The 140,762-nt window shown below is 38.4% G+C and overlaps 15 protein-coding genes, 1 long non-coding RNA gene and 1 pseudogene across 20 annotated transcripts; 6 read left to right on the top strand and 11 right to left on the bottom strand.

Annotated features, from left to right (window-relative positions):
• The first annotated feature begins 12,173 nt into the window (after window positions 1-12,173).
• On the top strand, window positions 12,174-13,154 carry LOC103439707 (dehydration-responsive element-binding protein 1D-like). The gene has a single exon (XM_029106143.2). The coding sequence runs from the start codon at window positions 12,349-12,351 to the stop codon at window positions 13,012-13,014; it is 666 nt and encodes a 221-aa protein (XP_028961976.1). The 5' UTR covers window positions 12,174-12,348; the 3' UTR covers window positions 13,015-13,154.
• Window positions 13,155-13,314: 160 nt separating this feature from the next.
• LOC103439706 (valine--tRNA ligase, mitochondrial 1-like) lies at window positions 13,315-20,328 on the bottom strand. Its single transcript, XM_008378292.4, has 21 exons — window positions 20,075-20,328; window positions 19,922-19,978; window positions 19,750-19,806; window positions 19,429-19,604; window positions 19,266-19,338; window positions 19,110-19,175; window positions 18,931-19,014; window positions 18,458-18,535; window positions 18,261-18,344; window positions 18,032-18,111; window positions 17,724-17,781; window positions 17,342-17,644; window positions 17,071-17,238; window positions 16,395-16,594; window positions 15,800-16,199; window positions 15,169-15,420; window positions 14,577-15,077; window positions 14,250-14,341; window positions 14,070-14,169; window positions 13,782-13,927; window positions 13,315-13,681 (listed from the first exon to the last, which is right to left on the bottom strand). The coding sequence occupies exons 1-21, from the start codon at window positions 20,231-20,233 to the stop codon at window positions 13,510-13,512; spliced, it is 3,306 nt and encodes a 1,101-aa protein (XP_008376514.1). The 5' UTR covers window positions 20,234-20,328; the 3' UTR covers window positions 13,315-13,509.
• A 541-nt stretch (window positions 20,329-20,869) lies between these two features.
• LOC103439708 (uncharacterized) lies at window positions 20,870-23,848 on the bottom strand. Its single transcript, XM_008378294.4, has 5 exons — window positions 23,345-23,848; window positions 22,353-22,614; window positions 22,054-22,250; window positions 21,633-21,820; window positions 20,870-21,515 (listed from the first exon to the last, which is right to left on the bottom strand). Exons 1-5 carry the CDS (start codon window positions 23,437-23,439, stop codon window positions 21,229-21,231), a joined length of 1,029 nt encoding a protein of 342 aa, XP_008376516.1. The 5' UTR covers window positions 23,440-23,848; the 3' UTR covers window positions 20,870-21,228.
• A 1,022-nt stretch (window positions 23,849-24,870) lies between these two features.
• LOC103439709 (ABC transporter B family member 28) lies at window positions 24,871-29,916 on the top strand. The gene is made up of 16 exons (XM_008378295.4): window positions 24,871-25,363; window positions 25,490-25,677; window positions 25,775-25,798; window positions 25,890-25,991; window positions 26,261-26,351; window positions 26,890-26,990; window positions 27,150-27,200; window positions 27,280-27,408; window positions 27,645-27,707; window positions 27,803-28,082; window positions 28,356-28,504; window positions 28,606-28,695; window positions 28,832-28,966; window positions 29,047-29,103; window positions 29,203-29,259; window positions 29,421-29,916. Exons 1-16 carry the CDS (start codon window positions 24,997-24,999, stop codon window positions 29,655-29,657), a joined length of 2,121 nt encoding a protein of 706 aa, XP_008376517.1. The 5' UTR covers window positions 24,871-24,996; the 3' UTR covers window positions 29,658-29,916.
• Window positions 29,917-31,809: 1,893 nt separating this feature from the next.
• On the bottom strand, window positions 31,810-35,398 carry LOC103439710 (calcium-dependent protein kinase 17-like). 2 transcript variants are annotated; one of them, XM_008378296.4, is made up of 5 exons: window positions 35,174-35,398; window positions 33,792-34,663; window positions 33,408-33,704; window positions 32,510-32,914; window positions 31,810-32,416 (listed from the first exon to the last, which is right to left on the bottom strand). In XM_008378296.4, the coding sequence occupies exons 2-5, from the start codon at window positions 34,378-34,380 to the stop codon at window positions 32,196-32,198; spliced, it is 1,512 nt and encodes a 503-aa protein (XP_008376518.3). In that variant the 5' UTR covers window positions 34,381-34,663; window positions 35,174-35,398; the 3' UTR covers window positions 31,810-32,195. The 2 variants fall into 2 exon arrangements, with proteins under 2 accessions (XP_008376518.3, XP_070681077.1); XM_070824976.1 differs by having other exon boundaries at window positions 31,810-32,432; window positions 35,174-35,334.
• Window positions 35,399-41,408: 6,010 nt separating this feature from the next.
• Window positions 41,409-45,404, top strand: LOC103439711 (zinc finger CCCH domain-containing protein 63-like). The gene is made up of 9 exons (XM_008378297.4): window positions 41,409-42,217; window positions 42,330-42,425; window positions 43,185-43,274; window positions 43,366-43,467; window positions 43,730-43,876; window positions 43,998-44,117; window positions 44,227-44,286; window positions 44,926-45,023; window positions 45,138-45,404. The coding sequence occupies exons 1-9, from the start codon at window positions 41,768-41,770 to the stop codon at window positions 45,277-45,279; spliced, it is 1,305 nt and encodes a 434-aa protein (XP_008376519.1). The 5' UTR covers window positions 41,409-41,767; the 3' UTR covers window positions 45,280-45,404.
• Window positions 45,405-50,354: 4,950 nt separating this feature from the next.
• Window positions 50,355-52,457, bottom strand: LOC103439712 (sorbitol dehydrogenase-like). Its single transcript, XM_008378299.4, has 5 exons — window positions 52,195-52,457; window positions 51,965-52,032; window positions 51,635-51,871; window positions 51,048-51,526; window positions 50,355-50,787 (listed from the first exon to the last, which is right to left on the bottom strand). Exons 1-5 carry the CDS (start codon window positions 52,316-52,318, stop codon window positions 50,595-50,597), a joined length of 1,101 nt encoding a protein of 366 aa, XP_008376521.1. The 5' UTR covers window positions 52,319-52,457; the 3' UTR covers window positions 50,355-50,594.
• A 10,319-nt stretch (window positions 52,458-62,776) lies between these two features.
• LOC103439713 (uncharacterized) lies at window positions 62,777-64,047 on the bottom strand. The gene is made up of 3 exons (XR_530012.4): window positions 63,782-64,047; window positions 63,226-63,377; window positions 62,777-63,116 (listed from the first exon to the last, which is right to left on the bottom strand). It is a non-coding gene; the product is annotated as an uncharacterized lncRNA (long non-coding RNA).
• Window positions 64,048-64,817: 770 nt separating this feature from the next.
• On the bottom strand, window positions 64,818-66,518 carry LOC103439714 (sorbitol dehydrogenase-like). Its single transcript, XM_008378300.4, has 4 exons — window positions 66,302-66,518; window positions 65,879-66,183; window positions 65,300-65,778; window positions 64,818-65,182 (listed from the first exon to the last, which is right to left on the bottom strand). Exons 1-4 carry the CDS (start codon window positions 66,429-66,431, stop codon window positions 64,990-64,992), a joined length of 1,107 nt encoding a protein of 368 aa, XP_008376522.1. The 5' UTR covers window positions 66,432-66,518; the 3' UTR covers window positions 64,818-64,989.
• Window positions 66,519-75,609: 9,091 nt separating this feature from the next.
• On the bottom strand, window positions 75,610-77,371 carry LOC103431148 (sorbitol dehydrogenase). The gene is made up of 2 exons (XM_008369292.4): window positions 77,002-77,371; window positions 75,610-76,869 (listed from the first exon to the last, which is right to left on the bottom strand). The coding sequence occupies exons 1-2, from the start codon at window positions 77,129-77,131 to the stop codon at window positions 75,893-75,895; spliced, it is 1,107 nt and encodes a 368-aa protein (XP_008367514.1). The 5' UTR covers window positions 77,132-77,371; the 3' UTR covers window positions 75,610-75,892.
• Window positions 77,372-81,082: 3,711 nt separating this feature from the next.
• On the bottom strand, window positions 81,083-101,474 carry LOC103439705 (sorbitol dehydrogenase-like; annotated as a pseudogene).
• LOC114819233 (zinc finger BED domain-containing protein RICESLEEPER 2-like) lies at window positions 84,615-87,659 on the top strand. The gene is made up of 6 exons (XM_029098325.2): window positions 84,615-84,662; window positions 84,850-85,002; window positions 85,159-85,464; window positions 85,629-85,828; window positions 85,931-87,123; window positions 87,214-87,659. The coding sequence occupies exons 1-6, from the start codon at window positions 84,615-84,617 to the stop codon at window positions 87,411-87,413; spliced, it is 2,100 nt and encodes a 699-aa protein (XP_028954158.2). The 3' UTR covers window positions 87,414-87,659.
• A 2,632-nt stretch (window positions 101,475-104,106) lies between the features above and the next one.
• On the top strand, window positions 104,107-106,851 carry LOC103440100 (microtubule-destabilizing protein 60-like). 4 transcript variants are annotated; one of them, XR_003771193.2, is made up of 7 exons: window positions 104,107-104,478; window positions 104,568-104,956; window positions 105,060-105,112; window positions 105,204-105,299; window positions 105,906-106,011; window positions 106,133-106,231; window positions 106,642-106,851. XR_003771193.2 is itself a non-coding variant. In XM_017333106.3 (7 exons), exons 4-7 carry the CDS (start codon window positions 105,765-105,767, stop codon window positions 106,696-106,698), a joined length of 333 nt encoding a protein of 110 aa, XP_017188595.1. In that variant the 5' UTR covers window positions 104,107-104,478; window positions 104,568-104,956; window positions 105,060-105,112; window positions 105,204-105,764; the 3' UTR covers window positions 106,699-106,851. The 4 variants fall into 4 exon arrangements, 2 of the variants coding, with proteins under 2 accessions (XP_017188595.1, XP_028954159.1); XM_017333106.3 differs by having other exon boundaries at window positions 105,204-105,835; XM_029098326.2 differs by having other exon boundaries at window positions 104,126-104,441; window positions 105,204-105,835.
• A 2,553-nt stretch (window positions 106,852-109,404) lies between these two features.
• Window positions 109,405-110,932, bottom strand: LOC103439704 (sorbitol dehydrogenase-like). The gene is given in 2 exon segments (NM_001328962.1): window positions 109,405-110,534; window positions 110,674-110,932. Coding segments are annotated over 2 exon segments (1,107 nt in total). The 5' UTR covers window positions 110,804-110,932; the 3' UTR covers window positions 109,405-109,557.
• Window positions 110,933-124,636: 13,704 nt separating this feature from the next.
• LOC103439703 (sorbitol dehydrogenase-like) lies at window positions 124,637-126,879 on the bottom strand. The gene is made up of 5 exons (XM_008378289.4): window positions 126,383-126,879; window positions 126,189-126,256; window positions 125,742-125,978; window positions 125,162-125,640; window positions 124,637-124,992 (listed from the first exon to the last, which is right to left on the bottom strand). The coding sequence occupies exons 1-5, from the start codon at window positions 126,480-126,482 to the stop codon at window positions 124,800-124,802; spliced, it is 1,077 nt and encodes a 358-aa protein (XP_008376511.3). The 5' UTR covers window positions 126,483-126,879; the 3' UTR covers window positions 124,637-124,799.
• A 4,112-nt stretch (window positions 126,880-130,991) lies between these two features.
• On the bottom strand, window positions 130,992-133,466 carry LOC103439702 (pentatricopeptide repeat-containing protein At2g29760, chloroplastic-like). The gene has a single exon (XM_070824975.1). It carries the CDS (start codon window positions 133,350-133,352, stop codon window positions 131,526-131,528), a length of 1,827 nt encoding a protein of 608 aa, XP_070681076.1. The 5' UTR covers window positions 133,353-133,466; the 3' UTR covers window positions 130,992-131,525.
• A 5,147-nt stretch (window positions 133,467-138,613) lies between these two features.
• Window positions 138,614-138,925, top strand: LOC139197836 (uncharacterized). The gene has a single exon (XM_070825825.1). It carries the CDS (start codon window positions 138,614-138,616, stop codon window positions 138,923-138,925), a length of 312 nt encoding a protein of 103 aa, XP_070681926.1.
• Window positions 138,926-140,762: the final 1,837 nt, after the last annotated feature.

The raw sequence follows: 140,762 nt of genomic DNA, 5'->3' as shown, positions 1-140,762 counted from the left end.
GACGGTTATGAATGAAAAATCACAATTTAACGGTTATTTTGGCTCCGGTTTTGGTGATTTTTTTACAGTTACACTCCTCGACCCCATAAGAATGCAATAAATGAATTCGATCTTCAATTTAAAATATTTATACTAGTGGATACCACAAAATCTTATTTTATACTTACTGGAAGTATAATATTAACTCTAAGTGTTTGTTTAATCTACCGTTTTGACACGATATGCATTCTACGAAATTTTTTTCAACGATTCAACCATTAAACTTATTTGTACACACTCCGAGATTGCATATGTAAAAAATTGTGAAAAACAAATATTCAGAGATTAGGTAACGGAACAAAAGTTTCCGACAGTTATAAACGAAAAATCACAATTTAATGGTTATTTTAGCTTCGATTTTAATAATTTTTTACAGCTACACTCCTCGACCCTATAAGAAGGCAATGAATAACTTTGATGTTCAATTTAAAATATTTACATTTTATACTTAATGGAAGTATAACATTAACTCTAAGTGTTTGTTTAATATACCGTTTTGATGCGATACGCATTCTACGAAATATTTTTCAACGATCCAGCTGTCAAACTTGTTTGTACATACTCCAAGATCTCATACGTAAAAAATCGCAAAAAACAAACATTCAGAGATTAGGTAACGGAACAAAAGTTTTCGATGGTTATAAACGAAAGGTCACAATTTAACGGTTATTTCAGCTCCGATTTTGATGATTTTTTTACAGCTACACTCCTCGAACCTATAAGAATGAAATGAATGAATTCGATCTTTAATTTAAAATATTTACACTAGTGGATAAATCTTATTTTATACTTAATGGAAATATAACATTAACTCTTAAGTGTTAGTTAAATCTATCAATTTGATAAGATATACATTCTACGAAACTAGTTTCAATGATCTAACCGTCAAATATGTTTGTATATACTCCGAGATACCATGTAAAAAATTGTAATAAAAAAAACATTAAGAGATAATGTAATGGGACCCCTGTTTTTTTTTCTTTTTTAACCAATATAACATTTTAAATTTTACCACACAAACTAAAATATTTTTTTTAACCAAGAAATCTAAATGAACAACAAATTGAAAAATATTTGGTGTAAAAATAATAAAATAGTCAAATTCTGTCGGTTATAACCGCCAGAATACTAAAATAATAAAATAGTCAATTTATGTCGGTTATAACCGCCATAATTAACTTAAAAACCATCAGAATATGTTAAAAATATTTTAAAAAACAAATTCAAAAATATTGGCGGTTATAATAATTTTATGGCGGTTACATCCAACACTAAATATCCACCAGGAACTTATGTCGGATATAACCGACAGGATTTCGTTGTTATCCGACACTAATTGAGTGATGTGTCAGATATCTTTTATCCGACATAATGGCTTATAAAACCACCATCATCATCCGACACCTAAAGCTAATATTGTAGTAGTGTCATGGTCTTTTAAGAAGCAACAAACATTTTCGAGATCTTCGACAGAAGCAGAATATCGTGCATTGTCCTTCACTTCAGCTGAGTTGGATAGGATCTGTTGGTACCATATATTGGGCCTCGTCTTTAGGCCTCATTACTGAGCCCATAACCCATGTAAGAGGAGGAAACTCTTACTTTATAAAAGGGATCCTCCTCACCTTCACTAAGGGGAAGGAGAAAGCATTACAACAATAGAGGGCAATACCTTCTCAGCCAAACAGAGAGCAAAATGGCAAGGGTTACATCCACAGAGAGCTCATTTGCTGATCCATTGTAATCCATACATTTATACAGTGAAATGGAATCAACATCAGTGTGGACGTAACCCAAACATTGGGGTGAACCACGATACATCTTTGTGTTCTTGATCGTTTGTGTGATTCACGGTCGATTTACGTTGGTCCAAGATCCTCCAAATTTTATGCATCAACATTTGGCGCCGTCTGTGGGAAACAACACGAAAAGCTATGTCCGTTCTCTTTCATTTTTTCATCTCACCACCGTGAAACCTCACCACAATATCCACCGTGAATCTACAGAAACCCAGGAACCAAACACTTGCAGAGTCACTGCAAAAGCCATATCTAAAAAAATGCAGAAATGAAACCTCTCTCTTTTCTCATCTCCATATTATAAATAAGCACAAGCATAAACAGAAGCAAAAAACCCAAGTGCTTTTCTCCTTCTTCTTCCTCTTCCACTTGTTGGGTACGTGCAGTTTCTGTTTATTTACACATGGCTAATCAGCTCGAGACGTCGACGACGAGCCCAGAATCCATGCCAAGAATGATAGCCTTCATGTCCTCTATCCTCGAGCGGGTTTCCAACTCTAATAACTTGAATTACCAGTTAGAACCGACTCAGAAGCTGTCGTCTTCCACTCCATGACCACACCCACCATCTCAATCCATAGCTACCTCCAGAAGATCTTCAAGTACACTGACTGTAGTCCATCTTGCTTCATCGTCGCCTACGTATATCTCGACCGTTTCACCTAGATGCAGCCATTGCTACCCATTGATTCTTTCAGCTTTCACCATTTGCTCATCATTAGTGTCTTGGTCTCTGCAAAGTTCATGGACGACATTGCGACGAAGGATGAGGAAACGTCATCGTCTGTCTCGTCGTCTTCGGCCTCCTATGTCTTCGACGTTTTGGGTTCATCGACGTCGGTGTGCTTGGAGCTCTGGCAAGCCTGCGCGGGCCCATTGATTTCGTTGCCGAAGAAAGGAATTGTGGTGCTGTATTTGCCGCTGGGCCACCATTATCTCTGACAAACTCACCGGCCGATCCAAGGGTTACGGTTTTGTCACTTTCAAAGAGCCGGATGAGGCTAAGAAGGCTTGTGAGGACGCCACTACGGTCATCAGCGGTCGCCGTGCCAATTGCAACCTTGTTTTCCTCAGGGGTCGCTACCTTAGGTCAGCTTTAAACACCACTCCTCCTCCTCAACGAGGATCCAACGGTGGCAGAGCGAGGTTCATGTCACCTGCTCCCACACCTGCATCTGCAAATCACGTGCAGTGGTACTACCTAACACCAACAAATACTCCAGCTACACCATTCCACCACCAGCATCACCAGGCTGTTCCATTTTATGGCTACTCATCCACATACATTGCTACTGATATGAGTTACAATCATAAGGTGGGCTGCACGGGTGGAGCTTACATAAACGGGCATTACTCTGCTCCTCAAGTGTACCCAGCACAGCCAATGGTCGGACACAACACTTTGATGCCAATGTATCCTCTCTACTACCATCATCACCATCAATCACATACAATGGGCTTACATGCTCATATCTACTCGCCGATCATGGCCGGACACGTGGCCGCAGTCCCGACCATCATGTCCAAACCAGTATCGATTGCTCCTAACACAGCAGCAAAACTTTCATCATGAATGAACAAATACAACCCACTCTCCCAGAACAGCCCCACGAAGGAAAACATAATATATATATATATATATATATATATATATATATATATGTATATAAGGGGCTAAGCAAAGCTTGGCATCTGAGGATGGCTTTTGTCGACAACCCCCATGCAAAAGATAAGATCTTTATCTTTTTTATTTAATATGTTATTGATATATGTTATGATGAAAGTAACCTTTATTATTTAAACGTTATGATGAAACCTTCATCATGAAGGAACAAATACAACCCACTTATCCTAGAACAGCCCCGCGAAGGAAAAAAAATATATATATATATATATTATTCATCACCTAGTGACATATATTTAACCCAAGTACCTATACAATATTTATTCATGGCCTAGAGTATTGTGACTGTCATTAAACTATGTCACTTATACAACATGTGATTTACCACACGACTAAATAAATTATTTATTTGTAGTAGGCACATGGTACAATATTTTGCATTACCAAACTATGTCAATTTGATTTATTCATTTTACGATCATACTTATACTGTCATTTATTGTCATGAATTATTGAGCAACTAGATCCACTGATCAACATTGTTGCTGATTAAATAAGTCTACCAACTTATAGACTGATGGGCCACATGCTTACGGTGACAAATATTTAGTCCGAACAATGATCTCTTGTTTGACTGGACACCCACTTTCTCGGACACTCGCTTATTTGGACACCTATGTGCCTGGACCCAACTCAAAGACCTTACAGATAGCCCCGACTCGATGACCTTACATATGGCCCCAACTCAAAGACCCAACTTGCGGACCCTATCCGTGAATCCGACACATAGACCCAATATGTGAACCCGACAAGCGGACACGAATCATGTCAAAAATCAACTCATACTAAGTGCATGTTGACATAAAGTACATACTTGCAATGAGGAACGCCATGAGTCGAGCCGCCTCGCAACGAGTATAGCCTTTAGCCGAGCAGCCTCATAACGAGCATCACCTCGGGCCGAGCAACCGCCTCGTCGTAAGCATAGCCTCTAGTCGAGCAGCCTTGCAACAAGCATCGCCTCCAGCCGAGTAGTCTTGCAACGTGTGATACCTCTAGCCAAGTATTGCTTTCTGTTGAGCATTGCCTTGTGTTGAGTACTGGTTCAGGACAATATCTAGTCACTTCAGCCCACACATGGACTGGATTTGAAGTCTCTAGCCAAAAGACTCTCTTGACTGAAGACTTGGGGGACTCATGTTGGTACCATATATTGAGCCTCATCTTTGGGCCTCATTACTGAGCTCATAACCCATATAAGAAGAGGAAACCCTTACTCTATAAAAGGGATCCTCCTTACCTTCACTAAGGGGAAAGAGAGAGCCTCACAACAATAGAGGGCAATACCATCTCAGCCAAACAGAGAGCAAAATGGCAAGGGTTGCATCCACAGAGAACTCATTTGCCGATCCATTGTAATCCATACATTCATACAGTGAAATGGAATCAACATCAGTGTGGGCGTAGCCCAAACATTGGGGTGAACCACGATGCATTTTTGTGTTCTTGAGCGTTTGTGTGATTCACAGTATGATTTTTGTTGGTCCAAGATTTTCCCGATTTTATCCATCAACAGGATCAAACAGTTATTAGTCTTTCTGCATGTTCAACTTCCTACTGTCCTTGTCCTCTTATATGACAATATCTCCGCCATTGCACTCTCTTTTAATCATGTCCAACATCAAAAGACTAAGCACATAGAGATCGATGTCCATTTTGTCAGAGAAAGAGTGTGCAAGAAACAACTCTCCGTGCAGTTTGTATCTTCACAGGAGCAATTTGCTGATATCCTCACCAAAGGATTGAGTGGACCACTTTTTCGAAATCATTGTAGCAATCTTTTGCTTGGATTATCCATGCATAAGCTTGAGGGACGGATGTTAGAGTATAGGGTGCAAGATTGAGACACTTATGATAATCATATTGTAGTTAGTTAGATATTTCTTTAGTTACTATATAAGTCTAACCTCATGTAATTACTTAGTTAAGAATAAATATAAAAGATCTTTTCTCTCTCTCTCTCTCTCTCTCTCTCTCTCTCTCTCTATCTCTTTCTCTCTCTAAAACTCTCCTTGATTCTTCCTTCAATATTCAAGATTATAGTGTATGAGTGATCATCTGATATAGCTTAACAGAAGCTGACTAATTAGCTAAAAAAAAAGTTTGAAAAAGAGATTAATTAAGAAGGCTGGACCTATCTTGGTACATAAAGAATCTTTGAATGCTATACTATTAGCCGTTAGATTCTTGATCGCCACATCAAACTGTTTATTATTCGTGCATGTCATATGAAAAAGTATAATAGAGTTTTCCAAAGATAACACCACATGAGGAAAAGAAACTAAAACTAAAACTAGACTAGAAGGAAGAAAGTCTCCAAGAAACTGACATCCTCACTTTCCTCTCCTACTTCCAACTGACCTAATCAGAAGATTAAAAGTAGGTCCCATGACATTTTTGGAGGATAAGATGAAGTTTATCAAAGTCTTTCGGTGCGACCGAGACCAGACGTTATTGTCCTTGGGGGAGGCAGATTAATGAGCCACGTGGTTCACGTGTTGACGCGGGAAGACCCACTGGATTTGCTCTGTAATCTTAGCAACCAATTAAACCTTTAAGTAATCCTAAAAGCATTTTCAGTTCGTTAAGTTATTAACTGTCAACCGTGTTTTGGAAAGTGTGACATCATTTCAAAAGGATTTTGCTTGTACTTTCCGCCACGTCATCACCGCCTCTTGTCTCCATGCATTCTGTGGTAGCTTCCTGCTGGCTTCTCTTCTTCCATGCTCAGTCATACTCGCCGATGTTTTGGTAGATTCTTGTTATTTGTTGGTCTATTTTTCCCATCGAAATATTCTTGGACCCTAAAAAGATAAAATTTAAGGGCGATCCTTAGTGCAATGGGAATATTGCTCCTCTATGATTGAAAAGGTCAAAACTCTAGTCATGGAAACATTTTATTTGCAAAATAAAAGTAAAGTTGCGTACAATAAATGTTATTTTCCGACTTTCTCAAAACAGAAAGATTTGTTCGCTTATCGCCGAAAGGATAATTTTTTTTTATTACTTAGTGAAATTAAAAAGGCAATACTAATATTAATTACTTTTTCATATATTGTCAGACGTATTTTACAATGCTACTTTTAATAAGATTAGTAATTTACCGACCAATAACAATGAGTAGCAATTTAGTATTACAATTATAAGGCTTATTTAGAAATGCTTCTAAAATAATTGAATACGTTTTTAGAGAAAATGTTGTTAAGTTATACATACACATAATTTACTTCCTGTGAGAAGTACTAGTTATGTGCTTCTTGCAGAAAGAAGCATTTGAAGTTTTTTTTTTTAAATTCACATGCATTTTTTACTAAAGAGTGATTCCAAAATCATTTTAACAAAAAACGATTTAAATCATTTTGAAGCGATTCTAAACGAGTCCACAAAGTCATCTCATATCAAAGTGTAATTTGAACTCAAAGAATCCTTTAACTAGTGGACACAGTAACGTTGTGGAATGAATCAAACCAATTAGCCAAAACAATACGCACGTTTAAATTACATTAAAAAAAGGCCTTGGAGAAAATAAAATCAACCGCAAGTGAGCAACAAATCGGCGAGGAATATGTCTCCCCAGAGTGCAGCAGCAGGTGTGAAAGTACATCTGTTGGCTTGCAAGCAAAATACAGATTGAGTCATGAGTAATAATGATTTCTTGCATGGTCACTTGAATGAGGAAATTTTTATGTCTCCTCCTCCTGGTCTTCAACGATAGGGGGAGAATCTTGTGTGTCACCTTCACAAGTTCCTTTACAATCTCAAGTAGGCTTCTCGCCAAGGGTTTGCCAAGTTCACTAATGCCATTTTTTTATGCTGGGTTTCAACAATTCAAAGCTGACAATTCATTGTTTACCAAAAAGTTAGGCACTTCTTTCACATCCTTGCTCATTTATGTGGATGATATTGTAATTACAGGCAACGTCGTGAGTGCCATTGATTATCTAAAATCTTTTCTCCGTGATCATTTTCGGATTAAAGACCTTGGTGATTTAAAATATTTTTTGGGTATTGAGGTTTCTTGATCCAAATGTGGGATTTACATTTCTCAACGTAATTAAGTATGCATTAGAGATTCTCAAGGATTATGGTTTTTTTGGGAGCACGACCCATTGCATTTCCTATGGACGATACAAAATTATCTGATAAAGGAGAACTTCTCAAGGATCCTAAAAAGTATCGGCGTTTAATAGGACGGTTAATCTACCTCACTATAACCCGGCCGGATATTACCTATCTTGTACATGTTCTGAGTCGTTTCATGCACGAGCCACGGATACCTCATAAGGATGATGCGCTTTGAGTTGTTCGTTATTTGAAGTCTACTCCAGGTCAAGGCTTATAATTTCGTTCTGACAACCAGATCAAGTTAGCTGCATTTTGTGACTTTGATTGGGTGGGTTGTCCTATCACTCGCCGTTCAACTATTGGGTATTGTGTATTGTTGGGAAAATCTTTGATTTCGTGGCAGACGAAGCGACAGAAAATGGTTTCACTCTCTTCAGCTAAAGCGGAATATAAGGCTATGGCAGGTGCTTGTTGTGAGGTAATTTGGCTTCGGTTTTTGTTGAAGGATTTGAACATTCCCTTAGTTGGCCCTTCCGTTTTATTTTGTGATAATCAAGCGGCATTGCATATAGCCGCTAATCCTGTTTTTCATGAGCCGACTTGTCACATGGAGATGAATTGTCACTTTATAAGAGATAAGATTGTAGATGGCACTATAATGACCAAGTATGTCGGTACGGCGCACCAATTGGCGGACTTGTTCACCAAGCCTCTAGGAAAGGAAAAATTTTCAACTATGTTACGCAAGTTGAGAGTTCTTGACATCCACTCTCCAACTTGAGTGGGAGTGTTAGACAAGTAGGAAAATAGTTAGAATTAAATTATGATTGTATTCCTAACTCGTAGGAATAATCCTTGCTATGCAAGGAATGTAATTGTACATATACTTATTCACGCATCGATGAAACATACTTTTCAGCCCATATATCTTTTTTCTACAGACGTGGCCTGCACCCGAGGCATTTCGTGACCTCACTAACGAGCTCGATTCACTCCCCAGCGAGAACACTCAAACTCCAATCGGCAAACACCGACCTTGCCAAACTCCTCTCGCTGCATCTATGAGAAGTAATTCGCGACACCCACTTTCGAAATGACGCCGCCATACCTCGGGGTTCGTTCCCGTCTGGGTTCGATATCCCAAGGTTGTTTGGCAAGTCCAGGAAGACAAGGTCCAGTGGTGTGGAACATATAATTAATATTTGAGGTATACTAATAAATTGAATGGTCAGAAGAAAAAGGAACAATAGACGATGGAAGATAGAGATGCAGAGTAGAAGGTGGAGATGTAGGGAGAGATTGCTGGAGAAAGGAGATCAGGCGAAAGAAAGGCGTGGAGGTCTCATTTTTCCTTTTTTTTTCCCTTAATTTTTTAATATTTAATTATTTTTATTTGTCTCGTCATCAAAACAGATGGGCTCTATATTTGTCACATCACCATTTACTGGAGAAATTAAGAGTATCTCCAAATAAGATGTCAAATTTAAAACATTAAATTGATATTTGATGGCTTATGTGTTAATTTGGCATTTTGTACAATTTTTTGATCCAACCGATATATTAAATAATAAGGAAAACTAATGAAAATGGCTTCGGACAAAATAAAAGGTAAGGTGAATAATACCATGATTGACTTTTTAGTGTAAAAATGTGATTTTTTGTTAAAATGAACAGTATCATGAGCTTTTCGTTAAAGTTCCCTAAATAATAATGTCATTCTAAAATTTTTTAATCACTTTGTGGGGTCCAACCGATATGTTAAATAATAAGGAAAACTAATGAAAATGACTTCGAACAAAATAAAGGGTAAGGTGAATAATACCATGATTGATTTTTTAGTGTAAAAATGTGGGTTTTTGTTAAAGTGAACAGTATCATGAGATTTTCGTTAAAGTTCCCTAAATAATAATGTCATTCTAAATTTTTTTAATCACTTTGTGGGATCCAACCGATATGTTAAATAATAAGGAAAACTAATGAAAATGACTTCGAACAAAATAAAGGGTAAGGTGAATAATACCAGGATTGATTTTTTAGTGTAAAAATGTTGGTTTTTGTTAAAGTGAACAGTATCATGAGCTTTTCGTTAAAGTTCCCTAAATAATAATGTCATTCTAAAATTTTTTAATTACTTTGTGGGGTCCAACCGATATGTTAAATAATAAGGAAAACTAATGAAAATGGATTTGGACAAAATAAAGAGTAATGTGAATAATAACAGGATTGACTTTTTAGTGTAAAAATATGGTTTTTTGTTAAAGTGAACAATATCATTAGCTTTTCGTTAAAGTTCCCTAAATAATAATGTCATTCTAAAATTTTTTAATCACTTTGTGGGGTACATTTAAGTAGGCAACCAATCAAATTCTTAAAATACACAACCATATTTATTATATTTCCATTAAATATACTAAAAAAATATTAAATGGATTTGACAGCAAAATACTTTGCCTTTAATTGACTCAGTTCCATGTAGGAAATTGAAGGCTCAGTTGGAGAGAGTTTGCTGCCAATTTTTACTGTTATATACCTACGTGGTAGTTTTGACATCTCTTTTGGAGATGCTCTAACAGATTTTTTAATGAACGTATGAAATTTAAATTAAATAAAAATAAATGTATGAAACTAAATGTTTTAAAAATGTTGTAAGAAGTTGTAATTATATTCAAACTTGAGGGAGTAAAATGTACTCTACTCATTAGCATTATTGGAGCACGTAAGAAGTGCGTAAAATTGGGTACTGAATAGTCAGTATCCAATTTCACTGACAATCTACGTGGCCCAATAAATTTAAGACATATGTCAATATCAACATTATCGTTATCTTCATTACCAAACGCAAACCAACCCTTTAAACCCAACACCAAACAGAACTCTTCTTCTCTGATGTTCGCTAATCTACCATGCCATGACTATGGTTTCTTCTCTCCTCCATTGATCTCACCCCCGCCACAATCCCTCTTCCAACCGTTGATTCCATCGCTGCAATGATATTGACGACGACGCAAATATGTGGGTTTGAGGTGGATGCCGCCGACTTGCGACAACAAGGATTACGAATCGCCGACGATCGAGCTCAGCGTGGCTGTGGAGGACAAGATTGGTGAAGTCTTGAAACGGCGGAGCCGACTAGGTCACGGTGGCCGGCTATGAAGATCTTCGCAGACTTGTTGGAGAGGAGGAAGACGATTGTTTGGTCACGGGTTTAAAGCATGGATTTGTGTTTGGTTACAGAGATGGCAAGGTTCTTGGATTGACAGATGGGTTAAACTTATTGGTCCACATAGATGGTCAGTGAAATTAAGTACTAATTGTTCAGTACCAAGTATTGATCGAGACAAATTAGGACAGGTTAATGAGGCACGTGGTTCACGCGTTTACGCGGATAGCACACTGGATTTGCTCTGTAAACTTAGCAACTAATTAAGTCTTCAATAATTTCTAAAAGCATTTTCGGTTGAGTTAAGTTATTAACTGTCAACCGTTTTTGCTTGTACTTGTCGCCACGTCACCACCGCCCCTTGTCTCCAATGCATTCTGAAGTAGCTTCCTACGAGCTTCTCTTCCATGCTCGGTCATACTCGCCGATGTTTTGATTTTTATTTGAAGGTCTACTTTTTCGATTGGAGTATTTTATTGGACCTCCAAAAGATTATTTGTTCACTTGGTGTCACTCAAAAGATAAATCTTCTTATTATTTGATGAAATTAAAAGACACTATTATTATTAATTACTTTTTTCACATAACATCAAACATATTTTACGATGCTACTTTTAAAAGATCAGTAATTTATTCAGAACAAGTAACAATGAGTAGCAATTTAGTATCAGACTTGCTACAAATGTAAGGTTTGTTTACAAGTGTTTTTAAAATAACTGAAAGTGTTTTAAAAGAAGTTGTTTGTATGTTCCAAAAGCATAGAAATAATTCCAAAACTATTTTCACAAAAATCCATTTTCAACTATTTTAAAAACAGGTCCAAACAAGTCCATGACAATATTATCTCGTCAAAGTGTAATTTGAACTCGAAGACTCCTTTAACCAGTGGACACAGTAACGTTGTGGAATGAATCAAACCAATTAGCCAAAACAATACACACGTTTAAATTACATTAAAAAAAGGCCTTGGAGAAAATAAAATCAACAGCAAGTGAGCAACAAATCGGCGAGGAATATGTCTCCCCAGAGTGCTGCAGCAGGTGCGAAAGTACATCTGTTGGCTTGCAAGCAAAATACAGATTGTGTCATGAGGGACCGAGACCGACCTTTGACCCTGACGGCATCCACTTTAAACAAATATATTATTAAATGAGGTTTGTGTGAGTCATCCAGTCAAAACTCAGAAACCACACACTTGGCACACACAAACAATTCCACAATCCAAACCCGCAACTTCCGAAAAAGGAAGAGAGCCGTACAATTGTAAGACAGCTGTCGCACTATCAGTCCCTGGACTGTCTGCCTGGCCCCCGCCGCCCAACCCAGGAAGGATAGACCCAGCCTGTATCCGTGTGCGCGTTTTTTGTTTGCCAAGTCACCTTTTTGTGGTCACATATATACACCAAATCATCCCCACGAAAAGTACACAACCAACACAATCAATATCTCAGTCCTTTTTAATCACTATCCAGTTTCCAACTCCAAAACTGCAAAGTACCAGATTATCCACACTTCCCAGTTTCCATATTTGCTTATACGGCTCGATTCGCTTGTAGTTCGAGCGTAAAAAGCAAACTTCACGACTCTGGTCCCAGAAATTAATGGATGGTTGCTCTAATTACTACGTGGACCCACCGGGGGAATCGTCGTCGGCTTCGGACACCAGCAGTGCTCGCCCCATGTTCCTGACCTTGTCGGACAAGGAGGTACTGCTGGCGTCTACTTGCCCGAAGAAGCGGGCTGGACGGAAGAAGTTTAGAGAGACACGGCACCCGGTGTTTCGGGGTGTAAGGAGGAGGAACTCCGGCAAGTGGGTGTGCGAGGTGCGCGAGCCCAACAAAAAGACAAGGATTTGGCTGGGCACTTTTCCCACCGCAGAAATGGCCGCCCGCGCGCACGACGTGGCGGCAATTGCACTGAGGGGCAGGTCCGCCTGCCTTAATTTTGCTGACTCCGCTAGGAGGCTGCCTGTCCCGGCTTCTTCCAACGCCAAGGACATTCAGACGGCTGCCACAGAAGCAGCAGAGGCGTTTCGGCCTACTGAGGAGTCGGATGAGGTTTGTGGATCTCCTGTGGCGGCTCCATCGGAGTCCACGTCCGCATCGGAGCAGCAACAAGTGTTCTATATGGACGAGGAGGCGGTTTTCGGGATGCCGGGACTGCTGGCAGACATGGCGGAAGGAATGCTATTGCCTCCACCCCATTACAGTGATGATGATGACGTGGATGTTTGTGCTGACGTGCCCTTATGGAGTTTTTCCATTTAATTTTAGTCTTAATCGGCTGATTTGATATTGCTATGCTTTGGAAAAAATAACTTTTGCTGTGCTATCTGTTTTTACCAAACCCCTTTTTAAGCTTAGCTTTTTTTTATTCCAACTTTTTATAAAAGCACATTACTACCAAACCAGTACTCTACAATGTAAAAAAGCAGCTCCCGGGAGAATCGTCAAATTTTGATTTCGTTTTTTTAGTGATATTTGCCTTGCAAAAGTGCTTTTGCTCCGCACAATATTTTGACTTGTACGGAAGCACTTATGCATGATGTAATAATGTAGAAAAAATAATTATTCAAAAATGTAGGAAAATCTCATTAAATTATCAATAACAACGCAAAATTTCGAGTAATGTAATACGAACAAATAGTTCTTGATCAACTTTCAAATTGGACAATATATGAGAAGCCAATTTTCATCCTTCAGCAATGAAAGGAGTCTTAACTGCATGTTGCTACGAGGTCATTGAACAAATATTGTAAGTCGTTACTGCTCGTTGCCCGATATCTGTGCTTCCATATGCTGGCTTGCTTCTTCAAGAGACAATTTTTCCTTCTCGAGTGATTCAAGCTTGTCCGCGTTAGCTTTCTGAATCTTCTCCGGGACCTTTTCTTTGTAACCGGCTACGTTCATCGCCCTGGATAGCTTCTCCTGTTGCCTGTTAGTTAATCAAACAGTCGTCACCACTCGAAACATGTAGGAGTTTTAAAATTTAATCTGAGCTTTCTGTCACCAAGTAATTTCAATCACAAGCTTACAATTTAATGTCTTCCATCTTCTTCCGGATTTTTTCAAGGTCGGCTTCTAATGAGCGACTTCCTTGAAGCTTAAGATAAACAGAAAGGTTTTCATTCACAACACCCACCACACAACCAGTTGGAGCAGCATCGTTCTCGTTGATTACCTGCTCGGATAAGAAATTCTCACATATTAACTGAATTTGCAGTCAAAAAGAAGTTCTATAATTTTGTTGCTTCTGTTGAGGAAGAGTAAAATTCGATAGAAAATTGCTAGAGCGGATTTTTGGAATACATCACATGACTTACCGTCAAAGATGACAAATTGGCCAGCGTTTCAATCTCCAGTTGACGGCTGCATATTATTTCCCTATCTAATGGTGTTCGACAAAGCACAGAAGCTGGCCGCCTGAAAGAAATAAACCCTAATTAGAGAAATTCACAACTTGGCAAATCAAAATTGGTCAGACTCACTCTAACAAGATATACCTTTCACGACTTTCTTTTGCAAGTGAACGAAGAGATTTCACAACAGAATCTATAAGATTCATCTCGGACTCCGCCCCTTCATTTGTCCAGCACTGTAAAAATGACAAAGATAGAAAGTTACTAAACATACTGTCTCCACAACATCATCAGAAAAGTACAGGGTCATATGGGTGATAATGAAAACCACCATTCCCATGAGTAATCCTTTACGGCCTAAGAAGAACAATGATGCATGTGTACTTTTTTGCATGATCATTTGCCTCTAGCTTTAGGCTGTGGACAGGATCATCCAATTTATGTTTGAAAAGAAAAAAATAACCAACCAACCTCTACAGTGGAAGGATATTCGCATATCATGATTGAGGCTGGCCTCTTGTGATCCTTTGGTGATGGAAGGCGCTGCCACAGTTCTTCTGTGACGAATGGCATAAATGGATGAAGCAACCGCAGACCATTGTCAAGACATAACCATAGTGTGGCTTGTGCAAAACCCCTTTCAGACTCGAACCTTGGATTGTTGCCAGAAAAGTAAGGCTTGATAGCTTCAATAAAGACATCGCACAATTGGTACTGCCACCAAGCATACACTGCAGTGGCTGCATCCGAGAAGTCGTATGCTTCCAGTGACAAAACAGCTTTGGAGATGACTTTGTTTAGTACTGAAAGTATCCACTGGCAACTAAATGGAAGCGCATCTGGATTTACATCTGAGGGGGGAACATAATCATCCCCAAGCCTGCTCATAGCAAATCGTACTGCATTCCACAGTTTATTACACCATTGACGATAACCCACAACCCTTTGGATGTCCAGATTTATCTTATCAGACTGAAAAGACAAGGAAAGACAATCAGATATGTCATTAGATCCATGGAAGAAAAACAGTTTTCAACCAAAATATAAAGATAGAATCTTGAACCTGAGCAGTGTAAGAGACAAGGGCAAAACGGAGAGCATCTGCACCACATTCTTCAATACCCTTAGGAAAGTCCTTTACTTGCCCTTCTTTGGCTACAGTCAATTCCTTGGGATCCAAATTTCCCTCTAAAAGCCTCTGATGGAGACCTTCAAGGGTAATACCATTTATTACCTCAAGAGGATCAATGACATTCCCCAAGGACTTGGACATTTTACGCCCATGTGCATCACGAATCATAGGGTGCAAATATACCTGCAAAGCAACCGGATTCAACCTGTCACTTCAGTAACCAAACTATAATCTAAAATCAACACCATCTTTGCATGCTCAGGACCACTTTTGCAAAAATTAAAGATGGTGAGCAAAGGCATGTGTCTCTGACAAATACCCACTAGGCATCCAATCGAGCTAGTATACATATAAACACGTAAAATGGAACTCGTATTAACAATGTAGTATAATTTCACAAAAATTATTTTCCTTCAAGCTTTTACCAAGTAGAAAACACCCTGTGTCCTTAAGTACAGCATGCTACTGAATTTCATAGTCAGGCAACTGGAAAATTATAATTTAGGCAATATGCAACACACAGATAAAGCTATACATACAAAATGTAAAAAAAGTTCCCCACCTTTGTAAAAGGTACGTCGCCACCCAAAGTAATTCCAAGCATTACCATTCGAGCAACCCAGAAAAAGAGAATGTCATGCCCGGTTTCAAGAACTGAAGTAGGATAAAATGCCTTCAGATCTTCTGTATCATCCGGCCAGCCCAACACAGACAATGGGAAAAGACCAGAAGAAAACCACGTGTCAAGCACATCAGGATCCTGCATTAACTGAAATTTCCCCTCAAATGTTAGACTAGCCTGTGCTTTGGCCTCTTCTTCATTTCTCGCAACCACCCATCGCTCATCTGATGCTCCAAAATTGTCTGGACTATCACCCTCATAAACAACATACCATGCAGGAACACGGTGACCCCACCAGAGTTGCCTTGAAATGCACCAATCACGAATGCTCTCAAGCCATCTGTGACAATTGAGACCAGAAGTAAGTACAACGTTTAACCTTTTTGTTTGGAGATTTTTTTATATAAATTGTCGAGACCCAAGGCTAACAACTAGATTTCATCCAGACTTGTTCAAAACTTTCTGGAAGTATGATCTTATTATCCTTACAATGCATACACAAGAAATTCCAAGAAGGTAAAGAAAAATACCACACCTCTTCCAATCAGCAGTATACTGTTTCGGGATGATCTCAAGCTTCCTATTCTCATCATCTATGGCAGCATGAAGGGCTTCTTTTCCCATACCGCTGCATTTAACATACCATTGGGGCTTTATCATGGGCTCCACAACATCTTGACTTCTAGAGCAAATTCCAAGGCGCATCTCATTGCCCTTGGCATCTTTAAAGAGGCCCTAAATGCAAGGAGAATAAGGTCACTGAAATACCCATAAAATTGTGAACAGAAATGGATTCAAACAGACAGTCCCCTCCAACAACTAGGAAGGTTGATGCACATGCAATACAAAACTGGTGATGCTGACAAGTGATGTTATTACAAGTAGGGTATATTAAATTGAGTGAAGTGTCTGGAATTAAGAGAATGCAAACAATTTCATTCCATAAGACATTGTTTGAAAGAGTATCAAGTTGAAAATGATATTAAAGAAGTGTGGGAAGAGGTGGCGATGACAGTGTTAAAGGTGTTACTGAAATAGTAGCAGCAGTAAGCCCAGGAAGTCCCCATTAACAACAGATATGTTGATCTATTGGGTAAGCATTTAACAATCGATATGAATAAGACATACTATGTTGATAATCGGAGTTAATTTTTTTAATCAACATCTATGCATAAGCTACACGTATAGTCCTGTAAAGTGCAAACAGATACCTTCTTCTTTAGTGCTTCAGTCACTGCCTCTCGGGCTTTGAAACGTGGCATCCCTGCAAATTCTCCACCATCCTGGTTTATTTTTCCATCATCAGTAAAGATGTTGATAAATTCAAGATTATGGCGCCTTCCAACATCAAAATCATTAGGATCATGGGCCGGTGTAATCTGCAGGAGGCAAAAGAGAAAGATCAACAAATCTTTATAACCTGAAACATAAACCAGAAAAGAAATTCAACGTAATATTTCACAACTTATATGTTAGATTTACCTTCACAGCACCAGTCCCAAATTCTGGATCAACAAGAATTGCATCACATATTATACGAATCCTTCTTCCATTAAAAGGATGAATGGCATGTTTCCCATGAAGATGCCGATACCTTTCATCATTAGGATGTACAGCAATAGCAGTATCACCAAGCATTGTTTCCACTCTAGTAGTGGCCACAACAATCTCACCTAAACCTTCTTCCAAAGGGTAAGCAAATGAAGTCAAAACTCCAAATTCTACAGGGTTCTCATATCCCGGAACCTTTAGTAGCGTCCTTTCTTTTACATCAATATAGTCCACCTACATAGACCGAAAATTCGTAAATAATTAAGTACTGAAAATATTTGAGAAAGTATGCCACTAAAAGGAGAAGGCTGACCTCAATTTCAGATATTGCTGTCCGCAAGACACAATCCCAATTCACTAGGCGATTATCCCTGAAAAATAAAAGCCAAAATGTGTACTAGCCAAAATGAATAAAAGGACATTAACAAGAGGATGATTATAAATGTGGTTGATTGGAGAAGTCCTTTGGTGGTTAGTACTATCACCCAATCCTTATCCCAACTCACTAACTCAATTAAAAAATACAACTACATATAAAATCAAACAAAAACCAGAAAAAGCAAGCATCCACCATAACATCATGTTAAACCTAGAAGAACACAGCTCCTATGCCAAGCATACCTGTAGATAAGCCCTTGCTTATGAAGCCTTACAAAAGCCTCTGTCACAGCCTTTGTTCTTTTCTCATCCATTGTAAAGCACTACAATTGAGAAGAAATCAAAGGAAAAATCAACGAAATAAGTAACATATACACATGTGTGTGTGCGTGTGAGAGAGAGAAAAAAACAAGCAGTTTAACAAGACAACTAATACATTGCTCCAAAAGAACTCCAGGACTCAATTGATTACCTCACGGGACCAGTCCAAAGAAGCACCCAAACGACGTAGCTGCTGTAAAATGGTGCCCCCATACTTATTTTTCCAATTCCAAACCTTTCACAATCAAAGATAACCAACCAACATTATTAAAAAGTATGGATGGATCAATTGACTTTAAAACATCAAATGTATGGATAAAATACAAGCTAGTAATAGTTCAAACTCACTTCAGCCACAAATTTCTCACGACCAATATCATGCCTGGTTAATTTGCTTTCACGCATTAGCTTCTTTTCTACAACCACCTATAAATGACACATTATGTTATAGCCAGCAAACAAATAACATATGACATATACATAATCCAGGTTCAAATTCATATACATGCATATGGTCAAGATGATAAGGTTAATAAATTCATGGAACATGAGCTATTAGCAATTCACCAATCGAAAAGGACATATCATGTGTTGTTGACTCAAGTCCAGTGCTTTTAAAGGCATTTCAAAACGCGCCTAAATTCGAGGCCATGCATACGAACCCGAGCACTAACTGGTCCTTCTCCCACACCCAAAAGAAGGCCAAATAAAAGGTACACAGCAGATTGATCTCCGCCAATGACTTTTGCTCATATTGGTAATCGTAATACACAAATACTAAACTATAGTAAATATTCGGTAATTGTTAAAAGAAACACAACCTGTGTTGCTATGCCAGCATGGTCCATTCCAGGCACCCACAAGGTATTGTAACCAGACATTCTCCGCCAACGAATTATAGTGTCCTGCATATAACAAAATTACATCAAATTAGTTTTTTTTTTATTTTAGAAAACACACTTAGAAAATCACCAAAGAACAGCACAAACACAGGAATCACCTCAACAGCAGCAGTAAGAGCATGGCCAATATGAAGGGCACCAGTCACATTGGGAGGTGGCAAAACCTATAATACATTACAAGTTAATTTTGTTTTATTTATTGGTACCCAAATCAATGCACACCCAAGAAAAAGTTTGATGGATATGACACTCACAATGACGAAAGGAGGTTTGGAGCTCTTGGCATCTGCCACAAAGAACCCTGTCTTCTCCCACCATTCATACCACCTAAATCGTCAAGCATAGATAACATAAATAACTAAGAAGTAAAATTGTTGGAAGAAGCGGTAAAAAAAAAAGAGCAACCATGACACTCACGATTTCTCTACAACACTTGGACTATACTCTTTCGCCATTAGATTCGACATCCGTTTCTTCTGGCCAAATGGAGTCTCTGGATCAATAAAGTCCTCTTCATTCTCCTCCTCCTGGTTGGAACGCTTTACATGCTTCTTTTCACTCTTTTTAGAAGAAGAACTCGACGCTTGTTGCGCCTAAAACCAAATTGATTCTTTTACCAGTCATTTCAGGCATTAACATTATCATAAGATGATTCAACACACAGCACAACACAATGTGTGGACGACACCGAAACTTGAATCCAAAACTTAACACCAAAATGCAATTCACCATCATTACCTGAAGCTTAGCAGCTTTCTCTAAAGCTTTCTGCTTTTTCAATTCCTTCTCTCTTGCCTGACCAAATATCAAAAACCCAAATCACTCCCTTTCGAAAATCCAGTAATTCACATAAGTATCCATCTGGGTCTGCAATTACAACATCAAAAGAAGCAATATTCCTTAAAATTACCTTTTCTTCCTTCTTTTTCTTCTTCTCCGGGTCTTCAATCCCTTTTCCGTTACCCATCTGCATCGAAACGACACGGTTAAACCAATCCCAAAAGCTAAAAACGGATGAAATTACAAAGATCAAATCTTTGGTTAGGTGGGTGAGCTCACAGACCGGCGCGCTACCGGCTGGAGGAGAAGACTGAAGGGGCCTCTGAACGTGGAAGCGGCGGAGAAGAGACGGCGCCGCTGCTGCAAATTTGATCTGGTTGCTGATGAAGTGGTAGAAGATGTGAGGTTGCGTTCCTAAAACCCTAAGGTGGGCCCGAATCATATGCGTATTGTTGGTATCTGATGCCAAAAATTATCTGTCAAACACTTGCAGCCCAAGCACCACATATCAAAAATGCAATGCATCACCTTTACCATATTTTTTTTAATACGTTAAAAAATATATATTTTAGGGAGAGATAAATAAACTTTTGTCATACGCGTTAATTAATTAATTATCATATGTCTGTCATTTAATACTATAATCGAGTGATATTCATTTTTATTTGTAAGTGAAAGAAAAAAAATGTAATTCTTAAATTATGAAAACTTCATTATTTTTGTCTTCTTTTTTATATACTAACATATGCTTATGTACTTTGTGTGTGTAAATATTTTTATTTTTATTTTTAAAATAAGGAGTAAGAAAAACAGAGAAAGTGAGAGTGAGAGTCAAGAGAGATATTATTCCTATTTGTTTTACTTTTTATTATTAGATATATGCTAAAATCATCAGAATCAAATGCGTTGTTGATGACAGTTGGCAGAAAATTTTGACGTCAATCAAAATAAAAAAAATTTGACATGATAATAATAAAAACACTTCTAGCAAAAACATTTATAGCATAGGTTTTTACTGTTTTTCGATTGGTACCTTTACCTTTCTCCATAAAATGCTAGCCCTAATTAAACATCACCATACAACATGCTAAAATGGCATTCCACAAAGATTTACAGCACAAAACAGTAACTTGAGAATTCAATTCTTACATCTAGAAACTGAGATTTCCCAGGAAAAATACACCAACACAATGACCTGAGAATCCGGATTCCATCGGAAGAAGGAGCCCACCGTACACGGCGGAAACAATTGGACCGATACCAATGGGAAATGCAAAAACAAAGGGAACCACATCACGGTAAGCATTTCGGAGGAACGCATACGCATGAGAAAAAAAAGAAAACATTATATGATTAACAGGGCTGAGCACGTCATGTATTTTGAGTCTTTGATCCAACCCACCATTCGATCACTTCATGCTTTTCGATTCAGATCTACTATTTTGCTTTCTTAAGGTGAGCTGATGTAACAAACTCGGCATCATCCCTCACAAAACTCCACCAGAGGTATGTAACAGGTATGTTGATTGCGTTCCAGAGAGCGTGCGCATCTATAAAGCCTCGGTAAGGTGGGAGGTCGTATATCTCGAAGAACAGGGCAAGGGCTCCTCCTGCCACTACCACCCACAACTTCCAGCGCGATGGATGGCAACTAATACCAGCCCAAACTGCCCATGTAAGAAGCTGAACAATACCCATGGCCATGCACACTTTCACATTCAAACCTGCAAAACTTGTATAAGTTCATTGACACGGCAAACAAAAAGTTTGACTAGAATTTGCAACAGAAAGATATGGTTAATCATTCAATGATATCGGGGGCATTTTGGAAAATGTCTTACCGTAATCAAGTTTATAGAAGTTCAGGTACAGTATGTGTGTGGTCACGAAAGCAATCAGCGGAGCAGAAACCATGACCCTTGCAGCCTCATCTCTCACATTAAAAGCTCGAAATAGGGTCAGAATGAGTGAAAATCCAAGTAGTGCTACAGAAGAAGAATAATCCAGCTTCTCTGTCAACTCTACGTCTCTACATTGGATAAGAAAGAAGCAGTTAAAAACTGTCTGAAAACAATTAACATAAGATTTGTATAAATCCATTTGCACAACACTACACTAATTCTTGTCCTGCTGTTATAAATTGCGACAATTAATTTGTATAAATCCATAGGTTGCGAGGTCTAAGGAAAGTTGACATTTTGGAGCAGATAACTTTTGTACATATAAATTACTTATGGTGTCGAGGAATTCAAAACCACTTACCGGCTGTGAAATACCCCACTCCAAAACCAGGCATTCATTGATAAGATCCCATAGATGTGCCACATACCAGTATACTCGTAGTACGTCTTCTTATTTGGATTCAAAGGCAACTTGTAGTATACAAGGATGAAAAAAGATATCCAACCATGAAATTGAATGGCAAGATTGATAGCACAGAGAGCAACAGCAATGGGTTCCTAAACAAGTTCATTAAAATGGTTAGGCCATATCAGCAAGTAAAATTAGCTTAATCAGATTAATAATCAACCGACGTTCTCTACAAAATATCAGTGAAAGACCTGGATGCCATAAACACGTCGCAATGGCCATTTCCCATGGTATTTGACAGGCTTATTGCCGAGTTTCTCTCTCTCTTCCTCCCTAGCAAGCATGCAGTGGTACCTGCAGTCACTGCGACAGTCCCATTGTTTCCAGCGCAAATAGAGGGGCTCTTGCATGTACCACGGACCATCAATAGGTTTCCCATCTGAAGAAAATTTACAGTGTTGAAAGCATGTGTCCCCTACACACCCAGATTTTTCGCACTCCGCCACACAAGACCTGGAAAACCCATAAAACCGTAATGATTATCATTCCATAACCGTCAGAGCGAGCCCAAAACAGATGAATACACGAAACATGACGAAATGAAATTCCGTGAATGTAAATTTTGCACTTGTGAAATGAAATCACATCAAATAGCAGAACCAATATACTCATTCGGGTAAAGCTCCTGAATCTAATTTATGAATTACGACACAGCATAACCATTGTTATAGCAATTAAATGCAAGTTATGTATAAAATTTTTCTTTTTCCCTAGCATTAAATGATTGTAGAATTTTCATAAGGTTCATAATCTAAATCCATCAAGCAAGGTTCTAAAAGGCACTAGGCGCTAGTGAGGCGCGGATACGGGCCTAGCGCCTATGCGTAGCAGAGATTTTAACAACAGTGTCATCAGTTAACAAAAGCATCACACTAATCGTTGATTCGGTGTGCCAAATCCATTTCCGAGTTTTCGACCCCGGAAACACGAAAACTTGATCAAATTTCTCTGTAATTTGGTTACCCAAACAACTAAACCTAGCTCATCAATCAAACAGTTAGAGCATTCAATTGAACTAAAATACTCCAAATAAACAACTCTATGAGCTCGATTAATATAAATAAATCAAATCAAATACTGATACTGATACTGATACGAACTCAGAAAAACTGAAACAAAATGAAAGCGAAAATCCAAGTATTTTCAAAAATTAAACAGAAGATTACAGAAAGGAAGGGCATACTTGTAAATCGGATCAGCATCGCCATCACTGGCGCGAAGAGCAGGAAGCAGAGAGGAGAGCAAAGCGAGGAGGAGAATGCAACGAAGCTGCGCCATCGGATTCTCGGAAGCAGAAAGTCAAAAGCGGGAGAATCTTCTGGAGGTTTCTAGAGCTGGCGAGGAATGTTCGCGTGGAGATGCGACTAGTTGCGTCGCATGGAACCGCGCGGTTAGAGAGAGAGGACAGAGAGGTCGTCGGAGGAGGAGGAGAGAGAGAGAGAGAGGGGGGGGCGGAGGAGGAGCTGAGTGAAGGAGCGAGAAGGGACGACGAGTTGAGGTGATTTCGTTGGGATTGTGTGTGTTGGGTGGTGAATCGAGGCGATGGGGCGGAGACCAGAATCTCGTGAGGGTCTCAACTCTAGATGATTCTGGAGGAGACACGTGTCTGGCTACTGAACGTGCTGAAGCTGTACTTCTCTCTCTCTCCCCCACTCCCTCTCAAAAAAACATTTATTTCCTTTTTTTAGTCCCTGTTTTGCCCGTGACGCAGTGTAACAACGAGGACTTTAAATGGTAAAAAACCAAAAGTTATAAATCAATTTATATTGCGCATATAATTTTCTCGTCGTAAAATCAATCAATTTATATTCTGTATATAATTGTGATTGAGTTTTTTGGTTAAAAGGATTTCTAACATGAATATGTTCCATTTTGTGATTGATAAATTGAAAATAGGCTAAAATCAAACTAACTGAACGATCTAAACATTCTAAATTAGACTAATTTGAGTGATTTGGTTTTACTGCAAAATGAAAAATGTAAGGGGGTGTATTCAATTGAGAATGTGAGGGATTTTAATAGATTTATAAATCCATGGATTTTTATAGAGTTTAATTGATTTGTAGAGATTCCATATAAAATTTTGATTCAATTCCCTCAAAATCTTATGAGAAAATGTGAGATTTGTGGATACTTAAAATACACTACGAAATCTCTTCAATTCCCTCTAATTCTTTAACTTTCTCAAATTCTTTAAAATCAATTTCTAATTGAATACACCTGGAATGTTATATACTTCTTTAAAATCTTAATTGAATACACCTGGATTTTTAAGGATTTTAATAAACTATTTTGAAATTCTAATTGAATACACCTAGAATTTCAGAGAATCACTTAAAATCGTAATTCCCTTAAACTCTCTTAGAATCTTAATTGAATACACCCCTCTAAATTGATTTGAACGTTACCAAAGCGTAGTTAGTTCGGTTTCATTTTGTTTGGCATATATGAAATTTGCCTCGACCTTTATATCAAGTTCAAATATGATTAAATTGGTAATTGTTGTTATATTTTGATGTAAGGAACACAAGTTCAGATCTCGATTGTAGAGATAAATATCAAGTTCGAATATGATGAAATTGGTAATTTCTTATTTTGATGGATTATTTTACTCTTGTGAAACAATATCAATGTTGAGAAAATCGAGCTTTCGACGTTGATCGTAAAGATAAATGTTTTTCCCTCAAACATTTAAAAAAAAATGAAAAAACATTTACGGAGAGAGAGAGATATGTACTTTCAGAGTTTGGCGCGTGGTGGCGAATATATCGTGTTCTAATCCCTATTTCCACTGCCAAGCAATCCACTCTCGAGAGCGGCAGCAGAGCAACCGCCATGACCTCTCTCATACTCTCTCTCCCTCTCACTCCCACCCCGACGCGCGCGCGCACTGTCGCCTCCAAACTCGCCCTCTCCTCTCTCCGCCAATCACATCCCTTCCCGCGGTTTCCACTCCGCCTCCCAAAACCCCTAAAGACCACCGCCGCCTCATTCGCCTACGTGTCCGGGCCTGCCTCCGACGCGATTGTCAGCGAGCCCGACCCGAAACTCGATGAGTCGGACGCAAAGGTCCAGCCGCCGAGCGTGATTGGCTGGGGCCTCTTATGGAGCCTCCTGCTCAAGCACAAGCTCCGGCTCGCCGTCTCCGCCTTCGCCCTCATCGGCTGCAGTGCCTGCACTCTCTCAATGCCCATATTTTCGGGTACCAGAATTTTAACTTGGCTTCAAAGTTTCGATTTTTTGCCTATTTGGTTGCCGAGAAAAGTGAATGGACAGAAAGGAAAATAAAATCCCTAAAACCAATGTAGCTGACTTGCTGTTTGTTTAGGGCGGTTTTTTGAAGTGCTGATTGGGCAGAGGCCGGAGCCTTTGTGGAAGCTGCTGAGTAAAGTCGGTGTCTTGTATGCATTGGAGCCAATTTTAACGGTCATTTTTGTTATTAATTTGAATACTATTTGGGAAAAAGTTATGTCCACGCTCAGAGCCCAGATATTTGGAAGGGTTTTGATTCAGAAGGTAAAACTCCAGTCATTTCATTTTCGATCGTATCGATTAATACAAACCTGAATTCTCATAATTTATGATCCTGTTTTTCTTTTGTTCATTGTTGCAGGTCGAATTTTTTGACCGTTACAAGGTATGTTTGTGATAGTTTTTTTTAATAAAGAGTTATTTGATTTTTTTTTTTTTTTTGTACTTTCTGATTGAGTTGGATTTGCGCCATATAGGTTGGTGAACTGACGGGATTGTTGACATCTGATTTGGGTTCTATTAAAAGTGTTGTGAGCGACAACATTTCGAGGGACCGAGGATTCAGGGCACTTACTGAGGCAAGCAACTCTACCACCAAGTACAAGTGAGCTTTATGTTGACTCCATTTAAGCATGTAATACCTGGTTTTGAAGTTCACTCAGTTTCACCACTAGAGCACCAAATGGTTTCCCGATTTTTGGATGTACTTATACTGACATTAAGTTATTTTTTGTGAATGTGGTTATTATAATTGTATGAATCAAATTGTTGCAGGAGAAATCTGGATTAATTTTCGACTCATGTTCATGTGGGTCTAATATATGTCTTGTTTTCTTTGTTTTTATAGGTTATCGGGACAATATGCATACTGTTTACGTTGGCTCCCCAACTTGCCCCAATCTTGGCGGTGCTGATGCTCACTGTGTCTATTTTAGTTGGTATTTATCTTATCTTCAAGACTCTTTTAAATTGATATTGCATGTTTTTGTCACATAAAACTGCGGTTTTCTTTATGTGATTTAATTATATAAATCCTCACAGAGCTTAATAATGATTTGCATGCTTATATTGATTAATCTGTTAGTATGCTGAAATGTTCTCAGATTAGAAGTGACAAGCACCTCAGTGAAAGTTCATAATTTTTTGTCATTTTTTTAATTAGTTTGAACGTGGGGTGCAGATGGTACGAGAATAGAACTAGGATTATTTTATTTTGTAATGGATTAGGAATATTTTATACATCATATCAACGCTTAATTGGTGATGTTTCACCAATAATATTTGTGTATGTTAGTATCTGAATTGCCGATTGCATCATATTAGGTTCTTCACATTATCCGATCTGTACTTAATTATCCTTTTAATGGTTGTCTATTGTTTAATGTTTAACAGTAGCCTTTAGTTTGGAAATTTTGGTATTCTGTTGCTTGAAACATATTATTTTCTCTGATTTGACTGTTATCAATTTTTTCAAAGCTGTATACAAGAGATCAACTGTGCCCGTTTTCGTGGCTCATGGATTGGCGCAAGCATCTATATCTGATTGTGTTTCAGAAACATTTTCTGCCATACGCACTGTAAGTTTTCTGAAGTCCTTAGCTATATTATTTGCACACCATTAGGATTTTAGAATCATAATCCCTATCAACCTTTTGTCATTAAGAAATCAGAATTGAGTGAGAGTTAAGATTGTTTGTGCACTTTATCATCGATATGGTAACCACATGCTATTGCAGGTAAGATCCTTTGGTGGGGAAAAGCGCCAAATGATAACATTTGGTAGACAGGTAAGCTAATGCAATCTAGTAATACAAAAACAGGAAATTCCTTCCCTTTCACTAAACAAATTTCTCGTGAGTTTGGCAGGTGCTAGCTTACCAGAGCAGTGGGATAAAGCTTGGGACTTTTAAATCTGTTAATGAATCTTTGACTCGAGTTGTTGTTTACATATCTCTAATGGCCTTATATTGTCTTGGAGGAAGCAAAGTGAAGGCGGTAAGCTCTTGTAACCCTTGTAATGTTTACTTCAGATTCAGTCCCTCATCTCCCACCATCTATTCATGTGTTCAGTCTAGCTCGTCTTGTCAGCTAACCAAATTGTGCAGAACAACTCAGGCCTTCATAATTGTCAATCACCCTCTCTCCCCCCCCCCCCCCCCGGGTGGAAAACTTACCAGAAATTGTATTATAGAAATTCATAATATGTTTTTCTAAACTTTTCCTGCTTGCAGGGTGAACTCTCTGTTGGAACTGTGGCTTCTTTCATTGGTTATACTTTCACATTAACATTTGCTGTGAGTTCAGTTTCTATTGTTTTAAACTTTTTATACCTGTTTGCTATTTCCATCTTTATGCTATTGCTAAGGGTCTGATGTAACCTACCTTTCAGGTTCAAGGTCTGGTTAACACCTTTGGAGACCTTCGTGGAACTTTTGCTGCTGTGGAGAGGATTAACTCTGTTTTATCTGGGGTAGAAATTGATGAGGCCCTCGCTTATGGTTTAGAAAGGGAAATGCAACAAAAGAAATTACTTGATGAAAATTACAGATTGTTCCTTATAGATGGTCTGAGCGAGACAAATCAGTCAGTAAATACGCATTACATGTCAGCTCTGAAATCGGGTAGTAACGTTAGTCGCTTAGCTTGGTCTGGCGATGTTTGTCTTGAAGGTATCTAGGATACATTTTCATTGAAGTGCAGGGATTAGCACATTTGCTTTGTGTTTGTCCCCATTGTGGTTTTAGTTAATATTACATTGCATATAGGCCAATGTCTAGTTGTTAAGAAGATACAAAGTTTCCCATAACGCGCATTGTCTGGGTATAATTTACATATTGTGGAATATAGTGTTTACTGTTGAATTTCTACTGCTGAAGTTCTACAGTGAATGCACATATACTGTGTTCCAATGTGCCTACGAGTAACCTGATTTTGTTATGCAGATGTGCATTTCTCTTATCCTTTGAGACCTGATGTAGAAGTTCTAAATGGTCTAAATCTAACACTAAAGTGTGGAACTGTAACTGCTCTAGTTGGCTCAAGCGGTGCAGGAAAAAGTACTATTGTACAGCTACTGGCACGTTTCTATGAGGTCTTATTTTTCTTCTTTCTATATGTTTGAGGCATCAATTTCATTTTACTAGTCTTCAGTTGGTGAAAACTATGAATAAGTTCAATGTCTGATTTCTGCAGCCAAATAGAGGCCGTATAACTGTTGCAGGAGAGGATGTTCGAACATTCGACAAGAGTGAATGGGCGCAGATTGTTTCTATAGTCAGTCAGGTAACGTACCTAATCCCTACACATCTGACATAACACTTTTACAAACTTCCTAATTTTCACAAAATATTAACCTTGGTTTTGCTCATATACTTTCAACATTTTTTTTTTATACATTTCCCATTTTAAAATGATACAGGAACCTGTACTCTTTTCGGTATCTGTTGGAGAAAATATTGCATATGGGCTTCCAGATGATCACGTGTCAAAGGATGACGTGATAAAAGCCGCAAAAGCTGCAAATGCTCACGAGTTCATAATTTCACTTCCACAGGTTGGTAGTCCTTGAAATATGTTGTGTTTAATCTGTGATTTCGTGTGTTCTTTACTGAATGCTTATTTTGATTTTGAAAGGGTTACGATACACTGGTTGGTGAACGTGGAGGTCTACTTAGTGGTGGCCAGAGACAGGTATGAAAATCAGTTGAGAGAGATAGAGAGAGAGGGAGGGAGGAAATTGGAGAGAGGCAGTGGTACTTATGCTTTTTCTATTTTTCTTTTCACCTGCAGAGAATCGCTATTGCGAGAGCTCTGCTTAAGAACGCCCCAATCCTAATACTTGACGAGGTAAACTGCCAGTTTGATTTAATCACGTTGATACTCTAGTTCCAGTCCTGATCGTCATTACAAATGAATCTGGAAATATCAGTCTCATCACTTTCATTCCCCATTACAATTTTCCAAGCCCCATCCCAGGTTAGGTTTTCATGTTTTGTTCTTTGCTGCAGGCCACCAGTGCGTTGGATGCAGTGAGTGAGCGCCTAGTCCAGGATGCACTGGACCATCTGATGAAGCGGAGGACAACGTTGGTGATTGCTCACCGATTAAGCACAGTTCAGAATGCGCATCAAATTGCATTATGTTCTGATGGGAGGGTAGCTGAACTAGGAACCCACTCCGAATTATTGGCCAAGAAAGGTCAATACGCTTCACTGGTTGGCACTCAGAGGCTGGCATTTGAATGATTTCGAAACATCTCCGATTGTTGAAAACAAGTAAACGACAACGGAGCACACAAGTGAGTTGTATAACCATATAGCATAAGTGATGGCTGTGGTTACAGAACGAGAATGATAGCACAGAAAAAATTTCATAACTTTTATGGTAGATGATACCTATAATTTCTGTTGTCGTCAATTGTTAAACGGTCGAAAGCATCTACATTTGAATTACAGGAAACAGTGTATATTCTGAGTAAGGAGGAAAGGCTGATTTCAATGTTGATTCTCTATCTCTGACTCTACATACTTTTGCTTTCGTTCGACATTGACTTTGATTACGCAAAAGACTGCAATGCAGGGACGATGATCCTCTCTCGTGAAACTATGAATACTTAGAGATGGAAATAATAGCATTCAGGTTGGCGAGGCATTCCGTGGGAAGGCCAAGGAAGGATTGATCAGAAAGTCATCAATAGGATCAACGGTTGCCACACCAACCAGTCTGCATTTCCTTGTTTGTCCAACCTCTCCCCTCTTCCGCTTGTCATTGTTCCTTTTGATTCCTCGGATGTCAATGCCGTCTTCCCCAGCAGCGGAGGAGCCTTGTAGATGCTCCCAACCGGATCAACCTGCATAAAAAAGTACCAACCAGAGTGGTTATGAAATGTATACTAACCAGTTAGTAAGTTAACGTGGCGCTGAAATTGGTTTTTATCAAAGCACCTGGCCGGATTCCGGATTGATGCTCCCACTGAAACGGCGGCAATGGGAACGGCAAGGACTTTGTTGTTGCGGTTGCTAACGGTGCGATACAGAGCCTTCCGATGTCAAACGACACCAAGACATCTCCGAACGAGTCGCTCTCCGTCACCTCTGCAGCAGACTCAGTTCCTACACCACCTTCAGCATTGTATTCTAAGTCCGGATATCTGGCTATGCCAAGCTTGCAGGCACTCAAAGTCTTGACGTTTACGGTACAAAGCTTCGATTTTCGAATCTTTGGTTTGAGTGTAGGAAGGGGAAGACAAGGAGATGAAGGTTTTTGTTCTGGGATTCTGGTTTTGAGTTGGGAATTTCCAGAGAGTCGGTTTATCCTGCAGCACCCCATTTTTGGCGGGCACTTTTTTTTTGTGATTTGTTAAGATTAGGTGAACTACAAATAGGAGTTAGATCAAACGAAAACTAACGAAAAATTAAAAAAAACTTCCCTTTTAATAAAAAGCCATTTTTAAAGGTATAGTGAATAGTACTAGAAAAATGTATAAATGTGGTTTTTCGTTAAAAGTGAACAGTACTATGAGTGTTTTATTAAAACTCCCTTAGATCAATTGGTAGAATAACGCAAATTTTTTTTTTGGGTGCCCGATAATCAGATTAGGTGAACTGTTGGACCAACTTACATAGGCATGGAACCCTTGCTTTGAGGTTAGTAGTTTGTGCCTACGTGTTGAGAACAACTTAACAACTTATGTAGCACAAGCACATTGTAATCGGATTATCATGTGTCATGGAAGTCTTTCTCTTATACAAGAAAAAATAGCACCCAAATATAGAGGGACCCATCTTTGTAATTAAAATGGACAGTCCACCTAATCTAACTGTCAGACACAAAAATTTCTTCACTAAAATTGGAGTCCAAACCCCCTCCCATAAAAAATTTAAAAATTGGGAACAAGTGAGGTTATGGCTGATTAGTATTGGTTTGTATGAGAGGTCAAAAGCAAGACTGTTTGGAACTTATTTTAATAGTTTTGTGGTGATAATATTAATTATCTTTTATTTAGGCCAAGCCAATGAATAACAGAATGCTGTCTCCTAAAGTAGGGCCGGCACTTGGCGCAGAACATTAACAAAATGAGATGGTGCTTCTTTTACCTACATGCTTAGTGACTCAGTTTTCCACTCTTACCAAATGTTCTCCCTCTTGTCAGGTGATCTGTCTTTCTATCTCTCTTGTCACGTAATTGAAATGTACTTACAGTTTTTTGCTCTTTCGATTGTATTAGTAAACAAGAATATACCTACGGCAGCCTTGTAGCTCACGCGGGAAAGTATTTACTCATGCACTAGAGATCTCGTGTTCGGCCCTCCTGATACCGCTTGTATCGCTGACGAAACTGATAGGGTGGATAACCAAAAAAGGCCAGAAAGACATATCACAAGACTTGGAAAGCAATGCTGTGAACAATTACTTTATACAAAAGGGCAGAAGCTCATTAGGCATACATCATTTAGCACTCTTCCTAGCTACTACCAACATGAAAAATGGTACTAAACATCATAAATCAGACGAACGGAAACAGAGACACGAACGATACAATACATTAGCTTACAGAAAACTTCATCGGAACCCTCCACCTCCATCTGTCGCTCTTCCTATATATCTCTGATCATACCACCAGCTACTTGGAGTCGAAATTACAGAAAAGAGTGGCACTAAGCAGTAGGAATCAGTCAAACTGTAACATATGCGCTTGATACTATGCACGAGTGAAAGACTTTGGACTTCACATGGGCATCGGGGCCATCCGCCTTATCTTTTACTGCTTCAGGTCCACACGGTCAACAGACAAGAGAAGATCTCAGAGATGTAGGAAGATTTGTGCATGATGACCAACGAATGATTGACTCGGTCACCATGAAATCTAGTTGCTCGTGCTCACCAAGTCCAATTGTACGGTTTCTCTTGTTGTGAATGGCTGACGTCCTTGTTCCACCTGTCCTTTTAGCTTCGGCTGGTTTGTTAACCATTTGTCTCGTTTCAAGTCTGAACGAAAGGGAACCTGGCAACAAGAGCAGCTTCCCAGTAAAATGATTGAGACGACGATAATTCTATGATACTGGTGCAGGGAACAGCAAAAAGGAACTCAAAATACCTCCATGAATTGCGTCTACTCTGGATATGCTGGCTGAAAACTCTATCGCACAACTACCTTCCTCAACCAAAGAACCAGGGCTGAAGAATGCAAAGCTTGGCATTGAGGGAATGGGGGAGGAGAATTCCAAACTATTAGAATCACCATCGCTGCAGAATGAAAACCCGCCGGATGCTAAGTGGGGAGTAAATGGTTCCACCATGAGAGCAGAAAAAGATGACCTACAAGTAAATGTAGGTGATTGGGCATCACATGCATTATGTGATGCAGTGCCAAAGCTGATGTCTTGACTCCTGGACATAGTACAGAATGAGCTGCCGGCTACATCACATTCTCCACGGCCTCCATTTTCACATTGACTCGGCTGTTTAGGATATGGTTCATTAACCCTCATCCAAGGATGATCTACAAAGGAAATTCCCAAAGAACACAGACAAGTCAATCCAACTTATAAACTCCGTTGATTTGCCAGTAACACAGAGAGTGTAGATCACAGGAGTCATTGATGCAAATATTTTGATTTCTTAGAAGAATTACAGCATATAGACAAATAGCAAGGAGCGATGGCCTATTTGACTGAAAACGTTATAATTTTCCATTTTTTGAAGAATACTGACAAATAGATGACCATATCTATATATGCGCTAACCAAAGGAGAGCCCTTCTCCAGTTTCTTAAACGGCCTACCAATCATCTAACGTAAAGATACGGTCAAATAAATGAAATTTTCTTTTGATTCTTCTAATACAGTCATCTTCTAGAACTTAACTAAATTTCAATTATCACCTTCCACAGTCCAAAGATGCCAATCAGAATCCAAAATGGGATGTCCGGACTGTTAAAGCATTATAATAAACTCTGTGTGTGTGGTGTGTATTTGCGCGTGCATTTGACCTACCTAAAACCTGCTGAGCAGTGAGCCTTTGTGAAGGATCTTTACAGAGCATTGCTCTAATCAAATCCTTAGCTGATCCAGTAATGCGATCCCAGGGATCAGATGGGAATTTCAGGTCAGCTGTCCTAACAGCATCAAATATCCGTGATTTTGTCTTCCCCCAAAATGGCGGCATTCCACTAAGAAGAATGTAGAGAATAACGCCCGCACTCCACACATCTGCAGCCTGGTTATAGCTACCTGCAAGTACCTCAGGAGCTATATAAAACGGACTACCAACTAACCCATGCAAACTCTGCCCTGCTTCAACCAAAAATATTGTCAAAAATCTGAAATCAAGGTTTTAGCGGGATAAAGTTAACCAATGTAAAGGAAATATGGAATTACCAGGCTTGATGTAGGTTGCAAGACCAAAATCTGCCAACTTGATTGGAGACGAGGAGGCTTTTGTGGCCAATAGGATGTTCTCTGGTTTCAAATCTCTGTGAACAACCCCATTTTCGTGACAATATAGAACTACCTGAATCAGATGCCTAAAGAGAACCCTGGCATCAGACTTGGAGAATCGACCGTGCTTCTCTAACTGGTGGAAAAGCTCTCCTCCTGCGCAAAGCTCCATCACCAAATGGACATACTCTTCCTCTTCATACACCGCCTTGAGATCTACAACATTTGGGTGCCCAGATAACCTGGTCATAATTTCAATCTCAAGTTTAATGCCTCGCACATCGTCTGAGGTCACTAATCGATCTTTAGCAATTGATTTACATGCCAAGACCTCTCCGGTCAACTTATCAGTGCACACCCTGATAACACCAAACTGCCCCCAACCTAACTGCTCTCCTAGAATGTACCGATCTTTTAGATTTGAAGTCTCGTTTGCATCTAAAATGGAGGAAGTCAAGCTTGCGACTTTGTAACAATTGCACGGCCACGTTGATGCTGCACTGCTGCTGTTGCTCCTGGCAACAGCCATACCAATATCCCGCTCCTCAACCACCTCGAACAATAATCACAATTTCAGCTCACAAATTTCAACTTTCCGGCCTTCGGGCACATTGTTTCAAAAACCCTTTTCCAACAGATGAGAAACCTGAAGTTTGAAGTCAATATCTTGATTCACCAAAGCATACTCTGTGAAATCAGAAGAGAAGCTTCCCGGGATTGTAATTAAAGTTGTCAATGAGGCTTCTATTTCAGCAGGGAATTCCTTTTCGACGTGACCGGATCACGTGGATCCAGTCCAGGGGGACATCAAGCTGTACAAATTCAGTCTCAAGCATTAAATTCAAAGCCAAAAAGCAATTACAAACGATATCCATTGGAGCAATTCTATTTACAGCAAAAAAACCTTGCTTTCTATTAACAGGTTGCTTCTTTTCGGACTTTTCGACACTTCAGAAAACAGAACTCAAGTTCAATTGAGACACAAATCTCCCGCTTTTCAAAAACCGCCCAAAAATAGAAACAATGGAAAATCAAAAGTTTGAGCATTTTTATGAATCGATCCAATAACAAGCTCTAATCATCTGAAAACAAAAGCCAAAAAAAAAAAAAACCCAAAATCCATCAACCTAAAAAGTTCCCAACTTTACTTGAAAAAATAAAATTCAAACACAACCCATCAAAAGTCCAGTTGAAACTAAAGCAACCCAGATCCAAATTTTCCAAGTGCTTACAGAAAAAGCACTTATAAACGAAACCCAGAACTCCAAATCCACATACACTCAAACATATACATTCACAGAGAGAGAGAAAGGGAAAGGTACCTGCTTGAAGAGAGATAAAGCACAAAGAAAGCAAAGGAGGCCGTTGGAACAGTGGTGGAGCTCCGCAAGACAGAGCTCTTCTGTCCTGTGGCTTCTCTCTCCTCTTTCTCTCTCCTTCTCTCTTTGGACGTTTACGCACTTGGCTATTTAGCCTACTGGCCAATATTGTAATTCTCTTTTTCTTTTCTTTTTTAATTTAGCATCTGAATATTTGTGAGCTGACTTATACCTAGTTTGGGAGTGAGGTGCTTAAAAAAAAAGCACCTATGAAAAAAAGCTGTGAGGGTTTTAGGTGTTTGGTAAACTGAAAAAAAATGGCTTATTTTGGAAGCTGCTGTGAGAATAAGCTGAAATCAAAGGAAAAAGCTGAAGCTGCTATTTGCAGCTTTGGAAAACTGGCTTTTTTTCAAAGCACATGGAGCTACAGTGCTCCTTTAATGAAAATACCCACTATCAGACTGCTTTTTTTTCCAAAAGCACTTTTACAAAAAAGTTTACCAAACGCTCTGCTGCTTTATTTCACAGCCGCTTATTCTCACAGCACAGCCGCTTATTCTCACAGCAGCTTTTTTTCAAAGCACAGCAATACCAAACCAGCCCTTAGCCCCGTTTGGGATTGAGGTGATTTTAAAAAAGCCACTGTGAAAAAAAGCTGAAGGTCATTTTTGTGTTTGGTAAACTGAAAAAAAATGGCTTATTTTGGAAGCTGCTGTGAGAATAAGCTGAAAATCAAAGGAAAAGCTGAAGCTGCTATTTGCTGCTTTGAAAAAAAACCAGTTTTTTCAAAGCACACGGAGCTACAGTGCTCCTTTAATGAAAAGACACACTATCATCCTGCTTTTTTTTCCAAAAGCACTTTCACAAAAAAGTTTACCAAACACTCTACTGGCTTTATTTCACAGCCGCTTATTCTCACAGCAGCTTTTTTTCAAAGTACAGCAATACCAAACCAGCCCTTAATATTAGAGAGTTGTCAATTACCATAAAGATTTTTCAGTGTACTGTGATTCGGTATATTAAATTTATAATATAAGTGATTAATTTTTTTTAAATTTTCAACAACTTATATTATGATATTTGATCTAACAAACTGTATTCTTTTGAATTACCTGGAGCCTATCATTGGATTTTGGCTTTGGCTTCGTCCGAGGCTGCTTTAAACTCTTCTTGTTTGCCCTTGTTTTGGCTCCTGTCTGTTTATTTACTTCAACACTCTCTGTCTCTCTCGATGGAGAAATACTCTTTTTTCTTTTTCTTTTATTTATTTAATTTTTATTTTAAGTACGGGTCTTTCTTTCTCTTCTCGCTGGGTTGGTTGTAGTACCGCGTACTCGCCTGTTACGGGAGATTAAAGCTTCTACACTAATTTTGTGTATGACTTTTATTATTGATTGACACGTGTTAAGTTTATGATAATAAAGTTAAGAATGTTAAGTTTATTAACATGTGTTAATCAATGATAGAGAATACAGAAATATCACACACAAAATGAATGCAAAACATTTGAACTCGTTTTATGCTAGCCAGCCTTGGAAGTAAGTCAACTCCGTCCCTAAGTTTAGAGTTCGATTATGATGAGTCTTTCTATGACTAAACTCTAATTAAAAAAATCGCTCCAGGAATTTCAACATTCTCTTTTTCTTTTCGACATATTCTCATACACCACATTTTGATCAACAATCTAACAATGTTGTTATCGATCTCATTCGATAGTATTCTCGTTAGCATGGATTCGAAGGTTATCGATGTCATTCCATAACATTACTACACTGTTAATTAAGGTGAGGAGAATTAAACTGCTGTACACACACACAGATTTTCTTAGAACCAAAAACAAGAGGGCTACAACGTGAATGCAAGTTTGGACTTTCATGCAATGCCTGCTTAAATATGCTGATATTCATTTATGGACGTCATCAACTATGACACTTTCTTCTTCTTATTTTCTTGTTCTTCTTAGAATCTGAGAGATTTCAGTTATAATCGACGAGAGTAAAATAAAAAAAGTTGGTAGAGAACGCACAGATGCTGTTGAAGAGATATAAATATATATATATATATATATATATTATCAGTTATCTTGTAGAAGCTGAAAAAACGACAACTTGTTAGGGTTTATAGAATTGACAGATGATCGACGATGTACATAGTTTCCATATCCTCTCAGCTCCCGGCCTGCTGCGCAAGCAGAAGAAGGTTTTTCTGTATTTTTCCTTAATTCTGAAAAACCCCAAACGACAACAAAAACCTAAACTTGCGTTTTCCTAGTTGAGACCTGCAGTCAATTAAACGTTCATGATCTAAGATATCAGCTAATGAAAATAAAGTACAAGCAACTCCAGGAATATGACGAAAAAGGAAATATGTACATCAAGTTATGACATGCATCACATATACACCTTTTGGGAGCGATGATGACTTAAATACAAGAGTTCGAGTGTTGGGATAAGTGTTAACTTCTTAAATTACATGTTGGATATATAGGGTCAATGGGTTATATGTCACAGCCCGTCCCGAAAATTCAGTTATCGTGGATGTGATTTGACGGAATTACCCTTAAGGTGACTAAGGTACGTGTGACACATAAGTTGATTATTGTATACTTTCCTAAGTTTTTGGAAAAAAATCAAGTTGGATTAAGAGTTGTTTACAATTTGTGTGGTTAGGGAATTAAAGTATGGTTGTTTTGGTTGGACCACACACACACACACGGGACATACCCTCACCCCGTGCCCTCTCTCTCCTCCCTCACAGTTCACTCTCTCTCTCTCCCTTCGAATTGTACGGACAAGGCACCAAACCCTCAAATCTTCACGGATCAACGCCAAAAAGGTGAGTTTCTTCATCCTTGCAACCTCATGAGTTGAATGGTACCATTTTTAGAACTGGAAACCCTCGATATCACGTTGAAAACTCGAGGTCCGATTTGAGTATTGTTCATGCACACGTGAATTGTTGATTTTTAGGGAATTCTAAGCTTACAGGGAGCTTAGTGAGGTCCCAAGGAAGCTCGGAGTACTTAGTTTGAAGATTTTGGACGTCGGGATCGTAGGGTTCGAAGTTGGCCGGTTTTTTTTTATTTTCTTCGGTGAGATTTCGTGTGATTTTTAGCCTTAAAGTAGTGCATCGTGATTCTACATGTTTAGGGCTTCATTTTGGTATAAAATGCGTAGAAAATGGTTGAGAAATGACGGAGAACAAGGAGATTGAAAAATCTCCAGTTTTCTGGTGCCGGCGAAACCAATTCGGCGACTGGAGGTAGGGGATGACGCGCATGGACCCGTGCCTATCCCGGCACGTGAGGGCGCGTGGCAAGTCCAAATTTTTTTCTAAAAATACCTCAACGTCCGTGACGTCGAGTAGGTCACTGTGGTATATTCATATACCCAAATTGAGCATCATATGAGAAGTTATGACGCATTGTCGGTTATGTGCTTTAAATAACGTTTTTATAGTTGTTTCGCATATAGGTGATACCTATCCCGAGGACGAGCGCATTCAAGGACGTTATGGGGGTTACGACCCTTCGACATACCAGTGATTGGGTAGTATTTTCTGTATTTACCTATATACTATTGATTTTCCTAGAAATTGAATTTAAATGAAAATATGTTTTAAAATGCCATGCATGCATATTATATGAAATATATGAATTAGTATTTGATGCATATATGTAAATTGGTGTTGTGGACGCACAGGTGAGTATCATGTGAGTTTTATGTTATTCATATGGTTTATCGATGATGTGAATTGCGTTGAGAGCTCATAACCTGCACCCCTGGTGTTAGTGCTTATATTATTCACCCGCACCACACGCTCACCTTGGATCCAAGTAGGTGCATGTCGTATAGACCATTAGAGGGTTCCGACATGTCGTACAGACCATGAGAGGTGGTTCCGACTTGTAGGTGATTTTAGATTATTATACAGCTGTTGATGAGAGAAGCACTAGAGCGTATTATTACACCTTTCTTACCGTACAGACTACTTCAGGTAGTTCCGATTTATGTGCAGAGTAGCGTCGTACAGGTCACTATGGTGACTCCGGTTGGATTGGATATTGAGCTATAGAATTAACCGTACATGACCAACTGCAGGGTCTCCGGTTGATTCCTTATTTCACCTGTTATAATGTTGCATCCTTATTTTGTTATTGATGCTTATAGCATGGCATACTTTCTGGGTTTTGATAAAGATTGGTGATTTGAGATATTTGAAGAATTATATGCATATTATGTTATTTTCTGGGAAAGTATACATGTTTTACAACGAGATGTTAGAAATGTTATTAAATGAAGTGTTTTCGAAAAGCTTTGTTTTACTGACCCACTCAATTTTGTTTTGCGCCCCTTCAGGTTCTAGTTAGCGGTGTGGTGGCTCACGAGGATTCCCACGACATTCTGACAGACTACATAAATGTAAGACTCACCTTTGGGTGTTGTAATTTAGTTATGATCCTATTTGACTGCACCTAGTACTTATACTCTGAATATGTATGTTTCACACTTAAACTTACACTAGCATGCTAGTTGGATATTATTGCTAGTAGTTGGTTTTTTTTTTCCTTCGTATTTCTCTTATCTACTGCTTCCGCATCGCACTTTTGGTTACGTCACGCCCACGTGACGGCCAGCACGCCCTGATTCTAGGATCGGGGTGTGTCATTATAATTATGTGAAAATTTTGTATGAAATATTATTTCAAGACGCGTCGATTACTCGCTATTTTGACTTATTAAGTTGTGCATTAGCCTTATAAATACAATAAAGTCTTACCTAAAATTTATAGTCCATCAAATTTTGAACACTTTTTGAGACAAACCCAGACATACAAAGGATAACAGGAATACTCTCAAGTATTTACTTTACCAAGATCAAGTGTTGAGCCTTGGTTTTTAACAAAAATGGTGGAAAGATATAGAATGCTTTTGTGTTGATCACTCTTAGCAAACCTTAATATAAGTTAAGTGTTCAGAAACTACATAAATGATCTTTTATTTGTGATAGTTCTTCTCTCGTTTCTCTTCGTGAGAGTTCTTCTCACTTGGTGTGATCTTGTTGTCTCCATATTTTTCACCGCCCGACCTAACTGAGGCCAGGGTCGGTGGGCAGTCCCATGCTTCTCTTTTTCTTCTTTTCTTTTTTGTTTGCTAGTTTCCCCTGCGTTTTTGTTTTCCGTCCACCTCCATGTTTCTCTTCATTCCAAATCTTATCCTCCCCACCTGGCTCCTGCCTTCCTCGATCCCACTTCATTTCGGATTTGCAGTCACTTTTTCTTCATGCGATCTGTTGCGAGCCTCTCGGAAGGTGCGTATAGCTCCGACTCTAGTGGTCACACCACCATGTGTTTGTTTGGAGCTTTCTTTTTAAGTAGTTTGAAAAACATTAAAATCCAAATAACGTTTGGACTACAACCCATCAATTTGAGGTATCACTTTATATAAACCATGTCTCTTCGTTTGAATTTGTTTTCAAACTTCTAAAACTTGTTTATGAAGTCACTTTAAATGTTACATAAGTATCAAAGTATCGAGTAAACACATCTTTGCATTTGAAAATGTGCGACGATTTGGAATCTGCAAAATAATGACGACTAATTCTTCTTTTCTTCTGACTAGTCTTTGTACTAAAAAATATATGTGTTGCAAGTTGCAACCAACACAATTATATGTGATACTTCTATTCATTTATGAGTGAGTAATCTCAAATTCAACTCTTATTAAAAACGATTTTAATATCTAATTGTGATTGATTTATAGTAAGGCCAAATTATAATCACGCTAGAACACTCAATAATTAATTCTCCTGCATAAAAATTGCTTTAGGAAAAGTAAAAAGACAAAGAAAACCCTCAATGAAAAGTGATTATTTAGAAGCTATTTTAAAATGATTAAAAGTGTTTTTGATGAAAATGTTTTTTAAACCAATCCTAAGACATTTTTGCTAAAACTTTTTCAGTAATTTTAAACATACTATCAAACGAGTTATTTATTTATTTTTAGTACATTGATATTTTTATACTAACGATGTTCGGCAAAGTCACACAATGAGCAGCCTAATTTAGTATCGAATTCACCATCCACGAGATTCAAACTTAAACCCTCTCATTTGCAAGTAAAGATGAATATTATCTCATTTTCAAGTAAAGATGAATATTATAATACCGTAATATTATGTGGCACCAAACGAGCCCTATAACGGCGAGCGTATCTTCCCATCAGAACCAGGGCATTTCAGTAATTCAACTTCCTCGTAGTCTCGACGCAATTCCAGTTTTGTACATCGCCTCCCTCCCTTTACCGCGAGAGCGACAGAGAGAGAGAGAGAGACTGAACAGACTGATACAAATCAAACTCTGCCCCCGAAATCAATTTAGGGTTTCCGAAATTCAAATCCCCCCAACCCCTCACCCTCCAGAGAGAGAGGGCAAGAAAATTTCGACTTTCCGATTCTCTCCAACTCCATGATCGAATTCCAATCAACCAATTCATCCACTCGAAATTGAAAAACCCCATAAACAACAAAGGGGGAAAATCGAAGCTTTTGAGTTTCAGTTCAAAGTCTATAGCTACATAGAGATTCCAATCCGTGGCCAATGGATGTAGACGGAGGGGGAAGCAAACGGGTCTTTCACAGACTGGGTGGGCCACAATCCGACCCATCAAAGAACCAGAAGGTATGCTACCATTGGAGAGCGGGCAAGTGCAATCGCCACCCTTGCCCTTTCCTCCACAGAGAGCTACCGGCCCCGCCGTCGCAGCAAGGTCTCAACGGGACGACCTCGACTAAGCGCCATCACGCCTTCGCCGCTGACACCGACGGTCCATCGTCACGGAATCGGGGTCCCAATAACTTCAATGGCGGGACTTCTTCGACGTGGGGTCGTACAGGAGGAGCAAATAGGGTGTTTGTTAGGAAGATGGAGAAAGTCTGTAATTTTTGGGTTCAGGGGAATTGCAGCTATGGGGATAAGTGTAAGTTCTTGCATTCTTGGAGTATGGGGGATAGCTTCAGCTTGTTGACGCAGCTTGAGGGGCATCAGGAGGTGATTTTTAGATTATATATGTTGTGTTCTCATTGTTTTTATTGATTTACTTACGTGCTTCTGGGTCCTTGTTGGTATTTATGTTTTGGAATTGATGAGGTTTTGTGAACAGGTTGTTAGTGGGATTGCACTGTCTTCTGGGTCTGATAAGCTTTATACTGGGAGTAAGGATCAAACTGTGAGGGTTTGGGATTGCGCGTCTGGTCAGGTAGTTACTCATTTTTGGGACTCCAGTTTTCAATTATTTAACTATATTATATGTATGTTCCTGAGGACTTGTCGTTAAATAGAATGTTTCAATAGTTCTTTCCCTTTTTTGTGATGGGTGAAAGTTTAATGTGTGATTAGATGGGTAGAGGACTCCCGTAGTTGATCTCATTTCTCGTATTTGGATTAGGGCTTAGTTTAATCAATCTGGGCGACCTGAGAGTTTCTTATCAATTGAAAGTCTTTGCGTAATAGCTAACTTGAGTGATCGCAATTAGTTAATTCAGTTTGGATTAGGAATGTTAACATTGTATGCCAGCTAATAACTCTGTAAAGAAATCTCTTTCCTTATTGATCACAATTAGTAAAAGCTATAAACAATGAGTGCAAGTTCTATGTAGGAAGTAGTTTCTATTAACATCACTGAATGCAGCTGTTTCTCAAATTATAGTCAAATTGAATGGAGATCACATTAGGGAGCAGAGTGTGCGAACATATGAGTGGCTATGATGAAAAATGTAGAAGGGAAAGATAGCTTGTATTCTAGGATGCATATAAGAGAGCTTTTGACACGGTGGATTGGAGGCCGCTCTAGAGACTTGCACCCATGTCTCATATATTGTCCTTTTGTTTTCCAAAGTCACATGCTCATTGCCATTGGGCTTAGTCTAGATAGTTGGATACTATTTTCGACGTGTCTCATTGCCATTCCCAAGGGCTAGGAAAATAATCCGTGGGCTTCTATGTGTTAATGTTGCAGTGCCTGGGAGTTATTAATCTTGGCGGTGAAGTAGGGTGTATGATCAGTGAAGGTCCTTGGATTTTTGTTGGCATACCAGAAGCTGTAAAGGTAGGGCAGGAGGAATCTCGAGTAATGTAAGCTTATAGCATCAGAATATAAGGATACTTTGGCTCATTCATATATGGATATGGTTTTGTAGGCATGGAACACCCAGACTAACTCTGAACTGAGTCTTAGTGGGCCTGTTGGGCAAGTTTATGCCATGGTTGTGGGAAATGATTTGCTCTTTGCTGGTACACAGGTAATTTCTTGACTACCATTATACTTTAATTAATGTTTGGTCCTCATATCTTTCTTGTTAGGGCTTTCAGCTACATTATGTGAACTGTATTATTGAGGGAGAAAACTTTGTTTTTCTTATTTTTCATTTGAAATTTGTTAATTTATGTTGCATGCCTTTGCATTACTTACTTCCATCGCTTCCTCGCCATTTTCCTTTGTGCATATTCATGTGTGGGATCAACATATTTCCTAATATGTAGCAAAATTGTCCTTCGATGCAGGATGGTTCTATATTGGCATGGAAGTTTAATGCTGTTACTAATTGCTTTGAACCAGCTGCATCACTGAGAGGTCACACTCTTGCAGTTGTTTCATTAGTAGTTGGAGCAAATAGGCTCTACTCTGGTTCAATGGATCATTCTATAAGGGTAAGTTGGGTTCAGTATCACATGTATTCTGTAATAAGCATAAATTCTTGCTGGTGGAACACTCGAGGCCTTTAATTGCTCCATACCAGTATAACAGTTATTTCATTGGAATTCTTTTTAGGTCTGGAGCCTGGAAACTTTGCAGTGTATACAAACGCTAACGGAGCATACTGAAGTTGTCATGTCTGTTCTTTGCTGGGATCAGTTTCTTTTATCATGTTCCTTGGATCGACAATTAAAGGTGTGTTTTACTTTTATGTTATGTAACTCTTTTTGTGGGCTTGTATACGTAACAGAGTGTTGCAGAACTGTAAAATTATTTAGTTGCTCCAATTCATTTGTTTGTGCAGGTCTGGGTTGCTACTCAAAGTGGAAACTTGGAAGCAACATATACTCACACGGAAGAACATGTATGTTTATGTTTCAATATATGTCTTCCCTCTTCAGTTAATCCCTATTCCTGGGTTGACAAAGAACAAGCTGGGTACGTTTTAAGATTTCCCCAGCCCTATGTTTGGATGAGGGACTTCAAAGTACCCAGGAACTCTAGACTCAATTGTTAAAATGCACTACAAGGGCACTACCAATGAACTAAAGCACTACAAAGCTCTTACTAAAACACTACAAATACACTTAACAAAGGACTTTCAGAATGACACCATGACAGGTGTCATTTGAAAGTCTTCTCAATTGTATTGCATCAAGTCCATCTATCTAATTTTGTAGTACATTCCTAACAAATTAGCCTAGGTTCCATGGAAACTCAAAAGTTCCTCATCCAAACATAGGGTAGAGGAACATTCAAGGCTGATACTCTGTCCCTACACTTGGAAAGTTGGAATCTCTGATGCGTGCTACACATGTATTTTGTGTTTGGGTATCGTAATCATCATTGTATTCCCCACAGTAAATGAATAACTTTGCTTGGTGTTTCACCTAGCGATGGGTTTAACGTTCAGTTTCCTGAAACTGTCATCATTAGAGGTTATTTATGATTTTCAAGGTGACTTGAAAGGTCCAGTTTAATAATGCATATGACCTTGCTGCAGGGTTTGATAACACTTTGTGGGATGCATGATTCAGAAGCCAAGCCAGTCTTACTGTGCGCTTGCAACGACAACACTGTCCGCATATATGATTTACCATCGTGAGCTTTCAACACAACCTATCTGTTGTAGTCCTCTCTTATTTTTAGAAAACTTATATTTCAAGCATCTGACGTTGGTGCAATTGTCATCTTTGCTTCTATTGTATGGTCTAGGTTTTCGGAGAGGGGTAAAATATTTTCAAAACAGGAGATAAGATCGATTCAGGTTGGCCCTGGTGGCTTGTTTTTCACGGGTGATGGAACCGGTCAAGTGAAAGTATGGAAATGGACTGAACCAGCTGCGGTCACTGCCTGAGGAAAGGGGGATTATTTATATTGGCCACATTGTATCTGTAATTTTTTCGTTTTCTTTATCTGGGTTCTTTTGTAAGTGCAAGCTCTGAGGAACAAATTACGGGAATGCATTGAGATTTTTCTTTTTTTGGAGGATTTATAGAGCCAGGAATTAGTAGCTTGAGCACCATTCGCCGTCCGCCGTCCGCCGTCCCCTGTTTTGGGTGCCATGGACGTGAAGAAGCTTCTTGGCTCATTCCAAGTTGCTATGGACTTCGGATTGTAATCTTTCTCGTCTCATTTTTGAATTAAGGGCTTTTATCTGTGGTCGGTGAAATTGGACCTTCCAATCAAAATGGTCTCAAAAGTAAAAAAATCAATCAATTTGGTCCCTTCGAAAGCTTTTCGTCAAATCCTTTGTTAGTGTTCTTATGCAGCACACGAGCAGATCTCACACACCCAGTGTGCTTAGTTTCATAGTTTGTTAGTGTGCTTGTGCCGTATCAGCTGATGGAAGTACTAAAATTGATTGATTTTCTATTTCAGGAGATCATTTTGATTGAAGGGTTCTGTTTTAGACCCCAATCTTGATAAAAATTCTTTTGAAAATAAGTAAAAGTCAGCACATGTTAATTCTATTTTGATTTGATTGAAATATATATATATATTTATATATTTTGGTTGAAACGAGCATGAAACCATACTAATGCTTGGACTTTCCGTGAGCAAATTTGAAAATATTATTTTCTAATCATTAAAAACGCTTTTGGTAAAAAAAAAATATATCTTTTCAATAAGAATGACAAGTCTTCAAAAAAAATTTCAAAAAAAAAAATCTAACAAAACTGCAAACGGGCTTGAAAGTCCACAGAAACCCCTTGGTGATTATCAGATCAATGGGAGCAAGGTGTGAGTGGGTTACCAAACCAGATTAAACCAAACAAATAAGCCCAAGACAGCCCATAATATAGCAAGGCTGTCAGCCTTCTCTAACTTCTATAAAGAGGAAGGACTTACCGACACTCTTTTGGAGAGATTTTTAGTGTGCTCAAAATACGAAGTGATATATTACGTGTTATTATAAAAATTGTGAGATATTTATGTTAAAAAGTTAACAACTTAGATAATCTCGAAAATAGATGCCAAATCCTAGGTAAAATGTCAGCTAATCACTTTTAACATTAAATATTGCTCCAACCGAACAGTCTTTTAATCGGAATGAGGATCCTCAAATCGTGTCCATTCATCGTACATCGTACGGTTAGAAATTATTTTAAATACTTTTATTTAAAATTAAATATGAATAGTATTTAACAAAAATTGATCATATAATATACGGAGATAATTTGAAAATCTCTATAATCCTCACAAAGAGAATACGTAGAGGATACTCATTCTTTTAACTGACCTGGAATGGCTTCTAGCGTCAAATTTGACGCTGCCTACGTTTGCAATATATTTATTTTTTAATTGGTAGGTCCTCTAATCCACTAGAATATAAAGATTTAAAATGACTTTTCTTTTTGCTAAAAAAAAATGATTTTACTTTTTATTTTATTTTAAAGTGGGTCCTATATGATAGTAAAATAATAACTAACATATCAGTTGAAATATAAACAAATTTAACAGCGTGCTTCACAATGTCATATTAGCCATCAATTAAGAATCTAACAGAAAAAATTAACATACCTATTGAAGATGCTCTTTAAAATTAAGATTTTCAACCAATTATAAATAAGGAAAATTAATGAAAATGGCTTGAAAATTTTGAGTTTTAACGAAAATGACAAAAAGGTGCCCTAGTGAATAGTACTAGGATTAACTTTATAGAGTAAAATTGTGTTTTTTCGTTAAAGTGAACAGTATCAGAAGCTTTTCGTTAAAGTTCCCTTATAAATAACATGTAGTGTACCATCTATGTTAGGGGCACAATGAAAAATTTCTCCACTTTTTGATATGTCATTGTGACATTTGATGTCAGTATCGTAGTAACATGCATTTCAACTTTCTACATGACATCGAATTATTAGTTTGGGATGTTGTGATAGCCTCACACGGTATGTAGGCAAGGCAAGTCTCTTCTATAAGAGCATCCCCAATAGGAGCTTTATCCTCCATGAGGCTACCACATTTCTAGTTTTAATGAGAAATTTCATCTCCAATGAGTCGGAAAATAGGGCTAGATCCACCACTGAGGCTAGTAACTTGCTTTCTTAGGTAGCATAAAATCAGGCTACATCTAGCCCAAAAAAACAGTGGGTCCCACAAAAAAGTAGCAATCCATGTGAGCAAAGTTCTATCACTCTCCATCCACTTGCGTATACATGAGGCTACCACATTTCTAGCCTTAATGAGAAATTTCATCCCCAATGAGTCAGAAAATGGGGCTAGATCCACTATTGGGGCTAGCAACTTCCTTTCTTGGGTAACATAAAATTGGGCTACATCTAGCCCAAAAAACAGTGAGTCCCACAAAAAAAGTAGCAACCCATGTGAGCAAAGTTCTATCACTCTCCATCCACTTGTGTATACATGAGGCTACCACATTTCTAGCCTTAATGAGAAATTTCATCCCCAATGAGCCAGAAAATGGGGCTAGATCCACCACTGGGGCTAGCAACTTCCTTTCTTGGGTAACATAAAATCGGGCTATATCTACCAAAAAAAAAACAGTGGGTCCCACAAAAAAAATAGCAACCCATGTGAGCAAAGTTCTATCACTTTCCATCCACTTGCGTATACATTTATACTTTCCTTTTATTATTTTTTTATTTCTTTTTTCTTACTTATTTTTCTTGCAATTTGACCAATTAATGATTGTTTTAAATTCTATAAGAATTAAAATTTCAAATTGATTTAACGTTCATGGGCATTGATGGGTGAAATTTTCAAATAATTTTTTTTTTTCAAAATTGTATGATACTAATTTACCAATTGGTGCTAGGTAAATTGTTGTGTTATACGTGAAAATCAAATTATTTCAGAGGTCAAAGTAGGGGTTTGTTTCTTTCAACGGATGAGATTGAAATAAGGGAATCTAATCCAACGAACGATTCATAAGTGATGAAATCTAACTTTGTCACAATTTTGAACTTTTTAGGTTGAAGGGTCCATAAAAAAAATTAAGATAACATGTCCAAAAATCAACTTAAGAAAAGCTAACAAATAAATAAATAAATAAATAAATTATCGCTTAATCAAATTACTACATAAATAAATATATATAGTCCCATTTAGAGCCCGATATAGCCCCTCATTGGAAGATATTCTTTTATAAAGCCTCAAAGATTCATCGGAGCTCTAAAATAAGCTATATCCATCACTTTTCCAGCCCTATATAAAGCCCCTCATGCTCTAATTTTAGATCCCAGAGAAGCACTATTGCTAAACATAAAAAACTTGAAGATTGTTGAAATTTCGTAGTTAGGTGATTAAGAGCGTTCACCAATCAGTTAGATCACAGAAGAGACCCCACATCCTTCTAATCTTATCCACATTTAACTTGGTTTGACTGCGAAGCAAGTCGAAAGCTTCCCCCGCATGCCCTTCTCCAATTTTCTAACCTGTTGCATGAATTTTCCAATCAAAGTATCCAAATGGAGGCTGAAAGTGATTATATAAAACATTATCCGAATTGGGTTTTCTCTAGAATGTTGGCCGGTAGGTTTACTCAAAGTTGAATATTAATTATTCACCTTGCAGCAATTACCCTTGCAAATACATTGAGTTTTATACAATTTTGAAGATCTGGCCAACATCTTCCTTTCCCTTGACTAAGTGTGGTTTCTAATTACCTTTGAACTAAACAATATATTCTCCCATGAAAAACGAACTATAAACATTTTTTTATTTCGTGTTTCTTCTCTCTAAACACAGAAAAGTAAATGCATGGTGATGGGGCAAGAAATTTTATAATTCAAGTGGTTATGAATGTTTATTTATGGATGTTAGGTCGGCTACGAATTTTCATCTCTCAACATCGATGAATTAGAAAATAAAAAATGCATAATGTGAATGTGTAATGTCATCTAATCAGTATACCATCACAATTTTTTAGGGAATTAACTTGGCTCCTCAATAAATTAGGTAGAGTTCCTCCTCAATTCACTCTGTGACTGATTCAAAGAATTTTATGTCTATAATCCGAATTGTTCATATTATATGTAAATTACTTTAAAGATCATTTGTACATCAATTAAATATGAGATTGTTACTCATCAAACCGTGTAAAAACAGATGGATGGATTTGAGAGAAAAATTACAAACTGTTTATCTATTTGCTGCAATTGATTGACCAAACAACCTTAGTTTTAATTATTTCTTTTTATGGTTCGGACCATAAGCACGAAGTTCTGTGAATTAAAAACTAAGTGCATTTCGAAGAACTCCTCCTCAATCTTAAGGTCTTTCTCATTTTTGTAGTATCTAAGTCAACCTCTAGACTTGACATCCAAAAAACCTAACAAGCATCCATATAATCAGGCGGGATTTGTTTAGTGTATGGCCACAATGTCTTAACAAAGCGACTTAATTTCTAGCCTGGGCAATTGGCATCCCCCAAAACCAAACAGAAATCTGCTCTAACGAGTAGTAGGTAGAGCTAATAAGTAGGTAAGAATTGGTTTTCCTTTTTGATTTTTGTTTTTCAAGCTGTTTTCTTTTGCGGGGGTCACGAACCATCTTGTTTTACAAATTCTCTTGTTCGTAGTCTTTTTCTTGTTTCCTGCTGGAAAGCAGCAGTCACGTCACATTTGGTGTGGGCATTGTATGCACAAGTGGGATATGAATTCTCTCCCCTCCCTCCCCTCTTCTCTTATTTGAAGGTTTACGATTAAGTTACGTCATTATCTTATTTTATTTACTATAAGAAAGAAGAAGAGGAAACTGAGAGAGGAGGGAAGGGGAACATGGAGGGAAGAGAATCCAACCCCATACTAGTGCCCCCTTTCATTGGTTTTCTTTTTCTTTTTGTCATTCTTCATAATAATTCCAAAGACATGGTAAACTAGCAAGTGGTTTTTATTTTTATTTTTTTGGATAGGATGCAATTACATGGGCCTCGATAAAAACTTTGCCGGAAATTTCAATCCGGTCAAATTAACAAAGAGCGTCCCTCACCACCATATTTATAAATTAGTTATATTCTATAAACAATAAAAAAAAGCCCCAAAAAAACAAACCACAATCCAAAATACAAACAAAATGGGAAGTCCCTACAAGTAACACTATAAACACTCTGGATAAAACCATACGATTGAACTTTTTTGATGAGCTCTTTTAGGTCAATAAACTTGATTATTGAGTGATAAGTGATCAGGTAACAAGCTTGCAGTGTCCCTACAAATTAAACATGACTTTAATAGCATTGCCTCCACGAGCACTGGTCTCAAAGGCATCTTCCACTTCCTTCTGGGAAAATCCGAAACGGTGCGTAATAAGAGGTTTCACGTCGATCTTCCCGCTTCTCAGAAACTCGATGCAAAGCGGCCACGTATTCTTGTATCGGAAAATTCCAACCACATCCACCTCCCTGTGTTCAAACACACCAAAAAGAGGAAATGTTAGATACGACCAAAATTTGTAAACTCGCACTTTGGTTTATAGTGCCCTAATAAATTTGTTGACGTAGGACAAGAAAGAGGTCGATCCTTATCGAGAAAAGAAAGAAAAATAAGACCAAATTTGCAACCGCACTCTTTGACCTAGCTACAATTAATTCCCTAACAATTTTGTTGAAGAAGGAGGTCGATCCTTATCGAAATAAAGACACCTAGTGGGCTAAAATTATACCTGGCAGAAGCAGAAGTGAGAGGGACAGTCATCATGCTGTGTCCCATTCCGACCAGGCAGACCTTGCCGCCGGGACCAGTGGCGGCGAGAGCTGTTGACATGGTTTTGTTGAAACCTACACAGTCAAAGGTCACATCCACTTCGGACTTCATGGCTTTTTTAATCTTGGCAACTTCGTCATCCAAATCCTCAGCTTTTGTTGAAACTTTGACGGTTTCATCGGCACCAAGAGACTTTGCCATAGCTAGACGCTGGTCATCCATATCCACAATGACAATTCTTGGCGCCCCAAAAGCACGAGCAGATAGCACGGAAACAAGCCCAATCGGCCCTGCTCCGATGATCAGAACAGTTGTTTCCGGAGTGACATTGGCCCTCCGACAAGCATGAACCCCAACACTCAAGGGCTCACACAATGCCCCTTCCTCCAAGCTCACATTCTCAGGAAGCTTAAAGCACAAGTCCGCAGGATGCACAATCTGTAAAACGACATGAGTATCAAACGGGTTCATAGTATAAAACACTATAACATTATGTTCAAAGCTTATAATAGAAGTTGAAATTTCGTAGTTGTGGGAATATATTACCTGGTTCGCCAAGGAACCATGAACTGGCGGGGTGGCGAAAAACTTCATGTCAGGGCAAAGATTGTAGCGGCCTCCTTTGCACTGATGACACTTTGCGCAGCTGATGCCGGGCTCTAAAGCCACGCGATCGCCAGAAACCAGATGCTTCACCTCGCTACCGACTGCATCTACGATCCCAGCACACTCATGGCCAATCACCATTGGCTCCTTAACTTCATAATCCCCACACTTCATGGTCTGAAAAAATTCCAAAAATAAAAACTTTAGAACAGGGGAGTTCACAATCAATAAACATCAATAGTGGGAAAAATACATGGAAGGGATGAGAACCTTGAGGTAATGAACGTCGCTTCCACAAATGCCTACGGCCTTGATCTTAATTCGAACATCATTGGGTCCTAAAATTAACAAATCCCAAGAAAACAAGGGAGCAAGATGTCAGCCCAAACGAGGATACATAATTTGACATGAAAACTAAAAACTAAAAACTAAAAACCAAAAACGAAAAAAAACAATTGCGAATTAAAAGATCTATGGTATTGAGTGAGATAGATGTATACCAAGTCTCGGGAGATTGAAAGTCTGGATCTTGAGGTTGTTAACACCAATAAGCCATGCAGCCTTGTTTTCTTGTTCCCCTCCTTCTCTTGCTTCCCCGTTAGCCGACTTGCCTCCCCTCCCCATATTATTTGTGCTTCCTTTTTTTGTGTGTTTGATAAAAAATGTTACGTTTATGATGGAACAAAGCGTGCCCTAGCTATAGTATTATATCAAGCCAATGAGGAAATACGCTTGCTGCTCTTGCAATTTATAAATCTATACCATGATTTGGTCTTTGGTTTGCCCCTGCTATATATAGTGTTTTTAGGGTCATTATTTTATGTTTATCCGTAATCATCCTAACTATTTTTGGACAGTCTTCCTTCTGTTACACTATCCATATTTCATTAAGATTTGAGAATTATTATCTCAATGGAAACTCCTTATTCATCTAGGTTTCCGTATGTGGAGGTATTTCAAACCAATCATATTATCTAAAATTGTAGTAGTCTTTACCTTTCTTTACGGTAGAAAAGCTCCTTATTCATTTAGGATTCCTGCATGTGGAGGTATTCTAATTTAATAATGTATTATCAAATTTTATAATTTGTCTTAACTTTCTCACGTTACAGTTTGTGGTACTATAACTTTGTATGTGCATGAAATCTTTATGGACATGGGGAGCCTAACTTCCTACGTCCCAAGAGTATCTAATTTTTAAACTGTTCAAAATATTTGGGTTGGATTTAGCAAGTTGGAATCGGCGGAGTTTTTAGGGAACTGGTAGGGCTGGTTCGGTATGGGATACCGAACTGAAACCCTTGCCCCGATTCCCAAATCGAAATTTTCGGAAATCCCAATTTCAAGACCGATCCCAAACCAAATTTTCGAGATTTCGAGACAAACCGGAAATTCCGAAATAGTTTTGAGCTCATGCGTCAAAACAATTGTAACTCATTGGCCTCAATTCTCTCATGCCTGTAAAGAAAGAGAGGGGAATGTAAGAAACATAGAATTCAAATATGGATGGTATCTTGCTAATAAAACAAATCTAATCCACCATGTTTTATGAAGGCTTCATGGTTAAAAATTCCAAAAATTAAGACCGTGAACTGATAAAAAAAATGAATTTATTTAAACTTGCCTTGCTAGCAAATGTTGTTGGAAACACAAATTGCAGCTGCTGCCATTAAAGTACAAACTATTGAAGAAGAGTGCCAAATTAAATGAAGATTGCAGAACACAAACCCTTATGCAAAAAGATTTATGAAACAATAAACATTTGCACTTTTTCTCTTCGACTACAGGGCTTGATAACATGCAAGTCCCTATTTCACAGAGAGAGTTCGAGGAGGAGGCGAAGAAGCTCGGGTCTGCTAGCTTCGAGGAGGAAATAAACAAACTATAGAAGAACCATATGATTAAAAATCCCAAATTTCAAACGAAATTGAAAACCCCCAAATCCAAAACCCTAGAATTCAAATGCCCAAATTAAAAACGAATTGAAGCCACAAACAGACTTTACCACATCAAGATGACCATATGAAGACAAGAATATTACCTTAATGAAGAGAGAAGTAAAAGGAAGCAGAAGTGGCTGTATTGATTATCAAATGCAGAGGAAGTTGTCAAATGCAAAAAGAAAATGGAAGGCTGGAGTCTGGATGTAGTGTGAAGGTAAGGGTGATAGAGTGAAAGAGTGGAGGTTGAGAGAGAGAGAGAGAGAGAGAGAGAGAGAGAGATTTGTGGGTCTAAACTGAGAGATAGAGAGAGAGAGAGAGATTTGTGGGTCTAAACTGAAAGGAGTATAGGAGTAGGGAGGGAAGTGAAGGTGGAGGTGAGGTCAGAGAGTTTGGCGGAGAGGTCAGAGAGTGAAGGTGAAGGTGAGGTTGGGTTTCATTTTGAATGAACAGCTGAAATTAATTCTCAACCAATCCAACGACTTATAATATCTAAAACTATATATATGTTAACTTCAGTTCAGTTTGGGAATACCAAAACAATAAGATTTTGAGACCGATTCCCGTACCGAAAAGGTCGGGATCGGTACCAAAATTTTCAAGATTTTCGGTTTGATATTTTTTCGGTTTGGTTTCGGAATTTTTTCAGTACGGTTTGGGATTTTTGGTATTTTTTTCCACCCTTAGGAAATGGTGAGTGGATGTGACGTAATGCATAGTCATATCAGCGAAGCAACCGTCCATATTATTCGTTTATTGTGGACCCCGCATCCAATTGGACTTGTGAGTGGAAATGGATCTTCGCCGGATCATTTTTGCTAGGAATGCTAGGAATTCACTGATCGTGACCGTTCATCATACATCGTGAGGTCAGAAATTATTTCAAAATTTAAAATTTAAAATTAAATATAAATAGTACCGAACGAAAACTGACCACACAATATACGATAAAAGGTCACGATCACGTGGTCCTTAGGATCCCCAGGAAAAGGATCTAGCAAGGATCCTTATCCCTTGTGAGTGGGCATATTTTTTTTAAGACCAATTACACCCTTAAAAAATGAGTTGGTCCAAAGTCTATTTAATCTACTCAAATGAATAGTAATTTACTGCAATGAATAGTAATTGGCCAAGTACATCTCCACCCCTAAAAAATGAGATGGGCAAGAGTCTAGTTAATTCTTATTAAAATATTATTAATTTTTTATTATAAAATAATTAAAAAAATATTTTTAATTTCGGATATGATTTTTAACCAATCTTGTCCTGCCACGTATCATTATCCGAAAGTACAATTTTTGTAGAAGATGGTTAGATATTTATATTAAAAAACATTTGTTTACTTTTTTTGTATTTTTAAACAATTTTTAAATTTTTTTATTAAGTTAATCAATCTGGACCGTTAGATTTCAAAAAGGTTGAAATCCAAGAGCCCAAAAGTGGACACATGGCCCACTATAAGATGCTGACATTTTCCTTTCTTTCTTTTTTTAATGTTGGAACTCTATCCCACGTGCCATCAGCAAAACAAGAAATTTACATGGCTGACGTCAACCTGGCGTCATGTAGGTTAGTTCCTTGCTCAGTCCATTATATGTTGAGCTCAAAGCTGACATCCACTTTGGGCCGACCTATTTTGTGGGGTGGAGTGGATTTTTTAGGTGCCAACCTATTTTTTTAGGCTTTGGGCCACCCCCTAAATGAGGGGTGAACTTACTCTTAAAAATTGGGACAACTGATGGTAAACCATGATTATTCACCTTTTCCGGCGGCTGGGAAGACTCACAGAGGCATTTCAGCCTCCCACTAACCACAAGTCTGGCTTCCACACCAGTAGCGGGTTTCGAATCCGAAACCTCCAGTTTTTAATTTTAAGGAAGTATCGTAATCCGTTTTTCTGGATCACCAGCTCGTGGTTGAGTGAGTAGATGAGTAGTAATTATTAAACCCAATTTAAGATAATTTAAGATGTAGTGTTGTGCCCAAAAACTAACATATTTGGAAATAATTGTTATTGGATAAAGGAGAACATATAGGATCAACTAATATAATTTTCGAAAAATCAAAAAGTAAAAGTGAGTTATGATGATTTTTATATCATAAAATTGTATTTACTTTTCACTCTAAACAATAATTGTTTTTGTGCAAGTCCAACAGTTTGGAAAGAAAAAGGCCAAGCACAAGGGCGATTGATATTCACAAATGTTTTTTTTTTTTAATGTTTTCTTCGTCTTATCCCACATATTATTACCGTCGTAAACTTTTTGGGTAATTTTAAATGTTTAACTTGGTAGTGTGTTGCAGAAACAGCCCTGAGGGACTGCAAGTGGTGTCACTGTACATGTCCCCCAAATCAGAAGGGCCTCGATTTTTCATTTTTGCATGTGTATATATATTTAAATGTGTTTGTAGCCACTTAATGCTACAGTTTAGTGGTAATCCTCTTCATTTGTAAGTTTGTAAGTGAGAGGTCTTAAGTTTGATTATCACAAAAGACAAATTTGAACCACATTATTGCAAGCCCATTGTGAGGCTTAACACAATCCCTCACTCCTTTAGTGTTAATAAAATCGTTTGTTAAAAAAAAAAAAAAAGTGTTTGTTAGCGCAGTTGTTTGTATGAAATTCTTAATCCTATTACAATTTAGTACAACTAAAATGAAATTACAATCTTAGCATTATTCAGGTTCTAGATTTAGTTTAGCACATGACTTTTGAAATCTTAGGGTCAGCCATGTTGTGTTGAACTTTGTAGATTTTTAGAGTGTAAACTTGGTAAGTTTTTTGAATTTTTAAAATAATTTTTTTAGTAGTTTTTATGATTTATTTTTTCAATTTCTTAGAGTTAAATTAATGGTAAATTACATAAAACTACCTTAATTATTAGTCGAACCATAATATCATATCTTATGTTTTAAACATTGCAATGTCATACCTCAACTTATGAATTCTTTGCAATGTCAGACATCTGTTAAATTTTTTGTTAATTTGGTTGTTAAATGATGATGTGGCAGGAGAGGGCCCACTATAAAAAATTAATTAATTAATAATAAATTAAAAAATTTACTTTAATTAGTTATTTTAAAAAATACTAGTATATGAGCACACACAAAGTGTGTAAGAAAATTTTTTATTTTTATTTTTGAAATAGAAGGAGAGAGGAAGAGAGTGATAGAGAATGTGAGAGTGAGAATTTTTTTATTTTTTATTTTTTAATTAGAAATATATTAGGATTACATATATGTGAGATTTAAAAAAACAGTAAAATTTAGTTCTGTTTAATTACATTTCTGTCCCATATTTTTTCTTCATGTTCAGTTTTAATTAAAGGATTAAACTGATAATTTCATAAGATTTTTGTTGACAACAAGTGTTTTATTAATTATTCATTAATTGAAAAGGTTAAAAGCCTTTGTATAGGTTTCTGGCGATGGTGCACTTCTGAGTTATCCCAAATCCAGCAATTCATGTTATTTACAGACAAGATAAGAGAAGCAACTGGGTAGGCAGCAGTGGCCCAACCTCACCTACCTCTCCTTCTTTTGTCCATCACCATTTTCACAGAGATGGAGGAAACCCACAAATCAATTGAAGAGTGGCGACACCAATTCGAAAGATTAAGAGAAATTTTCGAAATACACAGCCCCAGCTGTTGGTACTTGCCAAGCAAATACCACAATCCCCAAAACCTACCCCAAAACCTAGTTATCTATGTCTCTCGACGTGACTACAATCGTAGCAGGCGAATGGTCAACGCCAGATCTCAGATTCTAACCTTCGATTTCATTGGTGGCTGCTCGCCGGGTTTCGATCGACACCATTTCGAGGTTAGAGTGAGAGAAGGAGGAAGAGAAAGAGATAAAGGAGGTCGCCGGAATAGAAAATTAATAGTTGATAAAATAACACAAAATTTGAAGAAAAAAATTTACCCCAAAAAACAGAAGCAGTAATAGAAAATTATTATTTTTCAAAATAAGTAATTAAATAATTTTAATTGATAAAATAAAATTTTCTTAATTTATTAATAATAAATTTTTTTTTTATTCCAATTGGCGGAAGAGTGGATCCTGATCTTGCCACATCATCATTTAATAGTTAAATTGACTAAAAATTTAACGGAAGTTTGACATTGCAACGAATTCATAAGTTAATGTATGACATTGCAATGTTTAAAATATAAGGTATGAGATTGTGGTTCAATTAATAGTTGAAGTAATTTTGTGTAATTTACTCTTAAATTAATTATGGCTTCACAAATTCGACGTAAGATTTTTTCCCCTCCTATTCCTATTCATTCTCTCTCCTCCTCTCAAATATTATTTTTTGTTTTATTATCTTTATAAAAAATCAACATAAGATATTTACATGACTTAACCGTAATTATTTAAGTATAAAAAAAAAGGAATGGAAGAAAGATGAGGGAAAGATCCTCTCCCACAAATCAAAGAGAAGTCTTCCATATTCATTTCATCCTTTCAGAATCAATGACACATTCACCAACGTCATAAAATGTATGCATCAAATGGAGCTGTTTGGCTTTGGTCCTTCGCGTGCGGGTGGACCCTCACCTTGTCTAATGCTTCTCCAAGAGAACGCATGCCCTTGTAAGAGCAAGTCCACCCCTAAGGACTTTGTGCCAGCACCCAGCGCATTTATCCACTCAAATAAACAGTAATAGACCCCAATAAACAGTAATAGGCCAATGCATCTCCACTCCTAAAAAAAAAATAGCCTAGTCAATTTTATTAAAATATTATTATTTTTTATTATAAACACTTTCTTCTTCTTCCTCCTTCAACTCCTCCGACTGTCTTTGGTCCCCACGATGCGCCAATTCCTTCACTCCCCATCGCCATAGCCCGCAGCTAGTCCTCAGCCTCAACCCCGCGTCAGCAGCCGCTTCCCCCACCCTCTCGCCGCCGCCTCCACCACCACCGCCTTCTCTCTCCTCCTCTTCCTCCTGGTCTGCTTTCGAAAAATCACCCAGAAACGGACTGCCCCGGAATCCAACTCCAAGCCCCCCCACCGGTACTCCTACTCCGTCCTCCGCCGAGCGACCGACTTGTTCTCTTCGACGCACCGATTCAGCCAAGGCGGCTCCGGGTCCGTGTTCTTCGGCATAATCCCACACACTCGCCAAGACGTCGCCGTCAAGCTCGTGGACTCCGGGTCGCTCCAGCGCGAGCTCAAGTTCCAGAACGAGCTCCAGAGCGATTCACCGCTCGTTGTCTCGGTGCTCGGATTCTCCTTCGACGCCACGCTGACGTCAGATAGGCCAGTCCCAAGGTCTGTCGATTTTAGGCCAGCTTGTGGACTGGCTTGGGCTGGGTGCCAGTCGATTTCACGGGATGGAGTGAATTGACAGGGTGCCAGCCTGGTTTTTTGACTGGGTGCTGGGCTATTCCACCTCCGGTGGAACTGCTCTAAGAATTTGGATAAGTGCTTTGATAGCTGTTCTGTCAATTCTTGCAAGGGTATGCGTATGTTTAGAGAATCATTAGTAATTTAGTGATTTTTTCTGGGCTGCAATTATTTTCACCGTTAGATTTGATTTTTTTTTTAGGCAAAAAGGAGTTCAATTTAATTATCTTTGTAATTAGGTGACTGTTGAAGATGCTCTTCACTTCAAAAGAAAAAATCACTTCGAAAATGTATTTTTGTCGTAATTCTCATTTATTGCGCTTATCTGATATGCTATCCCACAATCACTTGCAGCCAAGCCATTTATAATTGAATATTGAATTATGAAATACTTAATTTAGCCAAAATAAGAAATGTGGTTATCTCATAATTATATCATCAAATCAACTATTTAATTAATTAATTTATTTATTTTTCGACAATATCTAATCGACTATTGAGCAGAAGCGACCAAAACAAAAACTAAATTTAAAAAAAAAAAGAAAAAAAAAAGCAGCTCCATTTCCACGGTAGAAATGTGTGTGCTAGAATCAAAGAGGCATTAGGCACAAAAACGGATAATCGGTGCCACGAGAGCGTCCACCAAGATACGCGTAGGCAACGTAATATATTTGGTTTAGGATAAATATGAGTTAAGCTAGTGGAGCAATATAATATATTCGGCAGAGAGCTAGTTGAGCAATATAGTATATTAGTAAGAGTTTTAGTAGCATCTCTGGACTGCCGATCAAACGGCTAGTCTTGTTTTTCTTTATCAAAATGATCGATGGCCTCATTATGGACAACGACGACATTGTAGCATGATGATGAAGTTTGCAATATATGGAAAATTAGAGGGCTGTGAAGTTTACATTTTTTTAGTTTATTAGTATGTTTTTTTAAGTAAGAAATATTGACCTTTGAGTTTTACTTTTATGTATGTTTTGTTGTTCCTGTCAGTTGGGTAATATCTTACAGATAATATTTTAAATAAAAGACTCAATGTTATTGTGAGGCCAGCTTCAGTGGGCTTAGTTGACTTTGTCATTAGGGTTTTCTATAATCTTATAGTTTCTTATTCTCTTGTACTCGCATAACAAAGTTGATTAGTTTTTGTACTCGGCGCATTGCTCAAGCTTTCAATTTCAAGGCAAGTGGAGATACAATTTAAAAATATAAACTAGTATATGGTTATGGCACAAAAGGCTGGGGCATGCATCATTCGATTATCTTAAGAAGTTATTTCCTTCACTATTTACAAATCTCAGTAATGTTGATTTTATATGTGACATATGTGAGTTAGCAAAACGACATCATGTTCCGTTTCCCTTAAGCATTATACGAGCAACAAAGTCTTTTTGCTCGTTCGTTCAGATGTATGGGGTCTAGCAAAAATTCCTAATCCTAGAAGAGCTCGATGGTTCCTTTCCTTTATAAAAGATGGCACCCGCATAACATGGATTTGTCTACGAAAGACAAAAGGGAAAGTGAGTTCTATGTTTCAAAGGTTCCACAAAAAGGAGGGTACCCAGTTATAGAGTAAGATTTAGGTTATGAGTTCTGATAAGGACGATGAGTTTGCGAGTCATGAACTCATTCAGTAATTGTAAAATCATGGATCCATCCTCCCCTAGGATGTAATATGCCTTCTGAGAATTAAAGTGTGCAAAATAAAGAAGCTTCTCTACAGCCTCAAACAGTCTCCACGAGCATGGTTTGACAAATTGATTAAGTTAATGAAGGCCTTTGTGTATATACAAAGTAATTCCTACCATATATTATTTTTGAAATGTAAGAAAGATAAAAGCATTGCATTGATTATTTATGCAGATGACATGGTGGTGACATGGCATGATCTTAAAGAAAGAGCTGCATTACAAACATATATGTCTCAAGAGTTTAAGATGAAAGACCTTGGTCCCTTAAAGTATTTCTTGGGGATGGAAGTGTCTATATCCCCGAAAGGTGTTTTTTTTGTTTTTGTTTTTTTCCTATCTCACGGAAATACGTGATGAAATTGCTAACATAAGTTGGAATACTTGCTTGCAAACTTGCTGATACATCTATAGAGTTGAATCATATGTTGGGTAAGTAAGAAGATCAAACACCAATCAATAAGGAACAATATCAGTGTCTTGTTGGAAGGTTAATATATTTGGCACACATCATCTCAAATATTACATATGCAGTAAGTGTGGTTAGCCAGTTCATGCATGCTCCTAGAATTTAGAATTGTAGTGCGGATAATCACATTTTGAGATACCTAAAGGCTGCTCTAGAGAAATGACTTATGTTCTCAAAACATGGTCGCTTGGACGTTTTCGGGTATACAATTGCAAACTGGGCGTGTTTTACCACTGAAAAATGTTCAACTTTAGGTTATTTCACATTTGTTGGAGGCAATCTAGTTACCGGGCGAAGCAAAGAAAAAAATGTTGTTGCCAAATCAAGCCCTGAGGTAGAGTTTCGAGGTATGTCTTATAGCATTTGTGAGTTGTTATGAGTTCAAAATTTACTTTCGACTTGGGCTTTAGACCACGGAAACCAATGAAGTCACATTGTTATAACAAGGTTACAATTGACATTGCTCACAATCCAGTTCAACATTATCGAACTAAACATGTTGAAATGGAATTGGAAGCTGAACTAATTTCCGTGCAGTTTGTTAAGTCTAAAGATCAACTGGTAAATGTTCATACAAAAGTTGTCTAGCAAAGTATATCATAGCTCACTTGACAGGTTGGGCGCTAGTGACATATGCGCATCAATTTGAGGGAGAGTAAACATAGAGTCCTTGTTTGAATGCCGTAGTGGCCAATCTGTTATCCGGCTTCTCTACTTCCGCCAGTTCTACGCAGAAGCGTTTCAGATAAGTCTTAAGGATTTTTGTCTTTTGACTGAGGGGTCATCCTAAACATGGCTTTGACGTTAGCGCACATCGCGGTACACCGACTATGTGTTTGTGAAAGGGTCAACTATGCTTTCAAAGCATTCGATGAATCTAGATGGTGATTACGAGAACCACCTCATTGTGGGAACTTTCAAGGTGGATGGGAACATCTTGCACATCCAAGCGTCGTTGTTGTTGTATAGTGCCATGGTGTTGTGGTAGTGCATGATGTTGTAATCTGGATCAGAGTCCTCGGAGCGATTTAAATCGTGGCTGAGAGAACTTCTGCGGTGGTGGCATGGTGAAATTATAGGAGCCAGTAAGGGTGGCAAAGGTGAAATTATAGGAATGCTATGAAGTAGTGGGGACTCTAGCAACCGAGAGAAGAACAAGATTTAAATTTGGATCCAATTTCTTAGCTCGCGGTTTCCATAACACTTTGTTTGCTGACATATAGCAGAATGAATTAATGGTTGCTAAAAGAAGTTGTCTTTGATCTGTAGGTCAACATTACTGTCTAAGACCTATAGCAGAAGAACGTTGTGAGGGGACTTGGAAGAGCCCTTTGCTCACTTACTGCCACAGCCTAATGAAGTATCGACGATAACCAAGATAGTTCAGTTACATTTTGGTCAATTAATTAAACAGAAAGAACAAAGAGAAAGTGCAAAATTGTGTTTCAGGTAATCAGTTACAGTTAATTAAGCCAGCTGGACACCAAAGCTCAATCAAACAAATGGGTGACAGACTGAGAGGAAGAGGCATGGTAATACAATAATATCAGTTGCATCAGAGTATAGAGGCAAATTAATAATAATTTATTCGCATACATCCATATAGCCAGGCCAATCAATTTGTAGAGAGCATAGCCATGTATATTAATTCAAGAAACAATAGAGTTTCTTTGGGTAGATCTCACCCATCAAATTTGACGGTGACGTGGTACATACTACATACTAAGAACGACCATAATAGAAATTGGAAGTGCAGGTGCCAATATTTAAAAAAAAATATACATCACCAGAATCTAATTGGTTAAAGCCAGAAAGCGAAGTTTGGTTCTCAAGATGTATCTGCCTACAAAACATAAAAGAAGATGTTCTATTTTGTACTGTGGCTTGAAGGGGAAGAGTACCCTAAACTTTCGTGGTGTCATGGCTCCTCTCAACAACAATCTTTGACATTCCAAACAACTAAAAACGAATGCACAATTACCCAATTAGAGTCAGAAGCAAACCGATTGAACAATGAAAACACTTATGGACAGGCTGTATTAGCATTAAATGTGAAGGAGGAACAAACCTTCTGCATGGTGTTCTTGAAGCAAGTTTTGTGTTCATCCTTAGATGCATTGACAAGATCATTAATGTGATCCTTCAAATCCTCCAAGAAAGTGGCTTGCTCGTTCTTCTTTCGACATGAAGTGGCGGCTGGAATGGCTCATGTTGAGTTTTCTATGATTCCATTGTCAATAGTGCTTGATACATAAGTCATTCATTATGGAAAAATATACACGGATGATAGAGCAATGGCCTTCAAATCTAAAATAATGCAAACCGATCATTTCAAACTAAATCCAAATCACTTCTCAAATGCACACCATAATTTAAATACTTAATTTGTAATTAGGTGTACTGGAAAATACATACAGAGAAGAGGCAATGACGTAGTGCAAGTTCATTATATCGGTTGAAAATAAAAAACAAACTGGGCTTAAACATCCCTCAACAATCCCTAACAAACTAATTAGAATTTTAAACGTAAAATTTTACAAAATCCTGAATAATTTACTAAAACCTAATTATATTAAATCACAAATTTGAAGTAGATTTTGACATGCAATAGGTATAGAAGGTACCATAGGTGATGAGGAATCGTTTCAGACCAACCTCGATGGCGGGCGTTGCCGGGATCGTCGATCATCATCGGAAAACTGGAATCCCAACTAAGCTCGTAGGTTCCAGGGAGATGATGTTGATGGGAACAACTGAAGGAAAGGAAGTTCAATTGGAACGATCAGGAGCTAATTGGCTTTTGAAATTTGGTGAGGGAATTCACTCCTGAAATTTGGAGCAGAAGCTTTTTTTCGAATCCAAGTCGAACGGAAGAAGTCATGGAGAAACGTGATCAGGGCGGGGCATTTTTATCAGTGGCAAAAATGTAATAAAACAAACTTAACAGGGCCAAAACAGGAAACACACTGTGATTATGAACAGTGCCACACGTCCCATTGAGTTTAATATTACAAAATGTTAATAAAATCAAAGATAAATTAATGAAAATGATTTGAAAATTTTGAGTTTTAACGATAAAGATAAAATAAAAGGTAAAGTGAATAGTAACATGATTGAATTTTTAGTATAAAATATGGTTTTTCGTTAAAATGAACAGCACCGGGAGCTTTTCGTTAAATTCCCTAAAATCAATTGAATAAAAAGAAAGATTCTATTAAAACACCTCTTGATATCTGGCTTTTACTAAGACAAGAATATTAGGCTTTATAACTTTAGGGTGAAAAAAAAAATGCCTTGTGGTGAAAAAGAGAAAGAAAAATAGTTACTTGCGAATGAAGCAATTAAAAGCTCATTTGAAAGTGTTTTTAAAATGAGTGAAAGCTCTTTTAGTGAAAAAGTTTTTGAAATCAAGCCTTAGTAAAAATCTAAGTGAATCACGAAAAAATACTTTTAGTACTTCCTGCAAGAAGCACATATCTAATGCTTCTTTCAAAAAGCACTTAAAGTACTTTTGGAATCTAAAATCAATTTCATCAAAAAAATGCTTTCAATTATTTTAAAAGCACTTCCAAACGAGTCTGAAGGCTTCCATCTTAAATGGTGTGATTTGAACTATTAAACCTCATGTTAAATAAACACAGCTTTTGGAGAAAAAAAAAATGTCTTATAATGATTGAATAACCTTTCGGCATAATGTAACATTACATAGTTCATATATCTTGAAGGAAATAATGGCAAATAAAAAATATTTCAACTCTGTACATCCAACTTTCCGAACCATCACAACTTGTCCTCTCAAAGAATCAGAAATTTAGTAACTTATAGCTAATTTCTATAGATTAAACATGACTTTGATGGCGTTACCCCCACGAGCACTGGTCGCAAAGGCTTCTTCCACCTCCTTTTCGGTGAATCCAAACCGGTGAGTAATAAGCGGCTTCACGTCGATCTTCCCAGTTCTCAAGAAATCGAGGCAAAGTGGCCATGTGTTCTTGTACCGGAAAACTCCAACCACATCAACTTCCCTGTGTTCAAACACAACAAAATAATTAATCAAATAAGATCACATAATTTGTTAATGTACGATCAGCTAGGGGTCGATTCTTATAAGAGAAATTATACGAAATGAAAACAATTTATACCTAGCAGCAGCTGGAGTTAGAGGGACAGTCATCATGCCGTGTCCCATTCCGACAAGGCAGACTTTACCGCCGGGGCGAGTGGCGTTGAGACCCGTCGACATGGTTTTATTGAAACCAACACAATCGAAGGTCACATCCACTTCGGAATTCATGGCCTTTTTAATCTTGTCAACTTCATCATCTAAGTCCTCCATTTTTGTCGAAACTTTCACGGTTTCATCAGCGCCGAGAGACTTTGCCATAGCTAGACGCTGGTCATCCATATCCACAATGACAATTCTTGGTGCCCCAAAAGCACGAGCGGCCAAAACAGAAACCAGACCAATGGGCCCTGCTCCGATGACCAGAACAGTTGTTTCGGGACCAACATTGGCTCGACGACAAGCGTGAACCCCAACACTTAAGGGCTCGCACATTGCCCCTTCCTCCAAGCTCACGTTCTCCGGCAGCTTAAAACATAGATCCGCAGGATGCACAATCTGTTAAAACGAAATGGTTATTAGATGGTCGTAATCCTATAGAATTCATATGGCACAAAGCTTAAGAAAGTCGAAATTTTTTAATTGTATCTATTAATACCTGATTAGCCAAGGAACCATGAACCGGTGGGGTGGCGAAAAACTTCATGTCCGGGCACAGATTGTAGCGGCCTCCTCTGCACTGCTGGCACCGTGAGCAGCTGATACCAGGTTCTACCGCGACGCGGTCACCGGGCACCAGATGCTTCACCTCGCTGCCAACTTTTTCTACGATCCCAGCACATTCATGTCCGATCACCATTGGCTCCTTAACCTCAAAATCCGCACATTTCATTGTCTTGAGGTAGTGAACATCGCTTCCACAAATGCCGACAGCCTTAATCCGAATCCGAACATCATTGGGTCCTAAAATTAAAAAATCCCAAGAAAACAGGGAGCTATACGTGAGCAACGATATAAACGATGAAAACTAAAAACTGAAAGAAATAACCATGGAATTAAAAGAAGGGAGAGAGGTAAATACCGATACTGGGGAGCTGGAAAGGTAGGATCCTGATGGTGTTGACATCAACAAGCCAAGCAGCCATGTTTTCTTGCTTAATAGGTTTGGCTTCCTTACCCACTTCGTTAATCAATTGCCCTCCCTTACCCATAATGTTTTTTATACTGGTTCTGTTTTTTTCTGAATTGTCTTGCTTTCTCTGTGTTTTGTGTTTCAAAGACAAAGAGTACTTGTGTTTTATGATGGAACAAGCTTTGGCTAGGGTGTGGTATTTATAGAAGTCTTGATAGTCAGATTTGGTCAAGTTGGTTTGTACACCTATATAAAATTTGGATAAGCCAAACCTGAAACACTATCTAATTCCTTACAGAAAATAATAAATTATTGTTTAAAGCGGACATTTCTTGGATGTTTCCTGAGGAGGAGTCATTCCGAGTGCTTTTCTTACCATGTGTTTCTTCAAGAATTTTTTTTTTCTTTTTCTCAAAGTGCTTTAATTTTGTTACGTTTTTAAAAAGAATAATATTAGAGAAATTAAATTTAGAGATTAAATTTACAAACTAAATGATATGTCACAAATAAAAATAAGCACGTCTATCAACGTTGTAATAAACCAATCATCAACTTACATGTTCTTTAATTTCCAAAATTTAGTTTCTAAATTTAGTCTTTCTAGCATTACTCTTTTTAAAATTATTTGATTATTGGCCAATTTCCCCCATCAACTTTAATTTTGGCCAATTCCCCCCCTCAACTCTCATAATTAGTCAATTTCCCCCCTCAACTTTAATTTGGCCAATTTTCCCCCTCAACTCTCATAATTAGTCAATTTGCATCCTACTGTTATTTTTTTTTTTAATTTTCCATCTATTCTTTTTTTTTTTTTCAATCTTTCTAATAACTTCCAACAAAGTACTAAAATTAATATAAACTCACTTGCATAATATACGGTAAAATGTACAAAAACATAATACAATTAGTATGTGATATGGGTTGATTATAAGAAAAAGTTATGAATCGGGTTTAAAGCATGTAGAAGAAGAAATAATAACAAAAAGACATAATAATCCTAAACTCATGGATCAGACCTATTTCGATAAAATAGGTTATTCTTAATAAGGAGTCGAAAATTATGAATTGACTAGCCATTTTTGCATTAAAGCTCGATTCTCTGCAATTTACTGGAACTTAACTTTCACTTTTATAAAGAAAATTGTATTCACATACAAAAATGTACACATCAATCCTTTTCGTTATAAATTTTGTATAGTAAAAAATCAAATAAAATTACTCCACACTGATTTATTATGACTAATAATACTATCTATGATAAATTGTAAAATTCTAAATTTTAATCTATTTGTAATAGGATAAAGATATAGGAAAATGATTAACATACTGTGAACACGGAAAATTCCTGAAACGAAAGAGACAAGAACAACGTGCACAAACAAATATTTGTATTTGATGATTTTGGGTTACAATCTCTCTATAACTTGATCATCTGATTCGATCTCCATAAGGCGTTGATTTGTGGATGTTTCGTTGATCCAAGGGCCGTCGAGGCTTGATCTTGGGATGAACAGTTGTTTGTTTCTTCAAGGGGCTGTGGGCTTGATCTTTGAAGGTGGATTTGAGCGGATCTTCAAGGAGCCGTTGGGGCTTGATCTTGAGGATGAATGTTTCTTCAAGGGCCGTTAAGGCTTGATCTTGAATAACGGTGATGAACAGATCTTCAAGGGCTTTTGGGCTTGATCTTGAAGAAACAGTGATGAACGGATCTTCAAGGACTTTTGGGCTTGATCTTGAAGAACGGTTGGATGTGTGGATTTGTTGATGCTGTTGATCCAAGGGTCGTCGGGGCTTGATCTTGGAAGAATGATGAACGAAGAACGAAGAACACTTTCTTCAAGGGTCGTCGGGGCTTGATCTTGAGGATGAACGATGAACGAAGAACGAAGAACGAAGAACACTTTATTCAAGGGTCGTCGGGGCTTGATCTTGAATTGGTGGATGATTGTTGATCCAAAGGGCCGTTGGGGCTTGATCTTTAAGATGAACGAAGAACAAAGAACGAAGAGAGCTTTCTTGATTCTTCGGGAACCTGGATGCTTGAGAGCTTCGGAGTTTCAAAGCTTCGGAGTTTCAGAGCTTCAGAGCTTGCTTAATGATTTTGGTCCCTCCCCCCTAAATGAATGAAATGGGCTTGTATTTATAGAATTTTCCAAGGCCTAATTTTGAATATAATATCCCAGATGAAATAAGTCGTTTCTGACAGGTGTTGACATGTGTCCTATTTGATGACTTTTCCAACTCATTTCAATTTTCGTTGAGTCACACGTTACGTGTAAAATTTATGTAATACATGAGCGTTGCCACTTTGATTTATCGGTCAACATTTATTTACCGAAATTTCGATGTCTACACATACATCTTATTTAGTTTCTTACACACACTTGTTTAATTATGATCAAATTAAAAAATTAATAGTAGGGTGCAAAATGACTAATTATGAGAGTTGAGGGGGGGAATTGGCCAAATTAAAGTTGAGGGGGGAAATTGACTAATTATGAGAGTTGAGGGGGGAAATTGGCCAAAATTAAAGTTGAGGGGGGAAATTGGCCAATAGTCACAAGTTGAGGGGGGGAATTGATGAATACCTCTTCCTTACAGAAAATAATAAATTATTGTTTAAAGCGGACATTGCTTGAATGTTTCCTGAGGAGGAGTCATTCCGAGTGCTTTTCTTACCATGTGTTTCTTCAAGAATTTTTTTTTTCTTTTTCTCAAAGTGCTTTAATTTTGTTACGTTTTTAAAAAGAATAATATTAGAGAAATTAAATTTAGAGATTAAATTTACAAACTAAATGATATGTCACAAATAAAAATAAGCATGTCTATCAACGTTGTAATAAACCAATAATCAACTTACATGTTCTTTAATTTCCAAAATTTAGTTTCTAAATTTAGTCTTCCTAGCATTACTCTTTTTAAAATTATTTGATAAGGGTTTCTGAGCACAACTGTTTTCCACACATATCCGAAAGAAGTCTTAACAAAAAGTTGGCCATTGTTCTAGGCCAAGACAGCCCCTTAAGAGCAATTCCACCCCTAAGGACTTTGCGTCAGCACCCAGCGCATTTATCCACTCAAGTGAACAGTAATAGGCCAAGGCATCTCCACCCCTAAAAAAATGCGCTGGCACCCAGTGCATTTATTTGGTGTTTTTTTTTTAAGTTTATTTTGGATAAGATTTTTAACCAATTTCAGATAAAATTTCAAATAAACTTAAAAAAAATACACACTAAAATAAAATTACATACTCATCAAATAAACTATAAAAAAAAACACACTAAAATGAAATTACATAAACTCATCAAATACACTTTATTCTTCAACCATAAGCTTTTTGGTATTTTTTTTTTCACACAAAAAGTATATGAAAGCTTTGGTAGAAAGTGTAGAAAATATTGAAATGTGGTGTAAGGTGGAAGATGAGAGTTAGGTATTTATAGAAAAAATAAATAAAATTTTTAAAATTTTCTGTATTTTTTAATAAATTTTAATTTAGTTAATTAACGTAGACCGTTGATCTGTGATCAGACGGTCTATTTTAAAAGTAAAATTTAAATTTTTTTTACCGTTGGAAATCCAACGGTCTAGAAAAACTAGCCGTTGGAAATCCAACGGCTATCATAACGCCACGTCGCTGAGCCCAAGTGGGCTGACACATTTTCAGGAAAGCCTGAAACCCACTCGCGCCTTGCGCGCTTGTGTTGCACGCGCCTGAGAAACAGGCCAGCTTCTTGGTCAGTCCAAAACGTGCTGGGCTGGGTGCCAGGCAACTCCACAGGCTGGAGCAAATGGACTGAGGGCTAGCTTGTTTTTTGGACTGAGGGCTGGGACATTTTTTTCCCGGTGGAATTGCTCTAATGTCACCAAGAAGACTACCAAGGATATATTGGGTTGGGGGTTGAAACCTACAATCCAGATTCACTGAAAAGCTTAAATTAGCAAGGCTACCAAAGTGTCGACTAAAAAAAAAAAAGATTTTTCAAGTGCAGAGGACACGGTTAAGTACATCAAGTAATGGTACAATTGCTTGAATTTTTTTTTCTTCAAGTTTTCAACCAATTATATTATTATTACACTTGGTGTACCGAGCCATGTTCCCAGAACTGAAAAATTCATCTTAAAAAAGTTCACTAAAGAGTTGTTGAAAATCAACATTAGATCTAGCCAAAATCGGCTTAAAGTATAAGCGATGTCTCGTAACTCGAGTGATTAAAACATCTATTCATAATTGAACTCATATTCTTTCAACCCCCCTTCTCTAAAGATCTTGTATAAACTAAAAAAATAAGTCACTTAGTACTACAATCTGGTAGTGTTCCTCTCACTTATAAATGAGAGGTCTTTGTTTCGTTTCTTGCCAAAGGCGAATTTGAACCACATTATTGCTAGCTCATTGTGAGACTAAGCCCACCCCCATCTATAAATAATATCATTTGTCAAAAAAAAAAAAACTAAAAAATAATATTGTCATTATACCTCTTTCTATGACTAGGTTTAGATCGAAGAAGAAAGCCCCCCCCCCCCCAAAAAAAAAAAAAAACATGTTTGACACTGAATTTTGCCTGAGTCCTAGCGTTATCCACAATTTACGTAGTATGACCAGGTTTAGATCAAAGAAGAACCCCCCCCCAAAAAAAAAAAAAAAAAAAAACATGTTTGACATTGAATTTCGCCTGAGTCCTAGCGTTATCCACAATTTACTTAGTCCATTCCACACTTGGCGGAGAGAAGCTTCTACCACATGCCGTCTTGGAGCTAAAGAGGTGTTGAAAATCATCATCAGATCTAACCAAAATCGGCTCAAAGTATAATCGATGTCTTGTAATTCGAGTGATTAAAACATCTATTCGTAATTGAACTCATGTGTTTTCAATTCCCCTTCTCTAAAGATCTTGTATAAACTAAAAAATAAACCACTTAATATTACAGTCTAGAGTGTTCTTCTCACTTGTAAGTAAAATGTCTTTAGTTCATTTCTCACCAAAGACGAATTTGAACCACATTATTGCTAGCTCATTATGAGGCTAAGCCCACCTCCATTTGTAAATAATATCGTTTGTAAAAAAAAAAAAAAATATTGTCATTACACCTCTTTCTATGACTAGGTTTAGTTAGATCAAAGAAGAAACCCCCCACATGTTTGACACTGAATTTCGCCTGAGTTCTAGCGTTATCCACAATTCACTTAGTCCATTCCACACTTGGCGGAGAGAAGCTTCTACCACATGCCGTCTTGGACGGTGCATCGGTTTGCCCAAGACTAGCAGGAATTTTCCAATTGGATTATCCAAATATTTGGAGGCTGAAAGTGAAACTATAAAACGTTATCCAAATGAAGACCGTTGTAACAATTAATAAGTTTGAATATGTCGGTTTGACGAAATAGCTAGGTTTGAGTATGAATACAGGTTGCTGTTAATCTTGCCCATGTTAGGGCCATGTTATAGGTTTGGGTTTACTCAAAGTGGAATCTGGAATATAAGTCGGGTCGTGCCCATGTTAGGTTTATTGTTACTCAAAGTGGAATCTGGAATATTCAGTTCGATGGTGATATTTACATTTTTTTTTACTTTACATATTTTTTTAAATTTTTTTATTATTGGATTGAATAAAATAAAGATGATCAACAGACAAAATTAAACAAGAAGTGTGTGAATGTAAAAATAGGTGCGTGAATAGCACCATCCTATTCATTTTATTCTAAATAACTTGGCCTTACATCAAATTGTTGAGAGTCAATCCCACATCAGGGAAATGATGGGCTTTTCATGTGCTTATAAGTAGTCAATAGATTACTCACCATATTACCAATTAATTTTATGGGAAAACCTCAACTTCTTCATGAGATTCAATCAATTTTGGAGATTATATCGAGAGGTTGCTTCCCTTTACTTCGTGGTTTGTCATAACATTGAACTAAACAATATTGTTGACAGAAAAAAGTGTAACTATAAACATATTTTGTTCCATTTTCGTCGCCAAACATTAGAATTGAATGCAAGCAAACTTGTATGGAAAAATTAAAACACATGATGACAGAACAAGATGATAATAACATTAAAAAACACATGATGATGCATGATAAGTTTAAAGTACTGTCATTTTAACAGCATGATTGTGTTGCCCTCTTGCACATTCCTAACACAATTTTAATTGTTGCTGCATATATATTTTCATTTACCCTTAGCGTCCGAGTAAACCCTAGCCTAGGCATCCCCCCAAAAGAACCTACTAAAACCTGCTCGAACGATCGAGTAGGTGGAGCTAACAAGTAGGTAAGAATGCTTTTGCCCCTTTATGGGTCGAGTAGGTAAGAATTGGTGCCAAGAAGTTTGAGTGGAGTAGGTAGGGGGACACGAATAATAATCTTGTTTTACAAGTTTTCTTTTTGTTCTTTTTCATGGGACTTCTTTAACTCCCTGAATTATTTATATTTTTGGTCGGTTAATAAAATCTATTTGCCAATCAGTGAAGTAATTAATCCTGTTATCCATATATCAACTAACAGAAACCGACCAAAAATAAAATAAAAGATTAATTATTTAGCAACAGTTGGATGGTCACTCTGCGGCCAGGCCCATGCATGAGATGTGCTATCTGTGTTGCCAGCAAACCTTAGGGTTTTTGGCACGCGTCCAAGGTAGGTGACGACTGACTAATTCCTACGTCACGTATATGTGGGATTGAATCTTGCGACCGTTGGCATGAGTTGCAACGACCGATCCTGAAGTTTCCTTTTATAAAGTGCAAGAGCGAATAAAGTCAAAAGAGCCGTGGTACGTTAATAATGGATAACGAAGTGCCACGACAAGGTGTCCAGTCAGACACACGCGTATGCAATATAAAAAATCAGGAAAATTGTTTTAGTGGTCCTCTTGCAAAGAATGAAAGATCAACTTCGAATCCTTGTGAATGAAAGATCAACTGAGAGGTCTCCGCGGTTCAAGAAAGAAAGAAAACATTATGAGACGTTGAACTTTTTGAGTTTTTGTGAAATGAGTAAATAGAATAAGCTAATTAAGATCGTAAAATTGAAATTAAGTGGTCTAAATTTCTCGGCCTATATACTTTAGACACAGAGATTCAGAGTAAATCTCAATCCCTCTTAAAAAATATTCCTCTCCTTTATGTATATTCTCATATAATTAAAATTTTATTTTAATTTACGTAATATTTTACACCAATTTATATCAAGATGATTGGGTTTGAAAGACTGAGGGCTGAAGAGGAACCTCTTAAATCCAATATTGGGAAATTATCAACAACATAAATACGGACTATTAACATATTATTAATAATATCAACAAGGAATACCAATGCATAGAGCATATTGACAAAAAAAAAAAAAACAAGTTAATTGACTGTCTCTCCCAAAGTTCCTAGACGTTCCTTGTCGATATTGTCAATGTATAAATATTGTTGATATATTGGGTATATGACAATACATTTTTGATGATTTTCTACAAGTTCCCTAAAATATCTCTAGAGATCATGCGTGGTGGATCGAAAGTTCAAGTTTCATATCGGAAAATTAACTCAAAACCTCACTTAAAATTTTTCAAGAGATCAGGGGTTTGAGCTATATCCCTGTCGGTTGGCAACTAATTCAGTCCAAACAAAAAAAAATGAAAGGGTCATGTTTAATTTCTAGATGGTTAGACTTAGGGTTCTTGTAAGTTAATAAGATGAAAATATTGATGGCTTAATTTGATATCTTCTTAACTACAAGTCGAATCTCATTATGCTGCTAGAAACTTGTTTAGTGCCATTAAGTCGATGAATTCAACTTTTGTGTCACACTTTATCTTGTTTAACTTTTTTCGCCAAATACTCTACTAAAATGTATAGCATGGCACATATGTGAGCTAGTTTTCGCTAACATGTAAATCAAGTAAGTGGCACAAGTATTAACGAGTTTAAAATTTAAAATTTTTATAAAACCAATTGAAAATCACTTGGCCTGCTTCTATCCTAATTAAAAGTAATGTTATTCATACCATGTTTTTATAACACATTTTTACATCATTTTAGATGGTATCTGATGTGAATAGCCACGTCATTTCTATTTATATTTGGCGTGAGGTAAACTTTGTTGCAAATATTTTGGCTCACTCAAGACACCAACTGATTACAAAGGCTTTGCTCTTTTTGACTGTTTTTCGTTTCATAAAAGAGATATGGATTCTATTAACAACCAAAAATAATATTTGGACAACCATCATTAACACAAAAGTATTAGGGTGATAAGAAAAAGTAAAAGGAAATGTCTAGGGCTGTAAAAACAAATCCTGAAAATCCCAAACTATACCGAAATAATCCTGAAACTGAACCGAAAACATCTCAAACCAAAAATTCTAAACAGTTCGATACCCGATCCTGAAAATTTTTGGTATGGGATTGGGATCTGATATGGCCTTGTACGGTATTCTCAAACCAAACCGATCAATATATTAATATAATAAATTTTATGTATATTTGAATTAATAATGGCCATAGGATTTAGTTGAGGTTCAATCTCAACAGTTCGTTACTATCTGTCACCTCACTTCCTCAAAAACTTCATACTCTCCCATCTATCATCTCACTTCCGTAAAGCTTCCTAAACCTTGGATATCATCATTACGTCTGAAGCCTTCCACCTCTTTGCTAGCACCTAGACTCTAGGCATATTGACTTTCAAACGTAATGCAAAGACAACTTCGCCTTCACAATACAAAACCAACGTTGCTTTCATACATAACCCTGATATTCTCTCTCTCTCTCTCCCTCCCTCCCTCCCTCATCTGAGTTCTGTCTGATTTCTCCGTCGCCCAGCCAATGCAGCCACCACGACTCGCTTGTTGTTTCTTCGTCTCTCAATCTCTCCTCCACCCTTATTCTCCACCTCTGTCGGCGCCGTGGGAAATCTTTGCACGGAAAATGGCCAATTCCGAACCGTACCGAAATCCCAAATTTTTTTCGAGAATCCTAAACTTTCGGTTTTTGGAATTTCATCCCGAAATAGATTGGTTCAAGATTTGGGATATGAGTTTCGGTTCGGGATCCCGTCCCGAACAACCCCTATGCCTTAAGGTGAAAAAAAGAGAAAGGAAAAGAGTAATTTGCAATTTAAGCAATGAAGTATTTTCATCTTGTGTTGCAAGATTTGAATAGACAAGTTAGTTTATCTTTGATTATAGGCCGATTGTACGTACATGATGCGTGTCTGTAACACTCATCGATAGTCCAAAGAAATGCAAGCAAATAAAAACAACTTTGGCAGAAAAATGATTTATATTGAAGACAATTTAGTTACATGCATACGTACGCACATAGTTAACATGTATTGATGGACTCATGTTAAATAATGAATTTACTAGTGTGGTGCATGCCGAGATCTAATACAGCTATACAATGGTCTCTGTACATCAACAAGTTTCCCGGAACTTAAAAACAAGACCATTCTTCATCCGAGACGATGACTTCCAATTTTCCAAACCATCACAAAAACTTGTCCTCTCGACGAATCCAAAATTCAGAAACTTAATGATTTATTTACTATAGATTAAACATGACTTTAATGGCGTCACCCCCACGAGCACTGGTTGCAAATGCTTCTTCCACCTCCTTCTCGGTAAATCCAAACCGGTGGGTAATAAGCGGCTTCACGTCGATCTTCCCGCTTCTCAAAAACTCAAGGCAAAGAGGCCATGTGTTCTTATACCGGAAAACTCCAACCACGTCAACCTCCCTGGCTGCAGCCGGTGTCAGAGGGACTGTCATCATGCTGTGCCCCATTCCTACAAGGCAAACTTTGCCGCCGGGACGAGTAGCATTGAGGCCCGTAGACATGGTTTTGTTGAAACCCACACAGTCGAAGGTCACATCAACTTCGGCTCCCATGGTTTCTTTAATCTTGGCAACTTCGTCATCTAAATCCTCCATTTTTGCTGAAACTTTGACGGTTCCATCAGCTCCCAGAGACTTGGCCACGGCTAAACGCTTATCATCCATATCTACGATGACAATTCTTGGTGCTCCGAAAGCACGAGCAGCGAGCACGGAAACCAGCCCAATCGGCCCTGCACCGACGATCAGAACAGTTGTTTCGGGACCAACATTGGCTCGCCGACAAGCGTGAACCCCAACACTCAAGGGCTCACACATTGCTCCTTCCTCCAAGCTCACGTTTTCGGGCAGTTTAAAGCACAGATCTGCAGGGTGCACAATCTGGTTAGCCAAGGAACCATGAACCGGTGGGGTGGCGAAAAACTTCATGTCGGGGCAGAGATTGTAGCGGCCTCCTTTGCACTGCTGGCACCGTGAGCAGCTGATGCCGGGCTCTACAGCCACGCGGTCACCAGAAACCAGATGCTTCACGTCGCTCCCAACTTTTTCTACGATCCCAGCACACTCATGTCCGATCACCATTGGTTCTTTCACCTCAAAATCCGCCAGTTTCATGTTCTTGAGGTAGTGAACATCGCTTCCACAAATGCCGACAGCCTTAATCCGAATTTGAACATCATTGAGTCCTAAATTAAGAAATCCAAACAAAACAGGGAGCAACATGTTAGTCAATACATCCATGAAAACTGAAAATAAAAAAATAAAAAGGAAAAAAAAATTAGCGATGAAATTAAAAAGTAGGGAGATAAGTAAAATACCAATATCGGGGAGCTTGAAAGGTAGGATCCTGATGGTGTTAACATCAACGAGCCAGGCAGCCATGTTTTCCTGCTCAACAGGTTTGGTATCTCTAACCACGCCATTGCAGGATTGGCCTCCCTTACCCATGTTTTACTTTTCTCTGTTTGGAAGACACAAACTACTTATTCTTCAAATAAAATAGACACAGAATACACGGAATACACAGAATACACGGACTTGTTTGGTTTCTTGATGAAAATAGAGTGGCTACGGGGTGGTATTTATATTGGTCTAGGTTGCCTGTGAAGGTGCAAGATCACCCGCTGTAAGTTTATAGAATCTTATATGGCCAAGCACTGGTTGTCATAGTTGTACCTTGGGGAACCTCGATTAACGTGTATCTTGAATTATTCTAGAAATATTTCGTTGAGATTGTCAAATGTTTACATGCAGAAATTAATTCGTTCTTATCATAACACGTATGATTATCACACTGTTACATGCAGAATTTAATTCATTCTTATCATAACATGTGTGATTGACACACTATTACGTGGAGAAATTAATTCATTGATATCATAAAACGTGTATATATTTGTTAACCTTTTACCATAAGTATATGAAATCTCAAAAATAATATCCACTTGTGTTATAACGCATAAATTAATAACACAGAATAATGGTATGGATGTCACACCAAAAAAGTTTGGATTTGGGCGGAGTGGTTTGTTCACAAGTATATTCCCTTAGTTACAATCACACTTTTGGATATATGCGTCTCTTGCTTAAAATTGGGATTGGTATCTCCTCTTGTGTTAAACTTTTTTGTGAATCTCGAATATCATTCGTGAATTGGTTTAACATACCGTTACTATGTCACGTAGATGTTTTCTTCTTGATTTTGGGAGCTTAACTAGTTACAAGTTTTATTTATTTAAACAATAGTAAAAGATGATGAAAATCTGCATTGAGCCGTACAACAAGATAACTACAATTTGGTATGAAATTCGCCTCATCATCTTATGCACAAATTCAATTTAAAATTTCTCAACTACGACTATCTCGAATGAAGAGAAATACAATTAAAATATAGTTCGTCGACTAAATCAGCCGAATAAGTTGGAGTGCAAGATGCGCGAAGGTGTGGGCGTAGGGACCACCTAAATGTAGAATCAACGGATGTTAGGGGACTGCTGAATCGATTCCACGGCATGCAGAGTCAGATTGATGTAGCATCCGACCTCCTTATCCATCAGTTGGGTCCCATGTCGATTCAATTTGGGTAGGTAATTGAGTAATTTTGAACTTAATTAAGATAATCCTTGGAACCCCATGAGGAAACATATTCAACGTAATTACCCCATATGAACATTGATAGATGATTGATCGGATCATACCGGATAAATCTTTATTTATTCTAGGTTATCAAAAATATTTGTTTTATGACTTGTTTGAAAATACTTTTAAAATAACTAAAATAGTTTTTAAAGAAAATACTTTTGGATTCTAAAAACATTTAAAGTGCTTCTTACAGGAAATACTTCAAGTGTTTTTCAAGATTCACTTACATTTTCAACAAAATCACTTTCAATTATTTTAAAAACACTTCTAGTAGCCGCCACTTAGCACTACCGTCTAGTAAATTTTCTCTTCACTTGTAAGTTAGAAATCTTAACTTCGATTATCGTAAAAAACAAATTTAAACCTCCTAAGTAATATCAAACATATTAAAAAAATATTATTTTAGCCTATGACATCAATGTGAAGTTTATCAAATAAAATGTATGATCCATTTATCGATTCTTTCCAAAATTTGGCATATGACTCGTGAAAAAATCTACATAGTCAAATTACTAAATATTTCTCCAAAATTTGGCATATGACTCGTGAAAAAATCTATATAGTCAAATTACTAAAATATTTCTCCAAAATTTTGCAATGTCAACATCCTACCAACCAAAGAAGACTGTTTAACTAATAACCGTCGGATAATGAAAACAAAAAAGGGTCAGTTGACAGTTGGGCTCTTTTGTTTCCAGCCCCAATTTTCTGGCGCATGAATGATGACGAAGTTTCTTCGAAGCAGAGCATCAGCATGTGAAGTTTATCAATTGAAGTCCAGCATGAAAGTGAACTAGTGAAGGAGCGGTCAACAATGGTAACCCAGATGGAAGGATGAATGCCACGGCACCGCCACCCACCCAACAGTACCCAAGCCAACGGCACCCAAGCCGCCACACCAACCACCACTTCTCTCTCGACTTTCACAGCATCCCCGATCCCCCCGATTCAATAAACTTACCGTAAAAAACGAATTGAAGAGTTACTAATCAGCATTTTTGGTATTATTAAAGGGTTATTTGGTTTGGTAGCTATTTTTAGTTATAAAAAAAAAAAAAACTAAAAACTCAGTTAAATTTATAAACACAAGATAAATAATTTTAATTTTCAATAAAAGTAATTTGGTGATGATTTTTAAGTTTTCAAGAAATTTGAAATAACAACTAACATTATGTTTGGATGAAGAAATTTAAGATTACAAAAAAAATTTAAAATGACGGAAATTGAAACGATGAGATTATTTTCTAGAATTTGCGAATTTACCTGTTTGGTAAACCTAAAAAAACAATGGAATTGAATACAAAATTTGATATTTTTAAACTTTCATTCATAGAAATTGGGAAATGACATATATTTACATGGAATTTAAACTTGAGAATTTGAGATCCCAAATTCCAAGTTTTTGTTTCCAAGTTGAAATTCTAAATTTATATATTTATGATTCCAAACAAAGGAAATAGTGCATGTCAATTTATAAATTTTAATTTATACATAAATTATAAGTTTATTTCTCTTATTCAAACATAGTGTAAAAAAGAACGCAAACAAAAGGTACCTAGACGAAAATTGAGATTAACTAAATAAAGACATGATATTAGATAGGATAGATGGATCGCTGAATAACTCAAGATCAACTTGACAAGCCTAAATCGGATAATAAGGTCTATGCAACGTAGGCTTGGGCTCGTAATAGACTTTTCTTTTCAAAGACAATGTTACAAGTCAAACTCACTGAAAAGTTGTGATCTATAGGTTTATAGATCAAATTCATTTGTTTGCTATGTTAAGTTTGAAATTTAAGTTTTCAGAATATTTTCCGTGATTTTGTTATTTTTTTCCTTTTGTGCTTTCACTTAGGATTGCTTGCAAGCCAGGTTTGAGGTAAACTATAAAACCATTTTTCTGTGGTGATAGGGTTTCCCCTTCGTATTATTCTACCAAAACTTTGAGACTTTTCTCACATTGTCTGGTTTCATTTTTCTAATATTTAAAATTATGGTTTAACTTCCTTCCTATTCTTATTGTCAAAATGTGTCAAGACAAAAAAGTAAACCCAAAAATGTTGAAAATCGAATTTAATTATCGAGATATCGTGAAAAACCTAAGTTACCGTGAATTACCAAACCAAAAAATCTCGACACTAAAAATTAAGTTCGAGGTTATGTATTTTGTAGTCTCTAATTGAGGGTTTTAGTTGTTTCAATGTTGTTCGATGGCAACACGAGCAATGGTTGTGCCATGTCACATATTAAATAATGCCCTCCACAGATAAAATAGCTCATTTGCACTTAAGTTTTGTCCCCACATATGCTTATTGTTGCATAATTCCATCCACAGTACCTTTTCTTTGTCGAACATGCGCAGCAACTTAGACGCCTTTCCCCTTGCCATCCCGAAAAACCTCAACAAAATTTTGCATCAAAGAGTATTAGGTATTTTTTTTTGGTCAATCAAGAGTATTAGGTATGGCAAAGGACTAGGTAAGAAATAAGAATGCTCTAAGAATGCGTGGCATTTTTCTTTTCTTACTGTTCTAAAATGCTATTAAAAAGTTGAGCTATAGCCACGAATTCCATGCGGCGGCTCGCCATTGTGGCATTAGCCACACTTGGGGAATAACCTAATAGCCACACTCGGCGAGTAACCGTTGCTTAATTTTCTCGCTCTTGGTAAAAGTGTCAAAATATTGAGTTAGCAAACGAGTCAAGGAGATCGTTTTGTTCAGCTTCATGGCGCAGGAGTAATACAAAGCAAACATAATGAGAAGCCCACGAAAAGCAGTACTATTATTACTTGAAAAACCCTACAATGGAATGGAACTCGCTTATTGGGTTATGACATGATAATAATCCTCCCCCTCCCCCTTCTCCACCCACCAAAAAAATAAGAAAAAAAAACTGTACATTTGTTGACCCTAGAAACTACAAAGCCTACGTGGCGCGCAGGCCGAGTATTCTATAAGCTAACTACGTCCTTCGGTGAATACGGGGCGTGCCAACTCGTCGGCCGAGCTCGGCCGAGGAGTAAATTTGTTGATGTTGCGTTAGGTCGCGCTACTAACTTCTGCGTCTTGCGATTGCGGCCGAGAAAGGAACACGTCTCGGCCTCTTGGGCTCTCGAACCTGAAGACAAGGTTACTATTCTTACGAAGTTCAATATCAAATTCGGCTTTCAATGTGCCGAATGTAATAACTGTAACACCCCACTTCGCCGAGAAGGCTAATGAGATGACCTCGACCAATAAGGATTCAGAAACCCTTCTCGACCGAGACTTGGATAGGTAATCAATCGTTCTCGCCGTAGTGCTGTTGATGCCAACGGAAGATACTGCGAAACCGACTGACTCTACGGTGACAGAGCTATCTATGCCGACTTAAGATATCACCGGTTGCTTCCACAGTGCTGTTGATGCCAATGGAAGATGTGTCAGCGAAAAAGAAAGAGAAAAATCACAAGTTGTGAGAATTTGCGCAGGGCAATTTTGTGTTGATTTGCAGGGAGCTTTTCCTGGTGCACAGCTTCCCCTATTTATAGCACTGGACCTTAAGTCCGAGTTAGAATCCTATTTGGACTAGGTTTTCCTCTCCGGATCAACGTCACCTCGACCAGTCCTATCTTTACTAGGACTATGAATCTAGTCCTTAACTGAGCCGGATTTGCCTTCTGGATTACTGATCCCATCGAGACTCCTCATTGTGCTAGGACTCGGCTGGCGTTCTGACCTAACCGCCCTAGGCTGGGAAGCCCACTAGCCGATCGGCCTTCCGGGCCGAGAGTGATCCTACCCTCGGCCCAAATTAATATTTTGGGCCCAAACATTGCCCCCTAGCTTCTGAGGTCCTCGGTCTAAATTCTTCGGCCGAGTTTCGGCCTTGAAGAAGCGAATCTATTACTCAGAGCCCTAATGCCCGAGTTCTAAGGCGTATTCATTGAACATAATTGCACGATCTTGATTCTGCTAACCAAACTCGCCACGTGGCGTCCTCTAACACGACCAATCCCAATAATGACGTCCAAAGCGTGCGGCTGCCTGAATCGTCTTGCCATTATGACCACTATCTCAATCCGCGAGCCACTTCCTCAGTCCGTGAGCCCACTTGTCATCGTGCAGGCGTCGAAACGTCTTCCGCCATTAATTTCGCCGTCACACGCAATCGTGCGCCCCCAACATCTGAAACCTTCGGTCTTCTCAACTGCATTTCCAAAATGTTCATCATGATCAACGATTCTTTCGGTCGATTTTGCCCTTTGTTTTGAATTTCAAACGATTACCCTTCCTGCCAAAAGCCTATAAATACTGAAAATCTCTCATTCGCACTTTACGCTCCCAAAACTTTCTAAAAGCTCTTGCCCTTATTCTCCAGCACATCTCTTTTTCCAGGTCTTCGTCTTCAAATCCCCCAACCCAAAAAACCCTTTTACGCCGTGCTTCCTTCTTATAATGGCGTCCTTCATCTCCAAGTAGGGGTGGCCACTTGGAACCGAAAACCGAAATCGAAACACGAATCGAATCAAACCGCACCAAACGGTTTGGTTTTGCGGTTTTGAAACGGTTTCGGTTTCAAAATCGAACCGCGGCACACAAAACGGTTTGGTTTCGGTTTTGGGTTTTCAAAACCACACCGAAACCGAAACCGAAACCGAAACCGCACTTTTTTATTTTTATTTAGTTCATTATTCAACTAGGTTATACAGAAAACTTATACATTTGGTTTTGCGCCGCTAGAACTTCTGGGTTTGCACCGACACCGAGTGGGTTTGCGACTGTCTGCGCCTCCTTGCATCTCCGCCTGCGAGCGACTGCTTCTGCATCTACTTCTGCCTGCCTGCATCTACCTCTGCGAGTCACTGCTTTCATCTCTGCCTTGCCTCCAATCTTGGCGTCGACACACCCAGAGCAGAGGTAAAAATTTCTCATCCTCTGTCTTCAATTTCATATATGTTGTTGTTAGATTAATTCGAATGTTAGGCAGGTTTGGGTTTGTTGTTAGATGAAGTTATGTGGTCACAAGTGACCTAGTACGGTTTTCATTTTTGAAAATCTGTTCTCTCTTTGTCTGGGTGTTGTCTATTAAAATTCCATCTCTTTAATTGTAATCCAATCTATATTGTGACATAATGTTATATATGGTTTCTCATTGCCCTCTATCCAAAAAATTTAAACATCTTTCAGAATGCCAACATTTCATTTGCACCAACTTGTGGCACATGTTAATTGGTTTTGTGTTTGGAAACATAAACATGAGTTAGGAGTTGCTGTGACGAGGGAAAGCGAGTTGCTGAAACTTTGATGTTTGATTATCACAGGCAGCATGGCATAAGTACCCTCACCTCTCTTAATTTTCTTCGTTTGATGCTTTCTTTTTGTTTGATATCTCTGTTGAGACTTGTATTGCTTCAAAATGTTTTTCTTTGCTGTCTTGCTAAATTACGGTCCTTCACAGAGATAAGGATTGCTAGCCTTCAAGTTGTCTCCTCTATCAGAGTTAGTATATGAGCCGTGTCTTGTTGACAGCCTTTGTGGGGTTGGAAATGCTGATAATTTAGTGTTGTCAAAGGGGAAGCAAGCATAAGGGATTTGTTTGGGGCTTAAGTTTGATTACTGCTGCCAACACCAAGAAGAAAATTAATAGAGAATCTTATTATTTCCAACATGGTCACCAATTGGCACTTGACAGCGTCTTAACCAAGATGGTTATTCAGATCCATCTTCTAATCCATTATTGTTAGTTTTTGAACAACTGATTTAGTGGTTGCATTTGACTTGTATTTGGCAGGTTGAGGACTAGATTTTTACTTGGAGCTCCATCAAGTTTTTGCTTGCCTCCTTGTTATTGAATTTCGTTGGCTTCTGATGCTAAGTTGAACTTGATTCATAGATAAAAATCAGTGTGCTAGCTCCCGACATTGGAGTCTCAATGTGATTATTTACTGAGTTACTTGCTGCTCATACACTCCAATACAATTCATTACTTGTTAGATTGTTGGCCTCGTTAAAATAATTCAAATTTAGCACAAACTTGTTCGATTAAGTATTATATGAAGAAAATTTGTGGTCTTGTTCTTTCAAAGATGATTATAAAACAGTACTATATGAATCTTTGCAGAATGAGAAGTTAGTTTTTAATTTGTGTGGGTGTAAGAGCCTCTTTCTCTTGAAGTCAACACACTATGTGGCTGTTTTCTTTTTCTGTGGTTTTATTTGTTGTTTTCAATTTGTTAATCTGTGACTGCGTTGATTCACCGTCTTCACTGCACCATTTGTTGTTTTCAGTTTGTTAATCTATGCATGGACCACTACTGTAACCCGTTCTCAACCGATGAACTTCAAACTATGGTGCGTATCGCGTCATTTTGCCTTCCTCCCTATTTATTCAGCTATTACATATCCAATTGTATTGATTACTGCTACAGTATAATAGAAATGTGAAGTACAAAGTCAATTTAAAAACCTAATATCTATCTATTTTCTTAGTATAAAATCCTAATATCTATCTATGTTCTTCTTTCGTATTTTATTTCAGTCAAGATATGAAGAATCCAGCAAGCATAGTGGGATTGGTTACTCTTCTACGGGGGACTCCCCTGAGAAGCCGGAGGACGAGGCAATAGAAATTGACTCGGAAAATGAAATAGACGTTGAAGGTGACTTTGAATCTGAGGGCGAAGATGAAAAAGTAAGTAACTCTGATTCAAGAAAACGTAGTTGGGTTTGGGATCATTTTACAACATATTATGTGACGAAAAAACAGTCGAAAATCAATGAAAAGGGAGAGAAATATTTGGCCGAAGTAAAACTTAGGAGAGCTAAATGTAATTATTGCCCAAAACAGAGCAGTGTAGGTGATTATGCAGCTGAACCAAGAGTTAATGGCACCACAAGCATGAGACACCACATTGAAAGATATTGTAAATTTTACCAAGGGAATAGAAGTAAAAAGCAAAAAGTTTTGGTTGGGGATAAAAGTAAAGGTAACAATCTGGTAGCTGTTGGATTTTCACAAGAGAGTGTGTTAGAAGCATGTGTCAAGATGGTAGTCATAGATGAGATGCCATTTAGTACAGTTGATAAGATGGGGTTTCGGCTTTTTTGTGCTGTTGGTATTCCATTGTTTAAAGTGCCTTCTAGAAGAACTCTTGTGAGAACTTTCTCAACATGTCTCATGAATCAAAAGCTTATTTGAAGAAAACCTTAAGTGCCCATAGAATTTGTCTCACTACCGACACTTGGACAAGCACACAAAACCCCAATTATATGGTTCTTACTTCACATTTTATTGATCATGAATGGAATATGCATAAGAGGATCATAAACTTTTGTGTTATTCCTAACCACTATGGAACCACAATTGCAAAGTTAATTGAAAGTTGCTTGTTGGAATGGGGGATATACAAAGTTATGACAATCACAGTGGACAATGCTTCCGCCAATAAAGTTTCTTTGGATCAACTTATGACGAAAATGAATAGGTGGGAAAATTCACAAGCTATTCTAGGTGGCAAGTATTTACATGTGAGATGCATCGCTCACAAAACCAACATAATTGTGAGTCATGGGATGAAGAGGCTAAATAATGGTCTATTAGCTATATGAAATTGTGTGAGGTTCGTGAGGAGCTCTCCACAAAGATTGGAGCTTTTTAGGCAAGCCGTGAATAGGGTGAAATTGACATGCAAAGCAACGGTTTGCCTTGATTGCCCTACTCGGTGGAATTCTACATTTGTTATGTTGGATGTAGCCTTGAAATTTAAGAAGGCCTTTGCTACAATGGCGGAGGATGAAGCAAGTCCTTTTTTGGCTTACTTTAAGGAAGTTGAAGATGAAAAAGATGAAGATGGTGTAATTATTGTTTGCCAAACCAAGGGGAGGAAAAGGGTTGGACCACCAACGGAAGAAGATTGGTCCAAGGCGGAGGTTTTTGTCAAGTTTTTACGGGTGTTTTATGATGTGACTTTGAGGGTGAGTGCTTCTACACATCCCACGGTTCATACCGGCCTCCATGATGTCATAAAAGTGGAGACCGCCATCAATAACTTGGAATCCCGAGCCAACATGCAAGTGGGTTTACTGTCGGAGCAATTATTGAAGGCAATGGCATCCGATATGAGATCAAAATATGAAAAATATTTTGACTCATACCATGAATTGAACCCTCTTATTGTGATTGGACTTGTTTTAGATCCGAGGTTCAAGTTGAGGCATGTCACACAACTCTTTAGAAAGAAACTTTCCGACATTGAGGCACAATTGAAAAATAAAGAAATAAAAAATATATTGCGTGCCCTTTATGATGAATATGTTCCTAATGTTGAAGGTGGAAAATACATGAAGAAATCGGAAAGTTTACAATCACAACCTTCTTCTACCTCATCTAATGTGGCTATGACGGAAGATGATCTAATTGATGAATGGATGCATTTTGTTGAAGATAGTGATGAGAAAGTGGTGGGAGATGAGGTGGATTCTTATTTGTTTGATCCCTTGGTACAAATTACAAAAGAGGAGTCCACAAAATATTTTAACATTCTCCTATGGTGGAAGGTGAATGGTAACAAGTATCCTATCTTGGCCGCAATTGCAAAAGATATTCTTGCAATTCAAGTTTCGACCGTGGCATCGGAGAGTGCTTTTAGCACCGGTGGTCGAGTGATTTCGGATTTTAGGAGTTCTTTAACTCCTAAATCGGTGGAGGCCTTGATATGCATGCAAAATTGGTTGAGGGGTGATAATATTATTACTTTGGAGGATGATGCACCTTCAATTGACCACATTGAGTTCTATGAAAGTATTGAATCCGGTAAGTATATCAATTGAAATAAAAGAACTTTCTTTGTTTTCTTTTTTCAACTAAACATCAATTATATTTTTTATGTTTTGTATTGTGTAGAGTTGGCCAAATCGACTTCAAGCATTGCCTCTCTTACTCTTGATCAAGAACCACAACAAGCTCCAAAGCAATCTGAAGGTTCTAATTCACAAGAGCCTCCCCTTATGCGTTTACAAAGTGCAAGGTCTTCACAAGCTCAAAGGCCTCCTAAACCTTCAAAGAATAAGTGTCCAAAAGGAAAAGGAAAGGTAAAGGTTTGAAACTTGAACGATGCAAAGTAAGTTGAAAACCAAGATTTTGTTGAATTTCATGAACCATTTATTTTTTTGGTTGTATTAATGCCATAAGGCATTTGACATTGAACTTTGTTTGAAACTTTGAAGTTTGAACTTTAGTTGTATTATGGCAAACTTAACTTTTCAATTGGGTTGTAGTAAACTATTGTGATTGATTGGTGATCAAGTTGAATTTTAGTAGATGTGAATTATGTGATGCGTTTTTGTGCAGTTTTTTGGTGCAGTTTTGTGCAGTTTTGTGCAGTTTTTTGGTGCAGTTTTGGTGCAGTTGTGGTGTAATTTTTGCTGCAGTTTAGCTGCTGTTTTTTGTGCAGTTTTGTGCAGATTTGGTGTTGTTTAGCTGCTGTTTTTTGTGCAGTTTTGTGCTGCAGTTTCAGTGCAGTTTTTTGCTGCAGGTTTGGTACAGTTTCTTGGTGTTGTTTTGCTGCAGGTTTGGTGCAGTTTTTGGTGCAATTTTGGTGCATATTCATTAATTAATATACAAGGAAAATAAGACCATCTTATACATAAATATGTGTATATTTTAAATTGTACATTTTTTTCTCAAAAACCAAACCGAAACCGTTTGAAACCGCACCGAACCGAACCAAACCAAACCAAACGGTTTGGTTTCATTTCGGTTTTGGCTTCAAAATCGCACCGCACCGCACCGCAAAAAGTTTCGATTTCGATTGTGGTTTCACTCAAAACCGCACCAAACCGCACCGCGCCCACCCCTATCTCTAAGCTTTCCAGGGAATGTGACCAGCATCAAAAGATTCTTGATCGGAGTTCGATTAAGACTATACGGTTTGAAAGTGACATGAGCACCGTCCACCAAATCTTGGGTCCTCTCTTCAAGGCCACAATACCGCCGACCATTACTGGCCTTCCCCAGGAGCACTGCCTAACACCCCTGCTACAAGGGTTTGAATGGTCGAGATGGGATGCGGCGAAACCCCAAGGCTCCTGGCCCTCGACGACCACATCCTGGGCAGCCTGGGTTGTTCGAATGGAACGGCTCTTCGGCGAGCAATGGAAAGCCCTCGGTATCTACGACGCCATCATCCTCTCGTCAATGGATGTCGTTCTCGACAAGGAGCTTCTCCTAGCCGCCTTGTGCTTCTGGTGCTCGGCCACAAACACCCTGGTTCTTCCTCTTGGTCCCATCGGGCCCACCATCCTCGATGTCACCGCCATTCTGGGGACTTCGGCAACCGGGATCCCTATCGACGCGGCCCTCTCTGGGCACCCGTCGAATATTGATCTGAAGACGCTTTTTGATCGATGAGCCTTCGAGGCCTTGAACCGTGACTGTCAAATCCCGTCGAAAGAAGACATCCAGAAGCTCCACAAGAACTTCTTTAATTACAACACCCTCTATCTTCACTTCGCCGGCCGAGGAAAGGAGGACCTGCGAGAGGGAGAGCATGAAGCCTTCATCTTCTATTGGTACAACAAGTACATTTGTTGTACCAAGTCAAACAAATGTTTGGTCGAGAATATGCCGGTAGCCGAAGCCCTGGCTAGTGGTCACGTCTTGGCGCTGAGTTCCAACATTCTCGCCCATCTCTTCCGCTGCCTGGCCGAGGCGACCCTCCACAAAATCGATCCATACCAGAATGGTCCCCTCTGGGTCTTCCAACTCTGGTTACAAGTTTACTTCGCCTCCCTTCGGCCAGCCATAGCTGACTTCTCACCAACGGAGGCGCTTGGACCTCAGCTGGCCTCTCGACCGACACCTCCCCATCAAGCCGAAGAGGTATTTCGGTACCTCTTCGCTCTCGACGACTTCTCCAACGAGTTCCTGATATGTCGTCGTCGAGACTATCCTTCCTCCATCAGGCTGCCTACCTCTACGTGGGGCGCGGAGGAGGACGCTGATCTTCGTCAGACCTGGGGGTTGTTTGTGCTTGCTCGCGACCTCCCTCTCGGCTACGATGGAAAACGGTCGGGTTGGGAAGTATATCATCCGAACTTCCTTGCCCGACAGCTCGGCTATCTTCAGGGCTGCCCCATCCCCTTTCTCTCCTCCCGAACAGTCCTAAGCCGTGGACGTGAACCTCGTTCCTCGGAGAAGAAATGTAAAACTGCCGCGAGGGAGTTCCAAGAGTACTGCCAAAAATTCCGCCTTCGACCGGCCACCCCAGAAACCCATTGCACTGACACCTTCGGTGAGTGGTGGGAAAACTACACCCAGGAGTTCTTTGGTGCTCCGGTCGAAGGGGTGCTGAACAAACTCTTCGGTGACCGACCTAAGAAGGCATCGGCCCCCCAAACTCAAGGTAATTGTTCATTCCTCATCTTTTCCTTCAACCTTGCATATTGATCTGCCTTACTGAATTGTTTTTATCTTCTTAGGTAGTCGGCCTTCGAGAAAAACGGAGGCCGTTGCCGCGGCCACGGTCGAGAAAAAATCGGCCGTGGTTAAAAGGGATAAAGCTGCTGGTCGGGCCGTGCTGACCAAACGTCCTCGCCAAGAGGCCGAGCCGGTCGTCGAACCTCCGCCACCTGTCAAGCGGGTAAAACAGCTGGCAAAGAAGGGCGCACGGGAGATCCACGTTATCTCCAGTCAAACTACAGGGGCGACGACTCCCAGTGTTTCCCCTTCTCCTACCGTTGTTCAAACCTCAGTCGAGAAACAGCCCGCCCCGGCCGTAGCGACAGTTCGAACGCAGCCTATCTCTGGGACTGGTACACCAGTTGTGCCTCCCTCCGTCGAGGAAGCACCCGTTCCAAAAATGTGGTTTCTTCGACCGAGGGAACAGCCCCTGAAAATCCAAAACCCTCGGTCTTCATTCTGGTAGAGAGTGAGGGGAGCGACGAGGTCCCGCTGGCAGATCGTCATCTCTCTCGTCGGCAACCTCTCCCAAGGTCCAAGATGGTGGTTCAAGCCGGCTCCTCCACGGCTGATCGTGACAAGCGCCCGGTCGAGGAACCGGCGGCGGTGGCCGAACCCCTCGCTTCTTCTCAGGACCAGGATGTCCCTGCCTCCTCCGAAACGGCTGTTCCGGTCGGCCCATCTGCAGCCGACCGTGGCAAACGCCCGCTCGAGGAACCTGAGGCAACGGTGGAATCGCCCGTTCATCCTCAAGACCAGGGCTTTCATATTCCTCCACATGAGGTTACCTCGGCCTTCGTAAGTACCTTCGACCATCTTTCCTTGATTGCTTTTTTGCTTTAGAATTCTAAACAAGGAAAATAATAAATGTTAGGTGTCTGTACATTCTTTTCACCGACAATTCTATGCGCCGAAGGGCGTTATCTATATTTCTTGGCCGCCTCAGTGGCCATCAAACGTAGATAACCTCCATCGGCCACGTGAACTGAGAAGCAACTTGAGACACTGGGCTCGGCCATTGAGTTCTTTAGGTTCGAGCATCGATCTTGGAGACATGGTCGAGGTCTCCTCTTGGCAGGTTAAAAAACGAAACCTTCTTGCTATTCTTGTCATGACTTCTTTTAAACTTAACCTGATTTGTACGTGTAGGCTTCATGGGAAGTCGAATTCAAAGCCCTCCTCTCCAGCACAACTGCAGAGTCCGGTCCTTCGTTCGCTACGACCGAAACTGCCGATCCAAGCGCCTTAACCCAGTTGCGAGAAGTCATGTCGCTTTCAACATCGCAAGTACTTGAGCGCAATGGTCTTGACCTGCTTGGCGTATGTCTGAACGACCTTGGAGCCGACGGTCGCCTGAGCGAAGATGCCATAGTTCGGGCATCGTCTGCCTTGGAGCGTGTTCGGGAGACATTTAGTATCTTCCAGACCGCTCTAAAGGCCGAACAGGATCTACAAGCCACCACGGCCATTCAAGACACCCTCCGTCCGAAAATCGACGATCTACGGGCGAAAGGAGAAGCGTTAACCGAGCTCGACCGTCAGATGGCCGAACTAGCAAAACGTCGGTCGGCCATTGCTTCCGAGCTTGCTAAAGACTTTGAGTCAGGCGGAAAGGATCGCCTAACTGAGTATGCGGCAACCAAAAAACGGGTCGAGCGGCTGAAGCTGGACAAAAAAAATCGGCAGGCCGAAGTTATCATGGCCGACGTGCGGTGGTTGGAGTTGAAGGCCCTGCTCAGCAATCTTCTACCCTCTTCTCCTTGAATGAATTTGAATGTAAACCAATCGACCTACTTATTTTGTAAATGTTTATCAATCTTAATGGACTGTTTTTTCTATTCCCGCATTTCCCATGTGACCGGATAGTATTTTTTCAAAAACTTCCCATTGATTGGTAATCTGTGAACTATACCGGTTCGGTCTTTAAGATGATACGCCCATTTGCCGTATACTTTATGCACAATGAATGGCCCTTCCCAATTCGGCGACCATTTGCCGAACCTAGGATCTTTTAGTCCTACGGGCAACACTGTTTGCCACACTAATTCACCCTCACCGAATGTTTTCTGTCGCACCTTTCGATTATAGGCTCGCTCGGCAATCTGTTTTTGTGCCACCAGTAAGTTATAAGCGTCAAGTCGCGCTTTTTCCAAATCTTCTAGTTCCTGTCTCATGGACTGATTATATTCGACGCTAAACAAACTACTTTGTTCAATTAATCGCAACGAATTTATGCTTAACTCGACTGGTAGCACTGCATCGTGTCCGTAGGTTAATGCGTACGGGGTTGTCGCAGTCGCCGACCGGGGCGACGTTCGGTATGCCCATAATGCCTCGTTCAACTTCAAATGCCACATGCCAGGCCTTTCTTTTATTATTTTTTCGAGGATGCCGATCAACACTTTATTACTTGCTTCGGCCTGCCCATTCGCCTGTGGATAATACGGTGTGGACTGTTCTAGCCGAATGTTCAAATTTGCCGTGTATTCTTTAAATCTTTCGGCTGTGAAGATTGTTCCATTGTCGGTTATGATCGTTTCCGGTACACTGAACCGGGTCACAATGTGTTCCTCCACGAAGTCGCAAACTTCTTTAGATGTTAACTCGGCATATGATTTTGCTTCAACCCACTTAGTAAAGTAATCAGTTGCGACCATTATCCATGCATGCTTAGCAGCTCCATAAGTCGGCGTGATTTTGCCGATTACGTCCATGGCCCATCCTCTAAACGGCCATGGCTTAATGACCGAATGTAGTGATTCGGCCGGGACCCTTTGTATAGGCCCATGGATTTGGCACTGCACGCATCCTCGTGCGAACTCGATACAATCTTTCAGTATTCTCGGTCAAAAATAGCCGTGTCGTCGGAGTAGCCATCGCATTTTCCGTCCGGATTGATGAGCTCCGCATACCCCTTCATGAACCTCTGCGATCGCCCGAGCACTCTCTTGAGGGCCGAGGCATAGCAATAACAAACCATCTTCGCCTTTTCGGTATAACTCGCTCTGGTACGTGACATAGTTCGTGGCGTGAACCCGTGTCCTGCGACTATATTTCTTGTTAGGATTGTCAAGGTACTGCATAATGGGTTTTCTCCAATCATCTGGTATTGCCTCGGCTGCACAAATTTCTATAGAGTCCTGCCGATCTACCAACGAGGGCAGGGACATGACCCTGGCGCGTATCACGTTGTCTCGTTGGAGGATATGCTGATTAACCAAGGCCGGGTATAGCTGTCGTAATATTGGTATCTCCCGGCCTAACTTGCCCCCCAGGAGTTGTGCACCGGAGGCGATTTGAGCCAATTCGTCTGCATCGGTATTATGAACCCGAGAAATATGCTCGAATGTAATACCGTCAAAAGACTCGGCCAGATAGCTGGCGATCATGTGGTAAGGCGCTAGAGTACAACTCATGCAGCGGAAAGACCTATTAAGTTGGTTAATCACCAGCTCAGAATCACCGAGGACGAGGGCACGGGTGGCTCGCAGGTCAAGAAGGAGGCCAAGACCAATGACAAGAGCCTCGTATTCGGCCTGATTATTGGTGCAGTCGAAATCTAATTTGAGCAAAAAATACCAACGATCGTTATGAGGAGATCGAATGGCGATGCCAGCACCGGCCGAAGACGAAGTACTGGAACCATCGAAATACATCGTCCAATAGTTATCGCGGGTCACCACCATGCCGATTTCGACATCAGCATCCCCGAAACCGTAAGGCGAAGGGTGCTGGGCAAGGAAATCGGCCAACGCCTGTCCTTTAACAGCTTTTTGCGGCACGTATTGCAAACTAAACTCGGACAACGCCATCGTCCACTTCCCAATTCGGCCCTTCACAATTGGCCGGGTAAGCATGTATCGGATAACGTCGGTCTGGGCAATGACTTGGGTGACCGACGGGAGCATGTAATGCCGAAGCTTGGATGCGGCGAAGAACACGGCGAGACAGAGCTTCTCTACGGTGGAATAATTGATCTCTGGATGACTCAGATTGCGGCTGAGATAAAAGATAGCCTGCTCTCGTCCGGCATCGTTATCTTGCGCGAAGAGGCAACCGATGGACTCTTCGGCCGCCGAAATATATAGTTTGAGAGGCTTACCGCGCTGAGGAGGGACCAGGACATGTGGGTTTGTAAGAGAAACCTTGATCTGTGTAAACGCCGCCTGATGCTCCTCATTCCACACGAACTTATCTGAGTCCTTGAGTTTCAAAAGTGTGGAGAATGCTTTCATTTTACCTGCCGAATTAGCAATAAATCGGCGTAAAAAATTGATCTGGCCGAGTAAAGACTGTAGTTGTTTCTTCGTTGTTGGGGGTGGGGCAGTGATGATTGCGCGTGCCTTATTCACATCAACCTCAATCCCACGGTGATGTACGAGGAAACCCAGAAAATTTCTGACCGTCACACCGAAGGCACATTTCGCGGGATTCATCTTGAGGTTGTGCCGACGTATGCGGAGGAAAGCCTGTCGGAGATCATCCAGATGTGTCTGTCGGCGTTTAGATTTGATGACGACATTGTCGATGTACACTTCGACGATGGTTCCAATTAAATCATGAAAGATGGTATTCATCGCCCATTGGTATGTGGCGCCGGCATTCTTGAGGCCGAATGGCATAACAACCCATTCGTAAGTGCCGAGTGCCCCCGGGCAACGGAAAACAGTTTTGTGCACATCAGCTTCGGCAATGAATATTTGGTTGTACCCGGCGTGTCCATTCAGAAAGGATAAGATCGCATGATTCGCCGCGGTGTCGATTAACAGGTCTGAGATCGGCATTGGATACTCATCTTTGGGAGTTGACAGATTCAGATTTCGGAAATCGATGCAGATGCGCAGTGCGCCATTTTTCTTTAAAACAGGAACGATGTTTGCCAACCATTCAACATATCGAGCTGTCCGAATGAACCCGGCTTTTAAAAGCCGAACCAATTCGTCCTTGATGCCGAGTTGCACTTCGGTTGAGAATCGACGAGGTGGCTGGCGGAAAGGTTTACATCCAGGCTTGATACGTAGTTCATGCTCAACCAGAGTACGATCTAAGCCGGGCATTTCATGATAGCTCCAAGCAAAACAATCTTTAAACTCCGTAAGCAAGGCACGAAGCTCGTCCTTCATTTGTTAGGGGAGTAAAGCGCTAACAAACAAAGGCCGTGGGTCATCGGCCGTCCCAATATTAATTTCTTCCAGGGGGTCTTTAACTTGGGGCCGATGATCCTCGAGCTCGGCCGGGGCGGCCTGAACTTTATCAAAAGATAAGGCAGGACCATGATCGTCTTCGGCAAGGAACTCGATGAGGTTGACGCCCGAATTTGGTTGTTGAGATATAGTATACCAATGGGCCAGCAATCGTTCCATCGTAGATGAAACCGCGGCCCTACGTTGGTCCTGATTGGTGTCAGACATTGGCTTCGGGGAGGAAATTGGCTAGTCCGAGTCTCGCCGAATCCTGCTGGACAGTCTCGGCGCCAACCTCGAGAGCTTTCTAAACTGAAATCCGAGTCGGTTGTCCGTCTTCATTGAAGCCTTGCAATGTAATGTAGCCGACGTGGTCATCATAATACCGGGCTTGGATCATGTTAGCTTCGAAGGGTTGGCTGTCGGCCGGATGAACAGTGATTGATTTGCCGTCCCAAAAGACAAGCACTTGGTACAACGAAGAAGGAATACAGCTGGTTTGATGGATCCAATCTCGGCCGAGCAGTGCATTATACTCAGTTTTGGAATCAACCATGAAAAAGGCGGTCATGTGGGTGCGACCGGCAATATTTACAGTTAACGGAAGTACACCTTTGGTTTGGGATTTGTCGCCGACGAAACTACTCATCGTGATTCCTGACGGAATAAGCTCGTCATTCGAACGACGTAAGGCTTTCATGATGTTCAGGGGCATGATATTGACGGTAGCTCCACAGTCGACAAAAACTTTAGAAACTGGATATCCCTCAATGTGGGCCGTCACATACAATGGCTTTAAATGGTGAAGCTTGGCCGATGATGAACGAGGGAACAATTCGGCCAAGGCAGCCTTTAAACTATCATCTTTTATTGCTGACTCACCTTCAGCAATCGATACAAAATCAACATGGCCGGGCTCTTCGGCAACCACATCTCCATCGAGGAAATTTGGTTGAGCCGTGCTTGATTGAAAATCGGCAGGTAACACATGGACCATACTGATTTCCATATTATCCAGGACTGACGGGCCCATCTGGTCAAGACCCTCTTCGCTCGGTTGGTCGGCGACTACGGACTCAGTTGTTGTCAGAGTTAAACAACGAGACTCTTCCGTCCCTTCTTCGATGGCGTCACTCGGCGAAGCTGCTTCGGCAACTTGTTGGTTCTGCGTGCCTGCCTCAGGTAAGGTTGGGATTGACAGTGTACTTGGGGTCAGGACCTGAACCTGCTCTTGGTAGTGTAGCCGGGCATCCCTGGTGTCGAGATAAGCATCTAGACGTGCAACACGTGCGATTTCATCAGTCGTAAGGCCGAAGAGAGAAACAGCCGAAAATACTTCAAAGTGATATCGTAAATACTGAAGGTCCTCCATTGAAAAAGGAAGGTCGGATGCCTCGATATCGGTATACGGGTCTACTTCAAATCCAAGGACACGAGCTTCTCGTATGTGCTGGAACCTTGCTTTCAATCCTGGATCTGAGGTCTTCTGGATGATCCGCTCGGCATCCGGGCAAGTCAGGACTAAATCAATGATGTCCTGGCATGCCTTCGGCAAACCATACAGATCGTTGGCCGAATGTTTCTTATGGAATTCTCGCATATACTCCAAAGCTTCCCCAACGAATGGGGGATGCAAATTCCGTCGAATTGTTATCAAAGGTTCCCGTATAGCTGGCGGGACTAACTTGCTTTCGGCCTCCTGCCCGAAATGCTCAAGGCGTGCCTTCATTTCTTCTGGTCGAAGGAGAAGTTTGATCCGTTTATCAGCCTCTTCAAACGTGGTTTCGATATGTTGGTCGACCAGCCGTTTCCCTTGAGCCAACTCTGTGATGATGGCTGAAGGTGGTCACTCATCATTAGTAACAATTGTGTCCTTTGGCCGCCACTTAGGGGCTGAAGTTTCTTGGGCCGCCTGTCGACGGGCCATGCAATCTATTCGTTGATGCCGGCGTTTTTGGGATTTGGATAACGCGGTGTAGACGCCTCTCGAAGAATGATATGTATACCAACGTTGATCTCTAGGCTCGGGAGGTTTGAAGGTCTTTTGGCTCCGCGATGATTCTGAACTGCTAGAATTACGTCTATAGTAGTCATCGTCATAGAATGGAGCATCAAAATCGAGGCGCCGTCTGACCGGGGGCGTCTCTTCCATCCGTACTTTAGGACCGAGCCTATCAAAAACCCCTTGATGCTGACCGTCATTGGCTACCTTTTGCTGTGTTGCGGCTACAGGTTGCGAGGAAGGCTTCTCCTCTAGCTCACCGTTGACCTTTACTCTACATTTTCTGCACAAGACCGCCGTCCCACTGTCTTCATCGGTGCTATAATCCATCATAGGTTTGACAATAGCGGGCCCTGTTAAAGCCGTAGGTGGTTTGTTTGAACGAAAATCGGCCATGAACCGTGGTCGAGAATTCTGATTCTGCAGGCGTTGCGTCGCAACAACTTCGGCCTTTCCTTTCCCTTTGTCCTTCGGTAGGTACGCATCGATCATATTCACTGTTGCCGTGGGGAACGGGTCAGTATCCACACTCATCTTCTTCTCGGGAAATTTCAGTTTGCCATTATCAATCCAGCTTTGAACATTGTCGCGAAATACGACACAATTGTTTGTCGTATGTTTGCTTGAATTGTGGAATTTGCAATACACCTTTCCTTTAAGCTCTTCGGCCTTAGGAATGTTGTGACCAGGCCGAAGCTTGATGATTCTTGCGGATAACAGTTGGTCAAAAATTACGTCAGCCTTGGTAATATCAAAAGTGTAAACCTTTGACGGCTTCAATGCTCCTTCAGTGGCCGAGCGACTTTTGACTTCTCTAGAATCAACCTGAGTCAATGCCTTGCAAACGTACGGCTTATCTATCACTATCTCAGCCGCATCCACACTAACGCATTCATCCTCGGTTGACGCGTAATTGACAGTAGGATTCTTGTAAATCGTCCCCCGAGTTGGAGTCTTCGAAGTCTTTTCCTCGCGGAGTAAATAATCATACTGCTCGACATGTTGGGCTAATTCATACATATCCCGAAAATTTGCCCCCAGGAATTTCTTTTTGTATTCGACGTCGAGGCCGTTCAAAGCAAGCCTTACAAATTCGACTTCGGGTAAAGGCACTCGGCACCAATTCCTAGCTGATTTGAACCTGGTAAGATAATCCATTGGTGACTCATCAGATGCCTGAGTCATCCGTGCTAATGAAGAGACTGACATCTCCATCCCCGGGCGATAAAACTGCTCGTGGAATTTCTCGACCAACTCCTCCCAGTTTTGGACGGAATTAGGAGGGAGATTGATGTACCAGGCAAATGCCGAGCCGGTCAATGAAAAGTTGAACAGCCGTAACTTATGTAAATCACTATTAACATCTCCGCATTGCGCGGTGAAACGAGCCACGTGTTCCAACGAAGACAAGGACGATTCACCGGTAAAAAGACTAAAATCTGGGATCTTGAAACCCTTCGGGTATCCAAACGTTTCCACGTAAGCTGGGTACGGATGAATAAACTTGGGAAACTTCGGCCCTTTCTTCATGGCCGAGTCGATCATCCGCTGAACTTCGGTCATATCAACAGGTGTTGCTTCGATCCTCTGGTCGGTTCCGTCTAACCTACTATTCGACCCTCCTCCTTTTTCCAAGTTAATTGGTTTGAGCTGAGCAGGAATAGGCTCGGCCGGTACAATCGGTACCGGATTGTTTCCTGGAGGACAATGCTGGAGAAGATCGAAAGGCCTGCTGCCACCAACCTTACTAACCAACATTTCGAGCAGCCTGGTTTGTCGATCATTGGAACTGAGTATCGCGTCATGCAGCTTGTCAATGCCTCGACCGAACGTCTGCTCGACTGACCGAGACTGCTCGTCTAGTCGCTTTCGGAGAAACGACCTCGTTGGTGGGTCAGACCCTTCACCACCATCATCGTCACACTCCTCTACTATCCCTTCGTTGAGAACGCATGTGTTTTTTTTAGGGATCTCTAAACCACGGAGTTGACCGCCGAGATTAACTTCTCTCTCTCGGTGAGTCGCGCTCGTGGATTCAGGTGTCGCAGCGCTAAGGGGATTCTGCGCCTGTGGCACACTCTGTCCTATGCTCTGACTCGGCAAATCGGTTGTCGACTTTCCCATAGCTGTTTTCTTTTTTACCGATCGTGTTTCAATTGGCATGAACTTCGTAGTTTAGCACTGGGTCCCACTGGGCGTGCCAAAATGTTGACCCTAGAAACTACAAAGCCTACGTGGCGCGCAGGCCGAGTATTCTATAAGCTAACTACGTCCTTCGGTGAATGCGGGGCGTGCCAACTCGTCGGCCGAGCTCGGCCGAGGAGTAAATTTGTTGATGTTGCGTTGGGTCGCGCTACTGACTTCTGCGTCTTGCGATTGCGGTCGAGAAAGGAACACGTCTCGGCCTCTTGGGCTCTCAAACCTGAAGACAAGGTTACTATTCTTACGAAGTTCAATATCAAATTCGGCTTTCAATGTGCCGAATGTAATAACTGTAACACCCCACTTCGCCGAGAAGGCTAATGAGATGACCTCGACCAATAAGGATTCAGAAACCTTTCTCGACCGAGACTTGGATAGGTAATCAATCGTTCTCGCCGCAGTGCTGTTGATGCCAACGGAAGATACTGCGAAACCGACTGACTCTACGGTGATAGAGCTATCTATGCCGACTTAAGATATCACCGGTTGCTTCCACAGTGCTGTTGATGCCAACGGAAGATGTGTCAGCGAAAAAGAAAGAGAAAAATCACAAGTTGTGAGAATTTGCGCAGGGCAATTTTGTGTTGATTTGCAGGGAGCTTTTCCTGGTGCACAGCTTCCCCTATTTATAGCACTGGACCTTAAGTCCGAGTTAGAATCCTATTTGGACTAGGTTTTCCTCTCCGGATCAACGTCACCTCGACCAGTCCTATCTTTACTAGGACTATGAATCTAGTCCTTAACTGAGCCGGATTTGCCTTCTGGATTACTGATCCCATCGAGACTCCTCATTGTGCTAGGACTCGGCTGGCGTTCTGACCTAACCGCCCTAGGCTGGGAAGCCCACTAGCCGATCGGCCTCCCGGGCCGAGAGTGATCCTACCCTCGGCCCAAATTAATATTTTGGGCCCAAACAACATTCTACCAAGATCAAAACCTGTCTTTGTCTTTACAATTTGAACATCACTTTGATGGCGTTACCCCCACGAGCACTTGTTGCAAACGCTTCTTCCACCTCATTCTCAGTAAATCCAAAACGGTGCGTGATAAGCGGCTTCACATCGATCTTCCCACTTCTCAAAAACTCGAGGCAAAGCGGCCATGTGTTCTGGTATCGGAAAACTCCAACAACGTCAACCTCCCTAGCAGCAGCGGGAGTCAGAGGCACCGTCATCACACCGTGTCCCATTCCTACCAGGCAGACTTTTCCGCCCGGACGAGTAGTATTGAGGCCGGTCGACATGGTTTTGTTGAAACCCACACAATCGAAGGTCACATCCACTTCGGAGATCATGGCTTTTTTAATTTCAGCAACTTCATCATCTAAGTCCTCCATTTTTGTCGAAACTTTCACGGTTTCATCAGCACCGAGAGACTTTGCCATTGCTAGACGCTTGTCATCCATATCCACAATCACAATTCTTGGTGCCCCGAAAGCACGAGCGGCTAAAACTGAAACGAGACCAATAGGCCCTGCTCCGGTGATCAGAACAGTTGTTTCGGGACCAACATTGGCTCGCCGACAAGCGTGAACCCCAATACTCAAGGGCTCACACATTGCCCCTTCCTCCAAACTCACGTTTTTTGGCAATTTAAAGCAAAGATCTGCAGGGTGCACAATCTGATTAGCCAAGGAACCATGAACCGGTGGGGTGGCGAAAAACTTCATATCAGGGCAAAGATTATAGCGGCCTCCTTTGCACTGCCGGCACCGTGCGCAGCTGATGCCGGGCTCTACCGCCACACGGTCCCAGGTACCAAATGCTTCACCGCGCTCCCAACTTTGTCTACGATTCCTGCACACTCGTGTCCGATTACCATTGGCTCTTTCACCTCAAAATCCGCACATTTCATGGTCTTGAGGTAGTGGACATCGCTTCCACAAATGCCGACAGCCTTGATCCGAATTCGAACATCATGGGGTCCTAAAATTAAGAAATCCCAACAAAACAAGGGAGCAAGATGTTAGCACCAATACAACTAAGAAAACAAATAACCAAGAACCATAAACTGAAAACCCAACGAAAGCTAGGAGGGAATTAAGAACAAGGAGAGAGATACATACCGATAATGGGGAGCTTGAAAGGTAGGATCTTGATGGTGTTAACATCAACGAGCCAAGCAGCCATGTTTTGCTGCTCAACAGGTTTGGCTTCTCTTACCACGCCATTGCTGGATTGGCCTCCCTTACCCATTCTTTACTCTTCTCTGTATTTTTCTTAAAGTGTTTTCTTGTGTTTGAAAGACACAAACTTCGTCTTCTTCAAGTAAAATGGACTAAGAATACACGGAAATTGGAATACACAGACTTGCTTGATTTGTTGATGGAAATAGAGTGGATGCGGGGATGGTATTTATATGAGTTTGAAGGAGTGTGATTTGGTCAAGTTGCGCTTGTACAGCTATGTAAAATTAGGATAATCCAAAACCAAATTATTATCCAATTTCTCTTAGGAAAAGGATTAGTATCCGTTACCAATTAACGGACGGATATTCTTGGCTCCTTTCCGAGGAGGGGCAGTTAATTTACTTTTGTAAATTAATTTTTGACAAGTAAGAAATAAGTCACTGAAAATATAAATAAAAAAATTTATGTGCACATGTTCAATGTGATTGGTATGTATATAAAATGATTTATTTCTAAGGAAATGAGCCAAGTATTTTACATAACAAAATGTGCTAGACAATGCAACAGTGTCAATCAGAAGATGAATTGCACTTGGAAGTGTCCCACAATTCCATCAATTACTCGTGTAAAACAAAATACTTCTTTTTGGAATGTTAGTAACATTTTCTTATCTTATTTGGTCATTCCGTGGTTGATATTCTATCATCTCATGCACGATTTTTGTCAAATATATTATTCTCCGTTACAATCACACTTTTGGGTATATCACTTCCTTTGGATTTGGAATTGGTATCTCATTATGAAAAAGAGAAATGTTAAGGAGACTTTTGATGGACTCTCCACCACATCAGGTTTTTTGCACAATTCTCGCGTTAACATTATAAAATATTGTGCTAAAAACATGAGGAGACGGAGAATACATGAAGAGTTTCACTTTGAGAAAGTCTGCTTAGCACATCTCGAGAGAAAAACCTCTATGTTTAATTGCAAATTTCACCCCATAATAATAGTTAATACTATATAACAGATTTAAAATATTATTACAATGATAATTATATAATATAAAGTTCTCAATTTTAGGAGCCTAACAGGTAATATAATTCATTGATAATAAATATATAAATAAACAGGTAAACTAATTTTTCTAAGCAACATAAATATTTGGGGATTGATACTTGCGAGTTTCTTGGAAGTATCCGAATCTAATTAAGTCACAAGATGCGAAAAGAGTAGGTGTAGGCCTAAAATTAAAATTCAATAATGAACGGATGTTATGCATTTGCTGAATCCATTCCACGACATGCAGAGTCAGATTCACGTAGCAAACCGTCCGTTGTGGTCCAGCATCTTAATTATTTAGTTTTCAGCAGTAGTTAATTTGGTGCTCAATTCCTAACAATCTTCACTACGAAGGTTTAATTTCTAAACAACATTTTTTACAGTAAATATACACTAATCACGTGTTGGTGGTCAAATATATGAACTTTTAGTTAGAACCTAAGAGGTCACACACATGGTAAGTTCTAATAACGTTACATGAATGATGATAAGATATAATTAATTGCTAATTATATTGCATTAGTTGTTTAGGTTTATTGGATATGATTTTAATTAAAATAATTTCGGGCTTTATTTTTCTTTTGGGCATGAGGTTGATACATTTGTGGATACTAACCGTACAAATTCCATTAGTCAAATGAGTGTTTTTTATTATGATACTTGTACAGTTAGTATCCACAAATGTGTAGATAGATGTATGCAAATGTTGTCCTTAATGAATATGATGGTGATCACAAGATTAATTGGGTGTGAGTATTCTAGAATGGACCATCTCATATTAGTAACCAATTAAATGAATGAATGGTTGAATATACAACCAAGAATTTAATGGTTAAGGATTTTATTTTATTTTTTGTCAAACGATAAATTTATTATATTAAATCATATAGCATGATCCACACAACATAGACTTAGGCTATCAACTCCGATTTGAACTTATGATATGGTTTTCTGTTCAAAGGTATTTTGCTTTCACTTAGGATTTTCTCGCAAACATAGATTTGTGGAAAACTATAAAACTATTTTCCGTGGTGATATAGTGTTATCTTTCATATTATTCAATCCAAACTTTGAGGCTTTTCTCAAATTTTTTAGTAGATTTCACATTTCTAATACTTTAAATTTAGTTTAATTTCCTTCTTATTCTTATTATCATAATGGGTCACGACAAAAAATAAACCGAATATATTAAAAAACGAATGTAATTATCGAGATGTAATGAAAACCCGAATTTTTTGTAGTCTCTAATTGAGAGTTTAGTTGCCTTAATGTTGTTCTATAGCAGCACGAGATGAAGGCGAATAATAAGACATGTATCTTCTCACATATTATATAATGGCTCAATTGATAAAATAGTCCATTTGTATTTTGAAATCCCCCACAAACAAATAAAAATTTGAAAAACTGAAATAAAGAGCAAAAACAAAAAGATAAGAGCCTCGCACTACTAGAATTATAGTAATAGAACACTAATATTTACACACCATTTACAATTGGTGACTATAGACATTAAGATGGCATTCTTGGCTTTTTTTGGTGTCTTTTTAGTTAATGCCACTAATACTAGTGGCCTTCTAATTTGTGGAGAAAATTTCCATTGTGACAGGAACACATATGGTTATTCTTTAATTTATTAACTTTCTAGTACACATATCTCACCATTTGTATAGTGACACGTGGTGTACCATCCCGTGTACTGATCACACTGAAAAATCTCTTTAATTTTTTTATTGGTGTCCTTTTATTTTTGGTGTCTTTTAAGCTGAGATTGGTGTCTTGCTTTTGTGTAAAAATCTAAATCCTCTCTCTCCCCTTCACAAACGTCCAACACCTCATTCGCTTCATTCTCTCTTTTTTCCCTCTTCTCTTCACGCAACGGCGCCGACAACGGGAGTCGAACACAAACGATAGCGATGAGAACACCAACGACCGTCAACTTGTACCTCCAAAATTCTCTTCTCGTCCTCTTTCCAACGCCCAAGTTAGTTTCATCAAATTCGAAGCCGAATTTCCTTAATTTCAAATCTAAGAAACAGTAACCGGGGGTTTTCCGGCCAATTTACGGTCAAGCTTGCCGGAATTGAACTTGACCCAAGAGGTAAAGATGATCCTCTCCTCGTGGGCTATCCCTCAATGTAAGTTCTTTTCCAAAATAAAAGTGTTCAGCTTTTGGATTGATTCTAGATTTTAAATCTTTATTCCATTTTCTGTATGCATGTCGAAGATTGGGGACGAGGAAGGTGAATCAAGGTTGTTTGTGACCTGGGCCGAGAAGAATGGAAGTTTTTGTAGGTCTTAGTTGCTAGAAGAGGCGAGGAAGAGCGTGCCGAAAAGTGGGAAGGTGATGCATTTTGTTCAGGCGTTTGAGAAGTTGCTTTCGATTCCGAGCTCGAAGGATTCGGATGAGCAGAATGGGGAGGAGGAAGCGGCGGAAGAGATTGGGAAGAAGGTGGTGAAGTGGGCATTACCCGGATTGCAACCTCAGCCTAAGGCGTCGGAAACACAGGTCTCATCTTATTCGTTTTTCTCGTCGGACTTGTTCTTGACGTCAGATAATCTTGGTCTGGATTGGCGAACTTTAGTCTCTTCTTCTTGGGATGGAAGTCTGGGAAGGTTAGCAATTATACTTGATTAAGGTTAGCATGAGAATTTGATGCACATCAGGTGTTTGTTGTATGTCCTGACTGAGTTTGGTTGTGCTCTTTTGACTAAACAGTGTCTCAAACAGGACTTTGAATTTTGAGGGGGGTGCAAAGGAGCCGAAGAAATGTGAGTCTTGTCCTTACTGTTTTTACATTATTTGGAGATTGAAAATGATTAACTAACCCAGGTTACCTCTGTATTCCGGTTTGAATTTCAGAGCTCTGAATCTTCTAGCACAATCGGATAAGGGAGATGGAAGAAGAAGAAGCAACAGAGAGACACTAGCGCTAAGCCATTCAAGCTAAGAATAGTGGTAAAGTGTTAGATCCCACATCGCCCAAGTGTGAGAATCCTGTAAGCCTTATATGTACATTCCCATCTCTACTTAGCACGAGGCCTTTTGAGAGCTCACTGGCTTCGAGTTTCGTAGGAACTCCGAAGTTAAGCGAGTTCACGCGAGAGCAATCCCAGGATGGGTGACCCACTGGGAATTTCTCGTGTGAGTTCCCAGAAACAAAACCTTGAGGGCGTGGTCGGGGCCTAAAGCAAACAATATCGTGTTATAGCGGAGTCGAGCCTAAGATGTGGTGGGGGCCCAGGCCGGATGTGATAATTTGGTATCAGAGCCAATCTCTGGGCGGAAATGTGCTGACGAGGACGTTGGGCCCCTAAGGAGGTGTATTGTAAGATGGGTGACCTACTGGGAAGTTCTCGTGTGAGTTCCTAGAAACAAAACCGTAAGGGCGTGGTCGGGGCCCAAAGTGAATAATATCGTGCTATGGTGGAGTCGAGCCGGGATGTGGTGGGGTTCGAGCGGGGATGTGACATAAACTGTGCTGAAAATGAATGGTATCGAAAAGCACTTGAAAGTTTACTTGGTTTACGTTGCTTCTAACTTCGTTTTGTGATATCATTGTAGGAAAGGGGAAGAGTTCACGAAGAAGCTACAAGAGATGATGATGGAGGAGGATAGACAGCGGAAACCAATTGCTCAGGGCCTCCCATGGACAACTGACGAACTAGAAGTATAGATACCAATTCAAAATCACATGAAAATGACTATATTTAAGTGATTTTATTGCTATTGCAAGACAGACAAGACCGAACCACTAACTTGTATGCATATCTTTGTATTTGTCATCTCAGTGCTTACTGAAACCTCCGGTAAAAGAAATAACAATACCAACAGACCTGAAGCTCCACAGTGACATGCGGGCAATAGAGCGAGCAGAGTTTGACCATCAGGTGATTTTGAATACATCATACTTAAGAATATGCGCTTTGTCTCTATATTTTCAATCACTCTCAGCTTAGTAGTGCATATGAACTCTATTTGAAAAAAATTGTTTTCAGGTAGCATTTGGGAAATAAGTTTTGACTCGAGTTTGTAGAATTAACTTTGTGACATCATCCTAACATGTAAATTACTTGTGGGGACAAATTTTGTAGTATCAACTTTTCTATTTGCATCGTAACATGCAATAATCTTAACATGAAATGAACAACTGTGAGATATCTATAAGGAAAACTTCATGAAGTTGCTCTTCTTAAATATGTTGCTTGGAGATAACAGATGTATATAAGTGTTGGTATGTTGGGCACGTGACAATGAATTGCCTTTCTGAATTTGCTTTTTATGTGTGTTCACCCATCAGGTGGCAGAGAAGATGAGCCTGTTGAGCAAAATAAGATGGAAAGAGAAAGACCGCTGAAGGTAAAGAGTTATTGCACTTGAGCAATTCAGTTATTGAGATGATTAAGCTCTTGGAAACAAAGGGTTCGAAGACTTTTTAAAGTTTGGTTCCAACATTTGTACAAAATTGTATAAAATATCAGTTATGCAAATTTATAGTTGTATTCTTACATTTTAATGATATTACAATTTGTTTTCTCACCAAAAACAAAAAAAGAAATATGATACTCCAATTTGGGTGCCCACACAGGGCATCCTTTTTTTTAAAACACAATTTGCAACTTTGCCACCAATGTGAATTAGGGTGGCAATGTTTGCAGATGCCACCAATGTAATAAGGGTTTCCGTTGTTACAATAAAGTCCTCTACATAGGCCATGTTCTCTTATTTAGTGGTTGTTTGGTAGCCATTGAGGTTTGTCACCAATAAGAGTGTCCACACTTGACAATAGACACCAATGAAAAAAGTGGCTTTTAGCCAAAATTCTAGTAGTGTCGACGTCGATAAAATATCCCATTTGCATGTAAATTTTATATCCATGTCCAGCCTTTTTTGTTTATTGTATTTCCAGTTGTCTTGGTGCAGATTAATACACTATTTTATCGTTGCATAATTCCATCCACACTCCACAGTACCACAGAATCAACGGGTATTAGGGACTGTTGAATGGATTCCACGGCATGCAGAGTCAGATTGATGTAGCATCCCTCCTCTCTCTCCACCACGTAGGTCCCACGTCGATTCAATTTTTGGTAGATTTTGTGGTCGCTTCACTTTTTGGATAGAGATAGTTGAGCAATTTTTAATTTAAACCAAGATTAGGGATGCAACCCTAGAAGGAACAATATTTGGAGTAGTTACCTCAATTGATACGGGATCATATCAGATATCAGATAAATTATTTATTTATTTTAGCCACTAAATTAATTTAGACAATAAGAGGATGATAAGGTTTGAATTCATAACGTAATGGGTTAAAAATTCAATAATTTACCACTACAAAAAATAAATTTGTCTTATTATTTTAGGCAATGATATAAATATGAAGTTTATCAAATAAAAATGTATGATGGGGCCAGTAAATATCTGATTATTAAAATTAACATTGTCTACCACTTAGTACTACGGTCTAGTAATATTCATCTTCATTTGTAAGTGAAAAGTCTTAGGTTTGATTCTTGCTAAAGACGAATTTGAACCACATTATTGATAGTCCATAGTGAGGCTAAGCCCATCCAACTCATCTTAATGTAGAAATATCGATTGTTTAAAAAAATACAAAACCAATATTGTCAAGGCAAACCACTTAGCCTAATATCAAATAATGTTGCAATGTCTCCTAAGGACCAAAGAAAACTCTTTAACTAATAACCGTCAATTGGGATTTTCTGGCGCATCAAATGTCAGTGACGAAGTTTGGAGTATGAAAGTCAAAGAGCCGTTGTACGGACAACAATTAGAACGACTAATGCTAGATTTATTATATTTTTCATACTACATTTGTATTATTTATCTAATAGAAATAGAGTCACTAACACATGTGAGTTCTATTTCTATTAGAGAATAACATTTTTTTTTTGGTATAAAAAAATGATAAGAATAACATTTTGTAGTTATAATAACAATTGGATAATGAATGCCCCAATAATACACACTCAAACACGCCTTGGCAATAATTGACGGGTTCATAATTGATGTGAACAAAGTCACTTGAACAAGCCAATAGATTTTCAATGTTTGAGTATGTACATTGGAAGGTAAAACATTGTCTTAAGTTTTAATAAATTTGGAGTGTGCATTGGAGGTGGTTGAAGTTAGAACTTAATGTCATTTTTCTTGTTGGAATACCTTATTAGCGTGACCTTTATCTTAGACTTAAATCTTATATTGAAACTCATAAGTTTCATTTGAACTCAAAAGTTATATATATATATATATATATATGTCTTCACTTTGTAGTGCATAGGAGAGCAATTATTTTTATTCTCGTACCTATATTTTTATATTTATATGTAGAGCTTTTATTCGTATACCTATATTTTTATTTTTATATTTATATTTATGTCTAAACGTAAAGCACATATCCAAATCTTTGAGACTAAATTTGGATTAAATATTTGAGTATGTGGATTTGAAGTGTTAACCTTGGAATGCAATGATTTCGGGTTTTGTTGCACTTGAGTTCGATTCCCTTGCAATTGTTTATGAGGTGAACTAGCATTTTGGGCAGATGAAGAATATGGTCTCGACATGAATGATTGCGTCACTTTCACGCCAAAGTTAGGCTTTGGCCACAGGGTTTTAAGATTTAGTTTGATTTAGTATGAATGCAAGCCTTTCTGCTTATTGTTGCATAATTCCATCCACAGTACCTTTTCTTTGTCGATCATGCACAGTAATTTGCTCTAAAGAGATTTAGGTGGAGCAAAGGGAGTCGGTAAAAATGCTTTAAGAATGGGGAATTTTTTATTTTCTTACTGTTCTAAAATGCTATTAAAATTTAGGCTATGGCCACGAATTTTGAGGAGGCGGCTTGTCATTGTGACATTTTCTTCAATAGCCACACATGGGGAAAAACCGTGGCTTTTGTCGCTTGGGAATTTGATTGCATTTTCGTTCAATAGCCACACTTGGGGAATTTGAGGCGGCGGCTCGCCACCATTGAGTTAGCAAAGGAGTGGAGGATTCCTTTTTGTTAAGCTCCGCGGTAACAAAACAAACAGAATGAGAAGCCCACCAAAAGTAATACTATTATTACTTAAAAAACCATACAGTGGAACGGAACTTGCTTATTGAGTTATGACATGTAAATAATCCCCCCAACACCCCACCCTCTACATTCTACTAACAATTTGATCATCAAAACCTGTCTTCGTCTTTACAATTTGAACATCACCTTGATGGCATTACCCCCACGAGCACTTGTTGCAAACGCTTCTTCCACCTCCTTCTCAGTAAATCCAAAACGGTGTGTGATAAGCGGCTTCACGTCAATCTTCCCACTTCTCAAAAACTCGAGGCAAAGCGGCCATGTGTTCTGGTATCGGAAAACTCCAACAACGTCAACCTCCCTAGCAGCAGCGGGAGTCAGAGGCACCGTCATCACACCGTGTCCCATTCCTACAAGGCAGACTTTTCCGCCGGGACGAGTAGCATTGAGGCCGGTCGACATGGTTTTGTTGAAACCCACACAATCGAAGGTCACATCCACTTCGGAGATCATGGCTTTTTTAATTTCGGCAACTTCATCATCTAAATCCTCCATTTTTGTCGAAACTTTCACGGCTTCATCAGCACCGAGAGACTTTGCCATTGCTAGACGCTTGTCATCCATATCCACAATCACAATTCTTGGTGCCCCGAAAGCACGAGCGGCTAAAACTGAAACGAGACCAATAGGCCCTGCTCCGATGATCAGGACAGTTGTCTCGGGACCAACATTGGCTCGCCGACAAGCGTGAACCCCAACACTCAAGGGCTCACACATTGCCCCTTCCTCCAAACTCACGTTTTCCGGCAATTTAAAGCACAGATCCGCAGGGTGCACAATCTGATTAGCCAAGGAACCATGAACCGGTGGGGTGGCGAAAAACTTCATATCAGGGCAAAGATTATAGCGGCCTCCCTTGCACTGCTGGCACCGTGCGCAGCTGATGCCAGGCTCTACCGCCACGCGGTCACCAGGCACCAAATGCTTCACCTCGCTCCCAACTTTGTCTACGATCCCGGCACACTCATGTCCGATTACCATTGGCTCTTTAACCTCAAAATCCGCGCATTTCATGGTCTTGAGGTAGTGAACATCACTTCCACAAATGCCGACAGCCTTGATCCGAATTCGAACATCATTGGGTCCTAAAATTAAGAAATCCCAACAAAACAGGGGAGCAAGACGTTAGCATCAATACAACTAAGAAAACCGAGAATTAAAAACAAAAAATTGAAAACCGAAGGAAAGAAGGACGGAATTAAGAACAAGGAGAGAGATACATACCGATACTGGGGAGCTTGAAAGGTAGGATCTTGATGGTGTTGACATCAACAAGCCAAGCAGCCATGTTTTCCTGCTCAACAGGTTTGGCTTGTCTAACCATGCCATTGCAGGATTGGCCTCCCTTGCCCATTTTTTTTACTCTTCTCTGGTTTTTTATTTCTGGAGTGTTTGTTTGTGTTTGAAAGACACAAACTTCTTCTCCTCCAAATAAAATGAACACAGAAGACACAGAATACACGGACTTGTTTGATTTGTTGATGGAAATAGAGTGGATGCGGGTGGTATTTATATGAGTTTGGAGGAGTGTGATCTGTTCAAGTTGCACTTGTACAGCTATGTAAAATTAGGATAATCCAAAACCCAAATATTATCCAATTTCTTTTCCGAAAAGAGTATCCGTTTCGAGAGGGCCGTTAATTCTTTTTTAATTATTTTTTGACGGGTAAGAAATAAGTCATCAAAATTATATAAAAAAAAATGTATGCACATATGTCTAACTGTAATTTGTATAAATATAAAAAAGTTTTATTTAAAGAGAAGAGTCAAGCAATATAAGTAACAAAATGTTCTATTGACAATGCAACAGGTCATACTGAACCTCTCTTTTGAAAAAAAAATTCGAAAGATATATTGCATTTGGAAATGTCCCGTAATTCCATCAATTACTTGTCTATAACTGAAATAACTTTTTTTAGAATGCTAATAACATTTTCGTATCTAATTTGGATATTCCGTGGGTGATATGTTATTATCTCTTGCACAGTTTTGCCAAATATATTATTCGTCCGCTACAATCACACTTTTGGGTATATTCCATTGGAATTGGAATTGGAATTGCTCTCTCCTTTTTGGAGAAACTTGTTTGTGCAATTGTAAATATCACGCCGTAATACTATATAATTGACTTAAATATCGTTGTAAGCACATTTATATATTTAAAAAAATTTGATTTTGGGTGCATAATTAGAGATTTTTAGTGTGTTTAGAACACCGACAAATAGGTTGTATGTTTTTATACAAATTGAGAGATACCTAAAAAAACCGTTTTACCATTTATTTAATACATTTGACATATAATCCGTATTCCAGACACGTTAAAAAATCTCTCCCCTTAACTCGGAAGCAGCCAAATCTAAATCACAAGATGCAAAAAGAGTAGGTGAAGGCCCAAAGTTGAATGAGCGGACATTATGCATTTGCTGAATCGATTCCACGACATGCAGAGTCAGATTCACGTAGCAACCGTCCGTTGTGGTCCCGCATCTTAATTATCTAATTTTCAGTAGTGGTCGAGTGGGTTTGAAGGTTAAAACTAAGATTAGGGTATTGCAACTAAAAAAGAAACATATTTGAAGTAATTACCTGCCTTGATACATGGGATCCTACCGGATAAAATCTCAGATCACTTTTTTTACCCCAAACAAAGCAAATCCTTATTCGTTGAATATTGATTTTCAAATAGTTATCCTGATAATCTTCAATTTGATTAATGTTTTTTTAGAAATGACATTCAGATGATAATTAATAGACGATATTTTTACTGTGAACATACGCTAATTGCATCTAGGTGCATGGATACATGTATCTTTATATGATAATTAACCAAAACAAGCATTTTTTATTATGGTATTTGAACGTTTACTATCCGTAACTTTGTAAATAGGTGTATGTAAATATTGTCCTAAATGGATATGATGTTGATCACTAATGAAGATTAGTAAGGTGTGTAAATTCTAGGATCAACCAGCTCATATTATGGGCTAAATAAATAAACGACTGAATATACAACCAAAAATCTAATCGCTAAAGATCCAACAACTAAAAAGTCACATACATGGGGTGTTATGGTTGTGATACTAGAAAATGGGTGCATTGCAAGTAAATCAACTGTGCTTTGATTTATCTTCTTGTTTTTATTTATGTTTGTAAATGTCTGATTAAGGACAAAAAAGTTACATCCTAAATATCTAATGTTTACTATATATCACATGACTTACAGACAAAAAATTATTTAATTAAAAAAATTAAGTGGACACTCAGTGTTTTGCTAGGGTTATTATAATTAGCTGGACAGTCTCTTTCTCTATGTGGTTGCCAGCCTATATGTTTTCTGGCAAGCATCATACATCGAGTGACTAATTTCCACGTCAAAAATATGTGTGATATATTTTTGGAGCCGTCGAATTTGCAAATGGTCCCCCTTGTTGTTTAACATATGCAGCAGCATGGAAAGTCAACAAAGCGCCTAGTAGTAGTAGTATGGTCAATAATTGGATACCTCCCGATCCCTCCCAGCTGAAAAGAATCCTTGCCGGATTTCTTTTCAGAAAATTCAGAGAATTTCGTGAACGTGTCCGTTCATCATACATTATGATATCAGAAATTATTTTAATTTTTAAATTTTAAATTAAATATAAATGGTACCTAATAAAAACTGATCGCACAATATATAATGAACAAACATCATCACGGAATCCATCAAATTTCAAATCCTCGCCGGATTCCTTCCCCTCCCAGCTAACAGTGACAGTGATAGCCTAACAGGACAGAGATGATGATTCCACGCCGATATACCGTCAACTACGCGTAGGAAACAATTGTTTCTAATCATGCATGTATCCAACATGATAACGTCTCCGTTAACTGGACCGTATGCTTGAAACGAACGATCCACGTTTATGCATGTTTTTTATTTCCATATGATTCGATGGCATATGGCATATGTTGTGGGTTAGGTTTGCCCTAGGAGTGTTCTTACCAACTTCTAGAGAGATTTTTCAGTACGATCAATATACAGAGTGGTATATGATGTATTACTATACAAATGGTAGGATATGTGTATTTAAAAGTTAATAACTTAAAAAATAAAATTTCTCATCATTATATAAAAACACATAATGTACGTACCACTCGTATTCCAGTCACAATGAAAAATTTCTCTTTCGAAGTTGAAATATATTAATTAATTAATTAAACTAGTTTTCGATGGATTTTTCAATGATGTATCCAAAGTAATCATTTTGTCTAGTCGAAAGTGTTTGTGAGAGAATTTAATCAGTCCAAGTGCAATTTTATAATTAAGGTGGAATATGCTTTTATATATATATATATGATAAGGTGGAATATGCTTAGATCCTCTTACTTTAGTTCACTTTTTCCTTTTGGAATAACTCTTATTTAGTTGTTATCAGGTTTATTTTTATTTACGCCTTATAAAACTCGATTTTAATTATATTTTATCTCCTATAACTCAAAAGTCACATTTGTGAATGTAAATTTTTTCTTTCTTGATTGTGGACAAAATTACATCTATAAAACAATTAACACATTAGGGTCCAGACCAAAAGCCTCACGCGCCCACGATGAATGGGGGGCTTTGGCCGAAGAACCTCCGATGCCAAAGTTAGAATTTAGAGAGAAAAGTGTTTGGAGAGTATTGGGAACTTTGAAGTGTGTTGAAATGATCTTTTGGTGAAAATGGGAGCCTATTTATAGGGATAGTGTGGCCGGTCCCCTTTGGATGTTTTTTAGGGTGTAACTTATGGTTTAATGTGTGATTTAATACATTAATTAGGCAATTAATCCATTAATTGGTTAATCAACACATTTTTGGAATAAATATTTTGGGGGTTATGTAATTTATATAGGATGTTTTGAAGGTTATGAAATAATTACCTTGTGGAAAATATAGGATGAGGATAGATGAAATAACTTTGAATTTGTTACCTATTTTGGGCACTTTTGATTTGGTTGAAAGATGATTACCCGCTGCTCACGCGTAGGAACCCCGTTGTACCTCAATGGTATTTTTGCCCTCTTTTGTCCAAAAATCCACGTGTCACCTTGTGATTATTTTTTGCTCCACAACATTTTTACTCTTTGAAACTCAAAATCAATTTCATTTTGATTTATAGACTCTCTCTTCTCCCTGAAAGTCGCCTCCAAAACATATGTGAGATCCATCACCCAATAAGAATATGTCACATTTGCCAATGAATTTAATTATATGTGTTAACCTTTTGTTGACTTTGAAAATTACAGTGCCTAAGTGGCGCGCATGCCGAGTAACTATGAGTAAACATCTTTCTTGTGAATGTAAGCGTACCAACTTGTAATCGAACTCTATAAGGAGAGTAGAAAAGATGTGATGGTCATGTCATATGTGTTGCTGACTTCATCACTTGGGCAACTACGGCCGAGGAAGTAACACCTTTTGGCCAAGAGTTATTGAACCTGAAGACATGGTTGCGTAGTTCACCGCAACGTTTAAGATCTCTTGCACTAGATTCGGTCGCCTCAACTATATTTGGGAGAATATGGGTGCGTCAAATTGGTATCAAGCTGTAGGAACACAAGTACTCAAAGGAGATGAGGGTTTTTATGGTGAAAGTGGTTCAATCGTCTAAATGCCAAACTGCGAAATGCACCTAAGAGGAAGCAATCATAGAACAATTCACTTCGCTGAGAACGTATGAAATGACCTCCCCATCTTCCATTAGTGAACATGATTCGGCCATCTTATCACTTAATTACATATGTTATGTGGGTTAGGTTTGCCGAAGGCCTGTGCTCACCATCTTCCGTTGGCCTCTTATCCTATTTTCCCTTATATTTAAATAGTACTAGCCTCTTGCCACACGCATACGCATATGGCAATTGATCTTTTTATATTTTTATATTTAAATAATTAATTTAAATATTTTTAAAAAATTATTATAAAAAAAATGAATTAAAGACGTGAAACCACCCACTAACGTGGGAGGTTTTGTTTTTATTATTTTTTTTCTTCTATAATTTTAAATATTAAATTCATTCAAAATAAAAATATGGTTAAATACTTTAGCTTCTTTTGGTTCGATTGTAATTTATGAAATTCTTAAAGGGTAATTTATGGTATTTTGAATGTTTCACTATTTTAGGGTACTCACTTATATATATATATATATATATATATATATATATATATATATATATATGAGATAAAGTTTCTAAATGATGTAGCCAAAGTGATTTGTCTAGAAATAAGTGCTTATGAGTTAAGTCAAAAGTCAAAGCAATAACCTAGAATGATGCAATGTATAAGAGCATCGATCTTTAGCAGCCTCGTTTACAAGGCTGTTTGGCTATTTTAACATATAAATCACAAAGCTTCAGCTTCAAAAGGCTCGTTATATGCCTCGTTATTTTGAAGTTGTGAATAGTCCCTCACTAGATTTAAATTTTAATGAAGAGGAGAAAGAAATTCGTAGGTTAGCTATTCTTATTTCATTGTTTTTCCTCCACACCATGCAATGTTTTTGCTCCACACGTTGTCTGGGTCGTAGACTGGGGATACGGCAACTAGTAAATTTGGGGACGGCAACATTGTCCGTTAGATCTGGGACAATGGTTCGCTATTGTTAGTTGCATCGACAACCACGAATCAATGAATTTTGTGGATTTGGATGAGTTTCGACTAGTCGATTCGAGGACGACGGCAAAGCCCATTAGATCTGGGATGATGGATTTGCTATTGTAGTTGCATCGACAACGATGGAAGCGATGAGATTTGGGACAATGGAGCCCCAAGTGGTCGGTAAGATCTAAAATTGGTGAAGCAACAAATGGCGGAGGGGAGAGTTTGAAGGGAAAAAAAAACAGAGAGAGAGAGAGAGAGAGAGAGAGAGAGAGAGAGAGAGAGAGAGAGAGAAGGAATAGGAGTGGTGAGAGAGAACTCGAAGGAAAAAAGAAAGAAAAGTGCTTGTAGGAAACTGTAGATATGGTGACTTTTTTTTGGTCAAATGATTATGTTATAGTGCTTGTTAAAATATATACTGTTGTTGAAGATGATAAATTAAAAAGAAAACTAATGAAAAAGATTTGAAAGTTTTGAGTTTTAATGATAAGGACAAAATAAAGGGTAAAATGAATAGTACTATGTTTGACTTTTTAGTGTAAAAATGTGATTTTTCGTTAAAGTGAACAATACCGTGAGTTTTTCGTTAAAACTCTCTAAATTAAATTGGTTAGTTATTTGAACTTTTCGCTGGAGAGCTGTGAAGTGTAATATGCTACTCTTGTTAGCCTTTTCTTTTCGAAGAACTTTTATTGACGATTAAAATGGCTCTTTCATTGACGTTTGGTAATGTGAAAAACATAACGACGGTCTATAAGATAAGGTAAGGGTGGAAACCCAAAATTGCACCATTTCTTTTTTAATGACAGTTTCCCCACAATTGCACCATTTCTTTTTTAATTTATTATCATTCACGGAAGATGATTTAAAACTATTACAATAATTTAAAGGAGGAGAAAATTTCGAAATCAGGAGGTATGAGTGGAAACCAAAAATTCTATTCACTAGGATATTGAACCACATACACACAATTGCACCATGTTCAACTATTTTTTCTTGGTTTGTTGGCGGCACTTAGCTTTGTAAGGATTTGGTTTGCTTGCGATTGGTTAATAATTAAGACTAGTTTTGGTTATGTGTGTTGTTTAGTTGTTGATGCGGTTGTTGTTCGCACTAGTTTTGATGTTGTTGAACTCCTATAGTGGTTTTCGTCTTGTAGACGACTTTACATAACGTTGAAGTTTGTTTTATGAAATTATTTATTTAATAAGAAAAATGACCAGGGATATTCTAGTTTTATGATGCTAATGTATGGAATTAGATCATTTCCGGATCCTCTTATTAGGGTCCCTGAGATCAATTAATAACAACTATTTATCAAAGATCGTGCGGCCACAATTTTTTCATTTTTTATATTTTTCACACAAAACGAAACTACTTTACTTTTGAAAATATAAAAAAACATTCACTTGTGACCGCGTGATATTTGATAAATGGTCGGTCCAGGGAATTCAAATACCCTCACCCTCCGGGAATTCAAATACCTCATCGATCCCGTTCCTCCAATTTCAGGAATTGGATTCCTTGTTTCGTGTGGGCTCCACCACTTTTTTGATTCCCTAATATTTAGTAAACACCGGAGTACTCTGTAATCAGAATTTAATTCCCTTTTTTTAATCTGATTACCCTTACGTAAACATGTCATTAGTGGTTCATATGTGGAGATCCACACATCGGCAACTAAAACTTAGAAGTCGGCTCTATGTTAGGAGTCCAGACTTGTTTTCAATAAAACTCAGAGACCGGCTCTATGTTAAGAGTCCTACCTTGTTTCCTTCTCGGTGACAAGCTTGTTAGCTTGCACAGACCCGAACCTTGGCTCTAATACCATGTTAGATTTTTGGATCGACGGGCCCATGGGGCCCCACTCTAATAACACCGATACTGCTCTAACTTTACCACTTGCCCAATCCGTCAGGTGTGGAGTTTTATCACAAAAGGTCTTGCTATTAGTTAGGACAGCAGCCCAGTTTTTGTGACGTTTTAAGTAGTTAGATAAAACAATCTTCTGCGGGAAAGACTCTTATTTTCATATGCTACAATTGACAAATCTTAGCTTTAATAAGGAAAATCAATAGGACATTTGTGTGCTACTTTGTGATATGCTTTTTAATCCTATCAAATTTTTGCGCCGTTGCCGGGGATTGTTATTTCTAATTACATATTTCTCTATTGTTTTCTTTTCTTGTCTAATTAGTGTTTTTGTTTTTGTTTTTATGTCAGGTACTCTTCGTAGTATATGCATAAAAAAAGTGTTTTTGTTTTTGTTTTTATGTCAGGTACTCTTCGTAGTATATGCATACTCGAATGTCCAAGAACCAGCCCCCCTTGGATGATTACTCTCGGAAAGTTTGATCATGTCCACCCTTGAAGTTGATTGTAAAATTGGAGTTTGGGGGTCATCGCTTGATTTAAATACAAATTGGGGAAGTTTTCAGTCCAAATGTTTTATTTTGTTTCTTTTTAGGGACACTTTGGATGTGGTCCCTAGCTATCAATATTCTTTGATTGAAACCTTGTTAGTTTTTAGTTTTTGATTGAGGTCCCTGACATTAATGTAATAATGTAAGTTACTATATTTTTTTAATTAAAAATTAAAAATTGAAATTTGTAATTGTTTATATTAATGAGATTTTAAATAAAACCCATAATTTATGGGATTAAAAATAATAAAATATAAATTATACTCTCTATTATATTGTGTGTGTGTGTGTGTGTGTATATATATACATACATGTATGGGTACATTAACCAAAATTAACAAAAAAAGTTATTGTACCAAAACATGGATACATTCTCAAATCAACGAAAAAGAATGTACCCATATAAGTTTAAACATGAATTAAAAAATTTGAATGGATTTTATATTAAAAAAAGGGTACATTTTACATATAACAAATTGATATATTTGAGAATGGGTACATTTAAGATTAAAAAAATTGAAAAATTATATGAATGGGTACATTTAAGATTAAAAAATTGAGAATCTTTTTATATATATAAAAAAAACTAATAGGTACAAACTTAATTTAATTTAATTTTTTATTATTTTGGAAATGTTTGAATTGAAAATTAATTAGAAGTTTAATAGAGGTGTGAGTATTAAACCCTAAATTAATTACTAATTTTTATATTAAAAAATTATATAATAAACAAGTAAATTCATTATCACATTAATGCTAGGGACTTGAATCAAAATTTGAGAACTAATAAAATCTTAGTCAATGAACAGTAAAAACTAGGGACCGGATACTAATTTTTCCTTCTTTTTATTTTATTTTATTTTTATTTTATGCATTAATGTGTTTTTTGACATTGGGGACAATGTCCAGTTTAGGTTTGGGGGTAAGGATTGAAAAAATGACCAAATTGAAAATTTTCGTACCTTCGACTAAGAACTGGTTTGATTTGTTTCCGTGTTGTTTCTTTTTGTTTTCTTAATGAGTTTTGTTTACTTTAAAAAAACCAAAAAAAAAAAATTCAGAAAATGTGAAAATCCAAAAAATATTGTCTTATTTTCTTTATCGTTTTGAAGTAGATTTTTGTTAGTTTCCCGACTCAATGATATAATTGGATTGAATTTGAACCACGATGATCAAGAACTTAGTAAGCATGTGTTGTGTGAAATTCCTTATTCTCTTGTTAGCCTTGTACATGTTTAATCATCTTTGAAAAACCAAATGCACATAGCCATGTTGATGTGAAATTAAAGCATGACTTAAAGCTTCGCATGTGAATATAGTGACCATATACAACCTATGTGAGTTTTTGAGCCTATTGAAAGTGTGTGCATTTTTCATACACTCATATTCTTCCATGTGTGATGAACTTATGTGACTTACATCTCTAGAACTTGCGTAACGATTTTTCAAAATGTTTGTCATTTGATTGCATGAACTTGAAAAGGATAGAGGCATTAGGTATACCACCATGGCCCAAATAAGCATGTTTCCTAAAGAAAAATGATATCATTAGATTGCCAATTTGAGCCGTATATATTAAGCCTTTTATTTCTATAGCCCTCTCCCTAAGCCTCATTACATCCAATAAAAGTCCTCTTGATTTAAGTTTTGCAATTATGATTGTGGAGATGAGATCTTTATGCAAGCTTATGGTAGATCTTTCACATTTGATTCTTTGAGCGAAACACGTTAAACTAAACATATGTGTGATTGAGTGTATGTCCTGTGAGAAGGTCACTAGTTTGCGTGTGGTGTTTTCAAGAAAACTTGAAATTGCATTAGCATGACTATTACACACACTACACTTCATGGATGATTAAAATGTTACTGCTAACATTTGAATAAGGAAGATGAATTTGGATTAGTTTGTTTGGTGCTAGCTAAGGTTCTTGATGATTTGTTTTCTTGAATGAAATTCTATGAGGGTCACAAAGGGGGAAGCTAATGTTTTTCTTGTTGCTATGTTTTTCATGTTTTCTTTGTTTTGCTCGAGGACTAGCAAAAGCTAAGCGTGGGGGTATTTGATAAGCTCATATTTATATATATTTTACATCAAATTCACTTCTCTTTTCTTAGTTAGTTTCTTATATTTTTGAGCTATTTACCTTGTTTTTGTGTTTTGTGGGATTTGTCAAGCAAATAAAAGAAAAATAGCACAGGTAGGATTTTTAGTAACAAATTCGTCAAAACTGCCTGTGCAGATCAGCTGACTTTGGAAGCAAGTTGCGAATAGCTCAGAATGAATTAGAGAATGAGCCTTATACTCTTGGAAAGCTACGGATGTCTATTTTCTGGAGCATTTTGTGGATTGTTAATATCATTTTTCTAGAAGAAGTTATGGCCGTTTTAACACTGAAAGGTTTCCAAGACGCTGAGCAGTTTGTAACTGCATTGAAGGCAATAAATCCAATAAAACTAGCAGCCAAAACTGATGCAGCCAAGAACAAGTCAGCTGACACCTATTCAAATATCAGATGAAATGGAATTAAAAATGAGGATTAAGAGGGAGTAATTGGCATAAAGGCTACCTAAAGTGTTACAATTGTTTTACCACATTTCCCCTCACTTATTGTCATCACTAAATGGCTATTAGTGGGTAAGTTAAGGAGAAGAAAATGATGCAGCAAGAATGGGTTTAAAAGCAGCATTGGGGAAGGAAGGAAGTGGGAAGGAGGCCTCGGTCGATTTCTTTCGGTTCTATCTTCTCAAACTCATGTCTATCTTTTGTTTTAACTTAAGGATTGTGTGTAACTAAATTTTTAGTAGTTAGGGGCTGTTTTGAAGCCCCGAATATGATTGCAATTTTGTTATGATATTTCGTTGAATTACTTTTATGAATGGATGAAAATTGGTTCACTACTTGTCTCATTGATGAATTCTTTATTTGTTTTCTATGGATGCATACGTAGTAAGCATATCTAGGATTCTAATGCTATGAATATGTGTGTGCCTGCCCTTCTCGAATGAGGACCTACATATATTCTAGAGTAGTATTTGTTAATTGCGATTAACATGTGAACCAATTTCTAAGATAAGTAAGACAACGCCAGTACTTACGATGCCTTGTGATGACTCAAACTCTTTTCTTTCTTAATGATTTCTACTTGTTAAATCTATGAACACGCCATTCTAGATTGCATGCTAGGGACTAAGTTAAGTTGAAAACGCCATTCTCTTAACATACTACGTAAGAAAGAGTAATAGGTTGAGTTCTAACATTGAGCCAACTTGAGCATCTTCATCTGGAAATAAAAGAAATTTGAATGAAACATAACATGTTTGCATGATTATTTGGTGGTGGATAGCAATACCCCTAACTCGTTTTTCTTAATTTGTGAACTACTTAATATCTGTTTCTATCCTGTTTTTGTTCGATTTAATTGAAATAGCAAATGAACTCCAAAAATCCCAATAATTTGTGTGAGTGTAGCTCTGTGTGTCTAGTGTTGTCATATAAAATTTCGTAAACTTTAGATAAGCATAAGTCAGTCTAAAAATTATTTTTCGGTGGCTGGTCAGTATGGACAGCAGCCCAGTTTTTGTGACGTTTTAAGGGCTGGTTTGGTATTGATGTGCTTTGAAAAAAAGCTACTGTGAGAATAAGCGGCTGTGCTGTGAGAATAAGCGGCTGTGAAATAAATCAGCAGAGTGTTTGGTAAACTTTTTTGTAAAAGTGCTCTTGGAAAAAAAAAAGCAGTCTAATAGTAGGTCTTTTCATTAAAGAAGCTCTGTAGCTCCGTGTGCTTTGAAAAAAAACCAGTTTTCCAAAGCTGCAAATAGCAGCTTCAGCTTTTTCCTTTGATTTCAGCTTATTCTCACAGCAGCTTCCAAAATAAGCCATTTTTTTTCAATTTACCAAACACCTAAAACCCTCACAGCTTTTTTTCATGGGTGATTTTTTTTTAAGCACCTCACTCCCAAACTAGGTCTAAGTAGTTAGATAAAACAATCTTCTGCGGGAAAGACCCTTATTTGCATATGCTACAATTGACAAATCTTAGCTTTAATAAGGAAAATTAATAGGACATTTGTGTGCTACTTTGTGGTGTGCTTTTAATCCTATCATTAGGGTGGGGCAATCATATTTCAACCCATTATTTTCTTTTGCACCCACCGATGTGGGGCTCCATGGTGATCCAAAAATCCAACATGGTATCAGAGCCAAGGTTCGGGCCCGTGCAAGCCAATGAGCTTGTAACCAAGAAGGAAACAAGCCAAGACTCTTAACATAGAGTCAATCTCTAAGTTCTAAAACAAGTCTGGACTCTTAACATAGAGCCGACATCTGAGTTTCAATTGCTGATGTGTGGATCTTTACATGTGAACCACTAAATGGGGTTACACGTGAGGGGGAGTGTTGGAATCTCACATCGGTGGGTGAAAAGAAAATAATGAGGTTTAATTATGATTACCCCACTCTAACTAATATCGAGGCGTTTTGTGATAAAACTTCACACCTAATGGATTGGGCAGGTGGTAAAGTTGAGGATATTATCGGTGTTGTTAGAGTGAGACTCCATGAGCCCGCCGATCCAAAAATCCAACATTTATAAGGCTAGTTGCTCTTTCAATGCACCGGCATATGTAGTATAAATAAATCTTGAGTTTGCACAACATTGAAGAGAAGCATCATGAACTCATGAGAACTAGTGTTCTCTTCAACACCCGGAGATTTTGAAGCTTGTCCCATTGTGAAGGCCTTTTCTATATCTGATTAGGAGACGGTGGCTAAATGTTTTATTCACCGCATCTTGTGTCAATGATGTTAGTGACTACGTACCATGTTGTTTTCACTTTGACATGTTGTGTGTGTGTCAATCGCGTTGCGTAGTAGCCATTGTGGAGGGTTGAGGGGTTGCACTGGACATCTCTTCAATTCTCAGCTTAATAATTTGGATAGTTGGGATGACTGATAAATGCTTGGAGTCCCTTTCAGTGACCTCCTCAAACACAATTACAAGTGAATGGATGTTTTTGAATTAAGAAACTGAGCTGTGATGATGAATTGCTTCAATTTTCCCGAATTTGCGTTGCGTTGCTCTACCAACAGAAGAGACTAAAGTATATTTTTACTAACCAAAAAATAAAAAATAGAAACACTTGCAAATCCTTGAAAAGACATGTGACCACATTTGCTAAAAAAATTGGGTCCCTTCCTAAAGGTTGGGAAAGACTTACAAAATTGTTGATGTCATGTCCACGCCATGTTTTGGAAGAGGTTGGTGAGTCATTTTTATGATCTACTACAATTGAGGTAAGACCCGCATTATAATATATTTACAGTTTGTTGGTTTCCTTGCTTGGAAGTTGAAAGTTGGAAGTTAATTTGGAACATGTGTGCAACACATCCTAGCTAGTTGGGAGATATTATTTACGGGTCGCTTTCAAATTTTTTTTTGTCCTGCATCATAGATTGCGTTTTTCTTAACCTAACTTATGCATAGGTAGCCATATTGGTGCCTCTCATAATCCTCCTCACAATGCATGTTTCTATGAACCCATTTGACCCAAGAGCGAGGTTTATCACCACCTAAAACACGAGGCACTACCTAACTCCTAGTTTAATGGTACTCTTGCTCGCAATATTAGAAGAGGTCCAAATCTTGAATCTCAGATTTTTGTTGATAAAAGACTACAATTTTAAATGGACAAGTTTATTTATCGTTATTAATTAAAATCAATATGGCCGAGTGTATTTGATTGTTAATCTAGATTGCATTTAAGTTGACCTAACACGTGCATTAGTCACCTTGGTTCCTCTCATAATCCTCCACTCATGAGTGAGGTTAATCACCAACTAAAATGCGAGGCACCAACAAACTCTTAGCCTGATGGTACTTTTCTTCCAAATATTGAGTTTTGAATTCCTCTATTTTCTCATTAATTTATCTTTATATGTTAACAACAATGTGGCCAAATGTATGTGAGTCTGTTTGTGCACATCTAGGGTTTCAAAGAAATGGGAGAAGGCCCACAACCTGTGTTAAATAAAAACCACTTGTGTAAACAAAAATGCCTCGTATTAAAGAACCTTTTGGCATCATCTTACATGTATGGTTCATAGATATTGAGGGGCTCCATTAAAAAGTAAAAACGAGAAAAAAAATTAATAAAAATCGGAACCAAGGTTTAATGAAGGTATATGGTCTCTGTACATCAACAAGTTTTGATCTCCATTTTTCATGATAAATTGATGAATTTCCAATTTTCAAAGCCATCACAACTGTCCTCTAATGGGATCCGAAATTCACAAACTCGTAACTCATCTTTCACAAAATAAACATGACTTTAATGGCATTTCCCCCACGGGCACTGGTTTCAAATGCTTCTTCCACCTCCTTTTGGTTAAACCCGAACCGGTGCGTGATGAGCGGCTTCACGTCGATCCTCCCACTTCTCAAAAACTCGAGGCAAAGCGGCCATGTGTTTTTATACCGGAAAATTCCTACAACATCAACCTCCCTGTGTTCAAAAGACAAAACCCTAATTATCAGATAAAGCAAACAAAACTCTGAAACAAAAGTTATTTGCAATTACACTATTGATCCACAATGCCTAAAAAAATAATTGATGTAGGACATTCTTATCGAGAAAAGGTAGAAAAAGGACACGAAATGGAGTCGCTTTATACCTGGCAGCAGCTGGAGTAAGTGGGACTGTCATCGTGCCGTGTCCCATTCCGACGAGGCAAACTTTGCCGCCGGGACGGGTGGCACCAAGAGCGGTTGACATGGTTTTGTTAAAACCGACACAATCGAAGCTCACATCCACGTCGGACTTCATGGCTATCTTAATCTGGGCAATTTCATCATCCAAATCTTCCATTTTTGTCGAAACTTTGACGGTGTCATTAGCACCAAGAGACTTCGCCATCGCTAGACGCTGGTCATCCATATCCACAATGACGATTCTTGGTGACCCGAAAGCACGGGCAGCCAGAACAGAAACCAGACCAATGGGGCCGGCTCCGATGATCAGAACAGTTGATTCCGGACCGACATTGGCTCTCCGGCAAGCATGAACCCCTACACTCAAGGGCTCACACATTGCCCCTTCCTCCAAACTCACATTCTCCGGGAGTTTAAAGCACAGATCCGCAGGATGTACAATCTGTTAATCGAAATGGTTATCAGACAAGCCTAAGGTCTGCGATGCTGCAATATCGATCTGGCGCAAAGCCTATAAAATTCTATGATTGTGAATATTTTTACCTGATTTGCCAAGGAACCATGAACCGGTGGGGTGGCAAAAAACTTCATGTCCGGGCAGAGATTGTACCTTCCACCTTTGCACTGCTGGCACCGTGCGCAGCTGATCCCGGGCTCTACCGCCACACGATCTCCGAGAGCAAGATGCTTCACCTCGCCCCCGATTTCCTCAACGATCCCAGCACACTCATGGCCAATTACCATTGGCTCTTTAACTTCAAAATCTGCACATTTCATTGTCTGAAAAATGAACCGAAACAAAAAAAAAGAAGAGAAAACCTAAGTGGTTAGTACGGAGCTGTCGGATATAACAGAGAAAATTATCAATGTTTCTGCTTTGATTTCATTCTTATTTCAGGAATAAACAATGTCATCTAAAATCATCAAAAATTCAAAATTAAAAAAAAAAATTATTAAAAACAGGGGAAAGGGCATGGAAGGGAGATGAACCTTGAAGTAGTGAACATCACTTCCACAAATGCCGACAGCCTTGACCCGAACGCGAACATCATTGGGCCCTAAAGTTAAGAAATCCAAGAAAATGGAGCAAGATGTAAGCCAATATGATCATAAATATCTCGTCTGAAAACTAAAAACCGAAAGGAAACTGCAACGAAATAAAAAGATTTAGGGTTGGTGCATACCCACACTGGGAAGCTTGAAAGGTTGGATCTTGATGTTGTTAACACCAAGAAGCCAAGCACCCATGTTTTCTGGCTCAGCAGCTTTGCCTCCCTTACCCATTTTTTTGCTTGCTTTTTTTTTTTTCCGTGTTTGAGATACAGAGAGTAGGTTTGCACCCAAAATAAAAGAAGGTAGACACGGAGTAGGTTTCTTTTCTGATGGGAACAGAGCGGTTCTTGGTGTAATATTTATACTTAGGGTTGGAAGCCGGTGGGCATATGGAATTATAAAATTAAGATTTGGTCCAAGTTGCAATATATAGATTATAAAATCATATATGGTGAAATCTAATATGCATATATTTATATCCACTATCGATAATAATCCAAAACCAAAGTATTATAATCCGTTACCATCACACTTTTTTCCATTCTTTTCTAGGGATTGGAATTTTCATCGTGATTGGGATCTTGAAGTTTACTTTCTCCCGCCTTTGATATTGTAATTGAGGGAATTGCTTAAGGGGAGGGATCCCCATTTTTTTGAAAAAATGGGGACACGCTCCCCACCGTTAGATTTGAATTAAATGAAATCCTGTGGTTGAGATTCTATGGCCTGTGTTTTAATCTCAACCACACAATTTCATTAAAGTCAATCTAACGGTGGGGAGCGTGTCCCAATTTTTTTTGAAAAAATGGAGATCCCTCCCCTTAAGCTCCCTGTGTAATTGAGATGTAAAAAATTACATGATAGGAGGATATAAACTTGATATAATACTACATTTGTGACTTTGAAAGTTGGCGAAAATTAGGTATATATTAAAAGTTAGATCCCTCAAGGATAGGAAACTGTTATTGTACTCTAAAAATCTCATATTCTTCGTTAGTATATTTTTTAATATAAAAAAATTAAAGTGCAAAATAAAAATTTTGAAGTGCTAATAAATTTTAGAGTGCAGATAACAATTTATAGATATTATGGTTTTCCCAAATTTTATACTACCATGTGTTAGACTGTTACATCGCACTTTTGCATATATCCCTCATAGGAGGTAAACTACACCTCAAATAAAAGAAATTTTGAGTATTACAATCACGATATTATTTATAAGGTAGTGTCATCCACACACATATTTTTACTTCTCACACACCTAGTTTAACTTTGTACCGTTGGATCGAATAAATTAAAAAAGATCAATGACTAAAAATTAATAAGGGTGTATAGAAAGTAAAAGTGTGTGAATAGCACTATCATAAACCCTAATACACATGTTATAACATGACGATACAAATGGAACAATTACTACACAATGTTATAATTATACAGAAAAATTTCTCACAAATACTATTAAGTAGTAATTAATTTTTCAACGGTGCATAAATATGAGTATAAAATTAGAGAGATTATATTCACACATCCCAAATTACTTCTCTCACCCCCTTTTAATTTTTTAATATTTTTCTGTGTTAGTGGTATGTAGAAAATATTAAAAAATTAAAAAAAATGTAGAAGAAATAATTTGAAATGTGTGAATATAATCTCTCTAAAATTATTCCTGTTTGGAAGTAACTGAATTAGCAAGTACCATATGGATGCATGATTTTCCTCAACAGATATTCACGACTGGTGAGTGTATTCCACGAAATGCACAGTCAGATTCACGTAAGCAGGCGTCCGTATTGTCCTGCATGTTGTCCCCACAGAGAACTTAATTTTGATTAGTAATGAATTTAATTTTGATTAGTAATATCTTTCAAAGATGATTTAGATGATGTAACCAAAAAGAGAAACATTTGAAGTAAGAGGTACTGTTGATTTACCCATTATTTACGTGATCAAGATAGAAGAAAATTAGATGAAAAATTTTAAAATCTAATTGCAAGGAGGAATTGACTATATACAAAAGTTCAGGTGGGTAATTGGATAAAATTAATGTTCAAGGAAAAATTAGCTAATTATGAGAATAATTAGCTAAAATTAAATTTAAAAGGAAAATTAGCAGCTCGATACAAAATCAAGGAGTAAATCAACAAGTATGCCTTTAAAGTAATTACCTCAAATATGAGATCAGTTTTTTAATACATGTGGATCATTTTCTTTGTGAATAGATAAGAGATCATTTAGGACAATCAGGATATAATCATCTTATTAATTTTTCGACCAAAGAAGGATAGTTTTATGGATTAAATATTTTGGTTATCCACAATTTAGCCAATGAGAAAAACATCCTGATTCACCAATCAATCAAAAGATAATTGTAGGAAATCAAATACATAAATTTTCTTTAACCCCACATTTGAATATTTCACCTAATTTGACCTAATTATCCTATAATCCTGCTTTTTCTTTAACTAGTGCGAGTTTCACCAAATTTTCCAATATCAACTCTTTAATTACAAGCAAGAAATTTGTTTTTCTTCTTTTCATTAATCTCGGATGCTCTCATGGATGATAGTAATATGTAGTTCTTACTTGATTGTAGTTTTGGAGGATAGTTCGTTTTTTTATTTTTGTGTGGGACATTTTTTTTCCATTCGTCTGATCTCAGTAAGGTTTTTATTGAGACCCATTATGGGCCCTATCCTTGTAGATTGTACGTTGTTTCTTCTTCAATAAATATCGTACATTTTCTCAAAAAAAACATAAATGGGCTTACCAGGTTTATAGGAGGAGTTCCCTAGCTACTGTTAAAAACTTACCTACACTATCTGAAATGAGAGCGATTTAGTAGTGTTACAAACAGACAAACTTAACACAAGAATACTCTTGCATGATTAAATTCAAATGCAGTCACGTTCTTTGTTATAAATCTTCCCTTCCGAAAACAATTGTACGATGTTGTGTTGTTTTTTCACGAACCATTGCCAAAAAAACAAAAAAAGTGTAAGTGGTCTTGCATGCTCTTTATGTGATAATGCATGTTTGGTTTAAATTACAATTATTTTGTGTTTCCGCTTCGCACAAGTTATTGAGTACCACATGAACTATCTGTTGTCGTGGGAGAGAGATTTTTCAATATGACTGTCATACGGGATGGTACACCACCACGTGTTGCTATATAAATAGTGAGATATGTGTGTTAAAAAGTTAATAACTTAAAAAATAAAAATTTTTACAATTTACATAAAATACATGATGTACTACTCGTATTTTTATCGTAACTAAAATTTTCTTGTTGTGGGGCCAGGTTTTGTTGCACGTCTAGCACTGACTAACTTCCACGTGAATAATATATGGGATGATATTTTGTAACCGTTGACACACCTACCCACACGATGGTCCCGGAATCATTTGGAGATTTAAAATGTGCAACTATCTGCAGAAAGGTCAGAGTACGGTAATATTTGGATTCCCGAAAAAGAAATGCTAAGAATGCTCTTTCTCTTCGCGTATTCTCTCCCATTTCATAATTATTATGATGTTAATTTTTGTGTTAATATGAAATATTATAAAATAATAAAAAATAATAAAAAACTCATAAAAAACGTGCTTTTAAAAATATCTTTTTAGCATTTCTTTACCAAAAATAACAATGAGGGAAAATGTATGCCACGCAAGTGTCTAGTCAGATACGAGTCGGCACCAACTGTCGCTCGTGATGCCAAAAACCCTAAATAATAATATTTCAAGGGAGATGCCCTATTGTGCGTGGAACCAAAGGATCCATGCTTATGAGATAATGCTCGTTTTATTGCCTTTTCTTAATGATGTAAGCTTCATTAGTCAAATGTGTTTAATGATAAAAATTGAGTCCACGACCTATGGATTTGAATCCACTCCGATCTTTATATTCAGAACTTATAAAGAAATTTAACAATGAAATTTAAATTGTTCAAATTTTAATTTTTGTTAAGCAAATTAATAAGATGAATTCATATGAAACGTAAAATTGAAATTAAGTGCTCCGAACTTTTTGATCTGCATACCTCAGTCACAGAGGTCTGTAGTGGGTTGAATGGCCTCCGAACCATCTGCGTGGAATATGCTACTCCTACTATATGGTATAATAAATAGTTGGTGGTGCATCGGTATGACATATATAGTTGGCTTATTTTTTAACAATTTATTCGAGGTCTATTGGTTGTTTAACTGGAGGTGGATTGTCTATCCTTCCATTTCCATATTCTTCTCATCCCCTGTTGTTTTTTATGGTCACGGTTAAGACACGTCAACATTTTATATTCTTATTACTTTTTGTTTTATTATTTTTATAAAAAAATCAATATAAAATATTGATGTAACTTAACCGTGACCACACAAACAGGAGGGGATGAAAAAAGTATGAAAATGGAAGGACAGACAATCCACCTCCCGTTTAACTTAGTATTTACTTCTCTTTAAAAAAAAAAAAAAAAATTTAAAAAAAAAAAAAAAAAAAAAAAAACCTTGGTATTTTGTTTCTACAGGCACAAGAGTCGGGCGCTTCTTGTGTTGTGTTTGTCAGTCTTGTGCACATGCAGGAAGACGTTACCATGATATGTATGGTTTGTCCCAATTCCTAATTTCTTAATACGATAGGAAGTACGTCAGATATCTGAATTATAATTAATAAATCATGGTTATTGTAGTTTTGTGATATGAAATGGACATTGACTTGTAAAAAATGAAAAGAATACAAAGGCACAAGGGTGAAGAAAGATGAGTGTATACGACAAGCCATATGCGTTGAACCTTTTTTTTATGTACATATTCTAAATTGGTTGTAAGTAAGGCTAACTTATTTGTCAATTTTTCTTCTGTTAACATGTTATCAATCTACGTATTATAATATGAACGTATAAACATAAGCAAACACGCACTAATGAATATCACAGGTGAAGGGTCCTTCCCACGTCGTATGCTTTCGGTCAATCTTGTTGTTCTGCATAACTGCTACTGTTCTGTAGCCGAGATCTTATGAAGGTATAACTAGTACACAATGGTTTCTCTGCACTTCGTGCCTCTCCATCGTAAAGCCACATTTTTTCACTTGAAATGAAACTTCCAACTTTCCAGACCCTCACTACTTTGTCCTCTCAGGAATCGGATCGAAATTCGAAAACACTGCAACTTTTAGAGATAAACCTCGATTGCAATATATATCTTCCAAGAGTAGCTGTGTCAATTCGATGTTGAGCAGATTCGATGTTGAGCAGATAAGCGATTGCCAATGCTCATATGCAATCAAGTGAGTCCCGAATTCTGAGAGTTCGAAAATATGCCGTCTATTTCGATGGCACTACGACCAAATGGCTTTTGCACCTTGCTCTCACCCATCAATTCTCTCATTCTCAGAGCATCATCCCATCTATCCGAACCTGCGTAAGTACTCGATGACAGAATGTAATTCCCACTGTTAGAAGGATCCAGTTCAACAAGCTTGGCTGTGACACTCTCAGCTAGGGCCACATTTCCATGAACCTTGCAAGCACTCAGCAATATCCTCCATACTACGACATGTGGAACAACGGGCATATTTTGTATGAACTCATAAGCCTTCTCTAGTTTTCCAGACCGACTCAAAAGATCCACAACACATCCGTAGTGTTTCATTTCTGGCATCAGTCCATGAATCTTTTCCATGCTTTCAAAATATTCCAATCCTTTCTCTACTAAACCCGCATGAGTGCAAGCTAACAAAATCCCAACAAACGTTCCATGAGTTGGTCGAACACCTTCTCTCAGCATCTGTGAGAAGAATTCGAGTGCAGAATCTGCAAAACCGTTCACAGCAAGGCCTGAGATTACCGAAGTCCATGACACAGCGTCTTTCTTTTCCATCCATTGGAACACCTCCATTGCCTTCTCAACCAGCCCACATTTGCAATACATATCTATCAAAGTATTTCCTACATAAATATCTGTTTTCACTCCATGCTTCTTTATGTAGTTGTGGACAGCCTCTCCCACATCAAGTGAACCCACACGGGCACAAGCAGAAAGCACACTAGCAATGGTTATTTCATCCGGTCTCACATCAGCTGCCATCATTTCTTGAAAAAGACTCACTGCCTCAGTATGTTGATTAGCTTGAGAGTAACAAGTGATCATGGAAGTCCAAGACACCACATTTCTCTTCGGCATCTCATTGAAAAGCTTTCTTGCATTAACCAAGTTTCCCACTTTTGCATATCCCGTGATCATGGCATTCCACGAAACTATATTTCTTTCACGCATCTGATCAAATACTTCCCAAGCCAAATTCGCCAAACCACGCCGTCCATACATATCTATCATAGTGTTTCCCAAGTAAACATCAATCCTAACATGATTTTCTTCAATATACTGAACCACAGAATCAGCAAACTCCCATTCACCCAAGTAATTACACGCCAAAATAACTTTCACCATCGTCACCGCATCAGCCGTCACATTCCCTGCCCGCATTGCCTCAAACAGACCCAAAACCTCCTTAAACCTATTGCACTGACTATATCCACATATCAAAGAATTCCAAGAGACCAAATCTCTCTGACACATTCCGTCAAACAGTTTCTGCGCAAGACCCAAACCACCACAATACGCATACATTAAAATTAATGCATTGGATACAAAAAGATACGACTCGAACCCAAGTTTGAGTGCATGTCCATGGACTCTTTTCCCATTTCCAACATCAGAAGCTCGACCACAAGCCTTGAAAACGAATATAAAAGTCACATGATTCCCGGCCAATCCTTGAAGGTACATACGATTATACATGTGAATTGCTTCACCTGGTTTCTCACTCTGTGACAATCCACGGATCATATGATTCCAAACCAAAAATGAGGGTCGCTCTATTTGATCGAAGACTAAATGGGCTTTGTTTAAATGCGGCGGAGATAGCGCGTAAACTCTGGTAACCTCGGAGACGGGAGACGATGGGTCTTTGTGGAGGTGGGTTCTGATAAGGTGTGCGTGAAGCTCTTTGATTGAGCTCAACGTGATTGGTCCGGCGGCCACTCGCTCTGATTTTTGAACCACCGTGGAGGTGGTGAAGTGGCGCGTAATGAGCCTCGCGAGTTTCATGAGTGACGCCGTCGGTTCTGGTTAAATTTGAATCGGATTCGAGGCAGAAAGTCGAAGTTGTTCATCGACTTTGCCGCCACCGCCAGTAGTGTTTCCATCTTGTTTAAACTTGGGCTTAATATATTGAATGGTTAACCATTAATTAAAATATTTAACCCATTGCCTGCCTCATCGCATAAGCTCTTGTTGGGGTCCAAACTTGGCCCATCAAGATCCCCTAATATAAATCATGGGCTAGACTTGCTTGTTCTGCTGCCACCAAGCCGATATGTTTTTTTATACCATTGTAACCTAAACATTGTACAGAGTTTTAACGAAAAACCCGTAGTACTGTTCACTTTAACGAAAAATCACATTTTTATACTAAAAAGTCAAATCTGATACTATTCATTTTACCCTTTATTTTGTCCTTATCATTAAAACTTAAAGTTTTCAAGCTTTTTTCATTAGTTTTCCTAAAATTGTAAGTACATGTTAATAATATAATCTCGATGATGTTTATTGTTTTAATAAAAAAATGAGTAACCAAAAGTATTATAATTCATGTCTATTGATAGGAGTGTGATGGTGTTGGTGCCCTTATGTTGAAGGAAGAAATAAAAGAATTATGTCAAACTTAATTGTAGAAAAAATGAATTATTCGTTAAAGAAATTAATACATTATAATCTCCTCAAAATTATAAACACAGAATTTTGGTGGCCACAACGATGGAAATTACACACTAATTGGAAAGTTGTGTCATACTGTCGTGGAAAATGGATATGATTTGTACCAAGATGTCACTTCACAATATTGTTTTAGTGCTCAAATGTGGTTGAAATAGGTTTGGAGGATAATTGACAGTAGGACTATGGCCATCAGTTGAGATCAGTGACTCTTAAATGTGTTTATATTGCTTGCCATCACTTTAATTCATTGCAATTGGATATCTATGTCATGTTTAAGACATTATTACTGAATAATTGTGGATGCTGACACCAATTTTAGGGAATGGCACCAAATCTATATCAAAACTTTAATTTGTTCCTCTGCTTATTGAGGAATGTTTAGCCCTCATATTCACCAGTACAGTGATAACTAGTTTGACCAAGTTGGAGTGTTGGATGGCCGCCACCATCAACATACAAAGTTATATATCCAAATGCAACTTGTCAATACCTGTAATTTTTATAACGAAATCTCACTTGAACTCACTTCTAAATGGAAAACTGCAAATAGTTTACTAATTCTCTATGAATTAATTATAAGGAAAACTAATGAAAATGGCTTGAAAACTTTGAGTTTTAATGATAAGGACAAAATAAAAGGTAAAGTGAATAGTACCAGGATTGACGTTTTAGTGTAAAAATGTGGTTTTTCGTTAAAGTGAACAGTACCGGGAGCTTTTCGTTAAAGTTCCCTTAATTATATGTATTAAGTAACTGCTTGGAATGGTCCTGGATATACTGCCCATTTTTTAGTTCGTTTTCCTTTTCGTTGTTTGGATTTTAGAACTTAAATTGAGGATGTATGGTTGATGTAATTGCTTATTGATTTAATAAAAATATGAAATGATTTTCTCATTCTTCTTTTACTTCTGCACACAAAAGGCATAATAAGAAAATGACCGTGTGGAAATCACTTTCCCTTTTCTTAAGAAATCTTTATGTCATCGTTTAGCTGCTTTGTATCGAATTGCTATGTTGCTCAAGTTTGGTAGGAAGAAGGACCCTATTAGGGCTGGGTTCGGTTCTCAGCGGTTCGGTTCGGTTCAAATTTTTTCGGTTTTTTCTCGGTTCGGTTTTTTTTTCGGTTCGGTTTCGGTTTTTTTCGGTTTTTTTTTTCCTTCCCTTCTCCAAAAAATAAAAAAAAATTGGAAATATGAAAGTTCACATTCAAAGTCACTTCAGAGTCATCCACATGAAAACCTACAGGAATGAAATCAATTTTGCACATCCAAAACAACACAAATACACGCTTGCAAAATTCCTCATGGAATTTTTCACCTAAGGTTTCCTCTTTACTGAAAGCAAAATTCCCCACAGAACTAATCACCTGTTCACTTTGAGTTTGCCTGGGGCTTTGAAGCCTGAATGTTTCAAAAGCTTGACAAGGTGAATCATCACCTGCGGTTTCCTCTTTACTGAAAGCAAAATTCCCCACGGAACCATTCACCTCTTCACTTTGAGTTTGACTGTGGTTCTGAGCACTGAATGTTTCAAAAATCGAACAAGGTGAATCCTCCTCATATGATTCACTGATCTTCATCAACTCTTCGTAAGCCTCATTGTACGCATCTAAAGCTTCTCCCGATAAGTTCATGACTAGAGGCTCTGCCGTGGTTTTGCAATTAGCAACCCTAGAGCGAAAGCTGCAGAACCAAATCCTTAATCCAACATACCCAAAATAAATTGCAGAACCAAAATTTCTCACAAATTAATGAAACCTCAACTAATAGTGTTCATAACTGAAGTTACCCAAAACAAATTGTAAAACCAAAACCCATGAAATTGAAAAGCTACAGAACCCATGAAATTGAAAATAAATTCTGCAAAACGCATCAAATTGAAAACAAAATATGTAGAACAAACATGAGAGAAATTATTATAAGACTAACCTTGCAAAGGAATGAAGTAGTGGGTCGAGACTCGAAACAGCAAGAGGTCGCGGGTCACAGGTCATGGGGGTGAGAAACTGAGAGCAAATCAGTGACGACGAGTGAGACAGCGACACTTGCAGGTCGCTGTGAAGGAAGAAGACGAAGCGGAAGAGCGGCGGAGTTGGGAAGGAATGATAGAGGGTCCAGAGTACAGATGAGAGGGATAAGGGAAAATGGTCGCGCCGTCGTGGGTCGCCTGAGAGATTGAGAGAGATAGAGCGATTGAAGTTGAAGACCCAGTGAGAGAGAGAGGAGGCTCGGCTACGCAAGAAGGTTATTGGGTTAGGGTTACACTGGAGGAGGCAGGGAACGAGAGAGAGAGGAGGGGAATGAGAAAAAAATAAAAGGTATGGCTGCTAGTGGCTAGGGTTAAAGGGTTTTGTTGATTTCTCCAAAAAAATTAAAAAACTTCTCAGAAATCATGGAGGTTCGAACCCGTGCGTTGGGGCTTGAAAAGGTTCACCGAAACCAACTTGGCAACAAGGTATGTTTTGTTATGATTGTATGACTAAACTATTTATAATATTAAAAAAAATAATTAAATATATATATCGGTTTGGTTCGGTTCGGTTTGGTTTCCGAACCTAAAAAACCAAAACCGAACTGGTCAGATTCGGTTCGGTTCGGTTTGATAGTTTCGGTTCCGTTTTTTTGTCGGTTCGCTTTTTTCGGCCTCGGTTCGGTTTGGTTTTCGGTTTTCGGTTTTTTGAACCCACCCCTAGACCCTATAGCTCACTAGCTTCCTGCACTATTAATCTTCATCCTTCATTATTTATAATGAATTTGCTTTCAACAAAAAATTATAAGGTAGTGCTACTCACATTTATTTTTACTCCCAATATAACCTTACTAATTTTTGGACATTGACCTTCTTCCATTTATTTGATTCAACGGTAAAAAGGTGAAAAAAGTATGTGAGAAGTAAAAATGAGTGTGTGAAGTAAAAATGAGTGTGTGAATAACATTATCCAAAATAAATTGCTTTTATAAAGGGGTTGCCAATTGAACTGGGACAAGAGGAAAAACTTGAAAATCAAATTAATAATTTCCCAACTATTGAAAATTTGCAAACCAACTTGACCAAATTCAAATAGAATGGGGATCACCACTTTACCAAACAAATTAAACCCTTCATAAATTTCGTGGCTGCATCTCTACATTACCAACACACTTGCATCGGGAACAGATCAACTCTCTACCGACTGATTAAATGCATGGGTGCAAGCATGCTCCTCACATTGATTGATGATCCACCCTAGAACCCTAACCCTTCAAAATGTCAAACCTTTCTTCTCTTGATTTAGTTGGGGATTTGGGAAATGGGGAATGATGGTTTTTATTTGGTTCACCGGTCCACGCCCTAATAAAAAGAAAGAAAAAGAAAGATGCTATAGTTTGGTCCCTTGTATTGCTAATGTATAATGGTATATGGAGGACAGGAGAATATATTGTATAGTGCTGCATGATTAGTACAACTCTAATGTCAAATGGGGGATCCGTTTGCATAGTTGAATCTTCAATGAAACCAAAATATACACTTATGTTTTTATAAAAAGTGTCTTATTCGTGACATAGTCGAATCGAAACACCATTCCACAAGGCTTTTCTTTGAGGAAAGGGGTGACTTGGTCAGCTGGTCCAATACACCAAGGATTTGGACACGAAGGAGGCAAAAGTCCAAATGGTCTCAAAGACCCATTTGGTGCAAGAATGTCAAAAGTCTACCTAGCCATGGCAAAGCACAAGTTTGAAGCTTTCTTTTGGGTTAGTCATGTTAGTTGCTTGACCATGACATGATGGTTACAGGTTTTGTCTAGGTGGTGAGTGGGGAAGGCCTCCATTGCCTCCATTTCATCACGCTATTTGCCACTTTCTTCCCACACTATTTGCCACCCCACATTTTCCGCCACTACCATTCTATAATTCTCTTAATTATTAAATTCAATTTTTCAGTTACAAAAACTCCTCATAAATCAATTGTTTAATTATCCAGCCTTCATAAGATTCTAATTAGAAAATTGATAATAGAATAAGATACAAGTTAAGAGAAAATGTCAGTATGTTTAATTATGGACCGTTAATACATCTATATCTAAATTCTTAGCGACTTTTACAACAACATCATATAGTTATGTAACATTCATAGTCATGAGTCATGACTCACCCCATATCTAATATATATTTCTTGTCCGACCCCTACGTTGCAGCCCCTCTGACCAATAGCCAAATCCCACATGCCAAAATAGTAGAAATTGTTTCTAATTGTCCTAACCAAATGAAGGTTCTTTCTCAAATTGAAAAATTGAAAAAAAAAAAAAAAATTAGAATCCAGGTATATAAAACTCTGAAACCAATCATGTCCTTTTCAGTAATTCAATCAATAGTAGCTAGCCAAGGAAGGTGATGAATGATTCATTTTTATTTTAATATATAAAAAAAGAAATACTATATCCAGGTCCACGTTGAACCCAACTTCTTCCCAACGCAAACAACCAAAAACCTTTCTTTCTTCCTCGTATACCTATAAATACAAAACTCAGACCTCTTTCTGTTTCATCAAAAACACACCACCTCATATATCTCATCTTTTTTCTCTCTCTCTCTCTAAGCCCCAATATTTATATGGCATCAAGAAAACTGGCAGATGCGGCCTCATGGTACTGCGCCACTGCCCTACTAGCCTTGATCTTGTTTGCTTCCATCAGAGAGAACAGTTCTACGCCAGACAACGACGACTTGGTTCGAGGGAAACACTTCAATGACTTCATGACCAACCGGCCGTGTGATGAAATATATGTCGTCGGAGAAGGTGAGACACTCCACACCATCAGTGACAAGTGCGGCGACCCATACATCGTGGAGCGCAACCCTCATATCCATGATCCGGACGATGTTTTCCCTGGACTAGTCATCAAGATCACTCCTACCGAATGATCATCAGCGGTGTAGATATATCATCAATTTAGATTGAAGCTTTCAATTTGATCATCGGGTAGCATGGTAGCAGCTTGTAAGTTGTAACATATATAGAGAATCATAAATTTCATTTCTTAGGAAAGTTTAAATTTTATGTTTTCTTCTTAAATTTCAAATAAACAAAACACCCAATACTTTTGTGTTTCTTTTGCGGCTAAGTACGTTAGAGGCTCTGAGATTTTTACTCTCACAGATTTCCTACGAGCCCAGCTAGCCTGTATATTATGCATCATGAACAAGAAAAAATGTCAAGGAAATCGAAACTGTTTATGTTTAGTTCTTTTGTTCTTTGCATTAATAAGGAAATCTCATGTCATAAAATTGAATTCTTAAATTGGATTAATTTTGATTAATAATATGCATTAATTGACGACCTTTTGTTTTATTCCTGTTAATTCCTATCTTTGGTTATTTCTGCCTGGGACGACAGGTCCTTGAGTAATCATTCGGTGAAGGAAGAAGAAAAAATCTTATGAATAACAGAAAAATAATTCAAACAATTAAAAACGATAATAATTGTTAGGTGAGTAAGGTAACGCCGAAAAGGATATGACGTGCAGGTGAGAAAGACGAGAGCAAAGGCTTTAGCCGCCAGCAGCTCTCTATCGAGAAAGAATTCAACCGTTCTAACGCACATTTTAAAAATACGAAATATTAATATGTGCAATTTCGCATTTTTACGTGTTTGTAATTACATATTTGAAGTATGTTTTTGGATTTAGACGTAGAGCCATAACTATAATTTGGTAGAGAAATGCTAAGGAGACTTTCTTAAAAGTAAGATTCTTCATTCTCTACCATTTGCACATATTGGCACGTGAATTGACGTTAAACTGTGATATGGTAGAGATTCTCACTTTTGAAGTAGTCCCCTTAGCATTTCTCATTTTGGTATGGATTGACAAAGTTTAAGACACACCTTCACTAATCCAAATCAATAATGTTTCTATCTTAACCATTTGCAAAATTCATTAAGAGTAAAGCCTTATAGAAGGTCTCCATACAATTAGTAATAAACCTATTTAATATAAATATTACTTACTTCGTAAGGTTTCAACACGGTTTACCAATTTTTTTGATTTTGGGTTTTACATATTTGGTACAATTCAATATAAAACAATTTAACTTCATTAGGTGTCAATTGTGAGAGATGGTTCAACATGCATGTCATAGACTCAAATAAGAAGCCAATCGACCTTAACTGTGAATTGACATGTCCGCCTTCGACCAGATTGACAGGATTATTTCACATTGGAAAAATGTTTCTCTCATTATCTTTCTAAAAAAAAAATTCTTTTAATTATGTAATTATGAGATTAAAACGACGGATACTATTCATGAACGCGTTAAATTAGTTGATTCATACATGACCTCGACATTTATATAGTAAACTTGACCACCTTTACTACAAAGAAGTTATACCTTTGCAAACTACCAACTCTATCCACAGAAAATATAAGAGACTTTCAAGCACAAATATTTATTCAAAAGAGGCAACTGCAAATAATAAAAAATAACATCAAAGAAATAACATTTACATATGTTGTAAGTTGAGAGTTTCAATATTCATGCAACATCATAATTGTACAAGAGTCCTAGTCAGAATATATATACAAGAAGAAAGGAACCGAAACCTATGGCTCATTGATTTACGCCTAGTCCTAGTCAGCTAGTTACAATCCCTTAAAATAAGGACAATAGATAAAGCCTACATGCTGAAAAAGCTGATGCCATGCTGCACAAGCTAATGCCATGATGCAGAGTGCATAGTACTACTTTTTCTGCTGAAAAGCCT

The sequence above is a fragment of the Malus domestica genome, chromosome 07 (genome assembly GCF_042453785.1).
Source record: "Malus domestica chromosome 07, GDT2T_hap1".
Lineage (NCBI taxonomy): Eukaryota > Viridiplantae > Streptophyta > Magnoliopsida > Rosales > Rosaceae > Malus > Malus domestica.
Note: the sequence above shows the minus strand (reverse complement) of the source record. Positions and strands in the feature narration are given on the sequence as shown.

Bases quoted from the DNA above. Each gene is read 5' to 3' on its own strand.
- LOC139197836 (XM_070825825.1), top strand. From the start codon at position 138,614: ATGGCATCAAGAAAACTGGCAGATGCGGCCTCATGGTACTGCGCCACT.
- LOC114819233 (XM_029098325.2), top strand. From the start codon at position 84,615: ATGGACCACTACTGTAACCCGTTCTCAACCGATGAACTTCAAACTATG. The intron at 85,465-85,628 runs GTGAGAACTTTC...AATATGCATAAG, and splicing joins TGCCTTCTAGAAGAACTCTT to AGGATCATAAACTTTTGTGT. The intron at 87,124-87,213 runs GTAAGTATATCA...TGTATTGTGTAG, and splicing joins CTATGAAAGTATTGAATCCG to AGTTGGCCAAATCGACTTCA.
- LOC103431148 (XM_008369292.4), bottom strand. From the start codon at position 77,131: ATGGGTAAGGGAGGCCAATCCTGCAATGGCGTGGTTAGAGATACCAAA. The intron at 76,870-77,001 runs GTATTTTACTTA...TTCTTAATTTAG, and splicing joins TTTCAAGCTCCCCGATATTG to GACTCAATGATGTTCAAATT.
- LOC103439710 (XM_008378296.4), bottom strand. From the start codon at position 34,380: ATGGCTGTTGCCAGGAGCAACAGCAGCAGTGCAGCATCAACGTGGCCG. The intron at 33,705-33,791 runs GTAATTCCATAT...TGGTTGAAGCAG, and splicing joins TGCAACCTACATCAAGCCTG to GGCAGAGTTTGCATGGGTTA. The intron at 32,915-33,407 runs GTAGGTCAAATG...TTTCCTTTGTAG, and splicing joins CACTGCTCAGCAGGTTTTAG to ATCATCCTTGGATGAGGGTT.
- LOC103439707 (XM_029106143.2), top strand. From the start codon at position 12,349: ATGGATGGTTGCTCTAATTACTACGTGGACCCACCGGGGGAATCGTCG.
- LOC103439702 (XM_070824975.1), bottom strand. From the start codon at position 133,352: ATGAAACTCGCGAGGCTCATTACGCGCCACTTCACCACCTCCACGGTG.
- LOC103439709 (XM_008378295.4), top strand. From the start codon at position 24,997: ATGACCTCTCTCATACTCTCTCTCCCTCTCACTCCCACCCCGACGCGC. The intron at 26,352-26,889 runs GTATTTATCTTA...ATTTTTTCAAAG, and splicing joins CACTGTGTCTATTTTAGTTG to CTGTATACAAGAGATCAACT. The intron at 29,260-29,420 runs GTAAACTGCCAG...TCTTTGCTGCAG, and splicing joins CAATCCTAATACTTGACGAG to GCCACCAGTGCGTTGGATGC.
- LOC103439703 (XM_008378289.4), bottom strand. From the start codon at position 126,482: ATGGGTAAGGGAGGCAAAGCTGCTGAGCCAGAAAACATGGGTGCTTGG. The intron at 125,979-126,188 runs GTTCATCTCCCT...TTCATTTTTCAG, and splicing joins GTGATGTTCACTACTTCAAG to ACAATGAAATGTGCAGATTT. The intron at 124,993-125,161 runs GTATAAAGCGAC...TTTTGAACACAG, and splicing joins CTTACTCCAGCTGCTGCCAG to GGAGGTTGATGTTGTAGGAA.
- LOC103439711 (XM_008378297.4), top strand. From the start codon at position 41,768: ATGGATGTAGACGGAGGGGGAAGCAAACGGGTCTTTCACAGACTGGGT. The intron at 43,877-43,997 runs GTAAGTTGGGTT...AATTCTTTTTAG, and splicing joins CAATGGATCATTCTATAAGG to GTCTGGAGCCTGGAAACTTT. The intron at 44,118-44,226 runs GTGTGTTTTACT...TTGTTTGTGCAG, and splicing joins CCTTGGATCGACAATTAAAG to GTCTGGGTTGCTACTCAAAG.
- LOC103439712 (XM_008378299.4), bottom strand. From the start codon at position 52,318: ATGGGGAGGGGAGGCAAGTCGGCTAACGGGGAAGCAAGAGAAGGAGGG. The intron at 51,872-51,964 runs GTTCTCATCCCT...GAATTTTTTCAG, and splicing joins GCGACGTTCATTACCTCAAG to ACCATGAAGTGTGGGGATTA. The intron at 51,527-51,634 runs GTAATATATTCC...GTCGTTTTACAG, and splicing joins ATGGTTCCTTGGCGAACCAG to ATTGTGCATCCTGCGGACTT.
- LOC103439714 (XM_008378300.4), bottom strand. From the start codon at position 66,431: ATGGGTAAGGGAGGGCAATTGATTAACGAAGTGGGTAAGGAAGCCAAA. The intron at 65,779-65,878 runs GTATTAATAGAT...TCGTTTTAACAG, and splicing joins ATGGTTCCTTGGCTAATCAG to ATTGTGCATCCTGCGGATCT. The intron at 65,183-65,299 runs GTATAAATTGTT...GTTTGAACACAG, and splicing joins CTAACTCCAGCTGCTGCTAG to GGAAGTTGATGTGGTTGGAG.
- LOC103439708 (XM_008378294.4), bottom strand. From the start codon at position 23,439: ATGGCGCAGCTTCGTTGCATTCTCCTCCTCGCTTTGCTCTCCTCTCTG. The intron at 22,251-22,352 runs GTCTTTCACTGA...GAACTTGTTTAG, and splicing joins GACGTGTTTATGGCATCCAG to GAACCCATTGCTGTTGCTCT. The intron at 21,516-21,632 runs GTAAGACATTTT...CAAGTTTTGCAG, and splicing joins CTTCTATAAACTTGATTACG to GTTTGAATGTGAAAGTGTGC.
- LOC103440100 (XM_017333106.3), top strand. From the start codon at position 105,765: ATGGTGGAGTCGAGCCGGGATGTGGTGGGGTTCGAGCGGGGATGTGAC. The intron at 106,012-106,132 runs GTATAGATACCA...TTGTCATCTCAG, and splicing joins GGACAACTGACGAACTAGAA to TGCTTACTGAAACCTCCGGT. The intron at 106,232-106,641 runs GTGATTTTGAAT...TTCACCCATCAG, and splicing joins GAGCAGAGTTTGACCATCAG to GTGGCAGAGAAGATGAGCCT.
- LOC103439706 (XM_008378292.4), bottom strand. From the start codon at position 20,233: ATGATTCGGGCCCACCTTAGGGTTTTAGGAACGCAACCTCACATCTTC. The intron at 16,595-17,070 runs GTATCTGTTTGC...CCTTGCATTTAG, and splicing joins CTGAAGCACTAAAGAAGAAG to GGCCTCTTTAAAGATGCCAA. The intron at 13,682-13,781 runs GTAAGCTTGTGA...ATTAACTAACAG, and splicing joins AAGATGGAAGACATTAAATT to GCAACAGGAGAAGCTATCCA.